We start from the raw sequence: 125147 nt of genomic DNA, 5'->3' as shown, positions 1-125147 counted from the left end.
TTGATTTGAAATGTTTTTTCTTTCACTGCTGAAAAGTTCGTCACGATTCATTTTGTTTAACCGAAAATTAACTTGGACCCACTTGGAAAATCCGACGTGGTAAGGTTCAAAAATCGCAAAGTCGTTGAAATTGGCTAAATCGACCGTGTACAGTGATCTCAAACGTTTCCGAGAGCGGCATACTATCGATCGGCAGGATCATAGCAAGCGTCGTAGTGGAACAATGGATCGGTAGCTGCATTTGAAGGTGTTGAGGTTAGGGCAAACCCAGGGCTGTCGGATTATGATATCGTCAATTAATTCAATGTCAGCCAAAGCACCGTCACAAGGATTCGTCAGCGAGAAGGATTTCGATCTTTTCGGGCCAGTAAGCAACCAAACAGGACACTGAAGCAGAATCTAGTGACCATAATACGTGCCCGGAAATTGTACAATGAGGTTCTTACAAAGTACGAAGGATGGCATCCTAATGGACGACAAAACGGGATTATGGATTATAGACAGCTTTCCGGGCTGGTCGAGGTGACGTCCCTAGCAAGTTCAAATTCGTTTTTGCCGATAAATTTGCAAGAAATCTTATGATCTGGCAAGGGTAGCTGCGGACAAAAAACCCAGGTTTTCGTGACAAACAAGACTATGGATTCCAACATGTACAAGCAGGAGTGCCTGAAAAAAAAACGTATTCTTCCGTACATTAAGGCTCACAATGGAACTGTAAAGTTTTGGCCTGATTTGGTAAGCTGCCACTACAGTGGAGAAGTTCTACAGTTGTATCGAGACAACGGGGTGGATTTCTTCGAAAAGGACATCAATCCACCCAACTGCCCTGAATTCCGTCCAATTGAGAAATATTGGGCAATTGTCAAACAGAAGTTGAAGAATAGTGGAAAGTTGACGCGGGATGTGACAGAGTAGAAGAGATGGTGGCACAAAACGGCCGCTTAAACGGCCAACAAAGTGTCCAAAATATGATGAGTGGTATTCGAAGAAAAGTTCGAGATTTCATCAAAACCAAATCGGAATATTATTTTCGATATTTTTCTTTAAAGTGTAATAAATGATCTTCACTTCGAGTACTCACCATTTTTTAATTAATTAAGATGGTTCTGAGATACATCCGTTTTTTTTGCGTTCAGATATTAAATGACTTAAGCTTTAGGCTTATCCGAAACATTCAGAGAGGTTTTTAAAACTACAGGTAACTTCCGAGAACTACAGATAAGTTCAGAATTTTGAAGTCTTTATGGGTGTATTTCAAGTAGTGGTCACTTTACGCACTTATTTTGCGCCAATATTTTTCTCAGTGTGCCTCAAGTGTGCCGCGCTATACCAAGATTACCATGTCAACGAACTGATTTTTTGTGTGAGTAATTGTATGTTTGGCAACCCGGTGGTGATTCGGTGGTCGACGTTGCCGTGAATCAGCGAGTTTACGGCTTACAAAAGTGATCGTCTGCTGGTCAGTGTAATGCCGCGGATACACTTATATGGCAGACTTTAAACATGAGCATTATTTATATAATAAATTATGAACACATCCCTGGTTTGGTTCTGATTACGGCGTTGGTTGCGAGTTGATTCGGCTGGTGAGGATCTGGCGTCGCGAGTGATTGGTGATGGAAAGTGGTTGCAGTCCTTTTTTTCTCTGCTGCGATCCTCTTGAGTGTATTTCGTGGTTGATGGGGTTTGCTCTGCTGTGTGAGAACCGAAAGGCGAGAGTGCTGTTTTTAACACCGGTTGAAGAAGTAGCGGCAGCATATCTATTGGAGCTCTTCGAAATCATCGTGATGTCATGGATTCCTTTGCAACATATCGGGTGAGATCTTTCCTTTATTTTTCTCGTAATCCCATTTTATTGTTAGTCATGTTAGTTATACATCACACTCTACACTTTACATTTACATCCTTACATTATTAGTAATTTGAGATAAAAATATATATTTGCTTAATATAACCTTGAAATTTCAGTGTTACATCCACTTGATATTGTGAGCTGAGGAAACATAGAGCTGCATCTTATTATATGTAAAATAATTATTATTTCCATTGCAGAATATCAACTATATTATCCATATAAATGTATTTCATTGTGTCATATTTTAATGTTCTGATATATTTCATTTCCCCATTGCATATATTTTCATTATATAAATAAATACTGGGTTGGGAGGGAGCATCAGGGTATCATTTGACCTGGAACTGGACGATTGGAGTGGTATGACAACCGGAGTCTAGGAGGGAATAAACACTATCATTTTCTTTATCCTACCGATTCGATTGTGGTGGTGTGAATTCTACTTCAACAGTTTCAGTGAGATTGCCGCGCCCTTCTTTACAAACCAGCCTGTAGGAAGCTTAATAAGTATTGCGAATTGTGTTATTCGATTTGTTGGATCGTATTGTTGGAAGGAGATTCTTAAATTACCGTGGATTTCGTGTAAGTGTTTCTGCTTACGGGTTCGCACCTCCGTTTTTGGCCCTTCATACAGCGATATTCTGAATTCAGATCGGTAGCTCAAATTGATCTTGCTATTAAGTGGAGCAGCATACAAGACAAGATCTTTGAAGGGATGGTGGCTACCTTACATACATACATAATTGTATGTTTGGCAACCCGGTATTTTGACAATTCAAATGTTTTTTTTGTATATCAAACCGTACGAGCTGTCGAAGACAATGGTCCCGTCAACGCCAGATCAACCGAATGGGCAGCCCATCAAGAATACTTCTGCTGCGCAGCACTCTGATCGGTCCAGTTCCATCTCCCGTATGTCGCAGTGTGATGAAGATTTGATCCACGGAGAGTACAACAAACATTACACGCTGGTGTTCCCGACAACAACTCAGCAGCACGAGACTCTGCGAACTGTGTCTCAGAGTCGGTGAACTATCGGGAAAACTGGAAGGACTACTTGAGGGTATGACGGATTGTGGAGCTGGTCCCGATGCACAGGCTTCCTTCAGACTAAGCTGATAGACGACGGCAAGGCCGCGCTCCTTCGAACCGCGAAGGGAATCTCTCCTTAACGATTAGGGCCGTCTGCCCGTGAGTGGTGTCCTCCTTCACTTTTGAGTAAACGACGTTCTAACGACTGATTCAAATCCACTCAGCGATATTTTCAGTTGCGGAGGGGTTTTTGTTTTATTTTTGACGTAGGACTACGTCTTTGATTTCTATATGGGGGTACACTTTGTGAAAACCGAAAATGGTACATGTAACAAATTAAGAAAGATTTTGAACGTTAATAACTCAGCTGCCCCTGGTCCAATTTCAATAATTTTATCACCAATCGATCAGAAATATGGCTACGCATCGATAACAATGCTTCCGAATGTTGATTTTCAACAAGAAACTATTGGAAAACTGGTAAATGTCCAGCATTGTTTAAAAGTGCGAATTAACTAACAAATCCACCAATTACCTACATGCATATGCTGCTTCCCCAGCACAGTCGTCAGAGAGTAGTAATTAAACGAAACAAGTCGAAGTGGCATTCGCCTCCGATCCTCGGGCGCTTGCGAATAGGGAGGATGGAATTGCGTAATATTTTGCACACTCATCGCCATACACGCTAACTTGAAAGTACTCATTAATGAGTAAAAAAAGACCCATTTTGAAGAAAAGTGGCTTAACTCATTAATGATTAAACAATTTTACCCATTAATGAGTATCTGTTACCCATTAATGATTAACAATTACTCATTAATGGGTAACAGATACTCATTAATGGGTAAAAAATTTACTCATTTAATGAGTTAAGCCACTTTTCTTCAAAATGGGTCTTTTTCAACCATTAATGGGTACTTTCAAGTTAGCGTGTACTCAGAACCACACGCTCCCACTGACCACACCACTGTGTGGTGGTGTTCGGTCGTCGAAATTAGTAGCAGTAGTAGCAGCAGTAGCAGTGCTTTCGGCGTGTGGCGTTGAAAATTGTTCTCCAGTAACAACGAAAGGCTGCCTGCAAGCAGCGAGCTGTAGAGCCCACATAAGCAACCATCAAAGGAGGCAGAAGCTGCACCGCTACGCTATGGATCGGAATCAGTAGCACTTCATGAGTCGCTGGGGGTCGGTCATCTATGCCAACCGTGTCACCCTCGCTCCAAACGACATACAGCTCGACAGCCTCATCCGCGTTGAACACCCAGCTCAGAATTACTCAACCATCACTACAAAACGGTCCTTTTCAGGGCCACCAAAAATTTGTTAAAGAGTATTATTTGGACATTGGTCAATGTCATCAGTTCCCGCAAGCAGCTAGCTATCAAGGCTCAACCTGTCTATAGAAGGTGTGAATTGTAGGCCTGAATATATTGGTGCAATAAGTTTTTCCTCGGCTTTCATTCCGCACGATTCGTTTCTTTCGTTTAATCAATCACCCTTGTAGTGACGTCGAAAAGATTGTTTCATTCGGCGCTTACATATGAAATTCCATGTGGATTATAGATTTTTTTTTTCATTTTACCAAAATTTATGAATGGTTTGCCACTAAATGTTGAGATAATTTATTGATTATTGAATTATCACACTGTATACCATAAATAAGCAGCCTGTTTGTGAGTTTTTGCCTGTTTTCAAGTAAGGAGTTATTATAAAAAATAAATCGCCAGCTGGTATTTCCCGGCGACTTTACAAATAAATAAAATCAAACAAAATCATCATGCAGAACTAGCTAGGATTTGTTTTACTTCATATTTCACAAAATTGCTTTCGAGTGTTAAGACATCGTCTCCCGCAAAGTTTACATTTTTCCCTCTACTAAAACATACATCAGGGCTAGATAGATCTCCACTGGATCAATAGAATCCACGCAATTTCAAAAAACCAAAATGCACAGTATTACGAGAGGAGGTCAAGTTTCGACCAATAGCAGATAGATTTTAATTCTAAACAAGGCAAAAGATTGGAAATTTATCTACCAATCTGCTAAAATTAACACTTAGTTAATTTTCAATAGGTCACAATTGAAAAATATCAAATGTCCAACTGTTGCAATGGTGATCAAAATTATCACCGAATGTCTGAAAACAGCGCATTCCCTAACAGCAGCAGCAGCAGCAGCAGCAGCAGCAGCAGCAGCAGCAGCAGCAGCAGCAGCAGCAGCAGCAGCAGCAGCAGCAGCAGCAGCAGCAGTAACAACGGAAAGCTGCCTGCAGAGCTCATATGAGCAAGCATAGAGAAGGAGAAAGAAGTCCCACCGCTAGGCTTGAATCGGAATCAGTAGCTCATCGTGCTCAGCTCAGCATTACACATCCATCACTACAAAGTGGTCCTTTTCAGGATCGAACCTAAGGCAGGCCTCTAATGATTCGCTTTACCAGATAAGAATAGAGTTCAAAACGTTGCGTGCTCCAGCTATCCTGAGGGAAACTTCGGAGGGAACCAGCTACTAGATGGTTCGATTGGTCTTTCGCCCCTATGCCCAATTCTGACAATCGATTTGCACGTCAGAACTGCTTCGGTCCTCCATCAGGGTTTCCCCTGACTTCATCCTGATCTGGAATAGTTCACCATCTTTCGGGTCACATCCTGCACACTCACGGTATGTTGTGGCATGCCTGGTACAACACCCGGGGTTAGAGGGACGCTGCAGAGAGCCGCGCCCGTAGTCCCGCACAACTCAAGTTATGTATTTTGCGCCTTTGGTGTTCCGGAGGACGACCATTGGCTCGCGCGCAAGATAGACTTCTTGGTCCGTGTCTCAAGGCGGGTCCCGAAGGTACCTCGATTTTATCATTGCCGACTGACAGTCCGCCGTTCCATTGCGGGAAGACTGAGGCGGTGTACGCGGAAATCCATCACGAAACCAACTGCAAACACCACGTGCAGTAAGCCCCACCTCGCGGCACAGGCCATCAGCGCGCGTGCAGCCCAGAAAATCTAAGGGCATCGCGGACCTGTTATCGCTCAATCTTATTTTGCTGAACACAAATTGTCCTACTAAGCAGAAGTCAACCTCGATGAGTTTTTTTTTTTTTTTTTTTTTTTTAATTGTTTATTGTTTATTGTTGCCATACATCAACAGGCTGGCTGTAGCCCAAATGATGTTAATAATACTAATCATAAAAATAATAATAGTAAAATTACATGTCAAATAATCACAGAAAGAAAAACAAAGCAACATGGTCAGAATGTAAAAAAAAACATAAATGGAAATACACTAATTTTCTCTGTCAGTCACTGCGGCCGGCGAAAACAGATGAGAATCTCCGACGAAGCGCATCACGTGTGAGGTGAAAGTCGAATACAGATGCGACTCTATTGAACACACGCTGTAGTCCACAAATCGCACCATATGCCCCGTAGTTCGTGCGACGCAGTGGCAGTCTCAGCATGAGGTTGTTACGGAGTGGTCGGGGTTGCACGTTTAGGTCAATTTGCCTTAGGATAGCCTCACAATCTATTCGTCCCTGTAGAGTGTCGGCGATAATCAAAGCTCTGTTGGTGTCCCTTCTAATCCGGAGAGGTTCAAGGTTTATCAGTTGGCAGCGACTCTCGTAGCTGGGCAGCCGAAGCGGATCTCTCCAGGGCAGTCTACGAAGCGCAAAACGAAGAAAGCGACGTTGAACAGATTCGATTCTCTCGGCACCATTGTTGTAATTCGGATTCCAAACCGCAGAACAATACTCAAGCGTCGATCGTACGAGGGAGCAGTAAATAGATTTTAAGCAGTAGACATCGGTGAAATTCTTAGCTATCCTGAAGATGAATCCTAAAGTCCTAGACGACTTATTGATGACATAAGAAATGTGTTGCCTGAATGTTAGCTGTGAATCCAACACCACACCCAGGTCTTTCACCTGATTCACGCGTTCGAGTGTCGTTCCAAGCAGGTCATAGCTGAATACAATCGGTTGCTTTTTTCGTGAGAACGTTATGGCAGAGCACTTTGCTGGGTTCACTACCATTCGATTTAAAGTACACCAACTGGCAAAGACATTAAGCTGATGTTGAAGATTGTGGCAGTCAGCGATCGAGCAAATTCGTAAAAATATTTTGAGGTCGTCTGCATATGCTAATCGAGGTCCTTCGATAACCAGGTTCACGTCGTTGAAGTAGAGTAGAAAAATCAACGGTCCCAGATGGCTTCCCTGCGGTATACCTGATGTGGCAAAGAAGCTAGCTGATTTGCAATCTCCTATAGCAACCATAAGTTGGCGACCAGTAAGATACGAACGGAACCAACTCAAAAGATTTCCGCTCACCCCAAGCCTGTCAAGTTTAGCAATCGCAATGTCATGATTCAACTTATCGAATGCCGCGGATAGATCGGTATATATAACGTCCGTCTGTACCCGTTCAGTCATACTATCGGTAATGTAGGATGTGAGGCATAGCAGATTGGTGGTTGTAGAGCGACCGCCAGTAAACCCGTGTTGATCAGCACTCAGATACTGCTTGCTGTGAGAGAGCAACGGTTCCATAATAACAAGCTCGAATAGTTTCGAAACAGCACTCAGCGATGTAATTCCACGATAGTTATCCACGGCTCGTTTGCTTCCCTTTTTGTGGACAGGAAACATGTGTGCACATTTCCAGAAGGATGGAAATATACCACTGGAGAGAGACATCCGGAATAGACGGTGAAGTGGAGTTAACAAGCAAGCAATATGTTTCTTCAAAAACACGGACGGAACTCCATCGGGTCCAGGGTTGAAGGACGATTTGAGCTGCGTTGCAGCGTTAGAAATCATCTCAACGTTGACATCAATTGCACTCAGCGTTTGACCATTTAGTGGGATGTTCCTGGCTGCGAGGGAAACATGGTCGTCACTTAGTCTCTCATCAGTGAACACACTGGCAAAATTGACAGAAAAAAGGCGACAAATATCCTGCGGAGTGGAAGCGACTTCACTGTTCAATTCCATTGACGATGGGAGGCCAGATTCTCTGCGTTGCTCGTTCACGTAGTTCCAGAAGGATTTTGGGTGAAGTTTAAGGTTACGCTGAATACCTCGTTGAAATCGCAGAAAGCATCGACGACTGGCTCGCTGATACTCGTGATTAAGCCTCACGTAGTGATGTTTCAGAGGAAGCGTGCGATACTTCGTAAATCTTCTCAATGCTGCTCTCTTGATCGACTTCAACCTACGCAGCTCAATCGTCTGCCAGGGAGGGTGAGAGTCTTTGCGTTGAATTCTTTTCGGGACGTGTCTGTCAATGACATATGCCAAGACATGAGAAAAAGTTTGCGCAGCGGCCTCAACGTCGTCATGATCGAGAATGTTCTCCCAGTCCATGTTTGACAACACATCTACAATGCTTCGATGGTCGGCCTTTCGAAAGTCATAAGAAACCGCAGCAGGAAGACTATCGAAATCACGAACGAGATTGTCCTCAACAGTGACAATCAGAGGAGGGTGGTGCGGAACAAGCTTAACTAGTGGACAAGGTGCTGTGGAAATGAACGGAGCATTGTCCTGAGTGCTCACGAAGCAGAGGTCCAAACTACGGTTGTTCTCGTTGACTACGTAGTTAATTTGAGAAAGCGTTGCTACACTATAGTTATCGAGAAGGCCGATAGCTCCTGCATGAAATACAGAACGTTCTGGATCTGGATAGAGGAAGCCGCTATGGGATGGTCTCCACGAAACGCCTGCTAGGTTAAAGTCCCCAAAAATGAATAGCTCATCAATTGGAGTCGCTCTTTCCATTACTGTGAAGACTGATTGACAGTGAGTCTCGATGAGTTCAAGATCACGAACTCGATCTGGTGGCATGTACAATGCGCACAAAAATAATGTGCGATCGCCCAGTTTAATGGCTGTCCAAACCTGTTCCACACTGTTCCACGATTCATTTTCGATTGCTCTCGCCTCCAATCCGGAACGGACAGCCACAAGAACGCCACCACCAGTAGATTTTCGGCTGTTGTTTGGATTCCGATCGCAACGAAAAACCTCATAATCGGATCCGAACACCTGGCTGGAAAGTGTTCGCGAATCGAGCCACGTCTCGCATAGGACAATCACATCATAGCAACGATCCGATACAGCAAGCCGGTAGTCGTCAACATCAGAATTCATTCCGCCGGCGTTTTGGAAGAAAATCACGATGTCCTGCTTGCGGCTTACAATCGAACGTCTGTTCTCCCTAGAAATCACGGAAGCATCAGGCAGCGAATGAACATTAACAATACCATGCGGATACTCGCCATAGTGACTGGGTTGGAAGACCCCCTCTCCACATCCGACTACAGGTCCGGAACGACTATGGTGAGCGGCGGCAGCAAATGGCTGGACTGAGACGGAGGGATCAGGGGCTTCCACGAGGCTTTCTACGGCGCGTTCCGGGCTCCGAGGTACGAGAGTTGATTCGGCGGCATTCAAGGTGCTGAAATTTGGATCGGCATCAGACATCGTATTTGCGCTATTAATTATGTACTCGCCTGTTCTAGCAAGTTGGAAGACCCCCAATCCACATCTAAAATCAGGGCCAGGACGACTATGATGAACGCTGACAGGAATCAGCACGACTGAGTTAGAGGAACCGGGGGCTTCCATAAAGCTTTCCACGATGCGTCCCGGTTGCAAAGCAGATTGGTTCATCCAGAGTTCAGAAGACATCGAGCTTACTACGTCGTTTTCAGAAGGCGAGGTTGGATCGGATGGTTGCGATTCGCTGCTGGAAGCGGAAGGTGGCTCAGAAAAAGAAGGTTTTGGAACGTATCGATACTTGCCTGTAAGTACAGGCTGGAAGACCTCGTCACCGATTCCAAAACCAGGGCTAGGACGACTTCTGATGATTAGATCTACAAACAGCTCGACTGGTTCGGAGGGATCAGAGGCTTCCGAAGCGCTGTGTTGTTGCGTCCCAGATCCACCCAACAGCACGTTAGTAATTGAAAAGGAAGTATCCTGGAACTGGTGTCACTGTGCTGGACCAATACGGGTGATTTTGGTCACCTTCTTTGACCGGGAATCATCGAACTCACGGAACTGAATGCCCTCCGGCCACGAATCGCAGGAAAGGGCAACATCCCGTTTGTTTTGGTTGACGCCGACTTTGAAGGAAACGTAGTTTAACGTTGACGGATCTTTTCCTCTGGGAACCAACTTGGCAACCCGAGGTTTCTCGTCTGTTTCCAGACACAAACACTTAGAGACAAGAGATGAAATTTCATCGTTCGTAGTAGTGGGATGAAACGCCGATAAGTAAACCCACACCAGATCATCGTTCAGGTCCACGGTTCTGACCGAGTCGATAGGTGCTTTCTTACCACACAGTATGGGCTTGTCGTCAGTGCTAGATGAAGTACGGCGACGTTTCGGGGTGCCACGACCGGAATCAAAGCGGTCATTTTTAGGCCAACGTGGAGTTGAGCTGACTGGGATCTTTGATTCCACTTTGGCTGCAAGAGCAATAACAGCCGAATTCAATTTCTCGATGTCCTCTTTCATCGAATCAACCGCGTTTGGAGCCACAGAAGTCTGATTGACGTCACGGCTCACGATATTACGGAAGTGGCCGTTTGAAAAAAGCGCCGCACAGTGATCGCACATCCAGAAGACATTCGTCTCGTACAATCCAAGTTGATCGAGAAGTTCACGTGAAATGTGTCACCACAAAAACCGCGACAAACAATACGTTCGGAGTCCGAAATGGTTTTTTGGCACTTCTTGCAAGCCATGATCACAAAAAATGCGACGCAAACTTTAAACACGCAACAAAGACTACCACGTAACGAAAAACTATAGCAAATTTCCGATGCGCGAAACGAGGCAATCAGACGTAGAAACACTATTCAATACACAAAAGTACGGTAGCAGAGTGTAATGCAACAAGAGATACTGACGATTTGGCACGCTAAGTACGGTAGCAGTAGTGCAGCGACAGATACAAAACAAAAAATGTAAATAAAATGAAGATTGACACCACTGTTCCACGGGACGACACTTTTAATCTACAATTTCTCAACTTATCCACAAAGCTACACGAAATCCTACACTTCACAGAGGTACACCAAACGAACTCGCACTCTATAACACAAAACACTACTAAAACAGTTCAAATTTACACGGGTAAAACGACGATTTGTCACCAGCGGGTTTACGTTTTCAACTATTTCAGTGAAGCTCCATATGACTAAAAAAAATGAGTTGACGTATTATCAGGTCACACTTCACCCAACCGGCGGTTTCAACATCTGCCTGCTGATAGCGTTCTATTTAATTTGATAGAGTCACGTTCGTTATCGGAACTAACCAGACAAATCATTCCACGAACTAAAAACGGCCATGCACCACTACCCTTAATTTTGAGAAAGAGCTATTAATCTGTCTTACCTCAATAATTTCAGACCTGGTAAGTTTTCCCGTTTTGAGTCAAATTAAGCCGCAGACTCCACTCCTCGTGGTGCCCTTCCGTCAATTCCTTTAAGTTTAAACTTGGCAACCATACTTCCCCCGGAACCTAATTTTTGTTTCCCGGAAGCTACTGAAACGACCGATGCACCCAGTCTTATAGTCGCAACAATCCAGTGACCTACTGCCATCATTAGGAGTAGCACGCGTGTTGGACAAGAATAAACTTCGAACGTTTTAAACGCAACACTTTTAATATACGCTAATGGAGCTGGAATTACCACGGCTGCTTGCCCTCCACTGGATCCTTGTTGAAGGATTTATGCTCAACTCATTCCAATTATAAGACATCATAAAAGAGTCTTATATTGTTATTTCTCGTCATAACCTCCCCGTGCCGGGATTGGGTAATTTACGCGCCTGCTGCCTTCCTTGGATGTGGTAGCCATTTCTCAGGTTCCCTCTCCGGAATCGAAATTATCCAGATTTCAACTTTGACTAATAATTTCACAGGTTCCTGCATTTTGCATGTATTAGCTCTAGATTTTCCACAGTTATCCAAGTAACTAGGTTAATGATCTTGTAAATTATAGCTGTTATACTCAGCCTTATGCGGTTTCACATTAAGTCTGTTTTTCACTTAGACATGCCTTGATTAACCTTTGAGACAAGCGTATATTTTTATTTTATTTACTTGTCTTCGTATAATAAAAACGCACAGACAGAATTATTAATGTCTAGTTACAGAACTAATCCTATTTTTAAACATGGTTTTTGAAATATTAAAATCACAATCTTCACGCGATTCGTTGAAACGACGGCAGCAAACATCCAGTGGATTGTTTTGACCGTAGACTGTACGATGCTGAGGAATACGGAGAAGGTCATTTTGTCGCGTCTGCCTAGCCGGTGCATTGAACTGGATTTTCCCTAGAAGTTCAGCACAATCTACATTGTTGTCCAGAATGTCGAATATGAACAGCCGTTGCAGAAGAATCCTTCTATCAGCCAATGTTGAAAGACGAATTAAAGCACAGCGATCCTCGTACGGCGGAAGAACAACCGGATCGTTCCATGGTAACAGTCGTAGAGCGTAGCGGACAAAGTTACGTTGAATCTTTTCAATGCGAAAGCAAAGTGTGACGTGATACGGTGCCCATATTAGAACGCCATATTCCAGTATGCTACGCACTATTGTTCGCTAGTACAATGTTTTTAGACAGTATACATCCTCAAATTGCTGCGTGTTGCGCTTGATGAACCCTAGTATCGCATATGCTTTGGCGGTGGTTGTTGCAATGTGCTCGATGAATTTCAGCTTACCAAAGATCCTTGATTGATGACACACGGTTGACACTTGAAGCGTTCATCTTATAATCGAAAATGGCAGTCGTCCTAGATCGGTTGAACGAGATGATGTTACATTTACGAATATTCACTTCCATTCCGTTTAATGAGCACCATTCAAGAAGCGAGTCGATATCCATCTGAAGAGCGCAACAATCGACCATGGAGGTTATCAGGCGGAAGAATTTCAGGTCATCAGCGAACATGTACTTCGGTGATCTGATGAGTCCGCACAGATCGTTAACAAACAGCACGAAAAGTAATGGTCCCAAATGACTTCCTTGGGGAACCCCGGAAGTAATTGAGAACGTTTCAGATGAGGTTCCACCGAGGCGTACAAAAGCCCAACGCTCAGACAAGTACGATTCAATCCATTGAGTAAGCCACTGAGGGAATCCCATGCGTTTGAGTTTTTCCACTGCCAGTGCATGCGGCACTTTGTCGAATGCTTTAGAAAAGTCGACATAAACTGCATCGACCTGTTGTCGCTTTTCAAGGCTGTCCACAAGAGAAGAAACGTAGCACATCAGGTTGATTGTTGTTGACCGCTTCCTGACAAATCCATGCTGACTCTCTGATATCACATGTTGAACGTTACGATACAAAGAATCATGGACAAGACTCTCCAAGACTTTAGGAAAGCAACTCAAAATCGAAATCGCACGATAGTTTTCGACGTCATTAACATTACCACTTTTATGAATGGGAGTGATGGCTGCAGTTTTCCATTTGTTGGGAAATATGCCCTCCGAAAGAGATCTGTTGAAGAGTATACTCACAGGCAAAGCGATGAAATATTACTGGTAGGATCAACCAGAATTCTCGTCGTCGTATATAGTGAGTGACAGAGCAGAGTATTCTCCGGGGTGAACGCCGCGCCGGGCATTCAGACTTCTTGGATAGAACATTTTGCTCAGGCATCAGGCTCTCTAGGCCTACGAGCGAGTGAGTGTGTGCGCGAAGCACCAAGATTCAACAACTTTGCTCAAGACGTCAACCATTTATCTCGACATTGTAAAAAAATTAATTTTTCATTTCACTTTTAGGGGGATTAATCACAAAAACCTTACCTTCAAAAGATGAAGCATGTTAAGCATATTAATTAATTTGGCTGAAGGCGTCATTACTCTAAATCCACTCTCCATGATGCTATTAATTAAGAGCTTTGAAAATGGACTTTTCAACCACTGTGCATAGGCGGCATAAATTAGCCAACTTTTATGTAATTTTGTTTTGTTATGATCAATTATGCTGAAATTGTTATGTAGAACCAAAGTTTGGTGAATTTTGCGTGTACAAAACATAATTTATAATAAGGATCTTGAAATATTTCGAAATCCAAAAATGCTATTATTTTAAACATTTTTATCGCTAATTTCCGGCAAGAGTTTCAAAAAATTCAGCCTTTTGTTCACGCAAAATTTAGCATATTGTTGTTCTTTGTCATAACAGAACAAAGTTACAGCATGTCAAATTAAGTATTACAACACTGTAGAAATGGTGAACACGTAATCATTTTGAGCTGGCGCAAATAAGAAATTGCTAAGTTGTAACCAGTTGGTTACAATCCGTGGATTTTCGTTTGTATGAGTTGTTGTTGTTTGGAAAATTCACGTATTTTAATTTAAAAGACAGAAGGCAACACACAGCAGCGAGAGGGTTAGTACCGCTGCAAAAACACTCGAACGATACTAAAGGGAGGACAATTAAGCTAAAAATGGAGAATGATCGGCAAAAGGCATGCGAGTGGCCATGTTGTAAAAGAAAAAACCTTCTAATTGGCAGAAGTAACCAGGCGTCCGTGTAGACCAGTTGAGTGTTAAGTGTAGTGCATATTTAATACAACACCCCCCCCCCCCCCTTGTGGGGTTTGGGCTAGAAAGCCTACCTCCGTTCAGGACCTCTTGTGCTTTTGTACATTTTGTACACCTCGTACCGTAAGCAAAACGGTTTTACACGGCTCGGCTCGGAAGTCAAGATGGCTTCCGAGCCTAATAGTAAATGATCCTCGATCGTCCGTCAGGGACGATTCCCTCAGGCCGGTGGCCTTAATTGCCAAGGAGGGTCCCGTCTCGGCTCGACCAAGGTGGCCATGCCACGGTCAGCCGATGCCGTCAACGACGGACGACGCCTTCCAGCCAAACGAGCCAGCAACGCCTGCTGAGCCGTATGTGGCTGATGAACGCCACCAGATCCGCCATTCTCCCAAAGCGGCAACTACACTGTCTGCAGCCCGCGCCGCAAGTTTCCGGCCACACGGTAGTGCAGGAGCAGCCGTGTGGGCCAACGCCAGCGTCGCGACGCCGAAGGAGAATCTGCTGCAACAGTGAGTACCGTACCGTTAACTCTCGCATACACGCCACATCCATGTGAAAACCCACACCCACACGCCACAGAAAAGGGCAAATAAATATGTTAGAAAATGTGAAGATTCCTGTGTTTCATACTTTGTCCGCGTAGCCCCTCCGAATACCCAGTAACATGCCGGCCCTGCGACACAGTTCAGGGGTCTCATGCTATTGAGCTAGTTACCCGGGAGTGTCTGGTCATGCCAAAGTCACAAAGTTAAAATCCAAGTATAAATCACCATCTGTTATTTCTCGCGAGGATAAAGTGTCATTCCATCGTTTTCCGTTGGCGGTTTAAGAAAATACTGTGCCGTGAATCAAATAAACCAATAAACAAAGTTCACACTTTTTGGTGCCTGGAAGTCATTTGTACAATCGAAGACAATAAAAGACGTGATTCGAGCAGTGTGCTTTGTGTTGGTGCTCATCTGTATTCCGCCTTCAACCAAAGATGTCACAAGATCAACTTGCACCCAAGCAGCTTCGAAGTGGTTCAACAGCTGGAAAAACAAGATCGGACTCCGGAGTGTGTCTGATCTTGCGAATCTAATGAAACTGCAGTTTGCATCGTATCAACAAAGTACGAAGGAAGAACTCAAGAGAATGAGTGATTCCCTGAGTGATTTCGCTTTGTGTCAAAAAACCACCAAAGAAGAACTAAAACAAATGGGTGCCTCTCTTTCGGCTCAAATGAACAAGCTAAAAGCCGATATTTCTGTTGACATCGAGCAGCTACGTGAGGAAAACAACAACACCTTTCGTAAACTGAATGTTTCCATTGAAAGGACCAAGTCGGATGCTGTGTCTGCAGTGGATCGGAATGTGCGTATGAACGACCTAATTGTCAGCGGTGTACGGTTTACACCGAGAGAGGATCTATCTGCATATTTTTCGACGTGGTGTCAGTCTCTGGGATATGCGGAAAACTGTACACCCATGGTAGATATCAGGCGACTTACGAAAGGAACTCCAAAGGCAGGAGCCGCCAGTTTGTTGTTAATCCAGTTTGCCATAACGGTGCAGAGGAACGATTTTTTCGCACGCTATCTACGCTCTCGCAACCTATCGCTTTTGGAGATTGGATTTTCGGTGAATCAGCGGATCTTCATCAACGAGAACCTTGGGCTCGCTACGAGGGGATTACGATCCAAAGCACTGGCGATGAAGAAAAACGGACAACTTTCGGGAGTCTTCACTAGAGATGGGATCGTCTTCGTCAAAACGAATGGAAGTGATCGTGCGGTTGCTGTAATGTCCGAGAGTGAACTGGAAGATATAATGCAACGCTGACCTATCCTTTCTTGCTATTGTTTACATCCTTGCCTCCGCTCCTTTTTATCCCGTGTCTCCCCTCCTAAAAGTTAAAGTTTTTAGTTGAACTATAGTGCTGATGTTGTTGCTGTTGCTGCTGTTGGGCCCGAGGACTGGGCGGTACGAGAGATGGAATGGAGCGTTGCTGTATTGGTGAATAATGCTATTAATAATTATTTGCGTCACATCTTGTAAATGAAGTACAGAATTAGAAATGTTTGATAACGTAGATTTTAGTTTAGTACTCAATTATCGTTTCCTCCTAATTGCTTCCGCGTTTTCTCATGCTTATGGCTGATAATTCTATCTATCACGTCTCAACGAACGTGTGTTTACCCGGAGTAGTACTGAAATCGGCATTGGTTCAAGGGAAGCTTTCAGTGTGTTGCATCAACAGCCAGAGTATTTGTGCTTAGTAAACTCGACGAATTACGCCAAATACTTTCTATAGCAAGAGTTGATGTTGTTTGTTTGACTGAGTCCTGGCTCAATGAGAGAATAGATAGCACCATTTTATCAATGCAAGGTTATAATCTCGTTAGACATGACATAGTGGGACGACTAGGAGGGGGAGTTCTGATTTATATAAAAAAATGAATCAAATTCAATGTTGTCGGGAAATCGGAAAATCGAGCTAATGTATCGCAGACCGAATACTTAGCGCTGGAAATTTCAATACGAAATGATAAAATCCTCCTTGCTTGTTTCTATAATCCTCCTGAAGTTGATTGCACTGACGATATTGACAACATTTTACTGAACTATGGAACTAATTACGGCCATACACTTTTACTTGGAGACTTCAATACAAACCTACTTAATATTAATGCTACCAGAACCTCTAGATTAATATCAGTTTTTTCATCGTTCAATCTTTCTACTCTAGGAAATCAACCAACATTTTTCCATACGAATGGGTCTTCTCAGTTAGAATTAATGCTTTTTTAATGATGAGTCCAAAGTTTTAAGATTTAATCAAATAGATGTCCCGATGTTTTCCAATCATGATCTTATATTTGCTTCGTTTGATTTTGACATGGAGCAGTGCGATTACATAACTTCTTTTCAGGATTACAATTCCATGGATGTTGATGGGCTGTTGGATGCTTATAATGAACTCTAGTGGTTGAGTTTCTATCAAACTGCCGATTCACACACTCTTTTAGAGTTTTTCAACACTGCTATGACAAATCTGTACGATGATTTCGTTCCTACTCGTGTTCTCAATTCAGATAAAAAAGAAAACTCCTGGTTCAGTTCAATAAGCAAAGCTATGGTTGATCGTGACTTGGCGTACAAAGCGTGGAAAAATTCAAAGCTCATTGATGATCACAATTTATTCAAACGACTACGCAATAAAGTCAACCAGCTCATTCATAATGCGAAAAAAAAAAAACTATTTTACAGTGCACCTAGATCCCAAATTACCCGCCCAAGAATTATGGAAAAGATTAAAATCAATGGGTGTTGGTAAAACCAACTCTTGTCCGATCAACGGATTAAATTCCGATGAAATTAATGTAAGTTTCGCCAAGAACTTTAGCTGTTCTAGTAATTCGAATGAATATAATTTCCAAAGTCAAAATGAAGAACACATTCCTGAGAATAAATTCTACTTTGATATCGTCAGTGAGGTCGATGTAATTAATGCAATGTATCATGTAAAATCAAACGCAGTTGGACTAGATTTGCTTCCATTGAAATTTTTGAAAACTATTTGCCCTTTAGTTATAAAACCAATTACTCACATATTTAATTCCATCATCTTATCCAGCCGATTTCCCGATGGATGGAAAAAGTCAAAAATTATTCCCATAAAAAAGAAATCTTCCAGTGATGCCATAGACAACCTACGTCCGATTAGTATTCTAAGCGCTTTATCCAAAGTTTTTGAACGTTTGTTGTAGCTGCAAATTTGTCAATACGTCGATCACAATAATCTTCTCAATACCCATCAATCAGGATATCGTCCAAAACACAGTGCGAAAACTGCGATGTTAAAAGTTTTTGACGATATTGGTATTGTCTTGGATAATAACAAGCCGGTAGTTTTGATACTCCTGGATTATTCAAAAGCATTTGATACTATTTCCTATAAAATAATGTGCAGAAAACTTCGTCAAAATTTCAATTTCTCTAATCATGCGACAACTTTAATTCAGTCTTATTTGAAGGGTCGAATGCAAGCCGTTTGCAATAATGGAATTCTTTCAGCCTTCATTCCTATTTCTTCGGGAGTACCTCAGGGTTCTATTCTTGGCCCAATTTTGTTTTCCTTATACATAAATGACTTGCCCGGTGTACTAAAGTATTGCAAAATTCATCTTTTTGCCGATGATGTCCAATTGTACTTTGATTGTTCAGGAACCTCTGCTTCTGATAGCTCGGAAAAAATCAATGCAGATCTAGCCAGAGTTTACGAATGGTCTTCTAACAACATGTTGTCTATTAATATTAAGAAAACACATTTATCAGTAACAGTAGAGGAAATTATGTTTTGAAACTCACTTTGGTATTGTCATGTGCATCCCTACAAATAACCACGACAATAACCATATCGTAAACAAACAAAGTCATTAACTTCAATCCGAACAAAGTTCATAGATTCAAATTACATAGAATGCAATTGCAACCATATGCGGCGATTGCGCCACAGCGTTAGAGTTATTTCATTTCCACTTTCCTCTCCCCGCGTGAGGCCTATACCGAAGTGCCAACGCAAGGTGTCATGTTGCGCAGTCGGGTAGGACCACCAAGTCACCAAAAATGCAGACCTGGCAAAGATGCATATTTTGGGTATCGGCACTCCAGTCGTCTCGTTCTTACATGTAGACTAACTAGGATAAGCAAGAACATGTAAATGCTATATAAACCAAATATTTCATAATATACAAGACAATTATCGATCAGCAGTCAAACTCTTTTCACTGCGGTCCTCACTGGTAGATACTCTGTTTAGAGTCTACCATAGTTTGGATACCGCATATCAAAGAAAGCCCTTCTCCAAAGGAAGTCTGTTCGATCGATCCATGTAGGCTCAACCTGCTACATGGCAGACCGTGACAGTGGGTCAGCTCGTTAAATTACTGACCAAAAGTTGCGTCGCGAATAACAAAAGTCCGTTGTAAAAGTGATAGTGCGTCGCGAAAAAAGTTCGTTTCAAAAAGCAACGCGCAGCGTGAAAGTGCCAAAAACTGTGCAAAGCTAACCGTAACATTTTAGTTCAATAGTGCGTCGCGAATACAAAAGTGTAAGCCATGGGATGGTTCAGTGCGGACGAGATTATTACGTCCAATGAGAATACGCACGATACACTTCAAACGGTGGCGTTAGCAACCATTGCATTGGTAGTTCTAGCATATGGAGTGCTGAAAATTCTGAATAATCACTATCGCAATCAATCCGAACGGGTGGCATCAACAGCCGTCCGGCTGAATGCAGCAGTTGTGTAAAGAAGATGAACATAGTGAAGTTGTTAAAACAGAAGAAAAGTGAACAACTAAATTGAAAAACAAAACGTTCGTGCAGAATTAGCATGGCAGTAAAAGAGGCCATAATAACAACGTTTAAAAGACTGCAGCAGGCAAATATCACCAACGTTCCAATAATAATAGAAACTAATCACGCGTGCAAGAAAGAACTAATAAACAAACTTGAATCAACAAAAACATTAGTAATAGTAAAAAAATTCAGTAGTTCATTCTTAGTAAAAGTTTCATCAACGGTCACTAAAATTGAAGTTTTACCACGTTTTATCCATGCCAAGAAAAAGCACCTTCTTGTGTGGGCAAGGAAAATGCTACCAAAAACGAATGGGCATCTATTAGTGTCGACCAGTAAAGGAATCCTCACGCACAGTGAAGCTGTTCAACAACAGATTGGAGGACAAATACTAGGCTACGTCTATTAATGAGACTTTAAAACAATCAATAAACTGAACATATAGTGTCGAAAAAGTGAAGTAAAAATGAGTGCAGAAAAATTGACCCCCACAGAAGCAAAGGAGTTCTGGGCAGAAATAATAGCCCAAGCGGAAAAAGACTATATGGTCGAAAAAATAGCACGTTGGAAACATGAAAATGGCTTGTGCAACCCAGACAAATGTTGCACTAATCCAACAATAGTGTACATGAGAAAAGTACAAAAACTACCGTATTCATAAGAACGGTCTAGTGACTTTTGACTGAGTAAAACGTAGTAAAGAAGAAAAACTTGCATCAAGCAAAACAGTGCGCGAAGTGAGGTTTAAAAACAACACTCACCGGAAGAAATAGTGTTCAATATGATCCTGAAATACAACATGAAGATGATCTCAACGAGAACAACAAGAATACGATCTCAACGAAGACAACAAAAAGATGATCTCACCAAGGACAGCACGATGATGATCTCAACCAGGACAACACGATGATAAATTAATAAAGGTATGGACCAAATCATTGACGAAAAAATCAAAGAATTGATACACGTAAAAAATAATTTTGACAAAAACCCAAATAGAACATACAAAAGGGTTACGCTAGCAAATAAATTAAATTTGGTAGAAAAAACTTACAAATTAATCGTAGATTTACAAGTCAAAAATGAAAGCTATTTAGATGGCACTAAATTAGAATTTAACATTAAATTAAGCCGACAATTATATAATGATCTGAAGGAATTGATCACATTCAAATTGAAAAATATCAAAGATAACTTCAAATTCAAAGCCGCAGTACACTGCGTTTTATTTTGTATAAAAGTATCAAAACCTGTAAAAATGGCGTCTATATTAGAAATAATAAAGGTTATTTCAACCTTAGTTCCAACATTTGATGGTACACAAAATAAATTAGCTAATGTATTGTCAGCGCTTAATGCATGCAAAGCATTAGTAAACGAAAACAATAAAGCAGTAGCCATACAGACTATTCTTTCAAAACTGGAAGGCAAAGCTCGCGCTGCAGTAACGGAAAATCCCGAAAGCATTGATGAAATAATTAATAAGCTAAAACTTAAGTGCAGTCATTCAACAGCACCAAATACTATTATTGCGAAATTGGGCGCAATTAAACAGAAAGAAAATTTCGGAAAATTTACTGAAGAAATCGAGAAACTCACGCTTGATCTTGAACGAGCGTATATAGAGGAAAATGTCCCACTAGAGACAGCCTCTAAACTTGCCACAAGTACCGGCATCAAAGCACTAATAAGTGGTGTAAAAAACGAGGAAACAAAGTTATTGCTTAAAGCAGGACAGTTTGCTACCTTGTCCAAGGCAGTAGAAAAGGCGTCCGAAAACGAAGCCGAGAAACAAACCAACACTGCTAATGTTTTTTCGATTCAAAGCAGAAATTTCCAAAGAGGACGTGGTTCCTCCAATAACTATAATAATAATAACTACCAAAACAACCGTGGAAATTACCAATCCAACCGCGGAAATTTCCAAAATTACCGTGGTAATTCCCAAAATCATCGCGGAAATTTCCAAAATCACCGAGGAAATTTCCACCAAAACAGAGGAAATTTCCAAAATTTTCAAAGTAATCGCGGAAATTTCCCTCGATTCAATAACAGAGGAAGAGGGTTTTATAACAATTCGGGACCTGGAAGCCGAGGTGTTTATTACTACATCTCGGAAAACCCGCAGGTCCCCCAACCAGAAGTTGGGGGCCAACAAATCATGCCGATTGCAACTCAGCAGCAATCACCTCGACAGCAGCCTCAACAACAACAACAACAATTCCAAATAGCTTTAGCAAACATGCAACATCCAAGACAATAAAAGGTATTTTTAATATCACGACTGCGTTTTCCAATTTTGTGATTTTGAAAACTGAATCATCACACTCCGAATGTACTTTTCTCGTAGATTCAGGAGCTGAAATTTCAGTGTTGAAACCCACAAAATTGAAGCAGGCGATACACATTGACACTCAACAAATTTGTTCGATTACTGGAATACAACATCAAGCCATTGATACACTCGGAACGATCAACGTTCCTTTACATTTACCCTATGAATGCAATGTTTCACATCAATTCCACATTATACCCGAAAACTTACCAATACCCACAGACGGAATTTTAGGAAGAGATTTTCTGACTAAATTTCGTTGTGTAATTGACTATGACACATGGACTTTATCCAGCTTCATAAATTCCAAATTAATTGAAATTCCAATCATTCAAACAATTCATTGATCAGATTAATTAACACAACAAACCATACAGTTAAAATTCGGAAAAATTTCCATGACCTAATACAACCTCTACAAAATTACAATGTATTTCAATTCAACCAAACAAACCAAAAGAACAGACAAGAAAAATGTTTAGCGGAACTAGATTTGACAAATACACCATACTACGTAAAAGACAAATTAAAAGACTTATGTACAAAATACAACGACCTATTTGCGCTTCAAACTGACATCCTGACTTGTAACAATTTTTATAAACAAAATATACATTTAAATGACCCAAATCCAGTATATATCAAAAATTACAGAATACCAGAAGTTCATAAGACAGAAATAGACAAGCATGTGACAAAAATGCTAGACGAAAAAATAATCCAACATTCAACATCTCCTTACAATTCCCCAGTATTGCTAGTCCCCAAGAAATCCACTGACAATGACAAAAAATGGCGTCTTGTAGTAGATTTCAGACAACTAAATAAAAAAGTAATAGCAGACAAGTTCCCACTACCGCGAATTGACGATATCCTTGACCAACTAGGTCGAGCTAAATATTTTTCAACGCTCGATCTAATGTCAGGATTTCATCAAATCGAGTTAGAGGAAAACTCAAAACAATACACAGCTTTCTCTACGAACTCTGGTCATTACGAGTTCAACCGACTACCTTTTGGACTAAATATTTCACCCAACAGTTTTCAACGCATGATGACGATAGCCCTTAGTGGACTACCGCCAGAATGTGCATTCTTATACATCGATGATATAATTATCGTCGGATGTTCTATCAACCATCATTTAAACAATCTAGAAAAAGTTTTTCAAAATCTAAGAAAACACAACCTCAAATTAAATCCAGCCAAATGTAAATTCTTTTGTGCAGACGTCACATATTTAGGTCACCACATTTCAGCTCAAGGCATTCAACCCGATAAAACTAAATACTCAACCATACTCAATTATCCACGACCACAAAATGCAGATGACGTCAGAAGATTTGTCGCATTTTGTAATTACTATCGAAGATTTATTCCATACTTTTCAGACAAAGCAGCTCCACTTAACGCTTTACTTCATAAAAAGGCTAAATTTGACTGGTCACAAGAATGCCAACAGTCTTTCGAAACTTTGAAAAATGAACTTCTTAGCCCTAAAATACTTCAATTCCCAGATTTTAGAAAACCTTTTATTCTTAGTACAGATGCTTCAAAACTAGCTTGCGGTGCTGTACTAGAACAGGATTACAACGGCATTAGACTACCCATAGCTTATGCCAGCAAGAAATTTACGAAAGGAGAAAGTAACAAATCGACAATAGAACAAGAACTTACAGCAATACACTGGGCAATATCGCACTTTAGACCTTATCTCTATGGACGGAAATTTACAGTGAAGACAGACCACAACCCCCTTGTACATCTCTTCTCTATGAAGGATCCCTCGTCAAAATTGACTAGAATGCGACTAGATTTAGAGGAATTCAATTTCGATATCGAACACGTTAAAGGAAAAGACAATGTTGGGCCCGACGCTCTCTCCCGTGTCATTATCGATTCTGAAGTTCTTAAAAACATGTCAATTTTACCAATGCAGACAAGATCTAAAACTCGAAAAATGACACAAACCCCAGTTAACGAATCTAAAGCCACTAAGATTGATCAACTTAAAGCTTATGATTCAATTAACAATATTGATGCTTTCAATTTACAGAAAGTTATATTTGAACCAAAACTCGACCATTTAAACATTATAATCAAAAATAAAAACCTGAAAGGAATTATTGCTCAAGCGCAACTATTCCATGAAAAGGGAATTATTTACTTAGAAAAATGCATACAAACAATAAATAATATGGCCAAAACGATGTGTATAAAGAAAATTGCGATCAGTGTAATGGATCCAATATTTAATTATGTTTCCCGGGAACAGTTTAAAGAAGTATGCAATGAAATTTTAAATGACGTCATAATAATACTATACACACCAGCAAAGATAATAAAAGATACAGATGAAATAAATAATCTTATCAAAGAAAACCACGATACCCCTTCGGGAGGACACGTAGGTATTAACAAATTATTACAAAAACTAAGAAGAAATTATCATTGGTCTAATATGAAAGACAGTATAAGCAAATATGTTAAAAACTGTATTTCATGTAGACAAAATAAACACAGAATTAAGACTAAAGAAATATTCGAAAAAACTACAACACCAGCAAAACCATTTGAATTAATTTCAATGGATACCGTTGGTCCAATAACGAGATCAACGAAAGGAAATCGTTACGCATTGACAATACAATGTGACTTAACGAAGTATATTATAGCAATACCATTAGTAGATAAGCAAGCTAATACTTTAGCAAAAGCATTCGTTGAAAATTTCATTTTAATCTATGGTTGTCCTATAGCAATCAAATCAGATATGGGCACTGAGTATAAAAATGAAGTGTTCCAGCAAATATGTACTATTCTTTCAATAAACCAAAAATTTGGAACAGCTTATCATCCAGAAACCATAGGAGCTCTCGAGCGAAGTCATCGTTGTTTGAATGAATACCTTAGGCAATTCATCAATGAGCAACATGATGATTGGGACTCATGGTTACCATTTTTCACTTTCTTTTACAATACAACGCCACATACAGAACATACTTTCACACCTTTTGAACTTATCTTTGGTACACAAGCAAACTATCCAACAAAACTAAAACTAGGAACTGAAATTGATCCAATCTACAATTACGAAGCATACTTTAAAGAACTAAAATACAAATTACAAATAGCAAATCAAAGAGCAAAAATGTTATTAGACAAAACAAAAGAGAAAAGAATATCAAATCAAGCAGAATATTCAAATCCAATAGAAATTCAAATAGGAGATAAAGTATGGTTAAAAAAGGAAAACCGTAGAAAATTAGATTCAGTATACACAGGACCATTTACAATAATTGATATTCAACATCCAAACGCAATAATTAAAAACCAAATAACAAATGAAAATCAAATCGTACATAAAAATAGATTAATAGTTTAAATATCTCATATAATCAAAAAAAAAAAAAATTTGTAAGACAATTTAGTAAAGAATCCACCGAGCCTAGTTTCAAAAAAAAAAAAATGAAAATCAAAAAAAAAAAAAAATTATAACGAAAATTGAAACAGGTGAAAGTTCCCAGTTTTATACTGAGGAGTGCGAAACTCGGTTAGTTAAATAAATTGTCGTAAAACCATTATAACATAATTATAAAACAAAATCAAATTTATATAGAGACATCTGGAGTAGTCACAAAATTTAGAATGGTTACATTTCATTTCATTTCATTACACCATTCTCCCAAAAAGGGAAGGTGTCATGTGCATCCCTACAAATAACCACGACAATAACCATATCGTAAACAAACAAAGTCATTAACTTCAATCCGAACAAAGTTCATAGATTCAAATTACATAGAATGCAATTGCAACCATATGCGGCGATTGCGCCACAGCGTTAGAGTTATTTCATTTCCACTTTCCTCTCCCCGCGTGAGGCCTATACCGAAGTGCCAACGCAAGGTGTCATGTTGCGCAGTCGGGTAGGACCACCAAGTCACCAAAAATGCAGACCTGGCAAAGATGCATATTTTGGGTATCGGCACTCCAGTCGTCTCGTTCTTACATGTAGACTAACTAGGATAAGCAAGAACATGTAAATGCTATATAAACCAAATATTTCATAATATACAAGACAATTATCGATCAGCAGTCAAACTCTTTTCACTGCGGTCCTCACTGGTAGATACTCTGTTTAGAGTCTACCATAGTTTGGATACCGCATATCAAAGAAAGCCCTTCTCCAAAGGAAGTCTGTTCGATCGATCCATGTAGGCTCAACCTGCTACAGTATTTAACAACCAAAATATTGAATTTAAAGAGCATGCTACTAGCACAAACGAAGTGACAGACGACTAACTGGCGAAGAAATCAATTAAAATAATGTGGTTCGCAGAAATATAATTTTCTTAGAAGCTTGTGCCATCATCCACCAGATGGGATAGTATTTTTGTTTTGGTTTTGCACAAAGTTGATTTTGTGTACAATGATTCTTTGACAGTGTGCAAAGAGTGCGTATCATTTTGTCATTTTTTTATGCATTTCAGTTTTGAGTAGAGTGAAAGAGATAGAACCAAAACATTCTAGTACATTTGGTGAAAATGCTAGTTCAATCCAGTAGTAGTGTTGCCATGTGGTTCAATCCAGTGGTAGTGGTGTTGTCATGTGGCACACTGAAAAATTGCAATAGCAGGTTGGTCACCAAAGTTTTCGAGCCGCTCCGTCTGTTACTTCGTTTGTGCTACTAGCCTTGGAGTGACAATTCAAGAAAATTTCTAATTTGACAAATTTATCTTAAAACAGTGTGGCAAAATATTTGCTGGTTTGAAAACACTAAACCTAGCCTGCTCATTCCTTAGTGTGGACACCAAGATTAAATTGTTTAAAAGCTTGCTTTTTCCTCACTTCATTGCATGCGATTTTCTTTTGTTCGAAGTTTCGTCTTTCGCTCTGTCTAGACTACGAGTTGCACTTAATTCTTGCGTACGCTATGTTTTTAACTTAAATAGATTCTCAAGTGTTTCACACCTACAACATCCACTCATTGGTTGTCCCTTTGATAAATTCGGTCACATGAGAAGCTGCTTGTTTCTGTTCAGTCTTGCTGCCACAAAACAACCCGGCTATTTGTTCAATAAGTTGGAGTCTTTCAGAAGCAATCGATCGAGGAAGTACAAACTGCCGCGCTTCAACACATCAAGGTATGGAAAATCCTTTTTCGTTAGAGGCGTGATTCAATGGAATTTACTTCCCAACGATTTAACATTAGAAAAATCATTCTTAGTATTTAGGAGGAGATGTATTGAGTACTTTAACTAAACAAAAATGTTTGGTCAATTAATGAATGAGTCAATAATTTAACAAAATCAGTATGGATTAATGTTAATTTGAATTAGTAATCGTGACGCCAATTCTACGTGGAAAAACATATGTAACAATTATAAAAAGACGAATGTCTTATGTTACAGATAAGTATTGAATAAATAATAATAATAATAATAACGTATGCTAGTTTGTAAACAAAATTCAGCCTGTGTGTTTTTATATTGTTTATTTAAAGTATTGTTAGTTCGCAATATTTCGTCCTATGACGGTAACTAAATCCGAAGAATACATAATGCCCCCCCCCCCACGACTGTTGAGCCCTTTTTTGTCCAAAAAATGTTATTTTCCTAGAATAATAAGATGTATGTGACAAGTTAGAGTGGTTAAATATTTTTGGACAGCAAGAATCAATACCCAACTGTGCATCGGATGAAAGTAAGTATGATCGACTCACCCGGTGAGTAAGCTAAAGTTAGCGTGTAGTCCGGCGAAGATCTCTTCGGGAGACCAACTGATTCTCTCTGACTATTTAGACAGGAGAAAAGTATAAGAAGAAGAGGTAGGAATAAACCTCGAAAATTTTCAAGCTGGAAATCAAAATCAACTATAGTAAATACATCCGGAATTCTTGGCAGACGCCTCCCTTGTCAGGCGCTAAAGCCGAGTTTTTGAGAATCCCAGCAGGATCCTCTTTACAAAGCTTTCTAAAGCTTATTTGAACGAACATATGATACATTGTTTTTCTCAAATGATTATCGGGAAGACATACGAGTTTTTTGAATTTCGGATTAACTAAAAATAAAACAACAGTACAGTATAAGTAATCTAGAAATATATTATCAATTTTACTGTCACAATTGCTTGCCTTATAGACTAAGTTGTTCTGTTAATTGTTTGGTATCACACATTTAAAATTCATTTCCATTCCATTCGCTTCGTATTGTATGAAATTGATAAACAAAAATGCTACTTATTAAAGTTGGATTTGCCAGTTTCGCTTCAAACACTACTGGCTTTCTCAAGTGGTTCCTTGCGTTTCAGCTGATTCTATAAATATAGTACCGCTCACCCTCTTCCGATCTCAATATCCTTACTTACCGTTGGCAGCTCGACCTCATTAAAAAAAACCAATTGATCGGATTTCGAGTAACACGGATCTGGTCTATTCTGTTTCGTTCATATTGCCATTGTCAGCTGCTTCTTTGCTTAGGAATCGAAGACGTGATGCTTTACTTTCATCTAGACTACTTTCATTTCACTTTTGGCTTTGTTTAACTCCGTACAATTCGGTGTTTGTGCTAAGCTTAATTAGTAATTAGTCCTTGCCGTTCATCGACGATAGCTTTTCTATACAGTTTGAAGGCCTTTTGCTGCCTAAGGCGTCATCGGTGTACAAAAAGTTATCTAAATCTTGATCCTCATCCTTCCAGCTGCTGCTGATTCTACATACCTCTAGCTATAGCTACTAACAAACCCTCTCGTTGTTGGTTCGACTTTGTTTCGACTTGTCCTGTTTCCAGCACAGAATACTCAACAAAAAGGGAAATGAAAGGGACGCCTGGTCCTTTACCGACATCATTATCTGCTGGCCACTTGGGTAAATTAAGGCGCTGGTCTTGAGTGACACTCCGTTCAGAGACTTTGATTCATCTTCACTGTAAACAAAATGAAATACCATTCACGTGACTTTGCTCGTGTCGGGGTCTCTGTCTGTTCGTCAACTGTAATGCTAAGATCTGTATCGGTATGTATGTATGTCATGCACTAGAGATAGCTTTTATTAATTTTAAAAAGAAGTAGCCCAACCTCTGATCCTCTTCATCGTGCGAATACCTTGTCCTTAGTAGTTATGAAGTTCATTCCTCTTCAAAATTCCTCTTGTGTTTTATTGCAACTCACCTAGCCTTTCTAGCGTTTCAATCCCAATTAAAATATCTAACGATGTTCGTCGGAATGATGGATAGGGTACCAAAAAGAGTGAAAGTGAGTACAATTTTGACTTTTCTTTCCTAACTTAGCTTACACTTGATTCAATTGCTCAACAGTTCAAGTGCGTCTGCGTGTTTTTTTTTTGCCAAACGGGCTGTGAGGGATGCTCGACGTTTCGGCAAACAATGAACATGTAACGTGCTTGGATGGCTCAGTGAAAACCATAATTAATTACATACATTTTAAATGCACCATAAAACACACCAAATCGACGGCAAACGACAAAAGGAAACCGTCCGTCGGGCATCCCTGGGAAATGAAAAAAACAGCAAGAAGACGGCAACTCATCAACTGCGCTGCATGGTGTCGGTTCCATTTCGGTGGTATCCATTTTTTCTACTTTTCCGTGGGATTACAATGTTTAGCAGCCATTTTTTGTTCTTTCCACGAAAGGATTTCCTCGCTGTACTCTGGTGGCGAACAGGATGAGAAGATAGATTAATAAAAAAGGAATCATGTAATTTGAAAGGTTTTTTTTAATCGCGTCGCACGTGGCAAAAAGTTGTTAAATTCATTAGCATAAATCCAGCGCCTGAGGTTGATGTCCTCTCTGGTGCCATCGGGATGGATGCACTATGAGGGAGCGGATGAAAAGTCCTGGTGTAGTTGAATAAGTTCCACAAGCGGTGACGAGCGATCCGACTTTTTTTATCCTTGACATCCATCCGGGGAATGAAAGTTTTTCTTACAGTTTTGAATTTAAGATGAATGATTAACTATAAATACTTTAATTTTGTTAATTGACCATTTTTGAGGATGTTTCGGACGTTCCATAATTCACAGGAAACGTATTCATGTCACAGACTCAAATTAATTCTTGATGCTGAAATTCAAATGCTATCGAAAAAAAAAATCGCTAGGATAAATTTAATGAGCTGACCATTTTTAGATAATAACGATCTTCTGAAGAGCACCCCATGGTTACCCGAGTCAATGTTTATGTTCGTCTTCTATCTGGCTTTGACGCTCTTAAACGAGCTTTCGCCTGCTATCAACTTAGTGTTCTTTACAGCACATACACAATTATTAATTGAGAGCTTTCTATGCCAACCAATCAGGGATGCCAGGTCAGGTGTATAGAGAAAAGAAACACTTCAGTGTGGAAAGCGAATTTTCATTTTAAAGTTCCAGATTTTCCCGGATCAATAATTAAAAAAATCTTGGTTTTACAAATCATGTTTTTTATTTAATTAAATTCATGCTACCATTCATTTTCGCATTAAGCTTTTCAATTTCACAAGAAAAAGTAAAAAAAAATAGCTACTTGTTGTTTGCTATGGGAAACCAATTAATCTCTGAAATGTACGGATCTATAAACTTCTTGAGATTTTTGTTCATGAAATCGCAAAATGTGCTATGAAATCATATCGGTCGTCAATCAGTGTTTTTTTGAACGCCGTTAAAATGTGCTGTGGATTTTCCGCTGACTTCGGCATGTGGAAATGTGCTGCTACGTAAGTTAGATTGAACGGCTTTTCCTCTCCCGTCATATGAAGCACGTTGCTTGTTGATCAGCATTCTAACATTTAAATTACGCAAACAATTCTTTATTAAACAATATCATTTCGCAACGCATTGACAAAGCTGATCTATTGTCAAGATTACATTTGTATGCACCTTCCCGACAATTACGCAATCGATACTACTTGTTTGCAGTAGATCGCCATCGTACCAATTACGCTGAATTTGGACCGGTAAATCAGATGATGACTGTTTCTAATCATCATTGTGAAATGATTGACCTGAATATGCCCTCAACAGAATTGAAAATATATTTCAGAACCCTGCAAAGTCATAGAACATAATTCCTAATGTTAATATGCAGTATACGATTTGATTGATTGTCGAATAAATAAATAAATTATCTGTACCTGTGCCTGAGCTCACTTCGCAAGAGAGACAAGACAATTAACACCTCGTCCTATTTCTCACCAACCGAGGGTCATCCACGCAAATCAACAACATCATCGGGAAGGGAATAGTTTCCTCTAACCGGTGATGTTGATGGTTTGCGTTGGTGTCATATGCGTGGCGAGAAAAGTTCATAAGAAGGTTTGTTTACAAAAAGCTTCTATGCCCTTTTCACATGTTGTTCTTGATATGTGCTGATAATGCTGACATTATGCATGAAGTGATTGACCGGTTCCTCGATGCTTTACTCGATATAAAAAAACAGCTGACGGCAGCTGAAAGCAGCGATTCTACTGGCAACGTTTAAAACCACATTACCTCCGTTAGAGTACGGCAGTGTGGAAATTGTATTTAGAGAGTGAAAAGCGAGCAAGGACAACTTTGAGGAAGGTACGAATCGGGTTGATAATCTCTTTTTACCAATCTTTTCAGTTGGAGAGGATTCAAATTCCGCATTTCCGAAGACCTAAAACATCTCAAGGACGAGCTGAAAAATATCAGCAATATAACTTCTGACCTGTGCTCTACCACAGACAAACAGACATAACACTCGCATGTTGTTCATCGAACAAGCATTTAACGGACAATATAAAAGTATCGTAGTTGGTAGTACCGCCACCTGCGGCGCGGATAGTCAATTCCCTTGCGTATGACGTTTACACACTACCGCCATCTGTTCAGCGTACTACCCAGCACAGTGTGCTCAACAGATGGCGGTAATGTTTTAGCTACCATGTTTTACAGTGAGAATTATGCAATGTGTTATGTCTGTTTGTCTGTGGCTCTACTGTTGCAATGCAACAAAACCCTATGCTAGGGTTAGGTATTGTATTAAGCGCCCATTACACATGTCAATTTATTGACAAACATCGTATTGTCAATTTTCCTTACAACATTATCAATGCATAAATATATACAACATGAATGATAACACGCTTAAGCGCTCGTTGCACGGATCAATATATTGACAATAAATTGACATACTGACAATATTATTGAAAAGGTAATATTGATGACGATGGATTGCTGACGAGTATTGTTGAAAAAGTTATTTGTATTTATTTCACTTCGTCAATATTCTTCCCCTCCCTAGAGGAGGGAGCACGTACGTCATTTAGATCGACTGACTCACAAAGCACCTTCGTGCATGCAGCGAGGGATGCAGTGTTGCCATTTGTTTAAATCTTCGTGTGTGATATAAAATCGATTTCAAACTAAATAAAAAATGTATCTTTTTTCAGTCACCGATCACCCAGGCTTTGTTTATATGAATGCACATTTTCTCACAAGCATAATCATTACACACACCATCGACTGGAAATGCTCTCGCAACGTGGGGCTTTAGGTAGTGATGAAAACGTCGCTAGAACTATTCCACAGCCGCAGTCAGTTTATGAGCAACATGAGGGACGCACATTTTTGCCTGTGGACTTGGAGACATACTTCAAGTCTCCGCGTACATCGTACGGGCTAGGCAAAAATGTGCGTCTATCTTGAAAACTGTCGCTTTAATGGCCCTTCGCTCATTTTCAACTTCTATTCAATTTTCATACTGCCGTACTCTAACGGAACTATCCACCTACCCTCTTCTAAAGATCATTCTCTAGCTAATAAATCATCACACTAAAGCTTCATGTTAGCATTTCCAACCAACTCTGAAAATCGTTAACTTCGCGTATGAAGTAACATAAAAAACACTTTGAAAGCATAATCATGTTATTTTTTTTTACTTGAAAATAAAATAAATACTACCAGCGTTTCACATACCTATAAAGGGTGTCCACGATGAAATTGCCACACACAAAATTGATTCGCAAAATTCGAGTTTTCATCCGATTGCCATCAAATTTTCAGGGATTGAGAAATAACTATTAAACTTCATTTTACCATTTTACTCGTATTTTATTTACAGTCCATACGCAAATGCCCGCACCTTGGCCTTAACCCCGGCCATAAGATTCTGCACAACCTGTGAATCAACCGTTTTTTGCATGTAAACCCATACTTTCTTCAGTTCCTCGACTGTCTTCACTACCTTAGGTCGTTTAAGAAGGTGCTGCTTCATAATCGCCCAGTACTTCTCGATGGGGTGGAGCTCCGGAGTGTTGGGAGGGTTGAACATTTTCGGCACGAAATTGACCTTATTGTCCGCATACCACTTCAGCACGTCCTTGGAGTAGTGGCATGAGGCCAAATCCGGCCAGAAGATTGTTGGGACGTTGTGGGCCTTCAGGAGAGGAAGCAGCCGCTTCTGGAGGCACTCTTTTATGTACACCTGTCCGTTCATCGTGTCCTGGGTCACGAAAGGTGCACTCCGCTTCCCGCACGTGCAGATGGCTTGCCAAACCAGGAATTTCTTCGCAAATTTGGACATCTTCTGAGTGCGGACATGCTCCGGAACGCTGAACTTATCCTTGGCCGTGAAAAACAGGTTGCCGGGGATCTGTTTGAAGTCGGCCTTCACATATGTTTCGTCGTCCATGATGCAGCATTCAACTTTCGTCAGCATGTTGAGGTACAACTGCCTGGCACGGGTTTTGGCGGACTTGTTCTGCTTCTCGTCGCGATTAAGGGCCTTTTGTACCTTGAACGTTCGAAGCCCAGACTTAGTTTTGGCCTTCTGGACAAAACTTCGGCTTAGGTGCAGCTTCTTAGCCACATCCCTAACGGAGGCGTTCGGATTTCGGTTGAAGGCCCCAACTACGCGGTTGTGATTTTTGGTGTTGTACGGAATACTTTTTCCTTCACTTCTGGGCTTCCGATCGGTGGTCAACCGTTCCTCGAACCGCTTAATCACTCGCGACACCGTTAAATTCGCGATTCCCAACGTTTTAGCGATGGAACGATGCGAGAGATCTTTGTTCCCGTGATGAATGCGCAAGATTTTATCACGCACGAGCTGTTCTTTCGACTCCATTCCCGCGAGTTTTGATCACAGGACTTTAAAACTTGCAGGATGTAAATAATGCACTATGAACTAAATCCACCCAAATTTTCATTAAATTCTACCTAACGGTTGAAAAGTTAGAGCAATTTCATAGTGTGGCAATTTCATCGTGGACACCCTTTACGTAACGTAAATTAATTATTATACGCATGATTTTCATTTATGAGTGTTTACCAAAACATCAACATGATAGTTTCTATTTGGGAAACTGCGTACCGTGAGCGTGGGTTATTCAAATGTAGTAATTCCGTGCACTCGACAATCGATTTGATTAAATTCGAACAATTTGGAAGTACATGTCATGTGATCTGTGGTCCTGTGCATTTTCTGTGTCCTGTCAAACAGTTACAATATTTGATATTCCAATTTGGTATTTGAATGACAAGCCGCGGAATTACAGCTCACGTTCACGGTACTTCCTATGTTAATTAATAAACTATATGTGTGGCCATTAATACAGTTTATATGACCTAAATTAACTTTCTTGCACGTCTTCTGATCATTAGTTAATACATGGTAAAACTTGTGTATCATTATGATAAAAATAAGCATTATCCAGCATTTTACGAGTGCTTATGGCCGCCACAATCTGGCAGAGTTTTTGGTAGGGAATATATGATTTGACGTTTGGGTTGTGTCGTTTGACGTGTAAACGTTCAAATTTGATCGTTTACACGTCAAACGCCACAAGCCAAACTTCAAATCTTATGTTCCCTACCAGAAACTCTGCCAGATTGTGGCGGTCATAAGTGATCATAAAATACTGGATATGTATGGATAACATTAGGTAAACATTACTGTCCTAACTGTCATATCAAAAATAAAATTGGAAGCTATAATCAATCACCTAGTTCTTACATCATTCTGTAAACAAATTCTTTTAAATTTATATGAGAACTTAAGAATAGACCTGGAATAGATCATTATTAAACACTATTTATTCTAAAAATCCTAAAAAAATAATATAAAATGTACAAGTATAAGTAAATGTTGGGTGAAAATGGGTTTCTATGTATATCTTCTAAGCCAGAACTCCGCTGTTTGGTATTTTTTTAACTACGGAACTGTTCGGTAAAAGTTTACAAATCAGTGAAAAAATTAAAAGTTTGGAAATTTATTTCGAAAATGTATGGACTAACTCCATTTAATGATACAAATCAAATTTGTCGGTTTTATTGATTTCCTTCGAGGTCATAAGAAATTTTACCAACTTTTTCAGCTGTTCAAAAACCCGGTAAAACTTCGGGTGATCCGAATTCAGTGTGTAGCTAGTATTTTCTATACATACAGGTCCAGCAATCGTTTCTGTTTGGACCCGAATTCAAACATTAACTCTAAACACACTTTCTTTCGCTGATCCATGTTTCTTGTGTGGGGAAATTGAGACAGATAATATTGACTTTAATACATTGAGATAAGAAGGCTTCTAACGTATTGCCATTAATGTTGTCAATATTCGTATATTGATGATATTGATTGCAAAATTGACGGTTTTTTGTCAATTCATTCTGAGTATTGACAAAGTGAAATTAAAATAAGCGTTTCGTCAATACTTGTCTTCAATCATCGTCTTCAATATCACCTTTTTCAAAAATATTGTCAGTATGTCAATTTATTGTCAATATATTTATATGTGTAATGGGCGCTTTAGAAGAGCTGAAATCGATAGCGGCGAGTATTGACAACATCGAAAACCAAATTAACTGTGTCACACTTAATACGCCTGACTTTCTAGACGAAGTGATATCCAGTTTACTGGAAGAGCTAAACGATGAGCAAAACGCTGATGACTGGTCGGATTACAACGCAAACAAATTACGACGGCTAATGCACTGCAAAAAATAATGAATTTTAACTCGAGCGTACACACTTAGAAATACCTAATCTTACACGTGACGGAATCCATCTTTGACATAAAGGATGAGACGTAAACAAACATGTCATTCACGTCTATTATGACTAAATTTTATGTCATAATTGACGTATACGAGCGTCAGTCTCAAAGTACTTAAATTTACATCAATTTTTCTAAGTGTGTTATTTAAAAATTATCAGCAAGCGTAATTCTATCCCTACACACTTAGAAAAATTCATGTAAATTTAGGAGCTCTGAGACTGACATATACGATCGTCAATTTTGACATTAAATTGAGTAATAATAGACGCAAAGTTCAGCTTAATCAAACGTACTTTTCGTCGAGTAAAGAACTTTTCAGTCTCGGAGCGTAATTTTACATGACATATTTGTTTACGTCTAATCTTTTAAGTCAAAAGTGGATTCCATCACGTGTAAAATTATTTATATCTACGTGTGTAGTATAATTTTATGCAACAAATCGCCCACATGATGCGAAAAATTAAAATCATTTCAAATTACACGACATCATTAAAAATGTCTCCGAAATGTCTTTTGTCCGAATATTGACGTGCCGAATGTGCCTACTAGGAAGCAGAAAAAAAGTCAGCCATTTTTCGTACGCGTTTTGATTCGATTGGTTCATCGGTGATGTTATTTTCAAAAGAAGTTGGTTATAGACTGGAACACGCATTAATAACACAAAAATTGATTCATCTGGCCACTTGATGATATCTGTTGGTAAGTTGCTTCAACACAAACAAATGCATCCTCTGATAAAAGTTAACTATTTTATTTCATTACAGACATAGGCCTATGCCGATCAAGTCCGTCTCTCCGAAGGCACATTGAACATTATCGATGATTTTGAAGACCACATGACCTCATTCCAAATTTCTGGAACTGCAGTAAGAATATCTGCCAAAAATAATCCCATAGTCACACCGTACGAAAAAATCATGTTAATTTCTGCGAGATATAGCGCACATACAATTAACGCTAGATTTGGCATAAATTTACGCGACATTTCGTGTAAATTTAAGCGCAATATCGCATAAATTAGCAATATTGTTTGCAAGCTTGCAAACGATTTTGCTGTTTATGCCAAGTATAGCTCAAAATTAAACGAAGGGACATTTTATGCGATAGTTAAAATTCCGAATTTTTTTCTGTGCAGGTTCAAAATCGAATGAGTACAGAGTAAGGAAGCAACAAAGGTTTGTAAGAAAAGTTAGCGTAGCTTTGTCGATTCACGAATTGATTCATTAGCAGTATAGATAAACAATATTGCTTTATCTTTGTATTGTAGAGATACACACTTAGAAAAATTGATGTAAATTTAGGTGCTCTGAGACTGACATATACGAGCGTCAATTTTGACATAAAATTGAATCATAATAGACGTGAAATTCAACTCAATCAAACGTACTTTCGAACTTTTCAGTCTCGGAGCACTTTATTTTACATGACATGTTTGTTTACGTCTCATCCTTTATGTCAAAGATGAATTCCGTCACGTGTAAGATTAGGTATTTCTAAGTGTGTATGTGTATGGAAGTAAACTATTTAAATAAAATGCAATTTCTAGGTCAAATCAAATCTTGATTATTGCAATCCTAAAATGGTCATTACTCGCGTTACATGGATCTTCGTTGATTGAATTTACATTATGCTGATGAGATTTTTTGCTAGCAGCTGGCTCATTAGCTCTAGTGAAATAGAATAAGTGTAAACACCCTTTTAGAGGCTTCCATGAAGCTTGCAGGCGTGCATCTCGGTGGCTCGACGAATACTGATGAAATAGTTGTCACTGCTTGGGTACTATTACGTTGATTGCACACTTAGAAAAATTCATGTAAATTTAGGTGCTCTGAGAGTGACACATACGAGCGTCAACTTTGACATAAATTTGAGTCATAACAGACGTGAAATATAGCTCAATCAAACGTATTTTTCGTCGAGCAACGAACTTTTCAGTCTCAGAGCACTTAATGTTACATGACATGTCTGTTTACGTCTCATATTTTATGTCAAAGGTGGATTCCGTCACGTGTAAAATTAGCTAAAAAAGCCACACACTTAGAGGCTTCCGTATGATATAGATGTAAATCAACAAAAAACAGTCTGAAAAAGCTAGAAGGCAAAGAAAACAAAATGCAGCACGAAATTATTCTAACACAAGGAACAACATACGCAGCAACAGTTTAAATTCTCGTAATCACACATTTCGAAAAAAAAAAACATGTAATTTACGCTATATCTAGCGTACACACAATTAACGCGACATTTAGCATAATTTTACACGTGTCCATAAATTTACATGTTACTTTTTTCATTCATGGAAAATTACATCTCTTTAACGAGGAATATTCAACGAACGCGTAAACCTGATGTAAATTTAGCTGCTCTGAGACTGACATATACAAGCGTTAATTTTGACATAAAATTGAGTCATAATAGACGTGAAATTCAGTTCAATCAAACGTACTTTCGAACTTTTCAGTCTCTTAAGTCAGAGCACTTAATTTTATATTACTTGTTTCTTTAAGTCTGTTGAGCAGCTACGGGACGCCGAAGTTGCCCAGCACTACGCGCATCAGCTGAAAGTTGCACTACCCACGGAAGAGCAGCTTGATGCAACTTCTCTTGAAGATGGCTGGAGGGACATCCGTTCTGCCATAGGTAGTACTGCTGCAGCGGCACTAGGTACTGCAATCCCGGACCGAATAAATGACTGGTTTGACGGCTAATGCAAACTGTTAGTAGAGGAGAAGAATGCACGAGATTGAATGTGGAGCGATACAGACAAGCGCGGAACAGACAAAACTCGGTTTTCCGAAGGAAGAAGCGTCAGCAGGAAGACCGAGATCGCGAGGCGATGGAAAATCTGTACTGCGTAAACGACACACGGGAGTTCTACGAGAAACTAAATAGTTCACGCAAATGCTACGTGCCGCAAGCCGATATGTGCAAGGACTTGGACGGTAACCTTCTCACGAACGAGTGTGAGGTGATTGAGAGGTGGAAGCAGTACTATGACGAGCACCTCAACGGTGAAGCAGCAGAAAACGAAGGTGGCACGGCAACAGACCTTGGAGCACGCGCAGAAGACGACAGGCTACCGGCCCCTGATCTTCAAGAAGTTGAGGAGGAGATCGGTCGGCTAAAGAACAACAAAGCAACTGGTGTAGATCAACTACCAAGTGAGCTATTAAAATAAGGTGGTGAAGCACTGGCTAGAGCGTTGCACTGGGTAATTGCCAATATTTGGGAGGAGGAGATATTACCAGAGGAGTAGATGGAAGGTGTCGTATGCCCAATCTAAAGGAAGAGCGACAAGTTGGATTGCTGCAACTACCGCGCGATCACACTGCTGAGCGCCGCCTACAAGGTACTCTCCCAAATTCTATGCCGCCGCCTGTCACCATTTGCAAGAGAGTTCGTGGGGCAATACCAGGTGGAATTCATGGGTGCCCGCACTACCACGGACCAATATTTTGCGATTCGGCAGGTTCTGCAGAAATGCCGCGAATACAACGTGCCCACACATCATTTGTTCATCGATTTCAAATCTGCACACAATCGGTCGAGATCAGCTATGGCAGATTATGCACGAGTACGGATTTCTGGATAAACTGACGCGATTAGTCAAGGCGACGATGGATCGAGTGATGTGCGTTGTTGGAGTATCGGGGACACTCTCGAGTCCCTTTGAATCTCGGAAGGGTTTACGGCAAGGTGATGGACTTTCGTGTCTGCTATTCAACATCGCGTTAGAAGGTGTGATCAGAAGAGCAAGGACACGAGTGGCACGATCTTCAGAAAGTTCATCTAGCTTCTTGGCTTCGCCGATGACATCGACATCATGGCACGGAACTTTTAAATGATGGCGGAAACGTACATCAGACTGAAGGCTGAAGCTAGGTGGATTGGACTTGCTATCAACGCATCAAAGACAAAATACATGAAAGGAAGAGGTTCTAGGGAAGACAATGTTAGCCTCCCACCCCTAGTTCAGATTGACGGGGACGAAATCGAGGTGGTCGATGAGTTCGTGTATTTGGGCTCACTGGTGACCGCTGAAAATGATACCAGCAGAGAAATTCAAAGTCGCATTATGGCAGGGAACCGTGCTTACTTTGGACTCCGGAGGACGCTCCGATCGAATAAAATTCGCCGTCGCACGAAGTTGACTGTCTACAAGACGCTGATTAGACCGGTGGTTCTCTACGGCCACGAGACCTGGACTATGCTCGTGGAGGACCAACGCTTTTGGTGTTTTCGAACGGAGTGTTTCGTACCATCTACGGTAGAGTGCAGATGGATGACGGAACGTGGAGGAGGCGAATGAGCCACAAATTGCACCAGCTGCCAGGCATGGAAAATCATTTGCATTCATTTCATACATTCATTTACATTCATTTGCCTCTAACTTTTTTCATCGACAGCATTCTGCAAAATGATGTATAGAGCTTTTGTAGGTTTTGTTATTAACTGCAACTTTTCGTCATAACTCAAATCTGTATCTCTTATGCATCACGAACTAGAGCGGGCAAAACTTGTTACTGTTTTTCAGTGAATGTAAAATACATTCACTGAAAAACACTAGTGGCTTCTGTTTGCTCTGGTTCGTCATGCATAAGAGATACGGATTTGACTTGTTAGCAAAAGTTGTAGCTAATAACAAAACCTACAAAACTCTTTAAATAATTTTGAGGAATGCTGTTGAAGAAAAAAAATAAAGGCAAATGAATGTAAATGAATGCACGAAATGAATGCAAATGATTTTCCATGCCTGCCAGCTGCTGGGAGAACCATCCATCGTCCACATTACAAAAATTGGGCGACTACGGTGGGCTGGGCACGTCGTTAGAATGCTGCACGACGACCCAGTGTCAATGGTTCTAGAAAGCGACCCAACAGGAATAAGAAGAAGAGGCGCGCAGCGGGCAAGGTGGATCGACCAAGTAGAAGGCGACCTGCGGACCCTTCGCAGACTACGAGGCTGGCGAAGTGTGGCCATGGATCGAGTAGAATGGAGACGACTTCTTCGGACAGCAGAGCACAACAAGGCCTTAGCCTGATTGGTAAGGTAAGGTAAGTTGTTTAAGTCTCATCCTTTATGTCAAAGATGGATTCCGTCACGTGTAAGATTAGGTATTTCTAAGTGTGTACTCTGTACGTATTTGATTTTGATACTAACCATGGGATTATTTCAGGCTTGCTTAAACTCCTCAAACTCACAGCTAGCGAGTGAGTGACGGCAGGAATATGGAAGAAGTAAACAAAAACTCCTCGAGAGAGAGCGAGAGTGAACTTCAGCGAGAGGATGGTTTGACGTGGGGTGCGCTTTTCTAGACTCCGGATGACTTTTTTGTTCCACACAAGAAGCTCAGAGCTCAGATAGAAAACATGAACATGAATGGCAGCTAACCTCACTCTCATTTTATTCACCTTCGCTCATACGTTCTGTAGCTCAGTGGAATGATTTGGTAGTAGGCATTCTACTCCTCAGAAAAAAGCTACGCTCGGCTCATTTCAAACTCGCGAGCGAGGCTCCATCGGCCCTGGATTATTTTTAGGAGATATTCTTACAGAAGTTCCAGAAATTTGGAATGAAGTCATAAGCCACCTAGATTTGGCAATGTTACACAAGCAGCTGTACATGCGTCACATTGACACTTCATTCCACTCCTCGTTGAAACACGTTTACTATGTTTATACTAGAAATACTCAGAGGGAGAGATAGGCGGAGAAAACAAAATACAATTCGGCAGCAGGGATTTGTTCCTAAATTATCTTGCAACCCTTGCTAGAAGCTAGCATTTCAAATGACTTTTATTTTTGATTCGATTTGCGTGCAATTAGGCAAATCGATTTTTCGTTTAGTTTTCGTAAATTAGTCTTCTTTGAGCATAAAATACAAAATATGTCCTGAGTTTCTTCGCGATTTCGTGGTTTCATTTTAGCACTTTTATAACCAACTACATGTCTAAAAAGCGGTCTGGATTTGTCAAGTCGATCCCGATTGAACTTGTCGAATTTAAAAACAAAAACAAACACGTTAAATTGAAACACTGCATACACAGCATAAAAATAATTTTGATATCACGTCAAAGTGGATGCACTACAATCAAGTCAAAAATATGATGTAATATTACTTGCTAAAAAGGACAAAATTATCATTAATACAATGCATGAACTGACATTAAAGGGTGATACGGTCAAAATTTGGTCAAGGGAAAACGCGTGTAAATCGGTGAAATCGTTTATTTAAAAAATCAAATTACATTTCTTTTTCAAGTTCAATTAGTATAAAATTCAGGAAAAATATTCAGTTAGGCTTCCGCTTTTCCAAATCCGAATTGCCGGGCCTTACGCTTGACCCCTGCCATCAGATTTTGTACAGCCACCACCTTGTCCACCTTCTTCGCCGCAGAAAGCCAGTTTGCCTTGAACTGCTGCTCGCCCTTAGCAGTTTTTTGGTCTTCTTTAGGTTCCGCTTGACAATAGCCCAGTATTTCTCAATCGGGCGGAGCTCTGGCGTGTTGGGAGGGTTCTTGTCCTTGGGAACCACCTGCACGTTGTTGGCGGCGTACCACTCCATGGCCTTTTTACCGTAATGGCAAGATGCCAAATCCGGCCAAAACAGTACGGAACAACCGTGTTTCTTCAGGAAAGGCAGCAGACGTTTATTCAAACACTCTTTCACGTAAATTTCTTGGTTGACAGTCCCGGAAGCTATGAAAATGCTGCTTTTCAAGCCACAGGTACAGATGGCTTGCCAAACCAGATATTTCTTTGCAAACTTTGCGAGGGGTGCGACACATCTAAATCTCGATTTTAAATAGTCGAAAAATCTCACACTAGCGAATCAATTTACGAATAATCTTTTTTTATCTCTTGCATCTAAACCCATCTACTCGCATCGCTCTCCATCTTTTTGCAGGAAATCTTCAAAATCATAATCAATCGTGTTTCTATCTATTAAGCGCGAGTGCATCTAACAACAGCAAAGCAAAAATTTTCCTGCATATTAGATAGAGTCACCCCCCTCGGAACTTTGACAGTTTCATGTGCTTGAAAACATCTGCTACCTTTCCCCTTCCTTTTGCCGTATAAAACTCCTGTCCCGGAAGCTGCTTGTAGTCGGCTTTGACGTAGGTTTCGTCGTCCATTACCACGCAGTCAAACTTCGTCAGCATCGTCGTGTACAGCCTCCGGGATCGCGCTTTGGCCGTCGTATTTTGTTTATCATCGCGATTTGGAGTCACTACCTTCTTATAAGTCGATAGTCCGGCTCGTTTTTTGGCTCGATGCACGGTTGTAGACGATACACCCAGCTTATTTGCGGCATCTCGGAGAGAGAGGTTAGGGTTTCGCTTGAAACTACCGGCAACTCTCTTTGTCATCTCAGCGGCTTCTGGTTTTCGATTTCCCCCCGATCCAGACTTCCTGGCTGTCGACAAACGTTCCCCAAACACTTTAATTACATTTGTAACGGTTGATTTGGCAACTTTTAGCGATTTTGCCAACTTTGCGTGCGAGTAGCTCGGATTTTCGCGGTGCGCGAGCAAAATTTTGATACGCTGCTCTTCTTGCTTGGACGGCATTTTGACAACTGAAGAGTGAAATCCAAAATCAAAATAGGAGCAACATTCTACACACACACACCTTCAAAATAAGGGGTGTTCAGGTTTTTTAAATGCAAAATTGAAAGAAATACGTCAAGTTGATATTGACCAAATTTTGACCGTATCACCCTTTACGCTGCTTTTACTGCATTTGTTTATTTATGTGGTCATAAAAATTACATGAAATTTTCGACATGATTGTAGTGCATCCACTTTGATGTGATATCTAAATTATTTTTTTGCTGTGTACCTGTGGCTAAATTGCACACTAAAGTTATTCCCTGCAAATAAAAGATAATAACATTTGTAATATTTCAGCAGGAAAAGGCAACCTACCGCCTCCCCTGTTTCCCAAGACTAACCCCCTCTTTTAGAGCGGCGCCGGTGGTGTAATGATGAGCGTGATTACCTCTCACTCCAGCAGGCCTGGGTTCAATCCCAGTCGGCGCCACCGGAATGTTCTGAGGCATAACATCTCTGATCACGCCTTCCTTCGGAAGGGAAGTAAAAACCGTTGGTCCCCGGTTCATAAGTTCATAGGTTGATAGGTAGGATCCAAGTGTGGGAGGCCTCTACGTGCATATTAGACTTGCAGATTTTTCAAAAATAAAGTTAACACACCGTGAAGGTAGAAATGTGTAGGTAATATTGAGTGCTGTTTAAATTTGTTGTAGCTTCAGCAGCAGTAAAACTTACTTAAGCAAAAAGCAAATAGATTCACAAGGCAATAGAGCACGATGCGGACTGTAAAACTTTGCATAATTGTTCTTTATGGTTTATCATTCACAGTTCAGCCATTTTGAATCATGCAAATAAATATAATCCAGAATAGGAATTGAATATTTTTCAACTAGTCATAACTTGAAAACGTCGCTTCCAATAGAAATAGCGTTTGATACAAATATTTTCTCTTTAGGAAAAATAAACACGGTAAACATTCTAGTAATTTTTAGGAAAAACTGCCGAAAAACTGTTTATAACTTAAATAACGAAAAATGAGCCTGTTCAATATTTTAAAATTAAAAAGCTTATAAAACATGTAAACTTTTATGAAAGTTTAGCAAATCAAACAATAACAAAAATCACAGGTGGTTTTGTAAAAAAAAGATTAACTTTCCGGTTATACATTTTTTCAAATTTTTCTTAGGAAACCATTTTGAAAGTTTAAAAAATAGTTTGCTGTGCAAAACATCCCGAGAAATTGTGTTAACAAAAAGTTTAAAAGTTTGACCAAAAGATGTTTTTCTAGGATTTTTTGTTTAGTTGATAATTTTTTCGAAAAAATATTGTGGTGGTTTATTATGCATGCTTTAAAAAAAAATTGGATTTACCCTAAGTACATGATTTTTTACAGTGTATATTTTTCCTGAAATGAAAATATTGTTCCCTATATCTTTGCCTCAGACTTTATTGCGATTGGTGATGACGTTATTGAGTTATGATTTGTTCACACTTGTTTTTTTCTACCGAGCTCGGCTGTGCAAATCTCAGCAAAAAAAGTTTCACTGAGATGTCAGCAAAAGTGACATTTGATTGCAGAGTCTCGGATAATGTTTATCGTTTATGTTGAATATCAGAAAACAAATGAAATGTTTGCTGAGATCTCAGTACAACTTTTTTGCCGAGATTTGCACAGCCGAGCTCGGTAGAAAAAAACTAAGTGTGATAAATAATTTTGAATACGCCATTTTTTTAGGCATTTCTAATCCTAATATTTGCTCGAATGCAATCTTTCTCGCTAATCACAGAAGGTCACACGTCAGCAGTTTCCACTCCTTCAGGTTTTCGAAACAGTTGATGTGTCACTGGGATCGTTCGTAGGTGGCACGTAGCAGAATTTTCCACTTAGGGTAGATTTGTGGCTATCCTTTTCTATTAAGGTGTTTTCCAATTATGGCCTATGGCATTCTCATACGCGATTATTATAACACACCACAACCCGAGCAGAAACCAATAGCTAATCGATAGCAACACAAATTGTGATCTCTCAGTTTTTAGACAATAACACCTAAAAGAGTTATTTTATTGGTATTAAAAGACCTTAAAAATAACAAACTATGGTATTCTGGCATCTAAAAAACCCGAGCAGGAACGAATATCTCGATACCTTAAATTGGTATGAATGAGCCAGACATAAGAAAATGTTCCAACAATACCATTCCAATACCAAATTATGATAATGCAATACCACACAGGTATTCTTTTGGTATCCAAATATCAAATTTTGTTATTTTCAAAGTGTTTTGCATGTAATTTTTCGGTATTATTCTTTGATATTTTACCTCTTATGTCATGCTGGTCAATACCAAATTTAGGTATAAGATCAGAATTAGGTATTCATTAGTTATTTTCTCCTGCTCGGGAAGCGTCTGTTATCTGTCTGTTATTGTATTAACTAAATTATTTATTTGTTTGTTATTCGTAGAACATTTCTGAGGTATTATTATTGGTATTTTACCTCTTATGTCAGCCTCACTAATACTGTAATTAGGTTGCCAGTTATGCTATTTTCATACCTGAATTTGGTATTAATAAGTTATTTTTTCCTGCTCGGGAATAGGAACGTATAACAATGACTGGAAGGTCTACCCTATCTGCGGATCATTTTGCGCCCTCCCAAAATCCTCTTCTCTTCGTTTGTTTTTATCGCTTTCATTGTTTACAGTTTACAGTTAGACGCAGGGCGTCACAATACCAGCTTCAATCGATGAAATCGATGCGACGAAGAGCCTGCTTTCTTTTTCTGTTGAAATCGAGCAGCTTCGCAGCATTGTAGTATCTCGGTCGGTGTCTACAAACACATATTCAATCGATTGTCTCTCTGTCTTCCGTGGAATCATTCGTCTTTCTTTCAAGCTTTGGTGACGCGGACGAGTGAAAGAGCATTCGACTTTCATGGTTTCATCGTACATCACTGAGGTTTCATGACGCATATGATGGAAAACGTAAATAAATATTTAAAGCATTTCTAACGTGAAAACACTTGTAGATTACAAGTAGGGTAGAGCACTACTTCATCGTAATCGCCCATTTCCTTTCTATCGATCAGAAAAGATCAATAATATCAATGATTTCACCATGCACAAATCAATAATAGGTTTGTTTCGATGCGTTTGTTCATTAGCTACAACATAAATTCTATTAGAGCGCACACAGCAAAAAAATAATTTTGATATCACATCAAAGTGGATGCACTACAATCATGTCGAAAATTTCATGTAATTTTTATGACCACATAAATAAACAAATGCAGTAAAAGCAGCGTAATGTCAGTTCATGCATTGTATTAATGATAATTTTGTCCTTTTTAGCAAGTAATATTACACCATATTTTCGACATGATTGTAGTGCATCCACTTTGACGTGAAATCAAAATTATTTTTTTGCTGTGCACTGTATGAATATTTACAATCATTGTTCTCAAAACATAGGACGAAGACAATCTAATGGCGTTTCAATGCGTTAGGATGGAATTTAAACTCGTAGAATGAATTTAGAATCTGGAAGCAGTATTAGATTTTAAAAAATATCTCAACAATTTGTGACTCTTTATCAAATCTAACGGTTCGTATGGAAAGGTGAATAAATTTAGAAGTTATCTTTGACAGAAATATTCCATTCTTGTTGTTTAAACTCGTTTAGAAAAGAGAGGTAAAGCATGGGTTGTGCTTAGCAGGACGGAAATTAGATCAAAAACCCTAATGTGGTTAATTTATCTGGTTATGGTAAGCAAAACAACGAAGAGAAAATCCACAGTCAGCCTTCCATTCTACACGGTAAGAAAAAAGTACCCGACGGAAAGTTAACTTTTACCTACTTTTGACTAGTTTGTCTCCTTTTCTCCTTCTAATGTTGTCAAAAACGGAGGAGCAAAACCACCCAACCGTAGTAAAGTGTGGGAACCCAACGTTGAGTATAATCATATTTACCTACTGTTGGGTACAACTAACATACTTTTGGTTAAAAAGCCAGTGGAAAATTCCATACGAACTGCACATAAGTAAATGAAAATTACTTTGACCCGCTTTACCTACTTTTGGGTTCCTGCACTATAGTGCCGAGATGAGTGAAAAGAACTTAATTTTGGGTACTTTTTTCTAACCGTGTAATCGTGCTTCTTTTTCATTTTCGTTTCGTGCCGATAGCGTTACATAAATGATGCGTTAAACTACGTTGTATGAAAGAAACAAAAGTCGAGTATAAAATTCCTTTTTTGTTTCCTATTTGGCCTGGAACTACTCAACGTTCCTTTTATGGAGTGTTCCAATTATATCGGTAGACCATAATTGGAACACACCATAATAGGAACGTATAGCCATAACTGGTTCAGCTACTCTATACATTTTATGCCACATGTCAACTCACACTATCACCTCTCAACCGAATATCCGATGCATCTCCACAAATAACTTACCAGGAAGCGTTTCAATTGACATCATATGTCCGTTGGTTTTCCCTCCCTCCATCGGCATCACATTTTCCGGATGTATGACACCGCTGCAGCAAACTTTGGCCTTCTCCGTGGGATTGAATTTGACGTGCTTTTTCAGCAGCAGCGAGTTCTGCCTACTAAAGGCCGCAGAAGATTTAATCACCGTACCTGATGTATGTGTGTGTGTGTGTGTGTGTGTGAAAGAGAAAACGAATGGTTGTTAGGATCGTGTTTCTAGTTCAACTCTGTTTACGGAAAATCATAGCAAATAAAGATCGCTGTGCTGTTTGGATAACTCACCTCCCAGGAGAACCCCGTTGGCGTGCGTCTCCTCCGGTATCAGGGTACAGTTGGTATGCGGACACATCACTGGGTTGAGTATTGATTTCCCCGGGGGAAGGCAAGTGGCTGCCGGTGGACTGTACTGGATGTTAACGGACTGCGGGAGAGAATGGCGGAAAGTCGAGAAAGGAACCGAAAAATTGATGATTATTGAGAGCAATTCGCTGAAATCCTAACTAATTAGAGCATAAAACAGTAAATTGTGTGAAGTACGGTGTTAGCTGGAAGAAGATTGTTTTTGTCTAGTAGGTGGGTGTGGCTAAATGGCAAAGCGGTTAGTTGGAATTTTATTGCCTGTGTGTGTGAACACAAATGATATGAATGTCCTAATATTGTATAATGGATAATTGCATTGTCACAGATGGGTATTTTGATAATTCGGTGGGGCAGCTTGGCATTCCAGGCGTGTAATTGTTAATGCGTCGTTATGTCAATTGTAACGATCGAAGATATTTTTTACTTGAATAGAAGTTCAGAGCGGCAGAAAGTTTGCAGAATCGTAAATTTGTGTTTTGTAATGTCTTACAATTGCAGAGTTTTCTGATGGGATTTTCTGGATAAATTCAAAGGTACCTGCTCTAATTTCGATTGATAGCTGGTAAACTTGGATAGGAGCTACTGAAGGGATGAGGAGATAGCTAGCAAAACTTAGCATTTGTGAATGGAGGGAGGTGAGATGTGTCAAAAATATGTACTTCGTCAAAAATGCTTCGTCATTTTTTCAAGATGCTATACACCATGTTTCAGAACATCGAATGGCCGAATTTGAGGTTGCAAAAGCCGTCATTTCCCCTACAAGCACTTTTTTTTAATTTTTAATTAGAGTCACATTAACCGTCTTGGGTCATTCGTGATTTGTCCGGGGATGAGATTTAAGCTCGTGACTTTGGCCTGAGAAGTATAGATGGTAAACATTACGCCGGGGCCATCCCCAAGCTATCCGTTTTCCGGTTGCGAATTTACTTCGTAGAAAGTTAGAATTCTCACGAAGTCTACCGTGCTGTTTGTGAGGCAGATCAGCTGAACTGTGACCTGCAAACTGTTGAAAACAAAGTCACAGCGTGGAAGCCGAAGGAGTTGCATGGGATCAGTCAGTTGGAGCTAACGTTTGTCGACAAAGTGCGGTCGAATACGTGGTTGGAGCGTCCATCAATCGCGCTAGTGCAAATAGTGCTGATATAAGGCTAATATAAAAATTGAAAGCCGTATATCAGCCGTTTATTTCAAAAAGGGCCTTTATCGGGCTATTAACGGGCTGGGTGGTTACTTGCGTTGTCTCTAGAGACATTTCCGCTGTAATTTGTTCTACAGCTCAATCCAACAGTATTGACAAAATTAATCTCACCCCTCATTCATCATTAGTAGGCAATTGGCTTATGTTAGAGGACGGTGAAAACATAATTAGAACCAAAATTATTCCATCGTAGCATCTAAATTTCCAATTAACGTATGTTTGCAGTCAGATTTTAATTGGCTTGTTTTACTCGTCGATTATTAAGCTTACTTCATTGTACATTATAAGCAAAGAAAAAGAAAAAGAAAAAGTTGAATAATACTCACACTGGTGTAGGAATCGTCCTCGGCGGCTCCCCGACCTGCTTTGTACTCCTGGTATTGCGATATCACGCACAGCAGGCAATAGATCTGCAGGGAGACAAATAAAGGAATGAAATAATTTATTTCCCAACCGACAGACTATTTTCGCGGCCATCATTTCCCACGATGAGCGTAATTACGATATCAAAAAAATAAAAGACGGTAGCCATAGCGTTCTATCTCTTCATTGTTTAATGATGTCGTTTTTTCTCAGGGTCCTAAATTCTACAAATGAGCGTTATGTGATAAAAGTGGAAAGATGGAACTAGGGAAGTGTTGGATTATATTTCTTTCATGTTATGGATTAGAGGCACTTGGCGTTTGATGGTGGGATTAAAGCAGGCTAGGAACAACACCATGAAAGGTGCATAAATTCTGGTGAATTTTATTGGGTAGTTATGACAGAATTACTGTCACCAATAACTGAGGAGGATAATATAACCGGGATAAGGGTTTTATGTAGATGGAAATGAACCCAGAAAACGTTTCCTAAATACTCGACAGATGTGCTTAATTTAGTGTAAAAAGGTGTCTTAAAAAAGGACTCTTTGAGAAATAAAAAGACTTGTTCACACGACAGCCTATATTCCGTGATATAGTGTTTGGGGTCACCTTAAAAAAAAACATGCAAATGTTCATATCCCTGTCATTTTACGCTCAATTTTCGTTCGTTTTAGGCCATTTGAAAGGTATTGAATGGAGCTTACTTCAAAGGTTAAAGTTCACCCAAAGTTACAACATTTTTCAAAATTTACTCTGAAGAATCATGACTGATTTTCTAATAAATGGATTTGATTGACCAAATTTAGAAATGAAACTAGTAGTAGCACCCTTATTCTATACTCAATGATCCATCTATGTGAAAGTTTAATAGAAAAAATTGAAAATATTTAATTCATAAGAACATTTCACCAAACATTTACCAACATTTGTAAGTAATCCATGCTCATATGCGATTCCAGATGAATCCACAAATCCATTAATTTTAGAATTTTTTGATTTAGATGAAAATTTCCAGAAACGGTCCTCATGACCAAAACTGCCATTTTGCATCTTCAGATCACCATTTTAAATCAAGCCTTAATTCTGAGAAGAGCCTATAGAAAAACGTTAAGCTTATCTTCAAAAAACTGTTACTTGAAAAATGGGTTTCCAATCGGTTTGGTACCTTCGGAAATGTTGCAGAGAATATCCGGAACTATTTGGAGAAAAACTTCACTCCTAAAAAAATCAAGTTTTGTAATGAAAAATAAAAACATAAAAACCTTTTTTCTCAAAATTTATTTATTTTTATATATTTATACAATACAAGAATAATAGCACAAGTAATCTACTAGTGATTTTCAGAGTATATGCTACTATTACACTACCGATGTACCTATTAACCTAACTGAAGTAGTTGCTGCATAAGTTTTTGAATGTTGTTAAACTTCTTGCTGTCTTGCATTCCCTCGGTAGTTCATTCCATAATCGAAGCAAACGATAGCGCATCGATTCACTTAAAAATGTGTCGAGCATCTTGGCATGATTAAAACACTTGATCTAGAAGATTGTGAGTTAATATAGAAGTTTTGAAGATACATTGGACTTTCGTTTAAAATTTTAAAAGTTTGAATACACATTCTAAGTTTCATGTAGTTGATGAAATCGAAGCCGAGTAATAAATTAGAAAAGTTAGAAATGTGATAATAAAAACAATTTCTTTGTATTTGTCTTAGAAGTTAAACTAAAGGGAATATCCCCGTACAAAAATAACGGAACGATCAAGGATCTAGCCAGCTGAAGTCTGATATGTTGAGGCGTGGAGTGACGTAACAAAACTAGTGAGTGAAGCCTTCAATAAACTTTGCTGCACACAACATTAACTTGAGCATTCCAGTTGAGGTTGCAATCCATTACAATACCAAGATTTTTAATTGTGTCAGAATACATAATGATATCACCAAAGTGGGTGGGATATCCTGAATACCAGTTCGTTTTGATCTAAAAATAATAGTTTGTGTTTTTGCTCAGTTTAGAATAAGACCAATAGTTTCACACCATTTTAAGATGTTTTCTATATCACTATTTAATAATGATATAGTTTCAGAAATATTATTCAATTTGCCAGAGATGTACAGTTTGCAGTCATCTGCATATAAGTGAAATTTACAATTTAATAAAACGTTGGGCATATTTATACATCATTCATGAACATAGAAAAAAAGTAGGGGTCCCAGGAATGATCCCTGAGGAACCCCACTCAGAACATGCACGTAATTGGATTGCATGTTATTAAATTCAACGTACTGTGATTGGCCAGCCAAATATGATTCAATTAAATTCAAATTTTAAAACAACTAGCGAGTTTATTGCAGAGTTTCCGATGATCAATTGAATCAAAAGCTTTGCTGAAATCTAAGAGCGCCATCACGGTTAACATTTTTTTTTTATCAAGAGCATTTCTTAAATCGTCTTCAATTTTTATAAGAGCTGTAATTGTGCTGTAGTTCTTACGATAACCAGATTGTAAAGAACATAGCAGATTATGATTATTAAGATATTCGTTTAGTTGTTTGGATAGAATTGATTCCAAAATTTTCGACAGAGCACAAAGTATGCTAATAGGTCGATAATCCTTTTCTGTAGCTGGATTGTCAACCTTACCAATAGGAACAATCTTAGCCACTTTCCATGAACATGGAAATTCTGAAGTGGTTATACAAAAATTAAATAAGTCTGTGATGTAAGGTAGAGTGACACGTAAAGACACTTTCAAAATATTTAGAGGAATGAGATCAGTACCCACAGAATCACATGAAGCAGACGCAAACTCAGAAGTTTTTCATCGACGAGTGGAAGGCACTTTCCAAAGGGGAAGCTGTTTCGAGAAGATCTCCACTTCGATGGTTTAATCCATACATTTCCGACGATAACGTCATTAGAATTGGAGGGCGACTTGGTCATTCTGTACAGCGAGAGAATACGAAACATCCGATGGTGCTCCCTGCACGGCATAAGTTCACCCGAATGGTCCTCCAACATTATCATCTGCAGCTGATGCATGCTGTTCCGCAATTATTACAAGAGTCAACGTGTCTTTGGTCCGATTTATGTGAGACCCGTTCCCCGACGGCCGGTAGTCAAGCTATATGTTGCAGTTTTCGTTTGTCTTTGTACCAAAGCGGTTCATCTAGAGCTGGTAACGGACTTGAGCACAGACCGACTCTGGCAAGCTCTACGACGTTTCATTGCCAGGAGAGGAAAATGTCAAGACCTGTATTCCGATAATGGGACGAACTTCGTTGGAGCCATGACCAAGATGCAGGAGTTCTTGAACTTGTTACGGAGCTCAGACCACCGAGAAGCGGTCGTCAATAAGTGCGCAGAAAGGGGAATCCAGTGGCATTTCAATCCGCCCAGTGCACCACATTTTGGAGGACTGTGGGAGGCAACTGTACGATCAGCTAAAACCCACTTGATCAAGGTCGTGGGAGAAACACCGTTGTCGACCGAAGATTTGACCACACTTCTGGTGCAGATTGAAGGTTGCCTCAACTCACGACCGTTAACGCCGATTTCCGATGATCCCACAGATTTTGAGCCACTTCTTGATTGGCTCCTCATTACAGCAGTTCCCCGAGCCGAATCTGGAAGGCCTCGCATTGAACCGTCTGACTAAGTTCCAGCTAATCCAACGGATGCTGCAGGATTTCTGGAGAAGGTAGCGAAGGGAGTATCTGTGCCAGTTGCAGGGCAGATTTTAAGCGCTGGAAGCCCGCAATTAATATTGAGGTTGGCAAATTGATTACAATCCGGGATGATAATCTGCCACCGATGAAATGGCGAATGGGACGGATCGTTGAACTGCATCCAGGAAACGATGGAGTAGTGCGTGTTTTTACGCTGAAAACGGAAACTGGTATAATGAAACGTCAATTAGACAAACTGTCGTTGTTGCCTATCCAAGACGTTGACCAGAACTAGCAATCATCAGCGTAGACCCGAATCCTTTCCCATCTCGTTCCCATTAGAAAAGGATTTTTTTTTTATTTTCAGAAATTAGGAATTTCAGGGTGGGTGAGGAATGTTTGAGAATAACATTAGCCCAACCTAGCTACATCCTCGTACTGGCTATGCACAGTTCTAGATAGAGCTGGAATTAGGGCGTAACAGCTTTCGTAAACAATGACTTCTCTCGATGATTTATAGGAATTCAAGGCACGCCCACGCAAACCAACATAAAGGGTGATACGGTCAAAATTTGGTCAATATCAACTTGACGTATTTCTTTCAATTTTGCATTTAAAAAACCTGAATACCCCTCATTTTGAAGGTGTGTGTGTGTAGAATGTTGCTCCTATTTTGATTTTGGAATTCACTCTTCAGTTGTCAAAATGCCGTCCAAGCAAGAAGAGCAGCGTATCAAAATTTTGCTCGCACATCGCGATAATCCGAGCTACTCGCACGCAAAGTTGGCAAAATCGCTAAAAGTTGCCAAATCAACCGTTACAAATGTAATTAAAGTGTTTGGGGAACGTTTGTCGACAGCCAGGAAGTCTGGATCGGGGGGAAATCGAAAACCGGAAGCCGCTGAGACGACAAAGAGAGTTGCTGGTAGTTTCAAGCGAAACCCTAACCTCTCTCTCCGAGATGCCGCAAATAAGCTGGGTGTATCGTCTACAACCGTGCATCGAGCCAAAAAACGAGCCGGACTATCGACTTACAAGAAGGTAGTGACTCCAAATCGCGATGATAAACAAAATACGACGGCCAAAGCGCGATCCCGGAGGCTGTACACGACGATGCTGACGAAGTTTGACTGCGTGGTAATGGACGACGAAACCTACGTCAAAGCCGACTACAAGCAGCTTCCTGGACAGGAGTTTTATACGGCAAAAGGAAGGGGTAAGGTAGCAGATGTTTTCAAGCACATGAAACTGTCAAAGTTCGCAAAGAAATATCTGGTTTGGCAAGCCATCTGTACCTGTGGCTTGAAAAGCAGCATTTTCATAGCTTCCGGGACTGTCAACCAAGAAATTTACGTGAAAGAGTGTTTGAATAAACGTCTGCTGCCTTTCCTGAAGAAACACGGTTGTTCCGTACTGTTTTGGCATCTTGCCATTACGGTAAAAAGGCCATGGAGTGGTACGCCGCCAACAACGTGCAGGTGGTTCCCAAGGACAAGAACCCTCCCAACACGCCAGAGCTCCGCCCAATTGAGAAATACTGGGCTATTGTCAAGCGGAACCTAAAGAAGACCAAAAAAACTGCTAAGGGCGAGCAGCAGTTCAAGGCAAACTGGCTTTCTGCGGCGAAGAAGGTGGACAAGGTGGCTGTACAAAATCTGATGGCAGGGGTCAAGCGTAAGGCCCGGCAATTCGGATTTGGAAAAGCGGAAGCCTAACTGAATATTTTTCCTGAATTTTATACTAATTGAACTTGAAAAAGAAATTTAATTTGATTTTTTAAATAAACGATTTCACCGATTTACACGCGTTTTACCTTGACCAAATTTTGACCGTATCACCCTTTAACCATCGGGTAGGGGAAGTCAACCTCTACCCGATGGTGATGTAGATTTGCGTTGGCTAGCCTTGACTTTCTAGAAATCATCGGAAGATGTCACTGTTTACAAAAGCTGTTACGACCTAATTCCAGCTCTATCCAGAATTGTGACCTACTTCCAACGAGGTTGCTGCATCGCTTATTGTGTTCTCAGCTACACACCGAGCAGAGGATAGATGGTCATTGAAGGCGAGAGGGATTGGATCGTTTCGCTTGTATATGGGTGAGCAATTCAGGAGCGATAACGGGAGCGGTCACCCCCATGGAGTCTCAAATTCTCTAACAAATCTTTCTAACTGTTTTTCACAAGAAGAAAGTGTATTTATAGATACTTTTATCTCAAGAAGTTTAAATATACTAGAACTTAAAAGCATTATATGATCCATATATTTGAATGGGAGTAAGTCTTTCATTGTCGGATAAATATAATGAAAATGGGGGAGAGGTAGCTCATCGATTCTTCCGGTTCGCCTCCTAGCATCGTGCTATAAGGTACCAGGCGATAACCAGGGTAGTTGATCGATAGCTCGATGACGTCATTTCGTTGGCGTCTGCAATGGGAAATTCTCATAGCAGGCGTTGACGATGGGACGTTGTCGAGTTGTTGAATAGCAACTATCGTGGGAACTCACCGATTACCTGTCGATCTGCCAAATTTGGAAAGACGTCTGCATTAAATTGTCTCATATAATAATATTCCGCCCACTATATCACAAGAAATTGCGAGTAGCTGAGTGGAATGGAGATAAGTTAAGCATTGGGTACAGGAGCAAGTCTCACCTGGGTGGTGCCAAAAGATGAGCGCAATAGAAGTTGCCATAAGGCACGGAATGAGACTATTGCATGGCTGGGTAGTCAAAGTCTTCCATTCGTTAGTCATTTCAGGTGGATTAGAACAGGTTTAGGTGGGCGTTGGCCAGATTTGGATTTTTCAGATGTAATCCTGGATAGGACCCTGTCATTGAACGTCGCGTGAAAGTGGAACTTAATGAAGGCCTAAGTACTTTTTCGTAGTTTTTAGTTTTCGGATTTGAAAGATCGTCGGTTACAGTGGCCTGCTTACTGAGCAGAAAAACGCGGTCCCAGGTCCTTACATATCAAAGAGATTTATGGTAAAATCGCTTGTGTATCGTGTATTTTGCGAAACTCGTTGTTGTCGTTGGTTCCGGGTTTGAATGGATACACAAATTTGAGCAACGGTATTATGTGATATGAGGGGCTCGGTGGCCTTAGAGCAACCGTTTTTGCTTACTGAGCAGAACATCATGAGTCTAATCTCAGGCCCATCCACATTCAAGATTCGTCAATCGTTTTATTTGTTAATATGACTACATGGTAATAACAGCAACTCGGTGATTAAAAAGGTGCTCGTCTGCCTAGTGGCAAACGTTTTTGCTTACTGAGCAGAAGACCGTGGGTTTAGTCCCAAGCTCCTTCGCGTTATATAATCGTTAGGACATCAATTCAGCTTATCGTTTACCAAAACGAACCCTGCTGCAAACCCAACCCTCTTATCCAACATCCCAGTGATTCTTCGTGGAAGTGCAGAGGTGTTCTCGGCTTCCATCAAATCGAGTGTCATGTCAACACAATCCTTCCCATTCCTTTCTTGACCTGTGTTCGGGCGCGGCCATTTATTATAATCCAGCCTTGAAGATTTTTTATCTTCTGGAATAAACATGTTCTACATTTAAAAGGTGAGAAGCTACGAGATCCGGGTCCGCTCCATAGTATCATAGAGGTAACTCTAAGACTAGAAGGTCCCGAAATAACGTGTTCAACTTTTTTGCTCAGCTCTGGTACTCTCTTCGGTCCCAAGCTAGTCGATTCACCCCTCGAAACATAGGAAAATCCAATAAGATGGCGGGTTTATTATAAGAAAATCTATAAATTCTTCCTTCATTATTCATAATACTCACAAAAATAACAAACATTGAGTATCGTGAGTTTTCTACAAAAATTACTACCTTTGTTTTTCTATTAAAAATTTGCATTCGATGATATGATTAATCTACCACCAACAATGCAACCATGAAACTTAATGCAATAACAAACCAAGATTATGACAGCCCGAAATTAAACATCACGTAATAAGTAATCTACTCACATTAAGACACATTATGAAGAAATCCACAGTGAACAGCATCGCCGTGACCGGTTCGAACTGCAACTGGAAGAGACGGACACAAAGAAATCAATGTTCGATCAAATTATACAAATAGGTGGGCAATAACTGTAACTAATAGGATCCGATTCATCTTTTCGCTCCTCGTCCGTTCCGAGCAGCTCACTCCAAAAAGTGCCATCAACTTACCGTCTGTATCACTATGAGATAGATGAAGTAGACACACTCCACCAGCAAGTTGGCAATCATCACTACAATCCATGGCAACAGCAAAGCTCGTTTATCCTTCGGGCCGTTGTGGGATGGTATTCATTGTGGATGGCAATTCATGGAAAGCGAATGTGGGGGTAGGAGAGCAAACAGAAAAGAAAATCAAAAAGTTTCTATTAGTCAATCTAAGTGCAATGGTTTTAGTTCATATCGGAATGGCAGATTGTTTGGAAGTGATAAATACAAGGTTTGGTGCTGAGCAACCGCAATCCTAATAATGCAGATTTAAAGGGAGAAAGCTGTTTATTAGATAATTTTCCTCTGCCAAGCTGCCAATTGTTTGCACAATCCGCAAATTAGGAAGTCAGTGGTTGAAACCTGGAATGAAGCATGATTCAATTAACTTACCATTCTCAGTCCGAGCACCACTAGAACCGATGAAATCACTCCAAGGCTGGCGAATGCAAGCAGCAGCACGTTGAATATCACAGTAACTGAAAAATGGAAAACGGGAATGAGAAAGCGCCCTGTTTGTTGGTTTGAAAATTGATAATTCTTGTCAGTCACGAAACATTGGCATTGTTGTATATTTGAGTGAACGTTACTTTTTCAATGTGATTTAATTTGACTAAAATCAAGTTTCAGTGTACAAAGTCAGGCCAATGAGGTTTAAATTTTAAATGATTATCTGATTTGAGTTCTGTGGAGCGAACATTTCAAAATTTGCATCAGTCTAGGGAGTGTGCTTCACCCGCACTGTGGACGTGAAAAGTTGAAATTGATTTGAAAATTTCGGATGATTTGCTTTTCAGGCTTGAGGGGATTATTTTGTTGTTGTGCATCCTGTATTGTTGGCACCAAATTCTCATTAATTCTCATCTTTTCGCATACGATTTTTTCAGTATTCTACATTTTATCAATATCATCAGTCATAATGTATTGTCGTAGCAGGACCATTTCCGGACAACCAAAGCGCTTTTGAGTCAGAAAATGTAACGATTCCATTCCATTCACTTGCAATCTGTGCTTATTGTTTTATGTCCTATGGTTCCTATAGGAAATATGATTTCATGCCATTTCTGGTAGCTTTGTACCCGGGTCTGTCATTGTGGTTACTCATGGTTACTCCATGAGTAATTAGCTCCGAAAATCGATTTGTTTATTTTATTCATTCAATTCTAATTGGCCGCAGAAAAAACTTATAAAAACTGTGCACCAAAATGCATAAGGGATGTTTCGAATTACTGTGCACTAATATCAGCAAAATTGCGTTGCAAATATACTGAACATAACATAAGTTCAATCAGCAGCGCCTTTAAAAATGGAATTGACATATTACAAATTCAAGAGAAAGCAGTTGAAAAATATTCCGCTTACAAATGTTCTATGAAAAATGTTCTGCACTCATCAGGTTTAAAATTGGTTGCGCTCATCAGGTTCAAATAAATAAACAGGTTGATTCTATTCAATCAAAGTGTTTTGTTACTTTATACGGGAAGTTTAATATTTTCAGAGGTGGGAAGAAATGCTATACTAATATCAACATGAAGCTTTAGTGCGATAATTTGTTAGCTGGAAAAGTTCTGACGAGAATAGATTGATATGTTTATTAGAGTACGGCAGTGTGAAAGTTGATTAGAAGTTTAAATTGAGTATTGTGCACCATCTAGGGAGTCATATTGCACGCCTCACTTCGGTACCTGTCCAACTCCAGATCCGTACTTCATTCCCATACACACATCCGATGGTATTATTCATGGGACCGGATAATATAGGAGAAATACTGTACTCCCGCAGTGTGTATGCTATGATCCCGGTCCAATCACTTTCTTGTGGACTGTAATGTTTTCGGCGGTTCGGTTGTTCAATTTATAAGTCATCCCAACTAACATTTTCAGCATTATAGGCCAACCTTTCCAGCGTTGTGCTGTAAAGTAGCTGAAACAAAGCTGTAGATACAGCTACAAGCAGAAGCTTGCAAAATAGTTTTGGAGAGCGTTAACTCAACTTTTTCACAACCATTATACATTTGTGCTAATGTAACTTCTTTGCAACTATTAATCAACTTTCAATTTTTAGCTTCAAAACAAAGCTAATAAAGCGAATATATAACTTACTTGATGGCTTCTCAGCAACCAACAACTCGTACTCAATAACATAAACAGCAAAAGTGCTTTTTCAACAACTAAACAACCTTTACTCAACTAATTCACTGTGTAGCGCTACTTTGGAAGCTATTTTACAGTCAACTAGGTTTATTTTTAGACTTGTGCAGTTTTACAGCTTTTACTCTGCTTCTTTACAAAGCTGAATTGACTAGTCGAGAAAAGTGATTCATGTGCACTATTATAAAGGCTAAGCAATCTTGTTGTAGAAAGGCATGTGAATTTGTTTACATCAGTTCAAGGTGTTGGCGTAGCGAAGTTGGTAGTATCAAGGTTCGCCAATACGGTCGTCTCGAGTTCGATTCCAGGTTCAGGTACAGTGAAAATAATTTGGTGGTTTGCTGATAAATAATTTCGATTAATTTAATTCACAGTAAAATAAACATGATAAATTCCTCCAACAAAAAAAAGCGTAAAAAATATTTAACCTGGCGTTAAGAGAAAGCTGTGTAGTAATTATTGGATAATCGGGTAAAGGTTGAGTAAGCGCCTTTCAAGTTCACACACAAATAAACAGTAGGATAACAGCTGTATAGAAGCGTAAATAGATATGCAATAAGAGCTTGTCCCAACCATCACAATAGCCATAAGTAGCTAACTAAGTTCGCCAGATTTGCTTGTAAAGAGGTTGAGTAAAGGTTTCCTCATATCGTATAACATTTGCATATAGCTTGTGGCTGTATAAATGAAATGAGCAAAGCGTTTACATTGCGAAAATTGTTAGTTTGGATGCTCTGATGACGGTTGGTACAAATCTGTGTATTTTGTTATTTGTTTTTGATAATGAAACCTATCAGTTGGTTGCCGTATGATGCTAAAGGAAACCCGAATAAAAATTTACCATCCAAAAATAATAGAATTAATTGTTACAATGCAATAAAGCCTACTGTATCAACAATAAATGTTATTGTCAAAAATAATAAAAATACAAAAGAACTTATTGTTATGTACAATATAATATATTGTTAATGAGACATTTACAATAGAAAAGGGGGGTTGTTAGTTGCCGTAACCATAAAAAATAAAAAAAAATCTCGAACAAATTTATCTCATTACAATAAATTTTATTATTTTTTTATTGTGCAAAATTTTGTTTCATAGAATTTGTTGTAAACCTATTGTGGTGACTGTTGGATTATTTGACCAATACAATAGATTTACAATAAGATTAATTGTCAACAATAGAATCTGTTGTATTTTATTGATATTTTATTGTAATTTTATGGTTATTTTTATCCGGGAAACCAATTGCTGTAAATCAGTTCGAAAAATTAGTGTACATTTCTGTTCAATAGGATGCACATAAACGGAGCGTCACATAGGGGAAATGGCTCCAATGTTGCCCTAAGGATCTAAGGTTGGGCCCATCGCTAAAAATTTGCTATGCTATTGCGGTACATCTGAAAGAGGCCATTGTGATCATTGGGTCTGAATATATCCACCATTGATCTTATAGTAAAATTTTAATGTGATTTGAGGTGTCGCATGATGAGTTTTTGATATAGCAATCTTTTGCGAATTCTGCAGTGGAATCTGGAATTCACATTTTTGTTCATATCTTCGGAACCATAAATCTGATCGGGACAAAAATCAATAGCGATCTATGGGGATCTAAAACACAGTCATACAAACTAACATACTCATACATACATACATACATTGGGGCATGAAGTAGTTCGCCTCCTCGTGGTGTGCCCTGGAAACGCTAATTATCGAACCCAAGGGAGAGACATTGCGGATAAACGAACTACAGCAGAGTAAGGACGCTGGAGCCCCATCCAGCTCGTCCCACGAGGTCGAAAAGCCCTGCACAAACCCTCGTTGTGCAAAGGCAGGAGTGACACCTGGTTCTTAAAGTGTAGACGACTCTGATCAAGTCGCAGCACACGCAGCTGGTAAGCGGTCACATCTGTCCTGTCCTGCCGTGGACAGTTGGCTGGCTCTCACGTCTGCTCTAGAACTCAGGCGAACAATTAACAGCGAACAATAAGAGGAAGGCCCTGCACAGCTGCTCACTGTGCAGTAGCAAGTGTCACGTCTGTAACACACCACAAGTGTGATGCGCCATAGCACAACCGGCTCCCTCCCATGATGTAATGCTTTCGGGCGGTTCCGGGGAGGGCAAGGGCCAAGAGCACAGGGTAAGAGGGTCGGGAGCGCTACTTCTCCCATCCCCACACCCTGAGTTATCTTATATACATACAAACATACATACATACATACATACATACATACATACATACATACATACATACATACATACAGAAACATTTTCCGATCCCGTTGAAATGAGTCTATTGGTCTACACTTGGCGATGACTGTTAGCTCAAATGAGTGACCAAATCAGAATTTTGAATATCGCCGTTTATGGAGATGGTGTCTTCGGTGAAATTGCGGACAAGTATTGTGCCTTTCAATAAAAAAATATACACTGTACACAATTATATTATTCTTTAAAAAAAATCCAAATTATAGAAAAATAAATAATTTTACTCAAAATGCAGTTTTTAATTTTTTTATTATTTATATTGTTGTTTAGATAAAGTGCTACCCACTGACAATTTGTATTTGCTGGGCAATTCTTAACCAAAAATGTTATGAATTATTGAAAAAAGTACTTTTTTCCAAAATCATAAAAAAAAACATAAAATTTATAAAATAACACAATAGTAGTAATAATTTATTAATTTATTTGGATATTTGCGATCAAGTGAATTTAGCTATCAGTACTACATTTGAAGAATATAATGCAAAACAAAACATGAAATAAAGTCCTGTCCTAAAGAAGTTCTTTGAAGAAGTTTTACGTAAAAACCAAATTAAAATCTGACATACATCAATAATGCATCTCGACGAAAATGTCGGTGATAGCTCGGAAAAAAACTGCAATCTATTTGCAATTTTTCTTAAGAAATCTATGCGACATTTTCTGAAGAAGATCGCGACCGTTATTTATATTGCATTTTTTTTCCAGAATTTTCAAGGGACATTGGCCTCAATCAATGCAGGATATTTTGCAGGCTTTAAAAAACTTAGATGCCTCAAAAGGTCCTGGACCTGACGGAATTCCTCCAGTATTTATTAAATGTCTAGCAATGGAACTCACTGCTCCAATGTTTTGGCTTTTTAATATGAATCTGGAACCTTCCCAAAAATTTGGAAAAGCTCATTCCTAGTGCCTATACGAGCCGGAAAATTTGACAAAACAAGTGACGCCACGCAAAAAATTCAAGAATGTGACCAAGGAAAACCCTAAAATACCATGCAAGCACAAGTCTTCATGGCTAGAGGAAATCATCCACAACGTGGTCGTGGACGTGGAAGATTCAATGGTGAACGTGGATATCATAGCTAAAACACCCGAAGTGGATGGCAAAACAATCAACAACCAATATATAACAACTATAATAACCAACAACAATACAGATTTTCTAGTCAGCGAGGACAAGGAAATCGAAGAGGAGGGTATGGAGCACCAAGGTACTTCAACCCGCAACAACGACAACAACAAGCGATGTATTACGCACAAACTAATCCACAAGATTTACAGCAAATACAGCAACAACAGCATCAACAACAATATGTGCAACCAGCACAATATCAAAACACAAGTACTCAACAACAAATTACTAACCAACCAACTCTGCAACAACAAGTTAACCCAAATGTTTTAGGATTGCAGTGTGGACAGCGTACACAATAAACGTGTCCATATCAAATTATGTATATTTAGACATAGACCTATCAGGCTCGAAATGTACTTTCATAGTAGACACCGGATATGATATATCTATTGTCAAAATAAATAAAGTAAAAGCAACGCAAATTTATTATCCCGAAGAAAAATGTATTATATCTGGGATTGGACTGATTGGGTAGTACTTTCGCTAACATAAAAGTCGAAGCTACACAAATTGAGTACAAATTCCATATAGTTAATGATGATTTCCCGATACCTACAGATGGAATCTTAGGAAGGGACTTTTTAACAAAGTATAAATGCAACATAAATTACGAGCCATGGTTACTTACATTTTCAATAAACCAAAACGAAATCTCAATCCCCATAGAGGACAATTTCAGAAACACTATATTTTTACCTGCTCGACATGAAGTGGTTCGTTACATACCAACATTAGGGTTGAAAGAAGATATGGTTGTACATTCACAGGAAGTTCAACCTGGAGTTTTCTGTGGAAACACAATCATATCGGCAAAACAACCAATATTCACATTTATTAACACTACTAACAGTTCAGTGTTTACAACTTATTCAGAATTTAAGCTTAAGTTGCAATCACTTAAAAACTTTCAAGTGATTTCACCTAAAGGTTACTCGTCAGATAAAAATGAAAGGTGTAAAAAAATTTTAAAGAAAATAGATACTAATCATATTTCCCCACATGCAAGGAAAGAACTAGAAAAATTAATAATGAATTTTGAAGATGTTTTCAATATGGAAGACGAAAAATTAAGCACCAATAATTTTTATACGCAGAACATCAGTTTAACTGACAATGTTCCAGTGTATATACCCAACTATAAAACAATTCACGCCCAAGGTGAAGAAATTGAAAAGCAAGTTCAAAAGATGTTAAAATAGGAAATTATTGAACCCTCAGTTTCATCTTACAATTCCCCGATATTACTTGTACCGAAGAAATCGGACAATTTAGAGAAAAAATGGCGTTTAGTCGTTGATTTTCGACAACTAAACAAGAAAATTATGCCTGATAAATTTCCACTACCTAGGATTGAGAGTATACTAGATCAACTAGGTAGGGCAAAATATTTCAGAACGTTGGATTTGATGTCTGGATTTCATCAAATCCCTTTGGACGAAAATTCTAGAAAATTTACAGCATTTTCAACAAATTTTGGCCACTATCATTTCAAGAGCTTACCATTTGGACTGAATATTAGCCCAAATAGTTTCCAGAGAATGATGGCGATAGCAATGGCAGGTTTAACACCTGAAAGAGCATTTATTTACATAGACGACATAGTTGTAATTGGATGTTCACTGAAGCATCATTTATCAAATTTAGCATTAGTGTTCGAACGCTTGAGAAAATATAACTTTAAATTAAACATTTCGAAATGCAAATTTCTTAGAACCGAAGTAACTTATCTCGGTCATAAGATTACAGACAAAGGTATATTACCAGACGAGTCAAAATTTGAAGCTATTAGGAACTACCCAGTTCCTAAAAAAGCAGACGACGTGCGTAGATTCGTTGCTTTCTGCAACTACTGTCACAAGTTCGTCGAAAATTTCGCTAACATAGCATTTCCATTAAATCAACTTCTAAAGAAAAATGCAACCTTTCAATGGACAGACAAATGCCAATTTTCATTTGATCTTTTAAGACAACAACTAATGTCACCAAGGCTACTTCAATACCCAGACTTTACCCGAAAATTCGTACTAACGACATATGCTTCTGATATTGGATGCGGAGCAGTCTTGTCACAAGTTACGGAGGCAGGTGATCAACCTGTGGCTTTTGCGAGTAAAACCTTTACTCCAGCAGAGCGAAACAAACCGGTAATACTAAAAGAACTAACAGCCATACATTGGGCCGTAAATTACTTTGAGGCTTATCTGTATGGTAGACGCTTTACAGTACGAACAGATCACAGACCACTTGTCTATCTGTTCAATATAAAAAACCCAACTTCAAAACTAACTAGAATGCGTATCGATCTTGAAGGATTCGACTACGACGTTGTATATATTAAAGGTAAGGAAAATGTAGCAGCTGACGCTTTATCGCGTATTGTTACTACATCAGAAAAATTAAAGCAATCAAATATATTATTAGTAAATACCAGGACAATGACCCGTAGAAACGCGCAAATAAGATATAAAAAAGAAGAAAATATTCATGAAAAAAGAGACATTGATACTAAAGAAAAACACACTTGTCGCATGATACTAAAGAAAAACACACTTGTCGCATTCGTGCATCAAGATGTAAGAAATGGAAGCCAAGCCTTAGAGTTTGCTCTTCCAGAAATCGAAAAATATGCAAAAAGAAATAATACAAAGAAAATAGCGCTTTCTGCAGCAGATTTTATATTCCAATTGGTACCAATGAACTATTTTAAAATGATTGCAAATAAAGTATTAAACTATTTGCAAATAATTATTTATAATGAACCAACATTCACTAATAACACGAAAGACATACAAACCATTTTAAATAACCATCATAATACACCAACAGGAGGACATGTAGGACAACACCGCTTGTATCTACGTCTCCGAGAAATATACAAATGGCATGATATGAAAGGATCTATTGCTCAATTCGTTAAGGCCTGCGAGTTGTGCAGAAGAAACAAGATTATCAAACACACTAGACAACCAATGACAATCACAACAACACCTTCAAGAGCATTTGAAGTTATTTCCATATATACGGTAGGACCACTACCTAGAACCATTAATAACAATCGTTACTGTATTACTATTCAGTGCGATTTAACAAAATACATAGTTATTATCCCAATGCAGAATAAAGAAGCTAATACAATTGCGAAAGCTTTAGTAGAACGCTTTATCTTAATTTACGGAAATTTTCTAGAAATGCGATCTGATCAAGGAACCGAATACAAAAATGAGATTCTTGAACAAATTTGCAATCTACTTCAAATCAAGCAAACATTTTCAACTCCTTATCACCCCGAATCAATTGGATCATTGGAGAGAAATCACAGGTGTCTTAACGAATACCTGCGATCATTCACCAACGAACACCAATCAGATTGGGATGATTGGATAAAATACTATGAATTTTCTTACAACACAACCCCACACACCGATCATAATTATACACCGTTTGAATTAATTTTTGGAAGAAAAGCCAATCTTACACAAGAATGCATCAAAAACAACAAAGAACCAATATTTAATTTCGAAATCTACAAGAATGAACTACAATACAAACTAAAATTATCTCACGAAATCGCAAAACAAAAACTATTAGAACATAAATCTCAAAGAAAAAAGCAATACGATGAAGTTACAAATCCTATTATAATATCTATTAACGAATGTGAATGTTCCCAGCTATATGCTGTGGAGTGCAAAATTCGGTTAGAACTAGTTATAAATAATTAAGCATTTATAATTCCAAACCAAAATTTATATCTTCATAACTAAAAACACATATTGTAAAACAAAATCAAAAAAATCTGTAACAGACAATCCTTTGAAAGAGACAACTGGAGACGGACAATTTTTTTCTAAGAATAATTTCATTTCATTACATTACTCTCCCTAAGGGGGATGGTGTAGTATACCATTCTCACATAGCTAACAAAACCCCAATCAATATGAACCATGCTAATAAATTATCCACTCCAGGCACCGAGCCATCGCTCGGGCAAGCATGCAATTATGCAACTTTACACGACCCATGTGTTTGTCACTCGTCACTAGAACTGCAGCGCTCCCTCGTCCTCTTTCACCCTTCCCGGGTGGGCCAAGGTTGTTCGCGCAACAAGAAAGGTTTCGAATGACAACGCCGGGCGCTCAACTAAAATATAACCATTATTTCCGATATTGCTAGGATGCGCATTTTTGGTGTCACTCCAGTCGTCTCACTCTTTTTCCCAAATGACTCTTTTCAACATTCATGAATCAATGTAACTAAAACTGTATAAAAGGAAAATGCATTTCAATAAACAAAAAGATTCTTAGTCTGAAGCTCGACCCGACTTCACAGTTGGCTTATCGAATAACTTCACAAAATAAGAAGCTAGTATTCTCTTTACGACCCTACTACTGGTTCTCCTAGCTAGGCTCGCTAAAGTTGAGAAAGTCCCGTATGTGATTCGGTATGTGCGCGCGTTAATCCTTTAACTCTATAAAGAAGTCTAGTGTTCATAGACTAACTTTCATAGACCATTACAACACAATTATTCACAGAGCAAATAACATGCTAGGCTTTATCAAGCGCTTTTGCTATAGCTTTCAGGACCCATTCACAATTAAAACACTATATATTTCCTATGTGAGGTCAATACTGGAATATTGCAGCATTGTATGGTCTCCTTTTTCAATCACGCAGGAAGAAAGATTAGAATCCGTACAAAAACAATTTCTATTATACTTCCATCATATGAAGCACGCTGTATGCTTATAAACAGACAAACATTAAAAGAGCGTCGTGAATATGCAATGGTTTCATTTGTAGACGATACCGTTTCGCAGCGCATTGACCCCACAGAACTTTTATCAAAATTAAATTTCCATGCACCTACTCGGCAACTCCGAAATCGAAATTTATTTGCCTTAAAACATCATCGCACAAATTATGCAAAATATGGGCCATTAAACCGCATGATGGCCTCTTACAATCAATACTGCGAAACCATTGACTTTACAATGTCTCGGCATAAACTTAAACAATATTTTTACTCCATAAGGCATTATAACTCATAAAAAAAATAGGAAAGCTGACACTGCTTAATTTTTATTGAAGACACTATTATACTTTTAACCTCTTTTCCAAAGTTGACGAAATAAATAAATAAACAAATTTAAGAATACAAAACTGTATTCGAATATGTACTAGTCTACGTTTATTGACGAAATAAATAAATACATGAAAATACATCCTACAATTATCGAATATCTTTCAAAGGGTGTTATTATAAAAAAAAACACCTTAAATTTACACAAAAAAGCTCTTAGTGCTTAAATTGTCCAAAGTTGTTATTTTCGAGATATTCGTACATAGCAAAAAAAATCTGAATTATAATTGTGATGTAAACATTCATTCACGTAAACTTGCATTTCATTTCACGAAAACGAGCAACTAGTAAGCAATGTTGTTTACAAATATGGGCTTTTGTATACAATATTTGCAACATTTTATGAAATGTCGCAGAACTTTACACGATTTATAATGTAAACTTAGATGAGATATGACGCTCCTTTTATGTGCATCATGTTGAACAGAAATTACACAACTTTTTCTAACCGTTCAGGTTAAAATTCAATTATCGCATAATTTGAGCAATTTTCACCCTTTTGAGATGTTGTTCGTGAGTTTCCAATCTTGGAAATATGTTTAACGAAAAACCCAATTAATTTTCTTCTACTTTGCGGATCACAGTTTTTCAATCATACACAGCTAAAAAATAGTAGTGTAAATTTCCGTTACTATGATGTACATAAATGGAGTGTCATATATCATACAATTTGAGATTATAGATCGTGTAAATTTATGAGACATGTCATGCAACATCCCATATATTGTATGCAACTGTCCACTTTTGTTTGCAACATTTCTTGCAAGTTGCTAGTTTACATGTATGAATATTTGCATGCATGGATGTTTACATCGCCAGTAAAATTCAGAATTTTTTTGTGTGTACGCATGCGTTAAGATATAATTAATTATGCGGAAGATACAGTATGGGAAAAGTGTATTTTCCTATTTGACCCCATAAACGGCTAGCTAGTTTCGAAGACCACGGTGGAATAGAATACAACCATAAATACGCGTATTTCGTCTACAATGTGCAGACTTCTTCAGTGTCTTGTACTAATACTCGTATACTTGAATTGTTCTTGCTTCACAATATTGTTCATTAAGCTCTGCCGCCATAGTTTTATATTCTTCTGATGTTACAAAACCAAATGATAAACTCGTCAACTCTTCCTTTTTTCGATTATTTGCCCAGTTATATAATTCTATGGCATTTTTAATTGGATGTTATCTGGCTAAATTGGCTCGTGTAGGCATGCGCTTTATCATACCTCCATCTCCAATACCATCACACGGTTCTTTGCCATGGGATGTCACAAAGAAATGCCCTTCAGCTTCAATTTCATACATAGACTTGAACTTGCAGATACTAGAAAAATTCTTACGTTTTTTTACTGTGAAGCAGCTCCGTCAGACATAAAATAAATCTTCTTAACTATTTTGCTCTGATCTGTACGTAAAAAAGTAATCATTTTGGAAATAAACAGGTTAACAGCGACTGCATCATGTGTCAACTCTTCTGAGATAATTATAAAACTAAAATGAAGTACTTGCGAGTTTTCTTTATAGTATATAACGAATGGATGGACAGTAGCTTGTTGTACATTCCAATGATAAGATTGTACTTCATCCTGTAGTACAAAGGAGTTATTTTCAGAAAAATTACAAATGACCCTACTTGCGAATTGTTTTTCATTGTTTTTAAAAATTTAGATTGTTCTGTTTTAATGAAATCGTGCGATATCAATTTGAGTAACTTTTCACAAAAATATGAAACAAAATCTTCAGACTCTTTAGCAATAGTTTGTATATCACATCTATCAGTGGTTAGCCACTGTACGAATGACAGTTGATCAATCATTTTTTCTTCTAATTGCTGTGTTAAAAATCCTCAATTGACGAAATGTCTGGACAATCCTCACATCATCTACGGTAACAATATGCCGGTTTTCTTTCAAAAATTAAACTATCAGTTAAGAACTTTAGGTCATACAAACTATTGTACTTTTTTAAACTATGTGTTATGAGATAAAAAAAATCCATGATTTGTACAAACGAAAACAATGTGCGATCCTGAACTGGTTAAAAGTTTGCAGTATATAGGACGAAGTTTTGCGAATGAAGAAATTCCTATTTTTACCTCACTATTGATTTCCTTAAATCTTTTTTAGATCTTATTCCGGATTTGTATCTGAAGGACGAAAAGTGGAAGAGGCTGATAGGCAAACAGAAGGTCATCAAGATGGAGTGAATCAAGCGGGCCGCCATCCGGGAAGTTGAAGCATTTGAGTAAGGGTTGGTCGCCGGTAAGGGCCAGTAAGTGCTGCCAGTAGATGAATCAAGAGGTATTCGAAACAAAATTGGTAAGAAATGTCCATTCAAATCGATTTAATACAGTTGAACAAATTTCAAAACTATATACGTGCCAGATTTGGAAATAATATTTTTGAATCTGGAAGTGTGTTTATGATACCATTATCCATTTGATAAAGGTAGAGTGAACATGCGGGGCTTATTGTAAGTAAAAGTGACCTCGGAGTGGTCGTGAATTACCAGGCATTCTGAAATGGGTCACTGGAGCTGCAATAGAGCTAACACCTTCTAACTCCCGGACTAAACCTGCTTTAATTTAAGGGTAATAAAAAGCAGTTTTCTTCCATAATAACACTGCCGGACAGTGGGGGTTAGATTGTACACACACACACACACACACACACTATTGATTTCCTTAAATCTTTTATATGCTTCTTAAGTGTCGTCACTAACCGTCACTAACCTGTAACCAGTTGGTTACAATCCGTGGATTTTCGTTTGTATGAGTTGTTGTTGGTTGGAAAATTCACGTATTTTAATATAAAAGACAGAAGGCAACACACAGCAGCGAGAGGGTTAGTACCGCTGCAAAAACACTCGAACGATACTAAAGGGAGGACAATTAAGCTAAAAATGGAGAATGATCGGCAAAAGGCATGCGAGTGGCCATGTTGTAAAAGAAAAAACCTTCTAATTGGCAGAAGTAATCAGGCGTCCGTGTAGACCGGTATCGTGAAGTGTAGTGCATATATAATACAACCCCCCCCCCCCCTCTTGTGGGGTTTGGGCTGGATAGCCTACCTCCGTTCAGGTAATTGATTTTTATTATCCTGACGGAAATTTCCCTGACAGAATTTGATAATTCTCAGGACTTCTTGTGCTTTTGTACATTTTGTACACCTCGTACACGGGAAAAAAAGAGTTCCCATATTCGTGAACCACAGCCGTGAACCATAGTTCACGGTGTATATTTGAGAAAATTTTGTTCTGGATAGTTGGCCGTGATTTTTAGTTCACGGTCCGTTCCCGTTTTCGGGAACGGATTTTTTTCCAAGTACCGCAAATAAAACGGTTTTACACGGCTCGGCTCGGAAGTCAAGATGGCTTCCGAGGCTAATAGTAAATGATCCTCGATCGTCCTTCAGGGACGATTCCCTCAGGCCGGTGGCCTTAATTGCCAAGGAGGGTCCCGTCTCGGCTCGACCAAGGTGGCCATGCCACGGTCAGCCGATTTTGTCAACGACGGAAGACGCCTGCCAGCCAAACGAGCCAGCAACGCCTGCTGAGCCGTATGTGGCTGATGAACGCCACCAGATCCGCCATTCTCCCGAAGCTGCAACAATACTGTTTGCAGCCCGCGCCGCAAGTTTTCGGCCACACGGTAGTGCAGGAGCAGCCGTGTGAGCCAACGCCAGCGTCGCGACGCCGTAGGAGATCCCACTGCAGCAGTGAGTACAGTGCAAATTTTAACTCGCATACACGCCACATATAAGTGAAAACCCACACCCACACGCCACAGAATATTTAGGGCAAATAAATGTGTTATAAAATGTGAATATTCCTGTGTTTCATACTTTGTCCGCGTAGCCCCTCCGAATACCCAGTAACATGCCGGCCCTGCGACACAGTTCAGGGGTCTCATGCTACTGAGTTAGTTACCCGGGAGTGTCTGGTCATGCCATAGTCACAAACCTTTTCTGTATTGCTTTCCGTTTTCGATCGTTTTTCACTGACACGTAATCTCTCTGGCCAGACATCACCCGACTTGTTTCATCGTCCTCAAAAAATTGAACAACAAGCTCCTTCGTTGTATCATTTAAACCATGGTCCGATCTTCTGTGAACTGCTGAATGTGCTACTTCGTGTTTAAATAATTCTTTAGCTCTTGTTGCGAGGTACCTTGTGGTGTTAAATTCATCCATTATTTTTTGTATTGTCCATGACTTGGGCAACACAGTTAAAATCTGTAGTTTCTCACTCCTTGTGCTATCTGGTCTGCCAATTTTTTCTTTCAATTGAAGAATTATTTCTTCAAAATCCTGTGTTGCACTTGTTTGGTCCTCCTGCGGTACTAGTTGGAAAAGATGCTTCCTCATTCCTTGGTTGATTTCCTTAATTTTATGTTCAGGATAGTAAACGTTGTTTGACTTCTTTGCATCAATCGGTGAAACTTGAATCCCAACCATTCCTCGGTTGAATGTTTCGATATTAACAGGTCGCGAACATTCATTTTAATTTGTTACAGTTGTGGCCACTGATATTGTTGATGGTATCGTTGACAGACTGGGTACTTCAAGCAAAACCCTTCCAACAAAAGGTTCCGAGTTTTCAGCGATGATTTGCTTTTCACTTCTTCTAGCCCATCTTTCAACTTCTCGACGGCAAGATCCGCAGATGCGTAAATTGGAATTCATTGTATCTCCGAAATATCCAATCGTGTTCAAGTTCTGTTTGGTACTTTTTGAAAGAATTCGCAGAACCCAGAACACACACTTTCAGCTTCAAAATGTTCTTTTGAATCCTTGCACGTATTTAGTTTTTTTTTCAACTGTGAAAAGTATTTGGACTGGTCTCACCATGTTAATTTGATCCTCCAATCCATGGGTTCCGTAGTTCCGAACACATATTTTCTTGCACTGCCATGCCTGGGAGGATGTTCGCGGCTAGTGCTTTCCCCAGGAACCGTTCGCGGCCACCAGTCCAGTCTTGAGCGTATCCAGCGAGGCATCTTTCAAATTAGTCGCAATCTCCGACACTGGCAAAAGACCAGCAGCCGAGCACTTTTGTAAGCGAAAAACTTGCTGATTCAAGGCAACGTCTGCCACCGAATCACCACCAAAACTTGGGGCGGACACATTATCAGCTCTTTCTTTGGCAAATTTGCCAACCGGACCGGGTTAAAACTCGTCCACGGTGACGAATCTCTGAATAGAACTACACGCCGAAAGTGTGGCATCCGAACTCGGAGAACCGGGCTCCCGGGAGGCAATGAAACCGACACCAAACAATGGAACTGAAGCTGCGACATAGATGTTGGAGGTTAAATTCAAGGCCAACTGAATCACTCAAGGTGGACCTTTTTTTTCTTACTTCTTTCTTTTGTCACTGCATGTTTCTATTTTTCACTTGCTATATTCTTCTCTTATTTTTTTAAACAAATTTGGCTTCAAATCTGGACGCCTCAACACAGGAAAAACACGATATATCACTAAATGATAACGTTATGAACACTTGAAACTAAGTTTCAGCACACAAATTAGCAAATTCAAAGCAAAAAAAGTTTAATTCACTGACGAAAAATACGCAGCAAAAGAAAAACTCGTCATGCACGGCCTACAGCGATTCAAAGTGAGTAGCACTTTATCTAAAGTAAAATATAAATAGTAAATTCATAGTATTTTTTTCTTATTAATTTAATTTTTTTTTGTGAATAATAAAATATTTTTTTACAGTGTGTAACAAATCGTTCGTAAGATATATGCTTTTCTATTGATGCGTATCATTTATGCATATTCCTTTTTGAAGTGTTAATCGTGTACAAAACCAAATTTGTAAAATGGCATGTTTGACAACGACAAACAACTGTGCAAAGTTTCAACATAATCGAAGAAGGCCGATCAAAAAAATTAAAAAAAAATCGTTATTTGAAATGGAACTGCTGAGTGTAGCACAAGGGATTTGAGGTAATTGGGGACAAACACCTATTGTAGGGTAATCTCCGGGTCTTGGAACGAAATTGTGTTTTTCAAGTGATATCATAAGAGAAAGGCAAAAATGATGGTATAAGCAAATTGTGTTATATTTAGCCAAGTTTTTCTCCCCCAGGTGTGTAATTATTTTACAATATGCAATGAATATGTTGTCTGATATATCTTATTTTAAAACTGTATTTGTAAAATCGTTCCAACAGTGTTATTGTTTAGCGCCAATTCATCGTACTTGGCTTCGTTGTACAGTACTCTCCATTTCTCGATGATCTGTATTGCGGTATTCCTTCCTATCTGAATCGTTTCATCAACACTGATCCAGATTCATCAACACTTTTTGACCACGAAGTGTTTAGAATCGTATTAATTAGCTTATAATTTGCTCTTTTGATTGTCTATTTCTCCATAATTAAGTTGGTGGAAAGTTGAATCTCTCACTAAGATGTGCTCGTTCCCCCGCTGGCGCTGATGGCGTGCAAAAGCAACAGTACTAAGTAACTAACGGATTTCCACACTACATGGCATATAAGATCGACTCAAATTTAAGTTTAAATTACTCAAACTCTAGAAAACGTAGAAACATTTTCCGAGCCTCATAAATCTTTGCGAATATGGCAAAAATCGACGAAAAATCTACTCATTCTAGAAATATTCATTAAAATTTCACATAACTTTCTTGTGATATCATAATTGAGAATTGCACCACAAAGTCACTTGAACCTTATGTGTCAAATGAAATTTAAGTGATTTATCATTTAGAACTCATGATCACATGAATTTTTTGTGAAATTCAAATAGATTTCATTCGTTTTGATGATGGAAAAATGTTATGTGCATTCCCAGTTGAAAGTACATGAACACCTTTTTCCGTGTACTAATTTCATACTAATCATGGAAATGGCTTATTCTCTCGTATGAAAATATTCTGTTGTACATAATCCGATGAGAGCTTCATCAATGCATCGAGACGTCAAATCAACGAACCAAAAGAAGGAAAAGCTCCTTCGCAGAGACGGCCAAATCCATCTTTATAATGACGTACGAATGCAGGGTCATAGGCGTAGCCAGAGGGGGGCAACTGCTCTCCCCTAAACTCAGCAACACGGCGTTCGGTAAAATGGCGTTCGGTGATATGGCATTCGGCCAAATTTTCCATAGTACATTTTTTTCACCCCTTCCTAGCTCGAAACCTGGCAACGCCCTTGTGCAGTGTTGTTCTTAATCGGGAATCTGCTTTCTATCCCTCAATTTCCTTCATTGAATTGCTCATGCCTCATCATGCATCCAGCAATCGCAAATGTGTTACTTGGTTCTGCATCGTGCGCTTGCAAATACGAACGGAAGGAATTTTAATTTCCGTTTTAATTTCGTTTAATCAGGATTTGTAGGATACGTTTCACTCGCTGCCTGGCCCTGATGTGCTGTGAGCATGGTGGTCTGGCTGCAATGAGCTCGATGCGGTGGATAATCAATACCAAGTTGAAAGAAACTTCTTTCGAGCGGAAAGTCGATGACTGTGACGTTTGTTTCAGATTTTCACAGGCGTTTTCAGGAATGGTAAGCCGTTTTTTTCAAGATTTATTGGTTTAAAAAAAAAAAAACAGATCCGTTCGAAACATTTCACTTCCGGGCAGTGTCTATATTGGAATTTATTGTTATATACAGTTTATCAACTATTCATTGATACACCTAAGCCCCCATGAGCTTTATGAAGAAGGAAGTTTCCCACATCAATTCCGGGTACGCACAAGCAGGGTTGCTTCCACTCACTTGCTATGAAATATTGTTTTTCGGAATTATGAAACCATTGGATGATATAATGATATGTTGTACTTGCAAGTAACAAGAAGAGGATGTGAAGTGTATATTTGACACATAAAACCTGTCAATTTGTGCGCAGTGCATCACAATAAGCGATTTCATGATTCGTGAGCGTTTACTCAGAGTGAGCCAGGTTTTATGTGTCAAACACATATCTCGCGACCTGTTCTTGTAACTTACAAATACTAGTTACCATTGTAACATCTAATGATTTCACAATTACCAAAAAAAAAAACAAATTTTATAGCGAGTGAGTGGCAGCAACCCTGCGCACAAGCAACGACGTGAACATTTTTTCCCCGAAGAAAACTTCCATGATTGATGAATTTTTCGGAAACAAATATGCTGGATGAATGAAGTCTCAGAAAGGCACAGGGAGGAAGACGGTAACAGCCTTGAGTTCAATTTTCTGCTTACCTGTTGATATGCTTTCTTTCTCCAGGAAACTTTCCCCGCTGGGTTTGTCTACCTCTCCTTTCAGGAATTTGCGTTCGTCGTGAACAAATATCGACAGAGTTATGCAGGAAATGCCGAAGTAGAACTGTGAGGAAGAAATGGAAACAAAACAAAAAAGTTTAGGCTCAGAATGCTCCGAACGCTTCGGTCTGGGGGGTGGGTTGTAGGTATGTAGTACATTATGGGAATTTGTACTTTAATCAAATGGATGCCAATTTGGAAGAATTGCTAGCCTTTTAATCGAGGGCGAGAAATCGGAAAATCGGTGGCATACATGAGCGATCAATTTCTGAGTGGAAATTAAACTTTTCTCCTCGAAGCGAGTGTAAAATAGTCGTTACTTGGAAAATTAATTTGCCTTGAGAACAGCTTAGACTTACGAATGTGATTTGCAGGCATTCTTTCACTGGAAAGTACGGCTGGAGCGGCAGGGCAAGCAGTATAAAAACTTCGTCATTCTTGTCATACCGTCTTCATTGTGTTTTGTCGCACTACCGCTGTCGGGTTCAAACGGCAGTCGCCACTTTTGCTGAACTATCGTGTCGATTAAACGTATCAGTTAGAACGGTAATAGTGTGTTGGTGAACAGCAGCAGCAGTTTTAACGAAAAAGATAATTGTCTTCTCTAGGGTGGGTCAAGTTTGTATGGTGGATCACAAACACCTGCCACTGCTTTTGCGATGGGTGTTGAAATTCCTCAACAGCAGTGTCAAATTTTAACGATTTTGGTTATGATCTCGATTTGCGGCATAATTTTAAATTTTGTACCGGAAAATGTATGGGAAACGAATCGAACCTATTTATTTCGTCTTTTTTTTATTTAACGTTGGTCTCTGTTCCGCAATCTAGTGCCAATCACCGACGAACATCGATTGCCATCCAAGGAAGGCAGCTTCCACACCTGCGCACAGTGGCCTAGAACTGTAAAAAGACGGTCAAAAGTCATTATTTCAGGAATCTTGCATTTTAGACAAGTGGTGTCTCCAGGATTGTTTCAGTTGATGATTATCACAGCACACTAGATCGCACTAGGGTCCAAAATTGACCAAAAAACATCAGTATACACACATTTTCTGAATATTCCATCGCAATAGGTTCTGAAGTGGGCAAGTTATTGTTGGTTTTGTAATGAAATACATATTTTTGCCATTTGATAGCAATTTGCTACCATTGTCCACCACTACCTTGACAAAATCAAAGCCGAGCCGATTAATACCGAGAAGTTCAGAATAAACGCACTAGAGACTGCCTATCTGTTTGAAAAACATACCCTTGACTACATGCCATCATCAGTACACTTTGTACGAATTCATGGTGCTGATGTAATGGAGTCACTGGAGCTTGCGATGGGTAGGGTAGAGCGCTACTTCGTCGTAATCGCCCATTTCCGTTCTATCGATCAGAAAAGATCAATAATATCAATTATTTCACCGTGCACAAATCAATAATAGGTTTGTTCCGATGCGTTAGTTCATTAGCTACAACATAAATCCTGTTAGAGCGCATTGTATGAATATTTACGCTCATTGTTCTCAAAACAAAAGAAGCGCTCCTAGCGAATCCCCTTTTTCTACGTTTATCCGTAGGACGAAAAAAATCTAATGGCGTTTCAATGCGTTAGGACGGAATTGAAACTCGTAGAACGAATTTAGAATCAAGAAGCAGTGTTAGATTTTAATCAATATCTCAACAATTGGTGACTCTTTATCAAATCCAACGGTACGAATGGAAAGGTGAATAAATTTAGAAGTCATTTTTGACAGAAATATTCCATTTTTTGTTTAAACTCGTTCAGAAGAGTGAGGTGAAGCGCGGGGTGTGCTTAGTAGGACGGAAATTAGATCAAAAACCCTATATACTCGGAAGAAGCGTTTGAAGCACGGAATAAAAATGTAAGGTCCATTCGAGAGCATTGAACCCGAAAGACTTCTCGCCCATCCACAATGACGGATTTGCTGTATAGGTTAATTTTAACGGGTAGGTAATATACCGGAAAAAAATCAATTTAATAACCATTAAAATATTTTAATGATTTTTTTTAGACCAATGAAATCTGAACTAACCCAAACATTTCCTGATGGTTTGAAAAATTTGTAGAAATTATAATAAATTACAGAAGACTGTTTGAAATTAAACAAGTCATTATTTTAATTGTATTTATTACCTCGGTCTCAATCTGTGCGTTTATAAATGCTAAACAAATCCAAATTGCTATCAAATCTATATTTAAAATAAAATCTACATTTTGGTAATAAAATCAAGAATAACTTGCCTTTTTTAAATTGCAGTGCAGTGTATATTCAGAAAATGTGTGTATACTGATGTTTTAATCATTTTGGACACTACTTGGAAGCAGTAGAGGTTCAAAGAATGTTTTATCTAGGAAAAAATCACTTTTAAGGGGTTTTCCATAAAAAAAAACAACTCATATTATGCACAGTTTGAAAAAGTATCGTAAATTTCTGTTCAATATGATGCACACAAATGGAGCGTCACATATCATATACGTTTATATTATATATCATGTAAAGTTCTGACACATTTCATGCATTGTAACAAATATTGTATACAAAAGCCCATCTTTGTAAACAACATTGTTTACAAGTTGCTCGGTTGCTTGAAATGAAATACAAGTCTACGTGAATGAATGTTTACATCACAATTAAAATTCAGAATTTGTATCTGTGTGCAGCATTTCACTTATAATTCATGTTTCTGCATATTTCTGCAAGAAATTTTGAATGTTTTGAAGAAAACACACTTAAATACTCCTATTCCTGTTGGTTTTGTCGTGGGATGTGGGATTCTATTTTTGGAGCAAAACCACTAAAAACTTACCTATTAAGCGATCTAGTGTGCTGTGATAATCATCAAACTTATGTGTATTAATGTTTTGAACAATTTTGTAGAACATTTCAAACCAGTAGAAGTTTTAAGAAATTAATTTTTAAGTAGAAACTTTTATTAGGAGGTTTTTCACCAAAAACGTTCCATATTTCAATGAGATTAAGAAATAGCCACCTAGTGTCGTCAACAAACTTTCTTATTTTGATGTTTTTTAAAACTTTGCCGAAGACACCGAAGCTGAATATGCATTTTTTGGAAAAATAAATTTTGAATCTCACTTCTAGGAGGATAAATCATTGATTTGACATGGTCAAAAGAAGGGTTTTTTTTATATCCAGAAACAATTCTGGAGACACCACTAGTCTAAAATGCAAGATTCATGAGATAATGACTTTTGACCGTCTTTTCACAGTTCTAGACCACTGTGCTGCGTAGGATATCGCAACCTATTCAAACATACATGGGTCGTGACCAAGGGCTTTACTTCCCTTCCGAAGGAAGACGTGACCAGAGATTTTTATGCCTTAGAAAAATTCCACAGACCTCACTTGGGATTGAACCCAGACCCTTTGGGGTGAGAAAGCAGTCACGTTTACCACTGCACAGACGATTGGTTGTAACTCGGCATTCCGTACTGCGTTTGAAATTTGTATGGAAATTAGTATGGGAAAATCAACTTTTTTGCATTTTTATCTCTAGAGACCACAATTTTGCATGAACCGTGCAACTAAGTATGTATAAATATATTCCAGAAGGTGCCTAACAATTTTGCCAAAGGAAGCTATTAAGTATCTAAAAAAAGTTATAACTATTAAAATATTTATGATTTGAATTGAACACCAAAAATCCCTTTTTCTGCCAACACTGCCGGTGTACCAATGGGAGTCAGATTCCAAAGTGAAATATTTTCGGAGTTTCTTATGAATTATTCAAAAACAATTGCTCTATCTCATATGTGTAGTTTGAGAGGGGGGGGGGGGGGGTTTGGTAATAATATACCCCGCCCACTCACTCATATCAATAGAAGTAAAGTATCAAACTGAAATAACTTCGGAGTTTCTTATCTTATCGATTTGGTATGTTCAGGACGATTTCTTCAAACATATTTGCTCAATCTCATAAGCGTAGTTAGAAATCAGGGGTGGTTTAGTCTATAAGAAGTTTTAAAACGAAAATTGTTGTAGTTGAAATATTTAATATCCACCTGTCCGTTCATTTGTTAGTGAGGAGATGTTGTTTGAATTATTAGTCCAGTTTCTATATTATTTCTATATAAAGCTTTTGTTTGCCATTCGGGCCACCCGCATATCGAAAACACAGAAGTATTTGTACGTCAAAAACAAAAAAATAGTAGAAAACGGAAACCACCAGCTTCGTCTCAGACACAGATACAATCGGATTTCGTTTGTTGGGCTAACTTTAGGTGGGCTACATTTCAGTTGGGCTCTCAAGTCAAACGTCATTTCTAACAGTGCTGATTCCTTTTCGAAATTTCGACCGGCTTCATGCAAAAACCGGCAAATGAGTGGAGTAATGATATAGATTATTTCAATACGATACAACGAGTTGCTTCCTTGATGGTTGTCAACGATATGGCTGAATGAGGTGTGAAACTAATTTCTGACTTATCAAGAAATTAACCGGAGACCTAGTTTAACAGCAATATTTGCTTCAGGGGATGGAACAGCATCGAAAAGAGTACCTTGACAAATCGTAGAATATAATAAAATGAAATATAATCATTACAATCCAATGACATTTGTGTGAATATATCTGACATTGTATACTGCACCAAAAGTGTTACGTGCAAGCCCCTCGTATGCAAGTGAGCCACTGCGGTAACCAACGCCTCGCAGATGACCGCGGTGACGTTTAGATGACAGCCATGTCATATCATGAAGATGTAGCGATGACAGACTGATGATTAGGTGATAGTATAATAAAAGTTTACATTTCGTAAAGAGTGAATGCTATTCCACAATTAGTTCTTTGTAAGATTTTTTCCGTATTTATACTTTACTTAAAATTAACTTAACTATTGGAATTGCAGTATTTATACTTAAGTCTACTTATAAAAATAATATTTGTTCGCTTAAAACTAAGCGGAGACTAAAATGTAAGTGGATTTAAATTACAACTATTGTTCTTAAACTAACCTAATAAAAATTGCAGCTTGAGCAACAACTACTACAAACACAAAAAAAGAGTTTTGCTACAAGACTCCGAACTAAAGCGAACAAAAACTCAAGATTTTATCTTGAAATGACCCGGAGAACGCGTGCCCAAACGAAAGCCAAACAAATGGCAGCAGCTGCGGCTAACCAGCAGAGCCATGGCGTCGTTCAGGGTAATTCTACCATTCCGGCGTCTAACAATGCACGAGAGGCGACAATGGCTGACATTGCTCGCGGAGAAAAGACAGTTGCGGAGGCCAGACGTGCGACGTCAGCGGTCGATGTCGATAATGGAGAAGCCAAAGAGTGTCCTGGATGTGATCGCACAAACAACGCCGAACGTTGTAGGGTGCAGTGCAAAAAGTGTACCAAATGGTATCACCTCACTTGTGCCGATATGAGCAGCGAGACAATGCTAACAGATTTGTTTACGTGTGTTATATGCTTCGCTCGTAATCCTGCACCACCACCGACCTCTGTCACTGGACGATCAAGTACTTCGAGTACACGGAGAGCTAGATTGGCCCGTGAATTGGAATTGCTGGAGGAAGAGAAAAGGATGCAGGAAGAAGGTCAACGGGAACAGCTAGAACGAGATAGGCTGATTAACGAAAGGGCTGCAAAAGAGAGGATTGAACGGGATAGGCACTATCTTGCCAAAAAGCGCGATTTGCTCATCCAGCAAGAGGAGGAAGACGAAATAGCGAGGCTTAGGAGTCATCGTTCGAACCGATCATCGGCGAAACGAGTGGAAGATTGGGTCATCAAGCAGGTGAAATCAACCAGCCATACTGGTACCGGCGTCGTTGTAGAGACGTCCAAGCCAGTCGAACCAATTCGCCATACGCCATTAAATTCGGTCGAAGCTCCAGACAAGCAACGAACTTCCACTCCTATCCAATGCGAAATGCTAGGATCTTTCCCTGTGGAGAACGAGCCTGTTAACTTCAACGATATTGACCTTACAACCGGCAGTATCACAATCGGTGAAAACGAGCTTGACGGAGCTGTTGGAGGAGATGTCATTTCGTTGGTGGACCTTCATTCGTTGCAGATCATCCTGAACGAGCCAAAGCCTGTCGTGTCACGCACTGGGACAGTACCAAAACTGGCGAAAAGAGCAGTGGTACCATACGACCAGTGGCAAAGCGAAACGGGTAATCGTCGTAAAACGAACGAGGTAGAATTGCGGCATCAGCAGGACATCGAGATGCGAAGGAAGCGGGAGCTGGAACTCGTACAGCAAATTAAGCGTTTGCAGCTACAGAAGGATGCGGATGTGGAACACCTCCACAAGAAGGAAGCAGATACGAGAAAGCAGTTGCAGCAGATTACTGAAAGGCAGACCGCCATGGAAGTGAAACGACAGCAGGAATTGAAGCTACGTGATGCAGAGCTAGATCGTCTACGAGCTGCAGAACACCAGCTGAAGAACCAACTTGAATCGTTGAGCCAGCATCAGCCACCCCCAGTGCGACCCGACCCTCACGCATACCCACGTTCGCAACAGGAGCAACATTCAGCGCCGGATGAGCTCTCAGGGATTAGGGATGACAGGTTTGTTAACAGTCCCTATCCGGTAAGTGATGCACCACCTATTCCTAGTGTAATAAATATAGACCCTCAACCAAACTACCTCAATTATGGCTACCACCCCTCAATATCTCCGACTCCAATCGGGGGCCGCTCGTCATACTCTGTACCAATCTATCCACCGATAATACCCCCACCTATTCCTCCACGCGTGTGTCAAATGGGGAATTCCATTCCCGGTCCTCCAAATCCCGCGTTTGATGGTCGCGGTTTTCAACCCGATGTGATTCGTCTGACACAGCAACAGTTGGCTGCACGGCAGGTACTTTCGAAAGAGTTGCCCATCTTCGCTGGGGATCCCATTGACTGGCCGCTCTTTATTAGCAGCTATCAACATTCCTCGGAAGCCTGTGGATATTCAGACTCTGAGAACCTTCTTCGTCTTCAACGTGCATTGAAAGGAGCCGCTAGAGATGCAGTGAGCAGCTTTTTACTTCATCCATCCACGGTTCCGCAGGTTGTGTCAACGTTGCAGATATTGTTCGGACGTCCAGAGCAGATCGTGCATACCATGGTTACAAAAATAAGAGCTACTCCTCCTCCAAAACCTGACAAGCTGGAAACACTAGTTAATTTCGGTTTGGCCGTACAGAATCTGTGCGGACATCTGAAGGCAGTTGGGCTGCATTGGCATCTGTCAAATCCAACATTGCTACAGGAGCTTGTAGATAAATTGCCAGCAAACGTTAAGTTCAACTGGGCGATGTATCAACAACAGTTTCCGGTGGTGGATCTCAATGTCTTCAGTGAATACATGACCCATGTAGCATCAGCAACCAGCAGCGTGTCGCTATTCACAGTTCAACAGAAGAATCCCAGAGATGAACGTGCTAGAACCAAGGAGAAAGCTTTCGTGAACGCGCACTCGACGACGACGAGAGACGGTTCCACGTCGGCGGCCAATGCAGATAATAGTGCGGGAAGGAAGGAACGATACGTGAATGTGAGTGGAAAGAGACCTGAAGATATCAAGAAATGCCCAGCGTGTAATGCGCTAAATCATCAAGTTGGTGAGTGCTCAAAATTTAAGGGGCTCGCTCTTGATAACCGTTGGAGCATTGTGAAGGAGCACAAACTTTGCCGACGGTGTCTGAAGCCACATCCTCGTTGGCCGTGCAAAGGAGACGCATGCGGAGTTAACGGATGCTCCAAGTTACATCATCGTTTGCTGCACTACGAACCATCGGCGGACTCAAGCACAACCGACCGGACAACGAATGCTACGGTAACTATGCATCAGAAATCAGCTCCACTTACACTATTTCGAGTGCTTCCTGTCACACTATACGGAAAATACGGCAAGGTCAACACGTTTGCCTTTCTTGACGACGGGTCATCAGTGACTTTAGTGGAACGCACAGTTGCTGATTCTCTAGGTCTGGACGGGCAAACGGAGCCACTTTGCATCCAGTGGACTAGCGGCATAAACAAGAAGATATCGGACGCGCGTATGGTACAGATGGATATTTCCGCACAGGGCAGCAACAAGCGTTTCAAACTCGGAGGAGCCTTCACAGTGGATGGTCTAGGGCTACCAGAGCAATCCCTGAACTACGATGAGATGACAAACCAGTATAAACACCTGAGGAAGTTGCCTGTACAGAGCTTCAAGTCTACTACTCCAGGGATACTGATTGGGCTCAACAATTCGCATCTCCTTGCCACGCTGAAGCTGCGAGAAGGTCGTCCACAAGAACCTATGGCATCGAAGACTCGTATTGGCTGGGCCGTATATGGAAGCATACAAGGGGGAGAACAGCTGAAACACCGGCAGATGCATATTTGCGCTCATACTGCGACCGCTGATCTACACGAATATGTTCGGGAGTTCTTTTCGCTAGAGAGCCTCGGGATTGCGTTGGCACCTAATTTGGAAGGTGTCGAAGCGGAACGGGCCCGAAAGATATTGAAAGAGACTACAGCAAGGACTGAGAGCGGAAAGTTCGAAACAGGGTTGTTGTGGAAACACGACTATATCGAGCTACCGGACAGCTGGCCTATGGCAGAAAAGCGTTTAAGATGTCTGGAGAAACGGCTACAGAAGCATCCAGCATTGTACGATACTGTACGCTGGCAGATAGCAGAATTCTTGTCTAAAGGATATGTGCACGAGGCAACCGAGGACGAGTTGAATGGCTTCGACCTACGACGTACGTGGTACTTGCCTCTCGGTATCGTGGTGAATCCACACAAACCCGGCAAGGTTCGTCTCATCTGGGATGCTGTGGCTAAAGTCGAGGGCATTTCACTAAATGACCAGCTATTGAAAGGCCCGGACCTTCTGACTTCACTGTTGGCTGTTCTATTTCAGTTCCGTGAACGCAAAGTAGCAATATCGGCGGATATCATGGAGATGTTCCTCCAGATTCTTATCCGCGCTGTCGACCGCAGTGCTCTACTGTTTTTGTGGCGGGATTCTCCGGAGCTGCCTATCAAGATAATGGTAACCGACGTGGCCATATTCGGAGCGACCTGCTCACCCGTTCAATCGCAGTTCGTAAAGAACCTAAATGCAGCAGAACACGGGGAGCTGTATCCAAGAGCGGCCTCGGCGATACAAAACAAGCATTACGTCGATGACGACCTCGACAGCGTCGACACGATCGAAGAAGCGGTTCAACTAGCAAGCGAAGTGGCAGCGATTTATGGGAAGGCTGATTTCTTTATCCGGAACTGGACATCAAACAGCGTGGAAGTCCTCGAGCGCATCGGAGAAGCCAATCCTGCTGCGGTTAAGCGATTTGCGGTGGGTAAAGATTGTAGGTTTGAGCGGTTGCTAGGGATGATTTGGTCTCCAGAAGAAGATGTATTCTCCTTTGGTCTGCACTTTCGTGAGGAACTACGGCAGCTCATAGACGGTGAAGTTATTCCGACTAAACGGGAGCTACTGAGCGTAGTGATGAGTCTCTACGATACCCTCGGTTTGATTGCAGCTTTCATTATCCACGGTAAAGTTCTGGTGCAAGATACGTGGAGAGAAAACATCGGCTGGGATGAAAAGGTTTCATCTGATATATTCTGCCACTGGAATCAGTGGTTGATAGCTCTACGAGAGATGACTAAGGTGAAGATCAGTCGTTGCTATTTTCCAGGATACATGCCAGCCAGCTACGAGTCGCTCCAACTCCACATCTTCGTCGATGCGAGCGATAAGGCCTTTGCTGCGGTGGCATACTTCCGAATCGTCGACAGGGGAGAAGTTCGATGTACCCTTGTCTCATCGAAGACCAAAGTAGCATCCCTGCAAACACTTTCGATGCCGCGACTAGAGCTAATGGCGGCCTTAATAGGAGCTCGTCTGAGACAAGCCATCATAGATAATCATTCCGTGAAGATAACTCGCACCTTTTTCTGGAGTGATTCTACAACAGTAATTGCTTGGATAAAGTCGGATTTACGTCGCTACCGCCAATTTGTCGCTTTTAGAGTCAACGAAATTCTTAGTTTGTCTACGGTGGATGAATGGAATTGGATAGGGACGAAAACCAACATAGCTGACGAAGCAACAAAGTGGGGAAAAGGGCCATCAACCGAAATCGAAAGCCGGTGGTATCGCGGACCTGCATTCCTGTACGACCAAGCCGGGGAGTGGTTAGAAGAAAACGTGGAAGATACAAACGAAGAACTTCGACCAGCTTTCGTCTGTCCGCATTTCATCGTCAAGCCAACAGTTGAATTTGAACGGTTCTCTAAGTTCGAGCGTTTGAAGCGATGCATTGCGTATGTCCATCGATTCCTGGACAACCTACGTCGAGCGTCCACGGGTAGTGTTCGAGTTACAGCGAAAGAATTAAGCCGAGAGGAATTGCAAAAGGCGGAGTTACTGGTACAGTCGGACGCATATCCTGATGAGGTGGCAACGATGAAACGTAGCAGAGAACCCGAGAACGAAGTAAAGAAACTGGAGCGTTCGAGTAAAATTGCGAAGCTGTCGCCGATGATGGATGAGCACGGAATCCTTCGAGTAGATAGTCGGATCGGTGCAGCAGAGTATTTGCCGTACGATGCAAGATACCCGATCATCCTACCACATGATCATCGTGTGGTGATGCTACTGCTGGATTGGTATCATCGTGACTTTCGTCATGCCAACGATGAAACAGTGGTGAACGAAATTCGCCAAAGATTTTGCATATCTCAGTTGAGGACACGCGTACGCCTGACGAAGACTAGCTGCATGTGGTGTCGAGTGTACAAGTCCGTTCCAGTGGCACCGAAGATGGGACCGCTACCAACGGTAAGATTAACGCCGCATGTACGTGCCTTCACTTTCATCGGGGTCGATTATTTCGGGCCGTACTTGGTAAAAATTGGTCGGAGCGTAGCTAAACGTTGGGGTGTGGTATTCACGTGCTTGACTATTAGAGCCATACACATCGAGGTTGCAAGCAGCCTATCATCCGATTCGTGCAAAAAAGCAATGCGCAGGTTCATTGCGCGACGTGGAGCCCCTCAAGAGATCTACTCCGACAACGGTACCAATTTTGTCGGGGTCAGCCGGGAGCTGAAAAGGGAAATCGAGGGAATCAATGCGAAGTTAAGCAGTACCTTCACGGACACCTATACGCAGTGGAGGTTCAACCCACCCTCAGCACCACACATGGGAGGCTGCTGGGAACGGATGGTTCGGTCCATCAAGTCGGCTTTGGTCATGGTTCCCACGGAACGTAAGCTGGATGACGAATCGCTGGTGACAGTCTTTCCAGAAGCGGAAAAAATGATCAACTCTCGGCCTTTGACCTTCGTTTCGCTGCAGACGTCAGACCAGGAAGCGATAACCCCAAATCAATTCCTGCTGTTAAGTTCAACTGGAGTACAACAACCGATAAAGCAACCTGTAAGCGAAGGAGAGTCATTGCGGAGCAGTTGGAACATGATGCAGCACACATTGGATAGGATCTGGCAAAGGTGGATCACCGAGTATCTGCCGACGATAACAAGGAGGACCAAGTGGTTCCAAAATGTGCGACCAGTCAAAGAGGGTGAGTTGGTAGTCATAGCGGATGAGAAGGTCAGGAATAGGTGGTTGAGAGGTCGGGTAGTGCGTACGTTTCCTGGAAAGGATGGGACCGTGCGACAAGCTGAGGTAGTGACTTCGGGTGGTACACTACGGAGACCAGTCATTAAGCTTGCACTACTAGATGTGGAACCGGAAGATGACGCCAAAGCAGAAACTGAGGCGACATGAGGGGGAGGATGTTACGTGCAAGCCCCTCGTATGCAAGTGAGCCACTGCGGTAACCAACGCCTCGCAGATGACCGCGGTGACGTTTAGATGACAGCCATGTCATATCATGAAGATGTAGCGATGACAGACTGATGATTAGGTGATAGTATAATAAAAGTTTACATTTCGTAAAGAGTGAATGCTATTCCACAATTAGTTCTTTGTAAGATTTTTTCCGTATTTATACTTTACTTAAAATTAACTTAACTATTGGAATTGCAGTATTTATACTTAAGTCTACTTATAAAAATAATATTTGTTCGCTTAAAACTAAGCGGAGACTAAAATGTAAGTGGATTTAAATTACAACTATTGTTCTTAAACTAACCTAATAAAAATTGCAGCTTGAGCAACAACTACTACAAACACAAAAAAAGAGTTTTGCTACAAGACTCCGAACTAAAGCGAACAAAAAGAGTAGGGAAGGGAATGGGGGTACTCGCTTTCAAACTGCTCTTATGAGATTGAGCAAATGTTGTTGAATAACCCATCAAAATAACTCGAAAGAGCGGAAACTCCGAAGTTATGTTAGTCTTTATGTTAACTTTATGATATAAGTGAGGGGGGAAAAGGATACAGTAAGCTCCCTCCCATATCTAACTACGCCTATTTAATATAGCACATGCTTTTGAATACATCTGAACATACCAACTTGACAAGATTAGAAAAACCGAAGTTATTGCAGTTTGAAGCTTTACTTCCATTTATATGAGTGAAGGGGGAGGGTATAGTTAGCCCCCCCCCCTCATCTCTTAATTTGCCTATGAGCTTGGAAAATTGTTTTTGAATAATTCATATGAACATACCAAATCGATAAGATAAGAAACTCCGAAGTTATTTCAGTTTGAAACTTTTTTCTATTGATATGAGTGACCCCCCTCCCTCCCCCTCCGACTACGCATATGAGATAGATCTATTCACAGCAAAAAAAAATGTAATATCGATCAACGTAATTCAAGCTGATGTATGAAATAATGATGTAATAGCAAAAAGCAGATACAATATTACATCAATAGATGTAATTTTGTTCGCAAAATCGATGTACATCGTACAACGTAATATTACACAACCGGCGGAATGACCTCTGTGCAGCTTTTTGGATGTAATATTCAACAACTTTTATTTTTCTGTTTTGTTCTTGAACATTTCATCTGAACATTTCAAACCGATAAAATAATCAACTTCGAAATTATTTCAGTTTGGAGTTTGACTTTCGTTGGTAGTGTTGTCAGAAAAAGGGATTTTTGGCATTTAATTCGAAACAGTGATCTTTGAACAACTATAACTTTTATTAGGGGCATTCTTTGGCAAAGTGGTTAGGCACTTCCTGGGCTTTACTTTAACGTATTTAGATGCGTGGTCCCTAGTAATAAAGATGCAAAAAAGTAGGATTTCCCATACTTATTTCAAACGCAATGCGGAAAGCCGGGTTACAACCAATCGTCCCCAAGTTATGCATAATGCTAGTTAAAAAATGGAATAAAAAAAAAAAACATTGTTCTGAAAAAATTATCATGATGACCCATCCTAGTATATATGTGCAATATGTGCATGTACATAGGTCGTGTGGAACACTTGACCTAAAGTGAAAGATTAGTAACTGTTTGTACAAAGATCAAATCGATTTGCAGTGTTGGACACATTTGTTTGGTATAGTATTCCCAATATAAGTTCGAAATTTGGTTGAATTTAAGCAATATTTAAATTTTTTGGAAGGCAAATGAATAGGATTCATTCATTTCCCGTACATTTTCCCATACAAAATTGAAAATTCTCCTGCAAATAGAGATTATAACCAAATTCGATCAAATTTTGCACATTTGTTGCTCATCTCTATATTGAAATGTTTCTGTTTACTGATAAGTGCGGATAAGTAAAGGAAACACACGTTCCATCATCGGTTAGTTCTTCGAGTATGAACTGAACATTAACTATTTAAATACCTTCTCTTGCCCTCAAACCATTCATCTATCCGAAGCCTTCATGCAATACATATATTAAAATGGCATCGGTTCAGAAGTCGAATTCACTGATATTACAAATATACATTTAAAGAGCAGTGGGGAATACGGGGTTGTATAGTTGACCCACCCTAGTCTTCTCCTAAGGCCGGATTGCCTAAACACTGATAGACCATTCGTATCGTTCAACTGCATTGCGAATTATTATTATTATTATGTTGTCATCGTGGTTCCAAGAACAATATGGGAAGATAGCATCGGCAAAGTAAAAACTTATACGTAGTATGGTGAGCATCTTTGTCGACGGTTGGCTCGTAAAACATTGCTTTATAGGTCTTAGTTATTTCGAGTTTCCTGTGATAAAAAAGTTTAACGGTTTTGAGTTTTGTATCTGTCGGTACAAGGCAAGTCGGGAAAAGTTTTCCGAATATCGGGTCAACTGGCTTAGGTTGGGACCAGGGTGTTGATGGGATACTGCTGATTGGAATTAACATATACAAGAGCGTATCTCCTTCTTGTTCTTCTTTCTTTCATTCTTTCCAACGCCTTCCCTTATCTGACTTTTTAAATGGGCACACTACATAATCTGCTTGTACAACCAGGTCGGTTTGCTGCTCCCGGAGAAACGCCTACATATTTTGACAGCAGTGTAATCAATATGTCCACCAACCCTCTTATTTCCGATTTTTCATGTGATTTGATGTATCACGTAAGTGTTTTGATTGAAGAAATCGACAGTGATCATGCATAAGAGCTGCAAACCCATTCCTTGATTTGTGTGCAATTCTGGATGCTAGATGAGAGCCTCTTTTATCAAACTATGTGGCAGAAATAGTGGAAAATCTGTTCATAAAGTTTTGGCTATCAAAAGAGTAAGTCGATGAAGAGAATCAATCAAAGTCACTTACACCCCTTTCATTCTAACCCCCTCATTTCAGTTCCATTTACTCAAATTTGCAAAACGTAGGACACTCGTAGACTGAGTAAAATTTCACACACAACTTGTGCACTCCGTTTGTCACATGAACAGATCGCTTGCCAAATTATATATTTCTTGGCAAACTTGGGAAGTTTCTGCTTCCTTACTTCCTCAGGAACATCAAATTTGTGCTGGGTTGTGAAGAACATTAGTCCCGGAAGGAACCGTAAGTCGTTAAAGGACCAGAAGCAGTAAAAAAAAAACAAAACAAAAAATGAGTACTAACTTAAAATTTATTCTAATAAATCTTCACTATGCCAAAGGGAAAACCGGAGTCCTTTGTCGAAGATTCGCTAAGGAAAATATAACCGTGGCGCTAATACAAGAGCCCTGGGCTCATAAACACCGAGTTCTTGGAATAGGCACACAGGCAGGTAAGCTAATTTATGATGAAAGCAATCCAAAACCTCCGACAGCAATTTTAATAAAAGGGGGGATCAAATTCGTACCTATAACACAATATATTACCAAAGATTTAGTTGCACTTCGAATGGAAATTCCCACAACCCGGGGGAAAACCAAAGCCTACATAGCTTCGGCTTACTTTCCTGGAGATGTGGATACAGTTCCTCCACCCGAATTAGCAGCCTTCTGCAAAATTAACAACAAACACTTCATCATTGGATGTGATGCAAATTCCCATCACATAACTTGGGGAAGCACAGCTACTAATGATCTCCTTTGAATACATATCTTCGAATAACATCGATATATGTAACAAAGGAGATCAACCTACATTTACACAAAAAGAAGACAAGAAGTATTGGACTTGACAATTTCTAGTCCTATGCTTTCGACAAATATTAGAAACTGGCATGTCTCAGGTGAAGAATAGTGTTTGAGTACAATGCTGGTGAATTAATCAAAGTAGCCTACAGAAATCCTAGGATTACCAACTGGGAAAGCTACGAGTTGAAATGCGATCTGTAGATATAAACTTGGACGATAAAATAGAATCAATCAGACAACTGGACAAAGCAGCAGAAAATATCACTGGAAAAATCATACATGCGTATGAAGCGAGCTGTCCAGTCAAGGAAGAACTCTCAAACAGAGATGTTCCTTGGTGGAATAGAACTTTAAATAAGCTAAGGAAAATAACTCGGAAACTTTTCAATCGAGTAAAAGCTTCTGGACAGTGGGACCAATATAAAAAGGCCCTTACAGCATATAATAAAGAATTAAGGAAATCACGCAGAAGAACCTGGAGGTCTCACTGTGAAAACATTGAGAAAACTACAGATGTAGCCAAACTATAAAAAGTACTTTCTAAGGACCATTCAAATGGTCTTGGAAATTTAAAGAAAACAAATGGTAATTTTACTATTAATACAAATGAAACCCTTGAAATAATGATGAAAACTCATTTCCCAGGATCAAATTTGGTGTCGAGTGATAATGTAGTAGGCACAGAAGAAAATTGTAAATTCAGCCGTTCTTAATACCATCTTTACACGAACTAAGGTTGAGTGGGCAGTAAACTCCTTCGAATCATTCAAATCTCCTGGAAAAGATGGTATCTTTCCTGCATTTCTTCAGAAAGGTGGAGAAGTACTACTTGATTCCTTAACTAATATTTTTAAAGCTAGTTTAGTGGTTGGTCATATACCAAAAATATGGACCCACGTTCGTGTTGTCTTTATTCCTAAAGCAGGCAAAAGAGACAAAACAAATCCAAAATCGTTCAGACCAATAAGTCTCACATCTACCATGCTTAAAATCACGGAAAAGATAATAGACGAGTATATAAAATCAAAATATTTGCAAACGAGCCCTCTTAACAGGTCTCAATTTGCTTATCAATCAAACAAATCTACAGTCACAGCTTTACATAAACTGGTTACAAAAGTAGAAAATACTCTTGACAAAAAAGAAATTGCTCACGTAGCATTTCTCGATGTAGAGGGCGCTTTTGATAATACATCTTACAACCCTATAAAAAACTCAATGGAAAAAAGGAATAATAGGGAAGTATCGACTGACTTGGGAGAATCATCAATAACAATAAAGACCACTAGGGGGTGTCCTCAAGGAGGTGTATTGTTGATGATCCTCTCAAAAAACTAGTGGAAGAAGGCTTCGAAGTTATCGGGTTTGCTGATGACGTGGTCATAGTAGTTCGTGGAAAATTTGATCACATCATCACAGATAGAATGCAATCTGCATTGAACTGCACATTTCAGTGGTGCCAAAATGAAGGGTTAAATATAAACCCATCCAAAACAGTTTTGGTCCCGTTCACTCGCAGAAGACAAGTAACACTCAAAAGTTTGCCAATTAATGGATCTATTATAAATTACTCGTCAAGCGTAAAGTATCTTGGAGTCATTCTAGATGATAAACTTAATTGGAACTTACACTTAAAGCAGGTAATAATAAAAGCCACGAATGCTCTCTGGGTTAGTAAAAAAACATTTGGAAAAAAATGGGGACTTAATCCTAAAATGATTCATTGGATCTACACGGTTATTGTAAAACCTAGAATAGTATACGCTTCATTGGTTTGGTGGCCTAAAACAAAGCAAAGCGTGACCCAGAAAAAGCTAGATTTTTCTTTGATGCTATTTGATGTGGGCCACCCTTTATGTAATGAACCCGTTCGATTATTTTCCAAACTTTTCCAGAACAAAATTGATGAGTCCATGTAGTATTATGAAAATATGGGTGATTCGCTACCACCACCATTGAAAAAATAAATCAGTCTTGACAAAAATGCAAATGGGACCGACTTGCGATGAGCGGCATTTAAGAAATCTAATCATCTTCGAATAACAACAGGATAACAAGCCAACAAATATGATGTTTGCCACCAATCAGGTCGCTTGAAGACGTAGATAAGCCCAGCGAGCCAGAAAGAGCAAGATCTATGAGATGTGAAAAACTTGTTATATTGATGCTACCACGAACCGAGGTCAACAGTGTACAGCAAATAAGGCGTCTTACAAATCTCAACACGAAAAGGAAAAGACGGAGACCTATTGCTCCTTAGTCCCACGCGACGAAAATTTTCTTTTCTGTGGGTACTGCTTTGCTGTGACAGCGGCCCCATCAATATCACCCTTCGAGGAATTTTACAAAAATATCCAGCGGAAGCAGCTGATTGACATGACAGCTATTTTATTGAATAGACATTTTTATTAGCAGGTACGTCATCTACTGTGCAGAAGCGTTTTTTTTTTGTCAATCAATGTTCCAAACCAGACGCACGAATCAAAACGGGTCTACTGTTCTGTAACTCGTCTTGGTTCAAATATTAGTTGATAAGTTTCTGTATGTTTGTTGATGTTGGATACATACTAAAGTCCCAGAGATCCATTCTCAACGTTCCTCAAGAAAAACGGCCGATGAAACTAACTCAGAGACTGAGTAAAATTGAATTGCAATTTCTTTTTATCTCACGCAAATTTTATTCAGTTTCGAAAAAAATGGGTTTCCTCAGGGCTCTGAGTAATCCCACTTTTCACGAAACCGAGAAAAATTTGCAGAAGATTCAGGAGGATTCAGTATCTGAATTACTTTCATCGGTTGTGTACTCCGACAGAAAGAAAACCACAGAAAACGATTTGTTAAAGTGTCTTCGGAAGTGGAAAACAAAATGGGGTAGGGAGGTAGAGAGTAAACTTTTTTATCCCCACAACAGTTCTCAGAATCAAAGGTGGGTTGCCTTTCGATGGCGCAATTTCTATACAGCTCTATCCTATCAAACCCACACACACATTTAGCCTACTCTTTCGCGTTTGCTTTCATCGAGAGTGCCACCACCAATTGCGTCCCGTTGCTATAGAACCTAGTACAAGGGAAAAAAGCTGACCTGAAAGTCCTTCCCTGTCCTGTTTGTTCAACATTTACTTCCATATCTTTCCCGGGAAGTGATTACATCCAACGAATTTGATATACGGAGAGGGAGCGTTCACACGAGTTAGTAGAGTAGTGAATCGGTTAGATAACTTTACTAGTGTGTTTAAAGGTTTCTTTTCCGGGTCGTCGTAGACAAACTTTAAATAGATACAGTGAAAGATGATAGCAGGGGCTCATTGACTTAGTATTGATTTGCGCGTGGCAGGCCACTTGAGATAGTGCATGGTTCCCCAGTAGGGTTCTATGGGATTTATGTGATGGCTCGTTTAGCTTTAGCATGCCAGATAGGGTGTGGAGTCGGAGTCGGTGAAATTGAGTTCTGTCAATAACAGCTTAAATCGATAAAATAGATGTGACTAAGAGACTGCTAACACTTTTGACGTAGAACTACGTCTTTGTCGACTATACTGGGGTGCAAGTCAAAAAATATGTGTGGTGAAGGAGTGTTAGGTTTTGAACGCTTGTAACTTTGTCATTTATAGATGAAATTAAAATCCAAATACGCCAATCGATAGGATATTACATTACAAACCTGTTGAAATAAATATTTTTCCAATTTTTCTGTAATTAAACTTTTGAAAATGTACAAATGATAATTTTATCACTGATTTCATGAAATAAGCCTTTTCCCCAAACCCAGTCATCATAAACGAATACCACTTGGTTGCACATTAGAGTGATGCAAAATTTGAAATTTTCGCTCCACAATACTTAAACGATTCCAAATCGGATCCTGACTAACATCTCAAAATTTGAACCCATTTCTTGAGAAACTGAGATGGCACAAACCATTTGAAGTTTGTATGGGAATTACTATGGTAAAACCAAGATTTTTGTTCATGTCTATCTAATAATTCACCATATTGGTCTGCTTCAAAAGTTTTCAACTGTTCTTGTAGGAAATTTTCCCAGCTACAACTTTGCTGAAGACCACTTTTTAATTAAATGCAAGGATCGAAAGTTATCAATGGTTCAATGCGCTGATGTCTTATGATCATGCTCAATCAACTGCTCAGCAGGCAACATTGGTGTTTCTGGGGCGTTGAATAGGACACAAAAATCATGGCTACTATGTCACACTGCAAAATACAGTGTTGCCTACAGAGCAGCTGCTTGATCATGTCATAAGTTTACCAATCTCTTAAATTATTAATAACTGTTTCCTGTCTCGTTTTACATAGAAACAATCTTCAGCAAAGTTGTAGCTGAGAAAACTTTTTATAAGAATGGCTAACGAACTGTTTCGCAGCTCAATATGGAAAAAGACTAGAAGGTAATGAACATAAAGTTGAGATTTCCCATAGTAATTAACATGTAAACTTCAAAAGTCTTGTGTAAAGTCTGTTTCTAACCAAATGAGTTGTAACTTTGGGAGGCTAATCAGGACCCAATTTGAAAACATTTAAGCACTGTGGAGCGAAAAGGTCAAATTTTGCATCAGTCTATTGCACATCATTCTGCTTGAACCTGAAAAGATATAAATCAGCGCTGCTCTCATGCCACTGCTCATTAACGCTTCGGACGGCGTGGCGCTTGGTTCTGCAGCAAGCAGGACCAAATCAGCGGCTTAAGGCGTGACCACAATGAGTAAAGGAATCGTTTTGTGTGGTTCTACGTCATACTGCGGTCGTGTCTAGGACACAACCCTTTACTTTTTTATTTTTTTCTGTTGAAGCCGAACAGCTTTGCAGCATTCAAGTACCTCAGTCGGCGTCTACAAACAAATTTTGAATCGCTTGTCTCTCTTTCACCCTTCGCCTTATTGGTATTTCTTTCGAACTTCGGAGAAGCGGACGAACGAAAGAGCGAAAGAGCGCTCGACTTTGATGGTTTTGTTTTTCATGAAACACATCAACTGAGGTTTGACGGAAAATGAAAATATATAGGGGAATTTACGTATTCTCGGCAACCTAAGCAGCGACCTTCTTTCTATAGCCTTTTTCTCTAAGGAACGCACACATATGCAGTATTGGTTTACAATCTATTGCTGCCAGCTGCTCTAACAATTTCAGTCGAAAGAATTGTCAAAAACTGTTTTGAAACGCTTTTACAAAGCTCCAATCTTCTCTAGTGAGAGCGAGTATTGTCGGCAACCAGTTTTTCTTCGACAACCGTTCCATTTGAACTGCATGTAAATCTGCTGTTCTACTATCGGCAACTCGAAATCAGCTACAATTTGTAGTGCGTGTGTTTCATTTCAAGAAAACCTTGCTAGATTGCTTTTTCTAAGTGGTAAAAATATAGTCAAATTGAAGCTGAAAGCATAAAGAATCGTTTGCATGCATTCAGCGAAGTGTTTTCGTAAGAAAATCCAGTGAAAATAGTGTTTCAATTTGGGTTGCCGAAAATAGTCTGGTATGCCGAAGCCGTCATTTCCCCTATTTAAAGCATTTCGAACGTGAAAATACGTGATTACAAGTAATATGTTTAATTAATCTTCCATCGACATATTTATCTAAAAACTGCAATGGTGACGTAGGACTACGTGGCCTTATATAATACATCTTATTTGTTAACTGCATCAGGAGCTTGTGTTTTGTGTAGGAATAGAAAATTGAGAGCGGGGCTCTCACTGTTTATACGCTTTAGTATGACGCGCTTGGCATAGATGGCCCATAGTGAATCACCAAGACCTACCGATTCCGACCAATAGCGGTGCGGCTTCTTCCTCCTTCTATGGATGCTCATGTGGGCTGCAGTTCGCTGCTTGCAGGCAGCCTTTCACCAACAATCAATTCGAAACTAACGATTTTAAATTGGCTCACTACTTGACTAGCCCATTGGTCCCAAGCATACGATTAACGTATCCCATTCTTGTCGAAATTCTAGTAGTACACTATGTTTGTTTTGATTTGCTATGAATGTTTGACAGATAAAATGAGCGGTTCGTGGATTTTCTATGTTTTGAGGGGTGCATCGATTAGCTTGGGACCGAAGATAGTACCAGAGCTGAGTCAAAAAGTTGAGCACGTATCTTCGGGACCTTCTGGTCTTAGAGTTACCTCTATGCTTTCACCACCACTCACCACGCGGCATTGAATAAACACCATTTGGTGAGACTTTGAAATCTGTGTTAGGGAAATCACTTTTCCCAAGAAATCGGTGATAATTCGTGCAATTTGCAATTTTAATATTCCAGCAATTTTCAATACTGACATTTTGAAAAATGATAAAGTTTTAATTTTAACAGATTCGTCGAAAAGCAATCCTATCGATTGGCGTATTAAGAATTAAAATCCATTATCTCTGGATCAAAATCAGGCCACTTTCATGCCGTGACCGACTTTGGTTTTCGAAATTGCAACCCCAATGTTGCCTTCAAGAACATGGTATGTTAGATTCAAACATATCAAGATAGAGCTGGAGTTAGGCGTAACAGATTTTGTAAACAATGATTTCTCTCGATGATTTTTAGGAATTCAAGACACGCTCACGCAAACCAAAATTACGTCGGGTAGGCGAAGTATTACCCTAACTGATGGTGATGTTGATTTGGGTGGGCGAGCCTTGACTTTCAAGACATCCTCGGAAGAAGTCATTGTTTACAAAAGCAATTACGCCCTAATTCTAGCTATATCTTGATATGGGAACTAGCATCCTAACCTTGACAAATTTCGAAAAAAATACACTTTTACAAATTTAAAGTGGTCCTGAAAAGGACTGTTTTGTCGTGATGGTTGGTTAATGCTGAGCTATTAGGGTGTTAAACACAGATAACCCGCATAAACGCGAACCATAACTTGACCTCTCCGAAAATGGTTAAAAATTGTCTATAATCCTTACTAAACTTTAACTGAAATGGCTATGGAACTTCACCTGAACGTTTGTGTGATAAAGTTTTAACCTCATGTATTATGGTTTTTTGAAAGTGAACCTTACAAATAATGGGTTGTTAAGATCCATTACCATTCAAAATAGTTGTTTTCTCCATACATTTTCGGAGCGAGGACTATATTAGAACCTTTTTACTTATGGTTTGAGAACTTTGATGGTAATGGTTATGGTAGTCAGTTAGGTACATTAATGGTTTTGTTTTATCGGTCAACTTTACGTGGAGTATATCGCGAATTGGTTATCAGTTATTTACAGGCAACCAATTCGCGATATATTCCACATAAAGTTGATGGATGTTACAAAACCATTACCATTAAAGTTCTCAAATCATAAATAAAATGGTTCCAATATAATAACTTTCCTAAAAAAGTATGAAGAAAACAAGAATTTGGAATGGTAATGGCTCTTAACAACCCATTATTTGTAAGGTTCACTTCCAATAAACCGTAATACATAAGGTTAAAACTATATCAGAAAAACGTTCATGTAAAGTTCCATAACCATTTCAGTTAAAGTTTAGCAGGGATTATAAACAAGTTTTAGCCATTTTCGGAAAGGTCAAGTTATGGTTCGAGTTTATGCGGGAAGGCTGGTGAGCTGTATGTTGTTTGGAATGAGGGTATCGTGCTTGGCATAGATGGCCCACAGGGACTCACAAAGAGCTAATGATTCCGATCAATCGCGGTGCAGCTTCTTCCTCCTTTTTCGGAAAATGGACGCTCATGTGAGCTGCAGCTCACTGCTTGCGGACAGCCTTTCGTTGTGTATTGGAGAACAATGTTCAGCGCTAGGCGCCGTAAGCTGATGCCGACGACCGGACATCACCACACACGGTGATTGGAACTGAATCCGATCAGCGGTTGAGGGCAGCCTTGATAAATAACTGCTTGCGGTAATTGAATAAATACCGTTTGGTGAGACCGGAATGAATTCAACTTTGAAATCTATGTTATGGAAATCGCTTTTCGAAGGCAATCGGTGATAATTTTGATTATCATAGAAACAGTTGCACATTCGTGCAATTTTCAATTGTGCCATTTTAAAAATTGATAAAGAATTTGATATAAAAGATGTGCAGAAGTATTTCTGATCGATTGGTGCTCAAATTATTGAAATTGGTCCAGGGGCAGCAGAGTTATTAACGTTCAAAATCTTTCACAATTATGTTACATGTTCAATTTTCGGTTTTTACAAAGTGTACCCATATAGAAATCACAGACGTAGTCCTACGTCAAAAAAGTAACAAAAACTGGACATAGGGGAGTGCGCTACTTCGTCGTAATCGTCCATAACCGTTCTATCGAGCAGAAAACATCAGTATAATCAATGATTTCACCGTGCACAAATCAGTAATACTTCACGAGCTACAACACAAAGCCTATTAGAGCATATTGGGTGAATATTTACACGCATTGTTCTCAAAACAAAAGAAGCGCTCCTAGCAAACTCGATTTTTCTACCTTTGTCCGTAGGACGAAGAAAATCCAATGGACGAATTTGGAATCAAGAAGCAGTGTTAGATATTTAACAATATCTCAACCATGTCTGGCTCTTTATCAAATTCAACGGTTCTTATGGAAAGGGGAATAAATTTAGAAGTCATCTTTCATAGAAACATTTAATTTATTGTTGAAATCCGTTTTAGAAAGAGAGGTAAAACGTGGGTTGTGCTTAATAGGACGGAAATTAGATCAAAAACCCTAGCGCATATTAAACAAATTAAAAGAGCGGTGATAGAGTGTCGGTGAAAGGGATTGAAAGCCATAATGGGGTTTCGTTTAACTAGAAAATCGGCAATACTTTCATTGAAAGCGATGAGCAAAGGCAACGACGAGAAGATTCATAACTAGCCTACTTTTTCTTTTTCGTTTCGTGCTAATAGTATAACTAGGCGTTATAGAAATGATACGTTGAACTTTTTTTTTTAACTTTAAATGATCTATATTTCGTGAATTTATGTGGTTAACATGTATAGTTTATCAAGTGACAGAGATGCGTCTTTTCAACTTTAGTTCTTTTGAAATTTCAATTATTATTAGTTACAGTTCCTAGTCCTATCAGGCCTGTTTAGAGAATGACCACCTTGGTGGGATTGGTATAAATTTGAAAAAGGAGACTACTTAAAATTACTATTTACAGATACAACTAACCTATATATACCTAACCTCCTGAGCAAAGTCTGAGATCAAATTGAAATCTAAATTTGATGTTGTGATTTCGCTAATAATGATTAGTCAGGTTGCTGTCAATTTGGTCGTTTTAACGGTTAAAATATCACAATTGAGCTCAAACAAATCTTCCTGTGACATCACATTGAAAACCATTTCTGCTATCAGTGAGAGCAAACTGAAAACTAAATTTGATATCCCAGTGACCCAGTTGACATGGTGGTAATCTTGACGCTGGTAGCTTCCAGCAGGAACCACGTTGACACCGACTTCAGTCACCACCGGTTGGTGGTCGGAGCTGAGATCGTTGTGCGCCTCCGACTTGGATAGTCCGATGTTCGACAGGAATATACGTTGATTGTATTGATATTTTATTGATACGTTGAACACGTTGTTTCCTTAATTTAACGTAGGTCTCTGCTCCGCAATCTAGTGCCAATCAACGACGGGCATCGATTGCCATCCATTGACGGCAATCGAATGTGCAGGTAGGCAGCTTCCACACCTGCGTAGGATATCGCACCCATTCACAACACACATGGGCCGGGACCAACGGCTTTACTTCCCTTCCGAAGGAAGACGTGATCAGAGAAACCAGGCCCATTGCGGTGAGAAAGCAGGCACGATTACCACTACACCACCGGCGCCGGCTTGAACACTTTATATAAAAGAAACAAAACGTGCGTTCGTCTTAAAGCTTCGAAAATGTACAGTCCTGATCACGGCAGCACGGATGTAGACCGGCGTACCCGCTCGGTACCTAAGGATGCCAAGTGCTTTTTGGGGAAATCTGTGGTATTTTTTTTAAAAAGTCTGGATTTGTCTGGATGGACTTAAATCAAATGGACTTAAGACCAGAAGGTCCCGAAGAAACGTGCTCAACTTTTTGACTCAGCTCTGGTACTATCTTAGGTCCCAAGCTAATCTAAGCACCCCTCGAAACATAGGAAAATCAACGAACCGCTCATTTTATCTGTCAAACTTTCATAGCGAATCAAAACAAACATAACGTAGTACTTACTAGAATTTCGTCTAGAATGGGGTACGTTAATCGATTCATTTGGGACCAATAGGCTAGTCAAGTAGTGAGGCAATTTAATATCGTAAGTTTCATATCACGCAAACATTCATATCACGCGTTCATATTGACTTTATTCGGTAGAATTTGAACTGAAGTATCTTACCAAACGCATAATTTATCTGTTAACGCGGAAATCATGGATTTATTAGATGTTGTCTGCTTGATAGGCCCAAAATGGGCGCTTAAGCCGAAGCAGTTCTCTACCCTATTCACCAAACCACTTTCAACAGAGTTCAACTTAACGTAGTTCTTTGTAGCCAATATTTCACGCATTGTAGAAACGTCCAACCTCTTCCGGGCTTTAGTTTTGTTGACATTGTAGTCCAACAACAGCCTTTCAACAGTCGCTGATGAGTGTGGTAGAATCAACAAGCTTGGCATGGATTTTCTCAGTTGAGGAAATTCCGCCTCACCTCCACATCTTTTAGTTGAAAGAACTTTTCCCCAACATTCTACAACATCATTCTTGTCCTCATTCGAATGGTTAGTAAAATCAATATTACGAAGTTCTCTGAAATTTTTGAAGAGTGGCAAAATTGATTGGTCTTCTGTTGATTACATTTTCTGGATCCAATATACTCAGGTTCTTCATTAAAAGGTCGTCAAATTCTATTAGGAATTTGATGCGAAGTGTTATTTAGAAGCTGAACCTGAAAATCGTTTAGCTGTTCTACGGTTATGCTGTAGGTAATGAAAACTCATTATTGGCGTTATTCATTTATTTTTGGCGTAGTGAATGTGAGTGCATAAAAATGCATGAGAATCTCAAGCGTGAGCTTTGTCAGCCAGATTCACACACTAGTTTATTCTCTTAGGAAGGCTCAATTAATGATGTTCTGAACACTGGTCATAAATCTCAACAATCTACGGAAACAGCTACTCCACTGCATTGAGATTTTCGCACACAAATCAGTTAATTAATTGTGACATCCAATTTAAAGTGCACATCAAAGATACCAACGCCACTGCTCATTTTATTTACCCTAAACCCCCCCCCCTCCCCCCATACCCGATCCAATTATAAAGGATCATTAAATAAGAATCTCTTTTTTCTAACTTCAGCCATTTCAATAACCGCCGGCAGCAGAAAAAGCCCAATAAAAAAAGGTTTTCAATTTTCATCGACAATCCGTCGTCGTCGTCGTCGTCGTCGTCGATTAAGTGTTTGATCGGTGAGTACCCATGCCCGATTTACACTTGTCTTGATTCACTAGTGCTGATGATGCGTCGCTAACAATAATGGTTATGAGCATGCTGTAAACAGTTTTTCCCGTTATTGGTGCATCAATTTCTGGGAAAAACTTGGCCGGTTTACACCAATTATGGTTAATCAGCATTATGAACCAGCACTAGTGTAAACAGGGCATTACCATTTGAACGCTCAATTAAATCCTACAAAAGTCCTGTCGTTCCTTAGGCGTAAGAGAAGAAACCATGGAGAGTAGGCATTTCTGCATTCTTTTACTGGTGATGTTGGGGATATCAATATTGACTGGAACAAAATTCGAGAGAAATCTTCTGTCCGTGGAGGATGCCAGAAAGCTAGCGAACGTGGCGCCTTTGACATCATCACGCATCGTTGGAGGATCTACGGCCAGCCCCAACCAGTTCCCGCATCAGGTGGCCCTTCTTAGGTGGAATTCGTTGTTGTGTGGCGCATCGCTGATTACGGACAAGTGGGTCCTCACGGCGGCACATTGTATCCTCATTGGAAATCAAGTGTAAGTGCCTCCGGCGGATCATTAAAATTGGATCAATACTTAATAATGGGAGCGGAAAAGTTCCTTCACTCACGCACTTTTGGGATAACTGGAAGTTTGAAAATCACCCGAATAAAATTTTACGATACAAAAACAACAAATTCAAAACAAAACAAATACAATAGAACTGATTGTTACGAACAATAGAATCGATTTTAAATTAGATTAACAATATATTAGGGGGTTTTTAGTTAACGTTGCTATAAAACGTAATTTTGCTCGAACAAATTTGATCAAAACATTTTATTGTTTAGTTGTTGTTCAAAATTTGATCATTTGACCAACGCAATACAATTACAATAGGGTTAATTGTCACCAATCTAATGCATTGTATTGAATTGAAATTTTAATATAATGATCCCATTTATTATCCACAGTGTATATTTTAAAAACATCATCGATTTAAAAGTTTCTTTTTTTCATTGCATTTCAGAGTTCCAGCATCGCAAGTCTCGGTACTTGCCGGAACGACAATCCTTAACCAAGGTGGTGTTCGACAAAACGTTCGCAGAATCATTCCCCACGAACGATACGGTAACTTCCGCAATGACATTGCCGTGCTGGAGTTGGACCATGGATTTCAACTGAGTAGTTCCATTGCAACGATAGCACTTTGCAGGTCCACCGTACCAGGTGGTAGCACGGTTACCATATCCGGTTGGGGCCGGCTGTACAACTATGGTCCATTGTCAACAGTACTCCGGTATAATCGGGCAACAGCTCTTGCCTCACATGAATGTGCACTGGAGATGGGCACCAGCACTGGATTGATTTGTCTGAAGTCGCCCGCCAATAACGGAGCTTGCAATGTTAGTTTCATTGGTACATGCGAATTCAAGTTTGATAATAATGATTAAAGCTTTTGATCTTCAACAGGGTGATTCCGGTGGTCCTGCGGTCTACAACAATGAGGTAGTTGGAGTTGCTAACTTTGTCGTCAATGGATGTGGATCCGTTCGGTCGGATGGCTACGCACAGGTGTCGGACTTTGTTCAATGGATTGAATCGAAAATTAATTGAGGGTGTTTAACAGCAAAGAGTTATATTTGTTTAGGATTTTTTAAAGCGAACTGCTTACTACTGCCTATAATAAATTAAGTGAGAAATCATATGTTTGCTGTGTAGCAGATGCGTTATTCGAAAACCCATTCTTGATTTTTTTTATTAACCCCGCTTCCCCATCTACTTTTCTTTTCTGGCATGTAAAACAGATCAAGGTTAGCCCGTATAACAATTTAATGGTCTCTAAATATTTCAAGCATAGTTTTCATACAAATGGGGCCCACATAAGATCCCATAATCCATTTTAGTATGCATGCTTCTCATATTTCAAGAGAATAAAAAACAAATAATCGGGAAAAAAATGCTTATTTCTATTGATCCTTGTTATACCAAACTATCCAAGATCATAAAAAACTATCTCTCTTCCGAGTCTCTCTGAATGGCATCACATCGGTGTGGGTGTTTCACAAGGAAGCATCCTTGAACCCATCTTGTTCACCTCCGATATGCCGGCTCTCCCTGATGGAACGAACAGGAGAACATAACTTATAAATACCAAAGTCAGGTATGATAATAGCAAACCTGGCAACCGGAATATGGTATTGACGAGCCTGACATAAGATGTAAAATACCAAAAAATAAAACCTCAAATAAGTTCTACAAATAACTAACTAATAAATAATGTTGTTATTAAAATAACTGACGGATAACAGACGCTTTTTTAAATGCCAGAATACCATATTTTGTTATTTTGAAAGTCTTCTAATACCAATTTAATAACTCTTTCAGGTGTTATTGTCTAAAAACTGAAATATAACATTTTGTTATTTTGGTATTCATTTGAAATTTTACAAAATATTTCGAAAACTGAATAATATCGAACCAAGTTTTTATACCACAAGCATACCAACATAAGGTATCATACCACATAAAAATATACATATGTTATCGGTTAGTTATCGGTTCCTGCTCGAGGGTAAATCGTAGTCTCTGCTCGCAGATGACCCATCCATCCATTATAAGTGTAGGGATATCGGAACTCTGACCACCAGACTTCAGAAAGGACTGGAAGTACTGTCTGGTTATTTCAACAGCTGGAAGATCCGTATAAACGTGGAGAAGATCCAGGTCATCATCTTTCCTCATTTCAAATCTCCCAGACTTGTTCCGTGTTCTTTTCAGGGAGCTTATTGATAAAACTAAAATTATGTGCAACATCTTGATAAAACTACTGCATCCGCTTGTTAATAGGATGTCCACCTTATCCCTGAAAGATAAGCTTTATGTCCATAGACAACTAATTCAACCTGTTATTGAGTATGGTATGCCAATCTGGGAGAGTTGTTCCAAATGCCATCACCTTAAACTGCAAGGGCTTCAGAACAAGACCCTTAGAATGATCCTAAAAAGTCCTCGCGGACTCCAAATTCTAAAATCCAGAACAACAGATCATTCGTGATATAGCACGATATTTTAAGTTAGATTCGTAGTTAGGCAGGATATCAAATTTCTCAATTAAAACAAAACACATCCTCCAAGAGGTATTCAGTAAATTTGTTGAAAAACGCAGATATTAAATTAGAATATCCAATGAAATACAGATGAAGAGCCAAGTAGGCTAATCAATTGAAATGTTAAATCAATGTACACTCAGGTATTTTTTTACACGGGGGATACGTAAAAACCTACGAGATTTTGATTTTTCACATGCTTAAATGTTTGTAAAAAATCGGATTTTGATGCCATTTGTAATTATGCTATATAGACATATTTTAGAAATTTCTATATTTACACCAAAAACTGTGATTTTTTTCTAAGTATGCCATTCGGTGTCCACGATGAAATTGCCACACACAAAATTGATTCGCAAAATTAGAGTTTTCATCCGATTGCCATCAAATTTTCAGGGATTGAGAAATAACTATTAAACTTCATTTTACCATTTTACTCGTATTTTATTTACAGTCCATACGCAAATGCCCGCACCTTCGCCTTAACCCCGGTCATAAGATTCTGCACAACCTGTGAATCAACCGTTTTTAGCATGTAAACCCATACTTTCTTCAGTTCCTCGACTGTCTTCACTACCTTAGGTCGTTTAAGAAGGTGCTGCTTCATGATCGCCCAGTACTTCTCGATGGGGCGGAGCTCCGGAGTGTTGGGAGGGTTGAACATTTTCGGCACGAAATTGACCTTATTGTCCGCATACCACTTCAGCACGTCCTTGGAGTAGTGGCATGAGGCCAAATCCGGCCAGAAGATTGTTGGGACGTTGTGAGCCTTCAGGAGAGGAAGCAGCCGCTTATGGAGGCACTCTTTTATGTACACCTGTCCGTTCATCGTGTCCTGGGTCACGAAAGGTGCACTCCGCTTCCCGCACGTGCAGATGGCTTGCCAAACCAGGAATTTCTTCGCAAATTTGGACATCGTCTGAGTGCGGACATGCTCCGGAACGCTGAACTTATCCTTGACCGTGAAAAACAGGTTGCCGGGGATCTGTTTGAAGTCGGCCTTCACATATGTTTCGTCGTCCATGATGCAGCATTCAACTTTCGTCAGCATGTTGAGGTACAACTTCCTGGCACGGGTTTTGGCGGACTTGTTCTGCTTCTCGTCGCGATTAGGGGCCTTTTGTACCTTGAACGTTCAAAGCCCAGCCTTAGTTTTGGCCTTCTGGACGAAACTTCGGCTTAGGTGCAGCTTCTTAGCCACATCCCTAACGGAGGCGTTCGGATTTCGGTTGAAGGCCCCAACTACGCGGTTGTGATTTTTGGTGTTGTACGGAATACTTTTTCCTTCGCTTCTGGGCTTCCGATTGGTAGTCAACCGTTCCTCGAACCGCTTAATCAATCGCGACACCGTGGAATTCGCGATTCCCAACGTTTTAGCGATGGAACGATGCGAGAGATCCTTGATCTCGTGATGAATGCGCAAAATTTTATCACGCACGAGCTGTTCTTACGACTCCATTTCCGCGAGTTTTGATCACAGGACTTTAAAACTTGCAGGATGTAAATAATGCACTATGAACTAAATCCACCCAAATTTTCATTAAATTCTACCCAACGGTTAACCATGTAAAAAATCAACAAAACTCATATTTAGACCTTTTATTTACAAATTGTACTGAAGACTTCTGTGTGGATACATCATTAGCACCTTTATGGAAAAATGAAGTGTTTCACACAGCAATTGAATACTCAATCTTCGTACAAAATTCTTCCTCCTCCAGCGACTGGGAATACGAGGAAGTGCCGGAATACCATAAAGCAAATTACGAAGAAGCCAAACGTAGACTATGTACAATAAATTGGCAAAATTGAATAAGTATTGAAGGAAATGTCGATACTGAAGTAGAAAAATTTCACTTAATTCTACAAAACCTAATCATAGAAACTGTACCATCAAAAAAAAGAAGACGAACACAAAACAATAAACTACCCGCATGGTTCAATCCACAACTGAAAAATTTGAAGAATAAAAAACAGAAAGCTCATAAACTATACAAAAAAGAAAAAACTGAAACCAATTTGCGAAACTATCACAACTTATGCAACCAATTAAATACAGCCACCAACTCTGCATATGAGGACTATAACCGCAAAGTCAAAAATGAAGTCAAATCATGTCCTAAGAACTTTTTTAATTATGTAAACACGAAATTAAAAAGCAGCAATTTTCCTTCGCGAATGAATTTGGATGCAAATGTAGGTGAGAATTCTTCTGAAATTTGCAGTCTCTTTGCAAATTTCTTCCAAGAAGTATACACCACATTTTCCGAAGAAGATCGTGACCGCGATTTCTTTGCATTCATTCCTGAAATTTCTAAAAACATCTCTGTCAACCAACTTTCTCAACATGAAGTCCTCAATGCACTAAAAAACTTAAACGCGTCGAAAGGGTCTGGACCTGACGGCATCGCACCCATATTTTTGAAAAACCTTTCTGAAGAACTCGCATTTCCTCTAGAGCGTCTTTTCAACATGTCTCTGAAAAATGGAAAATTCCCTGAAATTTGGAAATCATCTTATTTGGTACCTATTTTCAAATCAGGTGCAAAATCAGACATTCGAAATTATCGTGGAATTGCTATTATTTCTTGCATTCCAAAACTTTTTGAATCAATCGTATACGGCAATATTTTTCAGCAGGTGAAAAATCTAATTACAAGTAAACAGCACGGCTTTTTTAAAGGTCGCTCAACTACCTCTAATCTTCTAGAATATGTATCTTTCATTATTAAAGCGTTGGACAGTGGCAAGCACGTTGAAGCGCTATACACCGACTTCAGTAAAGCATTTGACCGCATCGACATACCATTATTAATCCTCAAATTGCAGAAAATAGGAATGGAGCCTGGACTTTTGAATTGGCTTCAATCATACCTAACACATCGTAAACAAATAGTTCGCTTTCAAAATAAACTTTCAGAACCAATTTCAGTCACCTCTGGGGTACCCCAGGGTTCTCATTTAGGCCCACTTCTTTTTATTTTGTACATAAACGACATTTCCTACATACTTAAAAAAATAAAATTGCTTGTATATGCAGACGACATGAAGCTCTTTATGGAAATAAGTAATTCTAGCGATGCAGAAGAATTCCAGAATGAAATCAATATATTCCACACCTGGTGTAGTAAAAGTCTACTTAAACTGAACGTAAAAAAATGTACTGCAATAGCATTTAGCAGAAAAATTGAAACACCGCATATTGAAATATCATTAGGCAACCAAATAGTAGAAAAAAGCAAAATTGTAAGAGATCTAGGTGTAATCCTAGACTCCAAACTAACTTTTATAGAACATTATAATACTATCATTAGTAAAGCAAACAGAATGCTAGGCTTCTTTAAAAGGTTCAGTCATAATTTCGAAGACCCATACACTATTAAGCTATTATATACCACATATGTAAGGCCAATTCTGGAATACTGCCACCTAGTATGGAATCCATACATTTCCATACACGAAGAACGCATAGAATCTGTCCAAAAACAATTCCTTTTATATGCTTTACGTAAATTGAATTGGACTGCATTTCCATTACCATCTTATGAAGCGCGCTGCATGCTCATCAATATACAAACACTTAAGGAGCGCCGCCAATTTGCAATGCTTTTCTCCATCAACGACATTATTTCAATGCGCATAGATTCGGCAGAAATTCTCGCACAATTAAATTTTTACACACCTTTTCGATATCTTAGAACACGGAATTTATTTTCAGAAACATCGTACAGAACAAACTATGCAAAAAATAGCCCAATCAATCGAATGATGCGCCTATATAATTTGCATTGCGGAACTATTGACATCACTATGTCCAAGCAGCAAATACAAACTAAGCTAAAACAGAATAGAATTAATGCATAGTATGTAAGTAAACATTGTAATAATCATTGTATGTAGTCTACACTGGCTTGATGAAATGGAAATAAAAAGTTAGAGCAATTTCATAGTGTGGCAATTTCATCGTGGACACCCTTTACCTATAGCTCGAAACGGATAATGTGATTGGAATCAAGTCGATAGGTTGTATCGTTGTCGAGAAATCGTTAAAAACGTACCGTGTAAATCGCGAAAAACCGTGTTAAAATAACCGTGTAAACAAAAACCACGTAAAAAAACGTGTAAAAAAAGACTTCAGTGTACTATCATAATCAACAGAAATAAACGTAAAGCTACTTAATTAATACTTCTCGTCTGTAATGAGCTGTTGCGTGTTTAACGATACGAATAATTCTAATGCATGAGCATGAGCATTGACGAACATACATTTCAGTAGTTGCTACTCCGTGATTGACCAGATTTAGCGAAGTTTGCACAAAGAACCATATGAATGGGGTTTGGGATTAGTAATCCATTGTCAGTGGACAAAATCCGGAGAATCCATATTTTTGAGGTCAAAAACGGCACCGGCCACGTCCTTACGGTCATCGGGGGAGGGAAAGGATTGTTACTTCAACAACCGTTGCTACCAGAGACAGAGTATACCGCTGCATATCCACGGTTGACACGGGAAGGACGTTTATGTTAGTGGAAAGGGTAAATTAGATCTGGATTCACATTGGAAAGTGATGCGATCTTTTAAATCAACTCAGTAATGTAAAGAGGCATGGGTTTTAACCCATGATCTCCTGCTCAGTAAGCAAAAACGGTCGCTCTAAGGCCACCGTGTCCCTCATCATAACAAGCTACGACCGACGATCGATTATCGGTTACAAGAAGCTTTTACAATAAAATGAAATCATCCAAAGTAGCTAACAATGTCTTCCGAACCGATTCAGGCGTACGTCACATTTGCCTAAATATACATATTACTTCTCTGAATCGTTGCTCCAATTTTTGTTATTAAAGATTTTCTAAAATAGTAATGAAATGAGGCTTGGGTTTTAATCCATGATCTTCTACTCATTAAGCAAAAATAGTTGATCTATAGCCACCGTGCCCCTTACATTACCACAATCTGCGACCGACTCATCAAAAAGTTATTCAAATTAAGGGACGTCTCTGAAAGCGGTGGTGGAGGTAGCTCATCGATTCTTCCGGTTCGCCTCCTAGCATCGTGCTATTAGGTACTAGGCGATAACCAGGGTAGTTGATCGATAGCTCGATGACGTCATTTCGTTGGCGTCTGCAATGGGAAATTCTCATAGCAGGCGTTGACGATGGGACGTTGTCGAGTTGTTGAATAGCAACTATCGTTGTAACTCACCGATCTGCCAAATTTGGAAAGACGTCTGCATTGAATTGTCTCATATAATAATATTCCGCCCACTATATCACAAGAAATTACGAGTAGCTGAGTGGAATGGAGATAACTTAAGCATTGGGTACAGGACCAAGTCTCCCCTGGGTGGTGCCAGAAGATGAGCGGAATAGAATCATCAAGTTGCCATAAGGCACGGAATGAGACTATTGCATGGCTGGGTAGTCAAAGTCTTCCATTCGTTAGTAATTTCAGGTGGATTAGAACAGGTTTAGGCTTAGGGTGGCCGTTGGCCAGATTTGGATTTTACAGATATAATCCTAAATAGGACCTAGATTATTTAATACACTAGTAACCTCAACTTCTGTCACAATGTTTCATTGTGACTAATCAACACTCAATGGGTAAAATATCAAATTTGCGGTAAATTTGAAAAAAGGGAACTTGGAGTGTAGAGCGCACTGCCTACTAGACGATTCTGAAGCCTGACCACGTGAGTGGGTTACGGGTTTATTTGATTGTACGTCATTGCCAAGTTATATATAGATACATTCATACCATTGGCATTTTGTATTTGAGATGAGACAGAGACAGGATGCGGAGGGCCCGCTTAGGGGGGGCTTCCATTTATTAAATAGTTCAGATAGGCTGGAAATGATAGGTTCATGGTGAGAAAATGTACCAAATGATGCCCGTTCACTGATCAAAATTAGATTCAAATCGTCAGGCCCTGCCCTGGAATAAGGAGATTGACGATGATTTGTCAAGTTTCATTTTGCATTTGCATATTGTAACGAGTACCATATTTCTGAATTCAATTTTCATCAATATTTGTTAGGAACATGAATTTAAAATAAATCTCATAAATAATCACCGCAGTCGTTGAGTGAATTCTATTAGTAGGTAATGAATTCGAGAGTGAAGTAGATATCCACCACTTGGCATAATGAAATTGTAAATGAGTTATAGTTCAGTAGTGAGAGCCGGGGTGGTATTCATATCCAATTGCAGGCGGTAGGTTGCTCGATCGTCGTTTAGCGCGTACGTACATCGACTCGGTACAGATCCTTTGATGATTTGTTAACCTTTCTCGAATTTCTCTCCTATCCCTGAATTTTGAGCCGAGCAGCGAATTGGATGATTGGAGTTGTTTGTTAGAGCATCCCCCGCCGATAGCGGGGGATGCAATTGATGAGAGCATGAGAACAATTTTCGTTGTATCACGAATATCTAACTTGGTTAGATTTACGTGATTTCCGGTGCCGAAGATTACGATAATGCGTTTAATCTGAGGATCCCCAAGAATCTATCGATCACTTTGGACTGATCAGTGGAAGAGGCAGGAGTGGTCCACCCGTAATCTCGCGCCGTGGTGTGTTAAGTAAGGTAGAAGTGACATGAGGTTCTTTCTAACTAGTGAAACTTAAGAATCCTTTCCCATTAGTTATTTCGATAGGCATTATTCGTTCCGTGTGTGAAGCGTGTGTAGTGATTTTGGAGAAAGAAGGTAAAACTGGTGACAATTTCTGGTTTGTGCGATAGAGGCTTAACACGTGCACACTTAGAAATTATTATTTTTACACGAGACGTAATCCAGCTTTGACGTAAATCATGGAACGTAAACAAACATGGCATGTAAAATTAAGTGTCCTGAAACTGAAACATATGCAACTCGACGAAAAGTGCGTTTGATTGAATTGAATTTCCCGTCCTTTTCAACTGATTCTTATGTCAAAAGGGCCGCTTGCATGTGTCGGTCTTAGGGCACTGAAATTTACATGTCTGTTTCGTAGTGTGTGCTTGTGCAACGGTTTTTCTTTATACAGATTCATGGCGAAGGTTGTGCACGCCCGACACACCACTCATTCAGCTAGTGACCATTTCTGGCCCCACCATCGGTTTCGAAGGTAACCCGGGGTACGCCGGAGGAGGGCCGCGACCGTTAGAAACGCGCCCTAGGCAGGGCGAAACGGCCACATTAGTAACAAAACCCGCGATCATCTTTTTGGGGACGACCAAAGCGCGATCAGCCATGTGTCGACGCTAAGTAGCATCGGAAGTTTCTAAACCAACCAACGCGTTCATCTGCAGCATTTTCCACCTGTATCCGTGAAGGAAAGACACCGGGTGATTCACCGCCAACCCCTCCGTTCATCCGCCGCATCACCGTCATCTGTACTGCAGCATAAATGGTCCGTGAGTGCTGAATGAATCCCTTGTGAAATGTTTCGTCCATGCACATGTTGACTTGAAACTTGAGAGCCCGCAACCGTAGCACTTTTCCGGTCTTGCGAGGCGTACACATTCTAACCGTTTGCACGTGAACCCAAATGAGAGTCGTTTGAACACGCACAGGAGCGAGATGGAAAAAGACAGGTGGGCAGGAACTCACGGTCTCCCAGTGTTGGTGAGTTCTTTGCCGTTAATGTTGACGAAAAGTTCACTATTTTTGCCATACAGAAATTCAAAACAAAATTTATTTTGGGCGAATTTGGACGGTTTTTGACCTGTTTCATGTGACCGGAAGGTGTACGCTGGTCACAAATGCCGTGCCAAACTGATTTTCTTCGCAATTAATCAATCTTTGATGTAAATTTCGCTAATAAACACGAGGAGCATTTCTTATAGCAAACTTGCCATAGCAAAATGAGCATGGTTCATTTTAGTAAACAAACTAACACTTCTTCCGACTGTGGCACCTATGTATTAGGCGCCGAAGGCGCCGAGAGCTGCGGTGCTGTTTCGATGGAGGAGTGCGGAGCTTTGCTGCTTCTGTATACACACTTTGATTTTTTACAGGGGTTAGTATTTTTACTGGATTTTTGGATAGCTGACTCGGTTAAAATTCGAATGACTGTTAATCGTAAAGATTGGATAAAATCGTTTTTTTTTTTTTTATTTTTCATCATTACACGGGGTTAACAGAAGTTAGTCTGTAAATTTTGGTAACACATTTCTCAACTTTGAATTTTTCACAGATTTTTTAAATTTTACCGAAGAGTTCCGCAATTCAAAAACTCGGTAAAAATTACTGACTCGATAAGTGTGTACTGATGTATGGTTGGCGAAGAGGCTAGCATGTGGAGGGTATTCTCGGGCTAGTGAATGCCACCCATCCCCACTTATAATTCAGTAATACACTATTTATTCATTTCTGTTTGATATGTTTACAAAGTTTGCAAACAGAAATGAGCATTGCAGTGTAGTTACCAATTTTCCAAGTCATGGACTTCAGATAACTGTTCAAAGTCCCAGATTTTTTATAATGGAATCATGATCAAAAAACCAAAGACCACTATGACAAACGTGATCGTGAATTTCGAGTTTTCTAGGGAGTTGATCTCGGGCACTATTGTGATTTGAGGCACTAAATTGTCATCACAGTTTTGTTATTGTATGTTTTCCGGTAGCAGATAATGGACTCCTGGAAAAAGCGAAGTGGAACCAGAGCCCGAGGTTCTGAATCGTATCACCTTAAAACAATTTCTATGTAAAGATCCCTTCAGACCGATCACGTTTGTCATAGTGGTCTTTGGTTTTTTGTTCATGATTCCGTTAAAAAAAATCTGGGACTTTGAACAGTTATTTGAAGTCTATGACTTGGAAAATTGGTAACTACACTGCAATGCTCATTTCTGTTTGTCAAACTTTGTAAACATATCAAACAGAAATGAATAAATAGTGTATTACTGAATTATAAGTAATGTATGTTAATTAACTTTAATCGAGTTCTTTTCTAGAAAACATTGATAGCTAATACTTTAATCTTTCATTTGGTATGTTGAAATCAGAAAACTACATTAAGATTAAAAAAATATAGCTAACATAAAATGTTGAATAACTCACTTAGCAGTCATTTCCGACCCTATGTTTCATGGGGATTTTTTCATAACTTCAGAAGCCCTATCTACCCAGAAAATATGTAAAACCCGGAACCAAACACCCTGTATATGCAGGTCTTATAACAGGTCATTGTCCGAGCCGTTATCGCTTGAAATTGATTGGAAAACTTCAAGATGACGAATGTCGCTTATGTGGCATAGAAAAGGAAGATTTGCTATGCCACTGTCCGGAAATTTTCAATTAAAGACGTAAGTTCTTCGACAAGGGGCTCATAGAATCCTTTGACATTTGGAGAACAGCTCCCAGTACGGCAGTGCACTTTATTCGAAGTATAATGCCGTGCTGGGATAATGCTATTAGTAAAACGGTGGCGATCACTCCTAATTATAGTGATACGGCATCTTGATATAGCTAAAGAAAAAAAAAATGGGGAATAGGGTAGAGAACTACTTCGGCCTAATCGCCTAATTTGGGCCTATCGAGCAGAAAACTTCAAATAAATCCATGATTTCAGAGTTAACAAGTCAATTATGCGTTTGATACGATACTTTAGTTAATAAGCTACCAAACGAAGTCAATGAAAACGCTTGATATGAAGGTTTGCACCCATTATTCGCAAAAACAAAAGAAGCGCTCTGACCGAATCAATTTTTATCTTCATCCGATAGGCCGAAGTGAATTCATTGGCGTTTCAATGGCATTTCAATGCGTTAGGCCGAGTTTAGAATCCGTAGGCCGAGTTTGGCGTCAAGAAGCAGTGTTAGACTTTTGACAATATCTCAACAATTGGTTTCTCTTTATCAAATCTTTTTTACGTACCGGAAAGATAAATAAATTTGGAAGCCATCAGTAATAATAACATTCCGTTTGGTGCTAAACTGCGCTAGATTAAGAAAGATTAAGTGCGGGTTGTGCTTAATAGGCCGGAAATGGGGTAGTAAACCCTATATCACAATAGATCAGAAAAATGGTCACAGTGATGAAAATACCCGACAAGGAAAAAAAATTATGGAAAATCGAAGAGTGAACTATTTTGTTAATACAGTATATTTGGCACAATGCAATAATTTTCTTACGCAAATACATTTTAAACTACAAAAGTAGCCCCATCATTTAACACGTTTGTCGTAACTCTTGACATTCTACGGAAGCAGCTACTCCACTGCACTCCACTTCACATTTCCGTGCAAATCAGTTTATCAATTGTGTCATCTAATTTAACGAGCACTCCAAAGATACCAACACAATTGCTGCTTTAATCTACACCGTTCCCGTTCTCCAATCTGTCAACATTCTGATGGTTCAATAAATAAGAGCCACTTTTTCCTAAGTCTAGCCATTTCAATTATTACCTATCCTCGCGCTGGCTGGCAGCAACAAAAGCCCAAAAGAGAAAAAGCTTTCCAATTTTCTTCGACAATCCGTCCTGATCCCTTGTCATACTTTTTATTTTTTTTCGATTTTCTCCTCCGTCGAGTTAGTGTTCGATCGGTGTGTGCCCATGTGTTTGCGCGTCAAGAACCCTTACTAATTGAGCGTTGAATTAAATCCTAGAAAAAGTCCTGTCGTGCTCTGTAATAAAAGAAGAAACCATGTCTCGTGTGCTGGAGAGTAGACCGTTCTGCATTCTCTTGCTGGCGCTGGTGGGGATATCATTGGCTGGAGCAGCATTCGAGAGCAATCTAATGTCCGTGGAGGAAGCCAGAACGCTAGCAGAGGAGCCGCCTTTCTCATCATCACGCATCGTTGGAGGATCTCCGGCCAGTCTCAACCAGTTCCCGCATCAGGTGGCTCTTCTGAGATCGGGTTCACTCACGTGCGGGGGATCACTGATCAGAGCCAAGTGGGTCCTTACGGCGGCACATTGTATCTTCAACGGAAATCAAGTGTAAGTGCCACCGGAGGGAACGAGCCAATCGAATCGTTTCAAGATTGACTTACGCGAGCGGAAAAGTTTCTACACTTTAGTGCTAAGATAGGACGGGGGTTGTTTGAAACCCATTCAACAGTGTTTCTGATCCACAGTGATATTTAAATTAAGTGTATTTTTTCTGGCACGTGGAACAATTTCACGAACGCTTATTCCAAATTATCAATTTGCATTTCAGAATTCCACCATCGTTGTTATCGGTACTTGCCGGGACGGTAAACCTTAGCCAAGGTGGCGTTCGACGAAACGTTCGCAGAATCATTCCCCACGAACGATATGGGAACTTCCGCAATGACATTGCCGTGTTGGAGTTGGAACAAGCTTTTCAGCTGAGTAGTTCCATTGCAACAATTGCACTTCGTAGGTCTACCGTTCCGAGTGGTAGCACGGTAACCATATCCGGTTGGGGCCGACTGTCCAATGGTGGTGCATTGCCAACGGTGCTCCAGTATAATCGAGCAACAGCTCTTGCCACACTTGCATGTGCGCTGGAAACGGGAATCAGCACTGGATTGATTTGCCTAAAGTCACCCGTTAATAATGGAGCTTGCAATGTTAGTTTCAACAGCTTGTGCGAGTTCTAGTTTAAAATAATGATTTAAACGATCTTCTACAGGGTGATTCCGGTGGTCCTGCGGTCTACAACAATGAGGTAGTTGGAGTTGCTAACTTTGTCGTCAATGGATGTGGATCGTCTCGCTCGGATGGCTATGCACAGGTGTCGGACTTTGTTCAATGGATTGAATCGAAAATTAATTGAGCGCTTAAACCAAAAGGTGACAGTTGATTTCGGTTTTTTTTGTTGTGTTGGAATGTATACGCTATTTTCACATGAATAATTGACTACGAAGTATACCTTTTAGATTTTAAGGAGATTCAATTTTTAAAATTCAATTTTTGTATGCATTGAAAATTATGGAAGTAAGTCATTTGGCCAAATACAATTGGGTTGATTTCCACAAAGGGTAAGTGTGAAATTTTTTGGCCTAAGTAGTCTTCATACTGGCTCTATCTTAAATGTCACATTGATTAATTCTTTACTACATTTATTTCGATACATGGTTCGATTACCTATTGTACCATATATAATCGCAAATAAAACTATTCAAAAATATTTAAAAATCATTTTGGACTTGCTCTAGCCAAGAGCCAAATAATTAGATTTGATTGAAGTGATTTGTATAGGCGACTTCTCGGCTATCTCTATCACTGTCAGAATTCCATCGTAGATCTTCCTTTCCGGAATCCGATCTGCATCTTTGACAATCTATGCTCACTTCGTCAGCCTTATTGTATAGAGCCTCTTCTTCTCCTTCTTCTTCTTCTTCTTCTTCTTCTTCTTCTTCTTCTTCTTCGCCTTTGAAACTTATTGCTTATCGCATAGTAGTTCATTGCGTGCCCTCAACTTAGTGTTCTAGATGCATATCCACCACAGACAAACAGACATAACTCATTGAATGTTTCTCACTATAAAACATCGTCGATAAATCATTACCGCCATCTGTTGAGTACAATGTGGTGGGCAGTACGCTGAACAGATGGCGGTAGTATGTAAACGTCAAACGCGTGGCACAATTGACGGTACTACCAACTACGATGCTTTTAAATTGACCGTTAAATGCTTGTTCGTCGAAAAAATTCCGAGTGTTGTATCTGTTTGTCTTTCCTCAGGCAGTTATTAATTGAGAGTTTTCGATGCCTGGACCATTTTTGCATTAGTATAATTGTGTGGCAAGTGTATGTGAGTCATCCTCTATCCCTCCCCAGCCAGGGGCGTTGGACTGGTAGAACTGCGAATAAACTCACTGTTGAAGGCATGGCTTTTCACGGACTGAGCCAGATAAACCTTGTTCCCAATTTCCAGTCTCGTTTTCTTGACTTGGTTTTTGTTAGCCAAAATGCACTTCTGGACTGTGTCGTCGTTGAAGCGCCTGATGTCATCGTTCCTCTTGACAATTTCCACCCTGCTTTGGATATATCTATCGCGAACGGATCTCAAATTCGTTTTGATGAAACCATGACTGCCACTCGGCTCAATTTCCGGAAGACCGATTTCCGTTTGCTGAGACGTTCCTTGTCCCTGATCAACTGGAACGTGTTGAATGACCTTGATATCGATACAGCAGCCGCTCGATATAATAGCCTTTTGCGCGACTGTGTTTGTGCTTCAGTACCGAAGTGCCAACCTCCAAGAAAACCGCCTTGGTATAACGCTACTCTCCGCAACCTGAAACGAGTGCGATCTAGAGCTCTCCGTGCTCTCACTAATCGACGATGTACCCTTACCAAGCGAAATTTTTCAATTGCCAGCAATGATTATCGCCACTACAACAAGCTTCTTTACAAGAGGTATGTAATTCGTACTCAACATAATCTGCAATGCCACCCCAAGGGATTCTGGTCGTTTGTGAATACTAAGAGGAAGGAAACTGGACTGGCGTCAAAAATGTTTCTCGGCAATGACGTAGCATTGACAACTGAGGACAAATGCAGCCTATTTGCTAGGCACTTCTTAAGCGTCTTCTCGAATGACTCCCCATCGCAAGCAGAAATTGAGCGAGCCGTCCGTGATGTGCCAACCGACGTCGTAAACATGGATGTTTTTGCCGTAGATGTACAAATGGTTCTCTCTGTGATGAGTAAAACCAAATCATCATTTTCACCAGGTCCGAGTGTTATTCCATCTGCAGTCCTAAAAAAAATGCTCCGATATCTTAGCTGCTCCGTTGTCCTTGCTCTTCAACCTGTCACTTCGTCAACAGAAATTTCCCGCACTATGAAAACGGTCTACTATGTTCCCTGTTTTCAAGAAAGTAGACAAACGCAATGTGGAAAACTACCGTGGGATTACCTCGCTTGGGGTTGAATCTAAGGTGTTTGAGTCGCTGATAAATGAGAGATTGTTTGCTTCCTGCAAGCATCACATAAGTACATGTTAACATGGTTTCTTTCCTGGCCACTCCGTGGAAACTAATCTCGTCAGCTTTACGTCGTTCTGTATGGAAAATGTATGCAAGAAACTTCAAGTGGATGCCATCTACACTGATCTTAAAGCTGCGTTTGATAGAGTTGTGCACGACGTTCTGCTAGCAAAGCTTGAAAAAATTGGATGTTCTGTTTCCTTCTGCAGCTGGCTTAGATCGTACCTTGTGCAACGTGAAGTTACTGTATGCATTGAAAACTACTCATCGTACTGTTTCTCGAACAGATCAGGAGTTCTACAGGGTAGCACTTTGGGACCAATGCTCTTCTCTTTATTTGTGAACGATGTAACGTTTATTCTACTACGAGGAGGTAAATTGTTTTTTGCCGATGACTTGAAGATTTATCTAGTCGTTCGAGGCTATGCCGACTACAAAACCTTCTTGAAATCTTTAATGATTGGTGTGAACGTAATTTTATGGTCCTGTGCGCCTCAAAGTGCTGCGTAATTAGTTTCCGTCGAACTAGGATTGCCATTTTGTTTGATTATAACGTTGCTGGAACTGCAGTTCAACGTGTCGATCACGTTAAAGACCTCGCTGTCATGTTGGATAAAAAGCTCACATACACTCGCCACTTCTCAACCATGATCGACAAAGCAAATCGACAGCTTGGATTCATGTTCAAGATATCTAAGGAATTTCGTGATCCTCTGTGTATTAAAGCCCTTTACTGTTCATTGGTACGCTCACTACTGGAATTCGCGAGTGTAGTTTGGAATCCCTACCAAGCTGTATGGAGTGGACGATTCGAAGCTGTTCAACGCAAATTCGTCAGATACGCACTGCACTATCTTCCATGGAGTGACCCGCTGAATTTACCACCGTATGCTGACCGCTGTCGTTTACTGGGTTTGGATACTCTTGCTAAGCGACGAAACATATCGCAGGTCGTCTTCGTTGCTAAAGTTTTACTCGCTGAATATGATGTTCCTGAGTTACTGGCCAAAATTAATCTGTATGCTCCTGCCCGAACACTCCGTCCGAGAACCTTGCTACATGAAGTAGTACATACAACCAACTATGCTGCAAACAGTTCCTTTGTCGCCATGATTCATCAATTCAACGAAGCCTCTGACCTATTTGACTTTGACATCAATGCCTCGATGTTTCGTCATCGTTTGCTGTTGGCCAATTTTTATTTTTTAATGAGTGACTACATTTGGATTTAAGTGTTTCATTGAGACTATCAAGTCAGATGGACTATAATAATAATAAATAAATAAATAATAAAACACTTTTACATGCCCCCTTTCTTGCTCACAGATTGTGAACAAATACAGCCATTATAATTTTTTCACCCTGCTTCTCATTAAATTTACGCCTCCTTTCTCCCGTCTAGAACCCACCAAAACCCACCATCAGTCAACAAAACCGTCCACTTTGCACTGTAAAACAAACTGCCATTACTCCTTTTCAACCTTCAGATATCACATCGTTCGCCATACCAAATTCCACCAAAAATAAATCTTCCCTTTCCAGACGGACATTCTCCATGTCAGACCTCTATAAGCACAACCAATCCACATCCAATTCCAAGGCATAAAATCACTCCAATAACCAAAGCACATCAAATTACCACGAACCGACAGCGAAGTAAAATGCATGCGACTCGAACTGCGTCTTGCAGTTAACTCTAGTATAATTGTGTGGCAAATACAATCATACTCTATGCCCAGGGAAGTCGAGAAATTTTCCGACCGGGAACCAAACGTAGCCACCCCCAGCAGGTCTTGCTTTGTAGCCGTGCCTTTACCGACTGAGCTAAGGGAGGCCAAAAGAGCCTATACTGCGAATACACTTGTATGACAAACTATGCACATGAGTATTATTTGTAAACCAAATTATGAGCACATCCATGGTAACACTTGTATAGTTTTAGTGTGTGCTCATAATTTACTATACAAATAATACTTATCATACAAATAATGTTTGTCATACAAGTGTATCTGCGACATTACTTTATGTATCTGTGTGTTATTTGATCAGTGATAAAGTTAAGTTCATATAGTCAATCAATACAGAAGTGTACTTTTTTTTATCTCATGCCAAACACAACATGGCGCAGCCGGTAATCATCAAGTGATGCCAATCAAGAAAAAGTTAGGGTCGCTGGATAAACCAGACCTTCGGATTACACTAAAACAGAAGAAACCACGGCGGAAAACTCATTCGAAAGAGTGAATAAAGCAGCAGCAAGTTCGGATTCCAACTTTGAGATTTCGTTGATCTATTGCCGGAGTCGTCTCAAGAGGAACCCGTAAGGATTGAACGTTACAAACATTGGATTTATAAGGGAATGGGGCTGATCACTGGAAAAAAGTTTAAACAACTGTTGGAGTTTTCATAACGGCGATCGGATACGATACTAGATCCCACGGTATACATAACAAGGCAGGCTACTCTGCCTTCCTTCAGATAACAACTTGAGTGCGGGAAAAATCGATAGAATTGTTTCAAACACATCGTCGGTATATGAGCGTGTCGGTGATCATATTTTGACGAAGGACTACGTCTGTGATTTCGATAGGGGGTACACTTTGTGAATTCGAAAATGGAACATGTAACGAAATTATGAAAGATTTTGAACGTTAATAACTCAGCTGCCCCTGGACTGGCGGTCCTTGACGTTCGGCGCGAGGATCTGTAAACCAACTACCGTTGGTGTACCCGGGGGGAGTGTTAGCTGTTACAAACAGCACGCGCCCTTTACGATCATCACGAGCAGCTTGTCGACCCGATACCACCCCTGGAATCCCGATGAGTGTTGGTGGTAACCCTGCAGGGAAGTGACAATTTTTTCAAGTTCATGATTTAAAAAGGCATTGCTTGGGTTCATGTACAGGTTTTCTTTCTCACACAGAAATATTGGAACATTTTCGAAGCTCCAGAGTGTTGTAAATTCTACATAGAGCTGGAATTTGGGCGTAACAGCCTTTGTAAACTCAAGGCGCGCCTACACAAACCAACATAACCTTTGGGTAGGGGAAGTCTTTCCCTACCCGATGGTGTGTGGTTGATTTGCGTTGGGGAGCCTTACCTTTCTAGAAATCATCGAAACCTGAGCAGGAACCGATAGCTAATCGATAACAAATGAATATCTTAATGTGGTATGATACCAGATTTTGGAAAGCTTGTGGTATAAAACCTTGTTTTGATATTATTCAGTTATCGACATATTTTGTAAAATATCAAATGAATACCAAAATAACAAAATGTGATCTTTCAGCTTTTTAGGTATAACACCTAAAAGAGTTATTGAATTGGTATAGAAGACCTTCAAAATAACAAACTATGGTATTCTGGCATCTTAAAAAGCGTCTGTTATCCTTTTGTTATTGTAGTAACTTAATTATTTATTAGTTCGTTATTCGTAGAATATTTTTGAGGTATTATTTTTGGCATTTTACCTCTTATGTCAGCCTCACTAATACCACATTTAGGTTGCCAGTTATGCTATTTTCATACCTGAATGTGGTATTAATAAGTTATTTTTTCCTGCTCGGGAAGTAGTCATTGTTTACAAAAGCTGTTACGCCCTAATTCCAGCTCTATCTAGAACTGTTCCAATGAATACTCTAATTTTCATTTTTTACTAATAACCCATTCGGCCTAATGACCATTGGCCTAATGGAATTCAGCCTATTGGTCCTACACCCTTCAAAGAACACCTAGTAGAGAGCAGGCATAAGCTTGTGGCAGAGCGTCAAACGCCAGAAAGTAGTAGCCGACAAGAAGAATGTTTCGATATCCGGCATTCGTCCACGCGTGTCCGGAACGTTCTACTTCCGAACCAGTTTACTCCATTTGTGGTGAAATGATTATTTTATTTCCTACTCTCTTGACTCCTACACTATACAGTAGGTACAACGATCCAAACCCGGCTTTGGATGGAAAGCGGGGGGCCATGTATGCCGGTTCAATTTGCTCTCGTTAGGATGATTGTCCTTGCACGGTTTGTATTGGGGTTTTTTTCTTCGGTGTCCAAGAAGGACAAAGGTCATTCGAAAGCCATATGAAATAAAATAAAACAGCGCATACGCCAATTTCACGCTCGTACGATTTTTCTCCTTCACTGGTCAAGAATGATGATTTGAGTCGGCTGCTTTTGGATCATTACGTCATGGAGGGGATACGTTTGTAATGGAAGAAAAATTGTCTTGGACATTTGGTCTCCGAGTTGCTCCGCCATTGGAGATGTTTTATGTGATTTATTGATTTTAAAAAAAA

At 39.7% G+C, this 125147-nt stretch overlaps 3 protein-coding genes across 5 annotated transcripts; 2 read left to right on the top strand and 1 right to left on the bottom strand.

The window, feature by feature from the left end:
* Positions 1 to 29641: 29641 nt before the first annotated feature.
* Positions 29642 to 77445, bottom strand: LOC135711283 (uncharacterized). The gene is made up of 9 exons (XM_065234088.1): positions 77437 to 77445; positions 76930 to 77053; positions 58411 to 58496; positions 57982 to 58077; positions 57775 to 57837; positions 50085 to 50168; positions 48483 to 48621; positions 48165 to 48350; positions 29642 to 29813 (listed from the first exon to the last, which is right to left on the bottom strand). The coding sequence occupies exons 1-9, from the start codon at positions 77443 to 77445 to the stop codon at positions 29740 to 29742; spliced, it is 861 nt and encodes a 286-aa protein (XP_065090160.1). The 3' UTR covers positions 29642 to 29739.
* An 8-nt stretch (positions 77446 to 77453) lies between these two features.
* On the top strand, positions 77454 to 105528 carry LOC135711257 (serine protease SP24D-like). Of its 3 annotated transcripts, none has more exons than XM_065234051.1 (5): positions 77454 to 77535; positions 103753 to 103862; positions 104108 to 104411; positions 104884 to 105259; positions 105327 to 105528. In XM_065234051.1, exons 3-5 carry the CDS (start codon positions 104125 to 104127, stop codon positions 105468 to 105470), a joined length of 807 nt encoding a protein of 268 aa, XP_065090123.1. In that variant the 5' UTR covers positions 77454 to 77535; positions 103753 to 103862; positions 104108 to 104124; the 3' UTR covers positions 105471 to 105528. The 3 variants fall into 3 exon arrangements, with proteins under 3 accessions (XP_065090123.1, XP_065090122.1, XP_065090124.1); XM_065234050.1 differs by having other exon boundaries at positions 77479 to 77598; XM_065234052.1 differs by having other exon boundaries at positions 77479 to 77598; positions 104092 to 104411.
* Positions 105529 to 117357: 11829 nt separating this feature from the next.
* On the top strand, positions 117358 to 120141 carry LOC135711256 (serine protease SP24D-like). Its single transcript, XM_065234049.1, has 4 exons — positions 117358 to 117497; positions 117561 to 117894; positions 118115 to 118490; positions 118553 to 120141. The coding sequence occupies exons 2-4, from the start codon at positions 117599 to 117601 to the stop codon at positions 118694 to 118696; spliced, it is 816 nt and encodes a 271-aa protein (XP_065090121.1). The 5' UTR covers positions 117358 to 117497; positions 117561 to 117598; the 3' UTR covers positions 118697 to 120141.
* Positions 120142 to 125147: the final 5006 nt, after the last annotated feature.

Source organism: Ochlerotatus camptorhynchus, unplaced genomic scaffold, assembly GCF_037179485.1.
Source record: "Ochlerotatus camptorhynchus isolate MF236.1 unplaced genomic scaffold, CSIRO-AGI_Acam_v1.1 ptg000429l, whole genome shotgun sequence".
Lineage (NCBI taxonomy): Eukaryota > Metazoa > Arthropoda > Insecta > Diptera > Culicidae > Ochlerotatus > Ochlerotatus camptorhynchus.
This window is presented reverse-complemented; position numbering and strand designations above follow the sequence as displayed.

Excerpts from the sequence above, each read along its gene's own strand:
- LOC135711283 (XM_065234088.1), bottom strand. Across the intron at positions 58,078-58,410 it reads TGGTGCTCGGACTGAGAATG|GATAAACGAGCTTTGCTGTT; the intron begins GTAAGTTAATTG and ends AACGGCCCGAAG. Across the intron at positions 48,622-50,084 it reads AGGACGATTCCTACACCAGT|TCCGTTAACATCCAGTACAG; the intron begins GTGAGTATTATT and ends TCTCTCCCGCAG.
- LOC135711257 (XM_065234051.1), top strand. The coding sequence starts at position 104,125 with ATGGAGAGTAGGCATTTCTGCATTCTTTTACTGGTGATGTTGGGGATA. Across the intron at positions 104,412-104,883 it reads ATCCTCATTGGAAATCAAGT|AGTTCCAGCATCGCAAGTCT; the intron begins GTAAGTGCCTCC and ends ATTGCATTTCAG. Across the intron at positions 105,260-105,326 it reads CCAATAACGGAGCTTGCAAT|GGTGATTCCGGTGGTCCTGC; the intron begins GTTAGTTTCATT and ends GATCTTCAACAG.
- LOC135711256 (XM_065234049.1), top strand. The coding sequence starts at position 117,599 with ATGTCTCGTGTGCTGGAGAGTAGACCGTTCTGCATTCTCTTGCTGGCG. Across the intron at positions 117,895-118,114 it reads ATCTTCAACGGAAATCAAGT|AATTCCACCATCGTTGTTAT; the intron begins GTAAGTGCCACC and ends TTTGCATTTCAG. Across the intron at positions 118,491-118,552 it reads TTAATAATGGAGCTTGCAAT|GGTGATTCCGGTGGTCCTGC; the intron begins GTTAGTTTCAAC and ends GATCTTCTACAG.